This window comes from Bufo bufo, chromosome 4 (assembly GCF_905171765.1).
Source record: "Bufo bufo chromosome 4, aBufBuf1.1, whole genome shotgun sequence".
Lineage (NCBI taxonomy): Eukaryota > Metazoa > Chordata > Amphibia > Anura > Bufonidae > Bufo > Bufo bufo.
In genome coordinates, this window is record NC_053392.1 from 481,333,191 (window position 1) to 481,473,998 (window position 140,808).

The 140,808-nt window shown below is 43.9% G+C and overlaps 2 protein-coding genes across 3 annotated transcripts; one reads left to right on the forward strand and one right to left on the reverse strand.

Moving 5' to 3' along the window:
* Positions 1–16,749: 16,749 nt before the first annotated feature.
* Positions 16,750–33,964, reverse strand: ARV1 (ARV1 homolog, fatty acid homeostasis modulator). Its single transcript, XM_040429535.1, has 6 exons — positions 33,896–33,964; positions 31,004–31,130; positions 29,015–29,134; positions 27,979–28,132; positions 18,213–18,437; positions 16,750–16,974 (listed from the first exon to the last, which is right to left on the reverse strand). The coding sequence occupies exons 2-6, from the start codon at positions 31,127–31,129 to the stop codon at positions 16,880–16,882; spliced, it is 720 nt and encodes a 239-aa protein (XP_040285469.1). The 5' UTR covers position 31,130; positions 33,896–33,964; the 3' UTR covers positions 16,750–16,879.
* A 125-nt stretch (positions 33,965–34,089) lies between these two features.
* Positions 34,090–112,895, forward strand: TTC13 (tetratricopeptide repeat domain 13). 2 transcript variants are annotated; one of them, XM_040429536.1, is made up of 23 exons: positions 34,090–34,340; positions 49,525–49,619; positions 50,324–50,399; positions 50,776–50,846; positions 52,125–52,190; positions 54,178–54,270; positions 57,381–57,497; positions 59,109–59,219; positions 60,065–60,147; positions 61,067–61,208; positions 65,142–65,316; positions 66,180–66,336; positions 70,245–70,375; positions 73,704–73,836; positions 81,031–81,123; positions 82,320–82,403; positions 82,577–82,661; positions 86,489–86,598; positions 97,957–98,092; positions 104,714–104,793; positions 110,121–110,199; positions 110,417–110,496; positions 111,717–112,895. In XM_040429536.1, exons 1-23 carry the CDS (start codon positions 34,136–34,138, stop codon positions 111,829–111,831), a joined length of 2,517 nt encoding a protein of 838 aa, XP_040285470.1. In that variant the 5' UTR covers positions 34,090–34,135; the 3' UTR covers positions 111,832–112,895. The 2 variants fall into 2 exon arrangements, with proteins under 2 accessions (XP_040285470.1, XP_040285471.1); XM_040429537.1 differs by having other exon boundaries at positions 86,492–86,598.
* Positions 112,896–140,808: the final 27,913 nt, after the last annotated feature.

Below are 140,808 nucleotides of genomic sequence, written 5' to 3' on the forward strand. Positions count from 1 at the left end.
CCCGGAGCACTCCCTTGCGGCAATCTCCCTTGCCAAGGGGTAGGTATTCCGCAGTCTGGCGCTTTTTTGATGAAAGTGTGGACGATAAAAGAATTGTCATTTGCAACCTGTGCCGTACCAAAATGAGCAGGGGCATGAACACTAGCAACCTCACCACCACCAGCATGATCCGCCACATGGCATCAAAGCACCCTAATAGGTGGGCCGAACGCCTGGGTCCACAATTAGTGTCTGCAGGTCACACCACTGCCTACTCTTCCCCTGTGTTACGTGCTGGCCAATCCCCTGTCCAAGATGCAGGCCCGGATGCCTCCCGCCCTGCACCTGGACCTTTGCAAGCACCATTAGCTAGCACATCCACTTCTGTCTCCCAGCGCAGCGTACAGATGTCCATACCCCAGGCCTTTGAACGAAAGCGCAAATACCCAGCCACCCACCCACAGGCCATAGCAATAAATGTGCACATTTCCAAATTGTTGGCCCTGGAAATGTTGCCATTTAGGCTTGTGGAAAAAGGACAATGCAACACCACTCTGCAAACCAAATACAGTGCAATAATGCCATAGTCACAAAAAATATTCAAGTGCTAATGCTACACTTATTTTATAAAGTGAGATGCTTGACAAATGCATTTTGTACAAAACCATTTGGGCCCATCTGCCAAACGTCAAGGCAATCTCTGTAAGACAGGAACCTAACACTAAATACAACCTGCAATGCGCCATAATTGCCACCATAAAGTTCAGGAAGTGTTGGTTCCACATGCATGCTGGGTCCACTCTGCCTTTTACCATTTTTGGTGCCAGACGGAGCCCACTCCATACCTCTTCTGGTGCCAGACGGCTTTCAATGAATGCAGTGAGAGCAGGCCACATACTGAAACGAATTAAAATCAGCCTATGGGGCAGACAGGCTAGTCAGGAGTGCATGACTAGCTGGAGTGCCACACCTCCAGCTCTGTAAATCTGAAAAAAAAAAAGGTGGTTAGTAGGCATATCCCAATGTGCAAGTGCACGCTGCCATGGCTAGAAACATAGAGAAAAAAGAAAATGCAACAGCAATCTGCAAACCAAATAAAGTACAAGCATCTCACTTTATAAAATAAGCGTAGCATTTAGCACTTGATTATTTTTTGTGACTATGGCATTATTGTACTTTATCTGGTTTGCAGAGTGCTGTTGCATTGTCTTTTTTCTCTGTTTCTAGCCATGGCAGCGTGCACCTGAGCATTGGGATGTGCTGACTAACCGCCCCCTTTTTTTTTTTTTGCACATTTAGGCTTGTGGACACTGAGGCTTTCCGCAGCCTGATGGCGGTGGCCGTCCCTCGTTACTCAGTCCCCAGCCAGCACTATTTTTGCCGGTGTGCCGTCCCCGCCTTACACCAGCATGTGTCCCGTAACATCACCCGTGCCCTGAACAACGCAGTTATTGGGAAGGTCCACTTAACGACTGACACATGGACAAGTGCTTTTGGCCAGGGACGCTACATTTCCCTGACGGCAAACAGTGAACGTTGTGGAAGCCGGGAGCGAGTCGTACCCTGGGATGGCACAGGTGCTACCAACGCCAACGCCCTACTTTCATCAGGATTTCTGCCACCACCGACATTAGTGGCCACAACCTTCTCCTCCTCCACCTACTCCTCCACTTTCACCTCTGAATTCTCATCTTGCAGCACCAGTCAGCCATCAGTCAGTAGCTGGAAGCAGTGTAGCACTGCAGTGGGGAAGCAGCAACAGGCCGTGCTGAAACTAATTTGCTTAGGTGACAAACAGCACACCGCCGCAGAGCTGTGTCAGGGTATAAGGGACCAGACTGAGCTGTGGCTCTCGCCACTCAACCTACAACCAGGCATGTTTATGTCTGATAATAGCCGTAACTAGCCCACGTGTTCAACTTAGTGGTTCAGCGGTTTCTCAAAACCTACCCCAATATGTCTGAGCTACTGGTGAAGGTGCGGCGCATGTGTGCCCATTTCCGAAAGTCCTCTACAGCTGCCGCCGGTCTGGCAACGCTGCAGCAGCACTTGCCATTGCCAGCTCACCGACTGTTGTGTGATGTGAGCAGGCGCTGGAACTCCACGTTCCACATGTTGGCCAGGCTTTGAGAGCAGCAGAGGGCAGTAGTGTAATACCAGCTGACCAGCTGCAACATGGTCGTTGCCTTTCCAGTCAGCTTCCGCTCTTTACAAGCGACGAGTGGGCATGGATGTCTGACCTCTGTGAGGTTTTATGCAACTTTGAGGAATCAACACAGATGGTGAGTGGCGATGCCGCTATTATCAGCGTAACCATCCCACTTATGTGTCTACTGAAACGCTCGCTGCTCACAGTGAAGGCAGACACTTTGCATGTGGAAGAGATGGAAATGGGGGAAGACAGTACACAGGGTAATAGCCAGACCACCCTCTGTTCATCTTCTCAGCGCGAATTGGATGATGATGAGGAGGAGGAACAGGAAACGGTTGCCTCTGCTACAGAGGGTAGTACCCACAGCAGGTTTATTCCATCTGTTCAGAGTGGATAGGCCGAAGAGGAGAAAGAGGATGAGGAGATTGAGAGACATCCTCTTGATGAGGACAGCGAAGTCTTGTCTGTTGGGACTCTGGCACACATGGCTGACTTTATGTTATGCTGCCTTTCCCCCGACCCTTGCGTTATACGCATTATGTCCAACACTGATTACTGGATGTTCACCCTTCTTGACCGCCGCTTCAAAGAGAACTTCTCATCTCTCATTCCTGTGGTGGAGAGGACTATCAAAATGGTCAGCTCAGCAGCAGGCCCTCGCCCATAATGTTTTAGATAGTCAGATCAGCAGCAGACCCTCCCCCCTAATGTTTTAGATGGTAGGATCAGCAACAGGCCCTCGCCCCTAATGTTTTAGAGGGTCACCAGCAGGCCCTTGCTCCTAATGTTTTTGAGGGTCACCAGCAGGCCATTAATCATAATTTTTCAAGGGTGTGTATGATGCCCTCCTTTATGTGTAATAAAGGATGTATTGGAGTGTCGGTTCCTAGCAATTTCTGGTAGCCCCTTAGTGCATAGGCTTTATGAGTGTAGGAGTCCCACTACCTGAACAATTGTACCACAATGTGAATGAGGCCCTCCTTTATGTGATATACAGGTTGTATCGGAGTGCCTCTTCCTTGTAATTTTTTGCAGCACCTGCACTTTATATACAAGTAAATATACAGGAAAGACTGTTTCCTAACAATTTTTCCTCTAAAATCGATTTGATTTTATCTTCGGTTTGGTGCGTATTATTGTCAGTCTGTAAAAGTGGCGTACTACTCGGACAACATCATTCCCAGCAGCGACCTGGGAGTCCAAGATGCATTCAGTCATCCTCCCCATGCTGTTCCCGAACCATTTCAGTGGTGTTTCTCATCAATTTCTGACCTTTTCATGTGAACCAGACACCATCCCCTCTTCAGAGCAGCGGGTGCCTGGTTTATTGCTCGGGTTCTCCTATTGACTTCCATTGTGAATCCTAGAGGTGTTCTACTCGAGCACTCGAGCACTTTGGTGCTCGATCAACACTAGAACTGACGTAAAGTATGCAAAGTATTTATAAAAAATATCTGCTTGTATGAGTTAATTGCCTATGGTGCTCTTTGAAGGTAAAGGAATGTCAGGCATGAGAGCAGACCAGCACATGTCTGTAGAATGTGAGACATTTAGAGACATGTCTGGGGCAACTCCCTACTCAATAGTTGACCAGCAGCATTACAAAAAAATACAAATTACTTTATAGGTATACTAGCAGAAGGACCCGGCTTCGCATGGGTATATTTAATCTATTTCATTTAATGTTTGTGTGTGTTGTTAAAAGATATCGCCAGTATCCCCCATAACAGTGACCTCAACAGCACCCCGCCCCTTTAACAGTAAACTCCACAGTCTCCCACCCCTTAACACTTACCCCCCAACAGTGCCCCGCCATTTTAAAATGGTACCTCCACAGCAGCCCATCCTCTTAACTTTGACCTTCACAGCAGCCCGCCCCTTTAACAGTAAGTTTCACCCCACTCCCCACTCCCTTGACAGTGAACTCCTCAGGGGCCCGCCCCCTTAACAGTGACCTCCACAGTACCCCACTGCCTTAACAGTGACCTTACAGTACCCTGCTGCCTTAACAGTGACCTCCACAGCAGTTGCCCCTTTAATAGTGGCCCCTGCCCCCTTAACAGTGACCTCGACAGTGTCTGCCCCTTTAACAGTAACCTACACAACAGCCTGCCCACTTAACAGTAACATCCACAGTGAACGCCTCTTTAACAGTAACCTCCACAGCGCCCTGCGCCTTTAATGATAGGGCTACACGACGACATGTGTCGCGCAACATTTTGTAATGATAGTCTATGTTGTCGCACTGCGACATGTGACATGCTGTGACTGCGACACGACAGTTGCAAAAAATCCATCCAAGACAGATTTTTCTGCGACAGTAGCACCGCAGTCCCAGCATGTCACATGACGCAGTGCAACACCAATAGACTATCATTATTGTCGCGCGACACATGTCGTCGTGTAGACCGAGCCCAAAGCTGACCTACAGCAGTGAAGAAAAATGGCTGGGTTGTTATGGAAACCTGGAGTAGAACTGTGTGTATGTGGAGACTAAGGGCCTGCGAGCTTCTATTGGCTGATAAGGGACATGTGACCGTGAGTATGGCAGTTGGGATGTGAGTGAAAGACTTGCAGGCTTGTATTGGCTAATGCAGGTAATTTTTTGGGAATATCTCAGGAACGGTACGTCCTAGAGAGCTGAGAACTGGTCTAAAACATTCCTGAACACCTGATGTACCTGTGTTACAAATTTGTTGAAGATCGGTCTAGTCGTTTCGTCGCGCATAAAGAACAGACAGACGTCAGGACAGACAGAAACTCATTGTGTACCGGCATGTTACCTCCACAGTATTCTTTCCCAGATAGTAAGTGATATGTGTACCAAGTTTAGTAGAAATTGATCGATGAGTTTTTAAGTTACAGAGCAATATGTGTGTAGCAAAAACTGTTGGAATATATAAACTCCATGCAGATGCTGTGTAGGGGCGTATGACCCCCCACAAGATTTATTTTCAGGTAGCAAGGGATGTGTATACCAAGTTTCGTTGAAATCAATGTTTTTTTTGAGTGATAGCGGAACATACATACTGTGGCGATTCGCTCTGGTAGGCAGTTTAGCGAACGAAGTATACAGGCAATAACAAAGTCTTTAACTTAAACAGGACAGTAATGCAGAAGTCCTTGTATAAAGCAGATTCCACATGCTTTCACACAAACACAGTAGCAGGCCTTAATCCCGGCCCAAACTCCCAGGCCCCAACACAGACTGGCAGCGCTTCACTGTCAGAGAGGGGTCATCCACACCACCTGACAGTGCTGCCTGTGTTTTATATCCCAAATCAAAACCCGGCCTGGAACGTGGGGATTAGCCACCCACCCATCACTTTTACTACCCCCAATAAGAGCCGTCCCGGGTTAGCTTTGCAGCTAATACTAACACAGCTGAAGTGTCAGACTGCAATCTGCAAACTGACACTTTAAGAATAACCGGCTCTTATCTCACCGAGGCCAGGAACCTCGGTGACACGTACCGACCATCAATGACGACCCCTTGTTCCTTCCTACATACCTCCCCCCTTTGTTCAACCCTGAGGGGGTGGACACCCATTAAACAGTGTACCCGGGACAGGGCATCCGCGTTTCCTATTAACCGGCCTGCCCTGTGTTCCACCGAAAACTTGAAATTTTGCAAAGACAGAAACCATCGGGTGACCCGAGCATTTCTGTCCTTGGCCTGGCTCATCCATTTGAGAGAGGAGTGGTCGGTCACCAGACAAAACTTTCTCCCCAACAAATAATAGCGGAGAGACTCGAGTGCCCACTTGATAGCCAGGCACTCTCTCTCCACTATACTATACCTGGTCTCGGCTGGGGTAAGCTTCCGGCTGAGGAAGACAACAGGTGCGGCCACTGTAGCAAAGTGGGGGACAAATCTCATATAGTATCCCATCATTCCCAGGAACGACTTTACTTACCGAGTAGTGACTGGTTGGGACCAATTCCGAATTGCCTCAATTCTGTTTACCTGAGGTTTGATAATTCCATGCCCAATTACATACCCCAGGTACTTGGTCTCTTCTAACCCAATCGCGCACTTTTTTGGGTTAGTGGTTAAGCCAGCCTTCCTAAGGGAGTCTACTACAGCCTGTACTTTAGGTAGGTGACGTTCCCAGTCGGTGCTGTGGATAACGATATTGTCCAGGTACGCCGAAGCGCACCGACGATGTGGATGGAGTACAATGTCCATTAGCCTTTGAAACGTGGCAGGAGCGCCATGTAGACCAAAGGGTAATACCTTGTACTGATACAGCCCCTCTGGTGTAATGAAAGCTGTTTTTTATTTGGCAGCCTCCGTCAAGGGTACCTACCAGTACCCTTTGGTGAGGTCCAAAACAGAAAAAAACTGGGCTTGGCCTAACTTCTCAATAAGCTCATCCACTTGGGGCATGGGATATGCGTCAAACTTGGAAACCTCATTAAGTTTGCGGAAGTCGTTACAGAATCCTAACATCCTGTCCGGCTTGGGTATCAAGACTATCGAAATGGTCCATTCACTTTTTGACTCCTCGATGATGCCTAGCTGCACTTCTTCCGAGATGGCTTGTTGCCGCGACTCAGGCACCCCGTATGGTTTTAACCGGATTCTGGCCTGAGGCTCAGTGACAATGTCATGTCGGATAATAGAAGTGCGTCCAAGGAGGTCCGAAAACACATCCGTGTTTCTGCTGATGAACTCCCTGGCCTCCTGAGTCTGTTTAGAGGAAAGGTTGTCAGCAATCTTTACTGTGGCAACTGCTTCCCTCGTATCAGACTGTGGAACTGGAAACTCTACCCCCAGAAAACTCGGCCGGGGGCTGTTGTCCGTACTGGTCTCCCTGTCTTTCCATGATTTAAGTAAGTTTACATGGTACATCTGCTCTGGCTTTCTCCACCCTGGCTGGTGTACCCTGTAGGTTACCTCGCCAACTTTTTCGAGCACTTCATAGGGACCCTGCCACCTAGCCAGTAACTTACTGTCCATCGTCGGCACCAGAACCAAAAACAGATCTTCCGGGTTAAAATTCTGAATTTGAGCCTGGCGATTATAGACCCTACTCTGGGCTCGCTGGGCTGCCTCCATATGTTTCTTAACCAGCGGCAACACCGTCTCCATCCGTTCTTGAATCCGAGTGACATACTCAATCACACTTTTATGCTGTGTGGGTTGTTGTTCCCATATCTCTTTGGCTATGTCCAACAAACTACGCGGATATTGGCCCTACAGAAGTTCGAAGGACGAGAACCCAGTAGAGGCCTGGGGCACCTCTCGCACTGCGAACATGAGATAGGGCAGTAGAAGATCCCAATCCCTCCCATCTTTAGACACCACCCGCTTTAACATGTTTTTTAAGGTTTGATGAAATCTTTCTACCAGGCCGTTCGTTTGCGGGTGATAGACGGACGTGCGCAACTGTTTGATCTGTAGTCATGAGTTCCCTCATGACTTTTGACATACAAGGGGTCCCCTAGTCGGTTAAGATCTCTTTAGGTAGGCCCATTAGGGAAAACATCTCCATTAACTCTTTGGCTATGAGTTTGGTGGAGGTATGTCGCAGCAGCACCGCCTCCGGGTACCGAGTGGCATAGTCCAGGACTACCAAGATGTGTTGGTGCCCTCTAGCGGACTTCGGTACTGGGCCTATGAGATCCATAGCGATCTGCTCAAATGGAACCTCAATAATCGGGAGAAGGACCAGGGGACTACGTAAATGTGGCTGGGGGCTAGTTATCTGGCAGGTTGGGCAAGACTTGCAATACTCTTCCACCTCTCTGAACACACTGGGCCAGTAAAACCGCTGTAGAATCCGGTCCTGTGTTTTCTGCTGGCCCAGGTGTCCCCCAAGAACATGTTGGTGGGCTAAGTCCAACACGAGCTTGCGATACGTCTTGGGTACCAACAACTGTTCAATATGTTCACCCCGTAGTTGATTTACCCGGTACAGTATCTCCTGTTGAACCACAAAACGGGGAAACATATACTCGGCCCCCAGTTGTTGCGGCTCACTCTCAACTACTACCACATGTTCCCAGGCTCGAGATAGAGTCGGGTCCTTGTGCTGTGCTGTACCAAAATTATCTCCGGAGACGTTAAGGTCTGCCAACTCCGGACCCGGCGGCAAGTCCTCCACGTCTCCCACCATCATACTTAGAGGGGTTGTCTCCCCCTCTTCTACCGAAGTGACGGTCACCCCTACCGCTGGCCCTTCGGTCTGAGGTTCCCAGAGTTCTGGTCTTCCCCCTGACCCTGGCCACTCTGCTAGGGTTATCCCAGTCTCATGGGTATTGGTGACTCTCGCCTCAGGCCACAGTGACGGGAAACCGGGGAAGTATCTCCCAATTATTAGTTCATAATGTAACTTTGCGGCAACGGCCACCTCATTAGTCCACCTGCCGGCCACCATGGATAGGGACAGCAGGGCGGTGGGATAGTCCTTTAAGTCTCCATGGATGCACACAACGCCGACTTTTCAGCCAGTATACTCGGCAGGCCGCACCAGGGCAGCTCTTACCAGGGACACCAGGCTCCCTGAGTCCAGGGCGGTAACCATAGTTAGTGTCCATGGGATCCCCCCGATGGGGACAGTCGGCCCTTATGTGACCAGGCACTTGACACCGCCAACAGACCATCGGAGCTGGATCTGTAGGGAGTATATCCGAGCGGTTTTGCTGGCACTAGCCGGCTGGTCGAAGGTGGAGATTTCCAGGGTTTACCTGGCCCCCTCCCAAAAGAAACGCCCTGTAGATTTCTGGTGGCCTCATAGCGCTCCACCAGGTCGACCATCTCTAGAGCATTACCAGGGGACATCTGGCCGATCCAGTGCTGGAGACGGTACAGCAAAGCCCTCCAGAACACATCAGCCAACAGACGGTCCAGCATAGCAGTGGGACTCAGTAGGTCAGGCTGCAGCCATTTTTGCAACCAGTGTAGCAGATCATAATACTGCGGTCTGGCGGGTTCAGCCGGGTTAAATTCCCACTGAATCACACGCTGGGCCCGGACCAATACATTCACCCCCAGTCTTGCCAGAATCTCACCCTTTACGGTCGGGTAGTCGGCCGCTTGATCATCTGGTAAGTCGAAAAACACCTGCTGGGATCCAGATGCCAGGAACGGAGCGACCATTTGTCTCGGGGTAACTTCTCCCCCAAGGCCACCTTTTCGAATACCGCCAGATAGGTCTCGACGTCGTCCGAGGGGGTCATCTTAGGGATCGCCGCACGGACAGCTTTCCGGGCTTCGTGGACGTTCTGGGATGCTCCTGCCGCTTGTAACGCCATCACATGCTGTAATAGCAGATGGTTGGTTTCCTGCTGCTGCTTGTTAGCCTCCCGCTGCTGCAAGTTAGCCTCCATGAGGGCTTTCACGACCACCTCAATTTTGTCAGGGGACACGGGTCGTAACCTTGCCGGCTGCATATAGGACATACACCCGGGCCCGGAAAAAAACTAAAACTTTTGGCCTTCAGGCCAGCCTCACTGCAGAAATGTGGGGATTTGCTCTGGTACACAGGTTAGCGGACATAGTATAGAGGCAAGGAACCAGGTTGCAAATCAAACTTCAGTGTTTTATTCACACTCAGCAAAACATAACAGTCTTGGTGCTTGTTCATACACAGCAAAACAAAACAATGTTCACCTGGAATCCTAGGTGTCAGTTCACACCCAGCTGGATGCTCAGCCACAGAAAAGTTCACTGGCAGGCTTCCAGGTGGCCTGCACGCCTGTTTGCAGTCTTCAGCCTTCAGCACAGAGGACTCCAAAGCTTCACGGTCAGATGGAAATAGATCCACACCACCTGATAGTGCTGACTGTTTTATAAGCCTGCCAAGACCCGGCCTGGAACATGGGGAGTAGTCACCCACCCAGCACTTTTGACTACTCCCAGTAAAAGCCGTCCCGGATCAGCTTTACAGCCATACTAAACAGCTGAAGTGTTAGACTGCAATCTGCAATAATGACACTTGAGAAAAACCGGCTCTTACCTCACCGAGGCCAGGAACCTCTGTGACTAATATCGACCATCAATGACGGCCCCTTGTTCCTTCCTACATCACATAGCCTTATCCTCTGTTTTCCCAGTAAAATCTGAATATACAGTTGCAATTGACTGGTTTCTGTAAAACTGACCTTAAAGAGTAAGTAAACCTTTGAATAAAATTTTAATAAGATGTTCCTAATGCCATAGTAACACTTTTTCTAATATACTTTATTAAGTATTAAGTAAGACTTTTACCACCCTAAAGTGCACCATTCCCCGTGTGTTTAAAATTCACTTCTCTGTACACCACTGACATGACATTTTATGAATGTGGCTGTAGCAGCTGAGTACGGGCAGGAGCGCACATTGCTGCTCCTGCCCGTGCCCCCTGGAGGTTAAATAACTCCTGGCATAGCACATGTACCCTGTACCCATTTTCTATGCCAGGATTAGCTGAGCCAAGCTAAGAGTTCTGCAGGTAAGCTCTTAGCTTAGCAGAGCAGGCAGAAGCAGGATCCCTCCCCGCTCAGCTAATCCTGGCATTGTACATGGGTACAGCACACAGGGTATGGTGAGCTTTAGGGTGGGGAAAGTGTAATAAAAATACAAAATTAATTAAGAAAGTATATTAGAAAAAGTGTTACTATGGCATTAGGAACATCTTATTAAAATTGTATTCAAAAATTTAGTTAGTCTTTAAAGGGGTTGTCTCACTTCAGCAAATATTATTTGATCAAAGTATGTTGGCTGAGAGATTTTATTTGATTAGATAGAGGGCATAGTTCATATATCATGTTTGCATCTATTGTGTTAGTGCATTATTTTCCGTGATTTTTCTTTTATAAATGTAGCCATGTACATCCGCTGACTGCAGCATGTGTGGGGTGTTTGGAGGGAACTCCCTCCTCTTCCTCATCGGGTCCCCACGCTGCTGTGACGGGGACCCGATGGCAGGGAAGGCAGCCCGAAGCCTTCCTTAGGCATCGTGGCTGCCTTCCATGTAAGTCTGTGAGATCCAGCCCCCTGGATCTCACAGGCAGGAAGGCTGTAAGTGTATTACACTGGTAATACACTTACAGCCAATGCATTACAATACAGAAGTATTGTAATGCATTGTAAAGGGGATCAGACCCCCAAAATATGTGGGGGGGGGGGGGGAAGGAAAAAAGTTAAAAAAATTAAGTAAAAGATTATTTTTTTTAAGTATCATGTAAAAAAAAAAAGCATCCTTTTCCCAAAATAAAGTAAATAAAAAAAATAGGGGAAAAAAAAATAAAAGCAGACATTTCGGTATCACCGCGTCTGTATCGACCGGCTCTTTAAAAATATCACATGGTCCACCCAGTCAGGTGAACGCCGTAAAAAAATAAAAATAAAAACTGTTTAAAAAAAGCCATTTTCTGGTCACCTTGCCTCACAAAAAGTGTGATACCAAGTGATAAAAAAAGTCCTATGTACCCCAAAATGGTACCAATCAAACCGTCATCTTATCCCGCAAAAAATAAGCCCCTACCGCTTAAAAAATAAAAAAATAGGGCTCTCAGAAAATGGCAACACAAAAACAAGATTTTATTCTGTTCAAAAATGATTTCACTGTGTAAAACTTTACAAAATAAAAATGATAGACATATTGGGTATCTCCTGCTCTATAAAAATATCACATTATATGCCCACTCAGGTGAATTCTGTAAAGAAAATAAGTAAAAAAAATGCCAAAACCTTGCCTCACAAAAATTGTAATACCAAGCAATAAAGTCTTATGTACCCCGAAATGGTACCAATCAAACTGACATCTCATCCCACAAAAAATGAGTCCCTACCCAAGACAATTGCCCAAAAAAATAATAATTGGGCAGTCAGAAAATGGCAACACAAAAACGAAATTTCATTCTGTTCAAAAATGCATTTACTGTGTAAAACTTAACAAAAATACAAATAATAGACATATTGGGTATCGCCGCGTCCTTAACAACCTGCTCTATAAAAATATCACATTATATGCAACCTCAGGTGAATACTGTAAAAATATTGTTAAAAAAACTATGCCAAAACAGCCTTCTTTTTTTCACCTTGCCTCACAAAAAGTGTAATACCAAGCAATCAAAAAGTCTTATGTACCCCAAAACGCTACTAACCTCATCCCGCAAAAGTCACCTCATCCCGCAAAAATGAGCCCCCACATAAGACAATAACTCAATGGCGCCCATAAACCAATCCATCAAAATCTGTGCTGCAAAAGCCATATGGCGCTCCTTCCGTTCTGAGTCCTGCCATGTGAGCCCATAGCAGTTTACCACCATAATATTGCCGTATTCAGGAGAAAATAGGTAACAAATCATGGGGTGCTTTTTTTCCTTTTACCCCTTGTGAAAATGAAAAATTTGGGGCTAAAGCAATATTTTATTGGAAGAAATGAAACTTTTTATATTTTCACAGCCAAGTGTTTTCAATTTCTGTAAACCGATTAGGCGCTCAAAGTGCTCAGTACCCCCTTAATATTTTCTTTTAAGGGTGTAGTTTCCAAAATAGGGTAACTTTTTGAGGGTTTCCACTGTAGGCGTACGTCAGGGTCTCTTTAAATACAAAATGATGCCCAAAAACCATTCTAGCAAAATCTGCCTCCAAAATCCATTATGGCGCTCCTTTCCAACTGACCACTGCCAGGTGCCCATAGAGAAGTTTACCACCACATATGGGGTTTTTCTGTAACCTGCTGAATCAGAGTAATGCATATTGAGGTTTAGTTTTCTGTTGACCCATGCTGTGTTGCAAGAAAAAATTGATTAACATGAAAAACCTGCATAAAAAATGAAATTTTGAAATTTCGCCTCCATTTTCCTTTAATTCTTGTGGAACACCTAAAGGGTTAACAAAGTTTGTAACATCAATTTTGAATAATTTGAGGGGTCTAGTTTCTAAAATGGGGTCATTTATGGGTGGTTCCATTATGTAAGCCCCTCAAAATCACTTTATAACTGAATTGGTGCTTAAAAAAATGGTTTTGGAAATTTTGTTAAAAATTTGAAAAATTTCTTCTAAACTTCTAAGCCTTCTAACGTCCTAAAAAATAAAATGACATTTACAAAACTATATTACTATCTGTCTTAAAAGTAGAGAAATTCAAATCTCGAAAATTGAGAATTTTTCCAAATTTTTTGTAAATTTGGGATTTTTTATATAAATAAAGGAAAAATATATTGACTCAAATTTAGCACGTGAAGTACAATGTGTCACGAGAAAACAATCTCAGAATGGCCTGGATAAGTAAAAGTGTTCCAAAGTTATTACCACATAAAGTGACACATGTCGGATTTGCAAAAAATGGCCTGGGCAGGAAGGTGAAAACTGGCCCGGAATAGAAAGGGTTAAGGCATTTTTATTACTTTCTGCAAAGTCAAAAGTTTACATAATTTCATTAATATTTGGTACCATTGCACTTAAACTGTATGACTTGGGTCAAACTTTTTGGATATCCCTCCACAAGCTTCTCACAATAGTTGGTCGGAATTTGGGCCCATTCCTCCTGACAAAACTGGTGTAACTGAGCCATGTTTGTTGGTCGCCTTACTCACACCTGACTTTTCAGCTTTGCCCATACATTTTCAATAGGATTGAGATCAGGGCTTTGTGATGGCCACTCCAAAACATTGACTTTGTTATCCTTAAGCCACTTTGTAACCAGTGTGGCAGTATGTTTCGGGTCATTGTCCATTTGAAAGACCCATTTCCGCCCAAGCTTTAACTTCCTGGCTGATGTCTTGAGATGTTGCTTCAGTATTTCCACATAATCTTCTTTCCTCATGATGCCATCTATTTTGTGAGGTGCACCAATCCCTCCTGCAGCAAAACAACCCCACAACATGATGCTACCACCCCCGTGTTTCACAGTTGGGATGGTGTCTTTAGGCTTCCAAGCTTCTTCCTTTTTTTTTAAAGACTGAATCGCATCAATATAAGACAATATACCAATTGGAGGACTATTTGCTTTTATAATACCGCAATATATTAATGAAGGTTCCAAAAATTGCGTGAGCTCCGCAATTGGAACCAAAAGAGGGACCGAGACTACAATCAGCTAAATAATATATTATTAAGAGATATATGATATATATATATATATATATATTTTTTTTTAATTCCATTTTATTCTATCTTATTTTAGATTGATGGTTGAATTTTATGAAAGGTATATTTTTTTCAAAATAAAATGTTACATGTATTATATAGAGCCAGCCATTGATTGAATATTATGGAAATTATACTCGCTGACCAGCTGAGATGCCTCAATCTTACATATCTGTAAAATAATGAAATTAGGCAACTTTGCGGTAATCCAGGGTGGCCAAAATGAGTAAGCCCTTGATTAAATTTCACAAATAAGCAACATCTTGTACTAGTACATAGTACACAGTACACCCTCTGTTAGTATTAACGTTAGGCTGCATTCACATCTCCAGCAAGCTGATCCGGCTACCTGACCCTGCACAAATGTCTGCTGTTGGCCGATCCAAAAACCCTTGCATGCAACGGTTTATGTCGGTCCAAAACCCGGCATTTATGCCGGAAAGTGGCCGGATCACTGCCAGATCTCATTACAGTCAATGGGAATCTGGCGGTGAACTATAGAAACTGTCAATGCCGGATCCGGCTCTCTGCTGCTGGAAATTTAGACGGGGCCTAAAGCCGTCAGGAGATTTCTGCTGCCCTTGTCTGAAAGTCCAGCGCCAGCATCAGGCAAGCACCGGGGCTCTCTGCACTAGGAGGTCCATGTCTTTGCATAATGGAAAAGACAGCCAGTGGGCTCCTGACCCACCATTTACACATCTCGTAGGTTGAAGTCTGATTTAGGCCTGCGTCCTACAAGACAGCAGACATGTGCTGATGACGTCAGCAGCCTGGTGCAGGCAGCTAGATGCAGTCTAAGTGACAGGCTGATGACAATGAGGAAGAAGTCCCAACTTGGTAAAGGGTTAGGTGAGTACATATTTTTTTAATGGGACATAAAAAGGGAACTACTACTGAGTGGGGGCAATTACTGAGCAGTGTTGCCCATCAGAATATTATTTTTTTTTTGGATAACTTATCAAAAAATCACAGACAGCCAACAATCACTTATATGGTCTACAGAGCCCCGTGTAGCACTGGTATCTACCGCTATAAGGTCACTGTATGCTGGTAATATTGGTCTTTGTATCATGTGTTTATTCTGTAACAGTAAGGTGATATTCAGTCACTATGTGGTGGTAGTATGCGGTCATGATCTGGCGGTATTATTGGGCCCATATATAGTGTTAGGTCAATCTTGGTACTGTGGGTTTTGGTCAGTACCACTATAGTGGTTATATATATATATATATATTGTTATATTTGCTTCTTGTGTAGTCTAGCTTTATGTCTATAATTTGTAGGCTTTACAGTGCTGATTTTCATTATAAAAAGAGACTGCATGTGAAATGTCTTGTGTCAGTGGCATATAGGACGAAGTACAACTGCAAAAAAAGGGGGTCAGTCAGCACATCCCAATGTGCAGGTGCACGCTGCTATGGCTAAAAATATACAGGAGAAATAAATATATTATAGGAGAAAGTAAAATATATGGAAAGAAAAGTGTGGGGCAGGTAGGGGAAAGCAGAGATGAATATGTGTATTTACCATATTTTTTGGACTATAAGACGCACTTTTTAGCAAGAAAAATTCTTGCTAAAAAGTGCAAGCGTCCTATAGTCTGCAGTCAGGGTGGTGAAGCAGTACCAGACGCCCTGACTGTTCCCTTAATGATCCGGCACAACGCTCATACAGTTCACTGATCAGTGAGTGAAGTGTGCATCTGCCCACTTCTCTCTCTCCCTGCCCGGCATCTATCTATGTGAGATCAGCGCAGGCAGGAGAGAAGGCTGAACAACTGATTGTTCAGCACATGCAGTAAAAAACAAACAAACTCTGAGATGATAGCTCTGTACTGCAAGGACCTTCGATGATGTCAGCGGTGGGCAGGGGGAGATGTTCCCTATGTATTTTACTAAAGATGTACCCTAGGTCTATGTGTGTGTATGTTGCAGAACTGTGTGTGTAGCTGGGCTGTATTTATGTAGCAGGCCTGTGTTTGATGAGTGCATGTAGCAGGGCTGTGTTTGTTGTGTGCATGTTCAAAGCTGTGTTTTTTGTGTGCATTTAGATGACCTGCGTGTGTGCGCATGTAGCAGGGCTGTGTTTGTTGTGTGCATGCAGGAGGCTACGTTTGTTGTGTGCATGTAGCAGGGCTGTGTTTGTTGTGTGCATGTAGTTGAGCTGTGTTTGTTGTTTGCATGTAGCAGGGCTGTGTTTGTTGTTTGCATGTAGCAGGGCTGTGTTTGTTGTGTGCATGTAGAAGGGCTGTATTTGTGTGCATGTAGCAGAGCCGTGTTTGTTGTGTGCATTTAGCAGACCTGGGTATGTGTGAGCATGTAGCAGAGAAATCATTTTTTTAAATTTTCTGTTGTCTAAACCTGGGCTGCATCTTATAGTCGGGTGCATCTTATAATCTGGAAAATACTGTATTTTTGGTGACCAGAAATAGTTCTCCACAGACTGGTTGGAACCTGCAGCTCTGAAGAGCAAACTGCTGCTGAAAATAGGAACAGTGAATAGCAAAATGTATGAAGATTTATTAACATCTGCAAACACAAATAAAACTCTGAGACATTTGTGTCTGTGACAATAGCAAAATAAATATTTTGTACGGAACATTTTTGCTGAGAAAGGTCCTCCATGTCCCTCTAGATGGTGGTTGTGTGCGGTCTGCACATTTACTATATAGTCCATTGAGCAGAGCATAGTGCATTTTCCAAAACCAGTCCACAGGCAATGGCGACGAGTGATAGAGCTCGACTCACATCCAAGGTCACTAATGGGAACAAAAGCAAGCAAGTACCACAATATAAATGACAGTAATTCGAGCCATAGATAATAACCACTGGTAACAAACAGCCAATAGATCTAGGAGCCCTCCTTATAAAACTGCCCAGTGAAAAAATGCTCCTTAAAGGGGTTGTCCAGGCTTTTACTATCCTCAAGATAGGTCATCAATATCAGATCGGCGGGGGTGGCGGGTGGCAAAGACCATAGACAGCAGCAGCGAACAGGAAGAGAGAAGGGAGACGGCACGTGCAGACTGCGTGCGCGGTCTCCTCATGCAGCTGACCGGCGGTGGTGTCGGGTGTTGGACCCCCGCCGACCTGATATTGACCTATCCTGAGGATAGGTCATCATTAGTAAAAGCCTGGACAACCCCTTTAAGAAGATTTTTCTTATTGCCATATCGCACACTGCACCTTAATCTTCCTTATATATTTGATGGTGGGGAAAAGCAGACTTCTAACACCAGCCACAGAAATTAAATGTATGATGGTAATAATCCACTGACTTTGGTGGGATCGGTTGACCATCTAATGCATATGCATGTTTATAAAGGGATCGGCATTCACCAAGTGTTCAGCCGACAGTCTTCTAATGTGTAAGGCAAGCTTTAGAGGAAGTTTAGGAGCCATAAAGTTGGCTACACCGCTCCTTCAGCTAAACGAGGGCATCGAACACGCGGCTATTTTGGATTTCATTAGGATCCTTTTTCATTGGGGTAGCTTCACACGTGGCAGATTTTATGCAGAAAGTTGTGCGACTGAAAATGAGTTCCATTCATCTGATTGGGACTTGCAGAAACCACAACAATCCCATTCAGATGAATGGAGCTGATATTCAGTCGCAGAAATTTCTGCAACAAAATCTGTCTCGTGGGAAGGTGCCACTAATTCAGCTTCATTTGCATAAAACGGGTTCACACTACAGGGTGCACTTGTACGCACTGGGAAGGCTCCCGGCGCACACGTCAAATGTATCCATAGGCTCAACAGAAGCCAACAGAGTGTCCTGCGGGCCTTCGTTGGAACGCAGACTGCGCTATTCTGTACCGAGGCCTACGTTCTTAGTACAATGGGTGACAGATACCACTGTATCCCTATACACTAGCAATCCTCAGAGGTCTATGTCGGGAAATCCGACGGACGCTGAAAAATGCAGCATGAAAAGGCCTTAAGATGGACAAGGAAAGGGGTCGTCTAGTGTGCGCTGTTGAGAAATATTCATTACCTCGGATTGCTTGAGTATTTGACGTAAGAACGAAAAGTGTGATGAGCCTGAGGCACAATGGGGTGTAATCGTGTTCCCAAATCACGGCAGGAATCAGCAGGAGTTTCCCGTAACTTGACAGCAGAAGAGCCTTCAGAAGAAAAGCCAACTGAGAATGGGACTTCAAAGTCTTCGGTCTCGCCAGGAACAAAACAATGAAGATTCCTGTTAGGAATGCAGCTTGTTCTGTGGGGGAAGCACAAATATGTCACACATTTAGGTGGGCACTTCTTTTTACTCTACATTCGCTACCTGACACTGAACATTAAAGAAGATTTTCTATCATACCACTATAGTATACGGTCATTGGCTAACTGTAGGGGTCGACCTGTCACCCCCACCTGCACAGCGCCGAGCGGCAGCTCTCTGCACAGTCCCCGGATGGGAGAGACCTTGGTCCCTTAATTCTCTTGATCGGCAGCAGACTTAGCAGATGGACTTCCACAAGCTGGCCAGTGATGGGCATCCCTCTTAAATATGCCACTAACCAATCACTAACCGCAGTGGAGGTATATACTAAGCTGAATATGCCAGTATTATGGATACAAGTCTTGCACTACATTTATCATGTGTTTTAGACAATTTTAACGCCTCGCTTGAGAAGGGGTGTAACTTAGATGGAAGCGAGGTGGTTTAAAACGTGACACCATGAGGGACATTTACAAAGCTCTGTACACCACTATTGTGGCGTAAAAAAGTCTGAAAATACGGCGCCCCATAATTTACGACTTTTTAACCCCCTAAGGACCCTGAGATTTTCAATTTTTGCGTGTTCGTTTTTTACTCCCCGCCTTCCCATAGTCCTAACTTTTTTTATTTTTCCATTCACATAGCCTTATGAGGGCTTATTTTTTGCGGGACAAGTTGTACTTTCTAATGGCACCATTTACGGTTGCATACCATGTAGTAGGAAGTGGGAAAAAAATTCCAAATGGTGTAGAATTGGGAAAAAAAGCAATTCTGATAAAGGTTTTTATTTTAGTTTTTTACACTGTACACTATGCCGTAAAATTGACCTGTTATCTTCATTCTCCAGGTCAGTACGGTTACAATGATACCACACTTGTATAATTTTTCTTGCGTTTTAATACTGAAAAAAAAAAATTTAACCTTTGAGGAAAAAAAAACTTTTTTGTAGTTATATGTATGGAGCTGTGTGAGGGCTGATTTTTTTGTGGGACGATCTGTTCCTTTTAGTGATACCAATTTGAAGTGTGCGACTTTTTGATCACTTTTTATAAAAAAATTATTGGGTAGTTGAAGTGATAAAAAATTTCCCATTTTTTAAAAAAATTTATATTTGTAAAAACGTTTTTTTACTTTTTATATGGTAAGTGACCTTGGGTGACAATAACTGGCAATCATTAGATTGCCCATTGTGTTCATTGATGGCTATATAGCCATCATTGAAGACTTAATTTGCACTATACCAATACAATGCTGCCACCTAGTGGCCTGTATTGGTATAGTCCTGAAATAAATATTTCATAGATATAACAGGTTCCCCGATCTCAGTCGGGGAACGCTGTTACCGGTGTGGAAGCGCGCGGCTTCCGCTTCTGGACTGCGAAAATGCCGTGGTCACATTTGACGTCTGAAGGGGTAAATGTATGCGATCGGCCTTATGAATGAATTGTCAGCAGCTTGCAGTAAAGGTACAGATGGCTGGTACTAGTTGGGGGTGTGTCATACACCAGCAGCACTCATTCAGACACACCCGCAGGGGTGCACCTAGCCTTTCTGCTGTGAAAAAACTGAAACAGCGCCCAACCCCTTCAGCCCTAGTGTTTAAGTCATACTGTCATACAGTTGAATATAGAGAGATATTGCCACAGCCCTGCCACTGTCCCCACTTGTCTCTATGTCTTGCCGCCTGAGGCAATCGCCTCACCTGGCATCATTGGTGGTGCACCCCGCTACTGGTAACACCTTAACTGGCAATTTATTTGTAAAATTCTAGCAGGAATAATACAGGAATGGCACAAGATATAGTTGTAAAAATAGATGTTCCAGCATTATTATATGGAAAATGCAAGTAGTTACTAAAACAGACATGTCAGGAGAGGTGACAGACAAGTCTTCTTTAAAGGGGTTGTGTCACTTCAGCAAATAGCATTTATTATGTAAAAGAAGTTCAAACAAGACACTAACTAATGTATTGTGATTATCCATATTGCTTCCTTTGCTGGCTGGATTCATTTTTCCATCACATTATACACTGATCGTTTACATGGTTATGCCCAACCTGCAATTCATCAGTGGTGGTCGTGCTTGCACATTATAGGAAAAAGTACTGGTCTATTTGGTGGCCAGGACCGTGGGAGCACTCATAAGCTAGTGCTATTTCTTCTAGTATGCAAGCACGACCACCACTGATGAATTGCCGGGTGGTCGTAACCATGGAAACAAGCAACGTATAATGTGATGGAAAAATGAATCCAGCCAGCAAAGAAAGCAATATGGACAATAACAATACATTAGTAAGTGGCTTGTAGTAACTTCCTCTACATAATAAATGCTATTTGCTGAAGTAAGACGACTACTCTGTGAGGGTTAGGACTATGTGACACTAAGATAAAAAAATACACTGATACTAGGCAGAGCTATGACAAGGTGGATATCATTATATTATCCAGCATAGACTGTGTTTATACGTCTTGGCTGCAGGCAGCAGGAATGCTGACCATGAATCCCATCAGAAGAAAGCTGGCGGCACTCCAAGATAGTAAAGAAATACTGCATCCTTATTCTGCAAGGGTGGATTTAGAGCCACTTTTCTTCACTATTTGGAGTGCTGCCAGCTTTCTTCATTTTCTAGTTATTATGTTTTCGTATGGTGCATAGAGCTCTTATACAATGTGACAGATCTGTAAACATTTACACCAGCTTCATAGACTATGAATAGAGAAGCAGGGCACATGCTTGTCCGCCGTTCTATTCAAACTCCTGCTCACTGTGGTGAGGAGGAACAGGGGACATGAGATCCCCATTCTAGTAACCAGTAGCAATAGGTGATAGATGTTCATTGCAGATAGGACCTGATGGTGCCAGCTGATCAGGATGTTCTGGATTACTGGTAGTAGGAAAGTATATTAAAGGGAATGTGTCATCAGAAAATGACCTTTTGTTTAAATGATGTTTTCATGTTAAATACATTTTTAAAGAATTTTTGATGATTTTTTAAAAATGTTGCCATTTCACTATCTAGATTTTATAAAAAACTACAATCCTGCAGTTTTCACACTGGCCACTAGGCCTAAAATACCTTAACCACCTCAGCCCCCCTAGCTTAAACACCCTGAAAGACCAGGCCACTTTTTACACTTCTGACCTACACTACTTTCACGGTTTATTGCTCGGTCATGCAACTTACCACCCAAATGAATTTTACCTCCTTTTCTTCTCACTAATAGAGCTTTCATTTGGTGGTATTTCATTGCTGCTGACATTTTTACTTTTTGTGTTATTAATCGAAATCTACCGATTTTTTTGCAAAAAAATGTCATTTTTCACAAATGTCAAAAAAAAAATAGAAAATCATCATTTTCCGCTAACTTGTGACAAAAAATAAAAAATTCTAGGAACTCGCCATGCCCCTCACGGAATACCTTGGGGTGTCTTCTTTCCAAAATGGGGTCACTTGTGGGGTATTTATACTGCCCTGGCATTTTAGGGGACCTAATGCGTGAGAAGTATTTTGAAATCAAAATGTGTAAAAAATGCCCTGTGAAATCCTAAAGGTGCTCTTTGGAATGTGGGCCCCTTTGCCCACCTAGGCTGCAAAAAAGTGTCACACATGTGGTATCACCGTGTCTTTTTACATATACCTATGCTGGGTGAGAGAAATATCTCTCTAAAAGACAACTTTTCCCATTTTTTTTATACAAAGTTGGCATTTGACCGAGATATTTATCTCACCCAGCATGGGTATATGTAGAATGACACCCCAAAACACATTGGCCAACTTCTTCTGAGTATGGCGATACCACATGTGTGACAATTTTTTGCAGCCTAGATGCGCAAAGGGGCCCAAATTCCTTTTAGGAGGGCATTTTTAGAAATTTGGATTCCAGACTTCTTCTCACGCTTTAGGGCCCCTAAAATGCGGCACCTGAAGGGGTTAATTGTGCTGATCACGGCCCCCTATAAGAGATCAGGGCTGCCAGGCAGCAGGGGGAAGACCCTCCCCCCCCTCCCCAGTTTAAATATCATTGGTGGCCAGTGCGGACCCCCCCCCCCTCCCTCTATTGTAATTATTCGTTGGTGGCACAGTGTGCGCCCCCCCCCCCCCTTCCTCCCTCTATTGTAATAATTCGTTGGTGGCACAGTGTGCGCCCCCCATCGGCCCCCCCTCCCTCTATAGCATTAACAACATTGGTGGCCAGTGTGCGGCCTCCCATCTCCCCCCCCCCCCCATCATTGGTGGCAGCGGAGTTCCGATCGGAGTCCCAGTTTAATCGCTGGGGCTCCGATCGGTAACCATGGCAACCAGGACCCTGGTTGCCATGGTTACTTAGCAATAGTACAATAGTAGAAGATTCATACTTACCAGCTGCTGCGATGTTCGTGTCCGGCCGGGAGCTCCACCTACTGGTAAGTGTCATTGCTAAATGAACTGTCACTTACCAGTAGGGGGAGCTCCCGGCCGGAAGCAGACATCGCAGCTCCCAGGTAAGTATGAATCTTTTACTATTGTACTATTGCTAATAACCCGCTGCCACCAATGATCGGGGGGGGGTAGATGGGAGGCCGCACACTGGCCACCAATGTTGTTAATGCTATAGAGGGAGGGGGGCCAATGGGGGGCGCACACTGTGCCACCAACGATTACAATAGAGGGAGGAATGGGGGGGGGCGCACACTGTGCCACCAACGATTTATTACAATAGAGGGAGGAAGGGGGGGGGGGGGCGGGGGGGCGCACACTGTGCCACCAAGGAATTATTACAATAGAGGGAGGAAGGGGGGGCCGCACTGGCCACCAATGATATTCAAACTGGGGAGGGGGGAGGGGGGGGGGGGGTCTGCCCCCTGCTGCCTGGCAGCCCTGATCTCTTACAGGGGGATATGATAGCACAATTAACCCCTTCAGGTGCAGCACCTGAAGGGTTAATTGTGCTGATCACAGCCCCCTGTAAGAGATCGGATGCTGCTAGGCAGCAGGGGGCAGTCATGTACACAGTTTGTAGTATATTCTAACTAGAAGCGTCCCCATCACCATGGGAACGCCTCTGTGTTAGAATATACTGTCGGAAATGAGGTTTCACGATCTAACTCATATCCGACAGTATATTCTAACATAGAGGCGTTCCCATGGTGATGGGGACGCTTCAAGTTAAAATATACCATCGGATTGGAGAAAACTCCGATCCAATGGTATAAAAGGGACTCCAGACTTTACATTGAAAGTCAATGGGGACGGATCCGTTTGAAATGGCACCATATTGTGTCAACGTCAAACGGATCCGTCCCCATTGACTTGCATTGTAATTCAGGACGGATCCGTTTGGCTCCGCACGGCCAGGCGGACACCAAAACGACTTTTTTTTCATGTCCGTGGATCCTCCAAAAATCAAGGAAGACCCACGGACGAAAAAACGGTCACGGATCACGGAAAAACGGGACCCGTTTTTGCGGACCGCAAAAAAATACGTTCGTGTGCAGGAGGCCTTATAGGAAATGAAATTGTGTGAAAGTGCAGTGGCTCGTTAAGACTTCCTATCTTTTATGAGTAGCTATATGGGCCATAGGCACAATGGACAGGAGCTGATCCCCGCTGACTTCTATGGGGGACTTTTCTAGGCATGCCATGTGCAGGAGGGAGCTGATAAGCTGTGTTATCACCTACTGCGAGTGGTGGGTCCTGTGTTATCTATATAAAGGTGTTACTTGTCATTGTAATTCTGCCTGTGGTGATAATGATAACAGGTTTTGAAAAGTTACCTGCACAGATCAGGAAATAAACCTATTGGCCAGTGTGAGAATTGCAGGTTTATATACATTTTTATTAAATATATATATAGTGACAAGGAAAAAAAAAAAAAAAAGTATAATTACAGAAGAATATCGTCACTACCTGATATGGTCCATGATCCAGCATAAATGGAAGATCTCTTGAGATTGAGGTCACTTGGCAAAACAGTGGTTATCAGCAACAAGACCGATAGCATCCAATAACAGTAGAAGTTAAGATGCAGCACTCACTTATTGGGCTAGCACGTCTCCAAGCCTTTGTCTTTAAGGCTACTTTCACATCTGTGTTTTTGCTGTCCGGTTTTGAGATCCGGCATGGGATCTCAAAACCACAGCAAAACCCTTCCGTTATTATAATACAAGTTTCTGGTTTTATTATATTGAAAATTAATAAACCGCATCCAAAAAAATAACTGATCCTGCACCATTGACTTACATGGTTTTTGGTGCCGGGTGTTCAGTTTCCCATGCCACACACAAAAAGGTTTGGTGTCCGGCATGGGAACGCAACAAACCAGAACGGAATACATTCTGGTGCGCTCTGCTCCAGTTTGTTCAGTTTCCTCCCTATTGACAATGAATGGGGACAAAACTGAAGCGTTGTGCTGCGTTTTTAAGACCCTGTGCCGGATCTCAAAATTGGACAGCACAACGCAAGTGTGAAAGTAGCCTTAATGTGCCAAATAAAAGATACATTTTAGCAATTGGTGAGTGCGGCATCGTACTTTCTACAGTTAGTAAATAAAAAGAAGCTCACCAAAAATTCTAAAAAATATGTTTAAAGAGGACCTTTCACCGATTTTGACCCTATGAACTAACTATACAGACATGTGGAGCGGCACCCGGGGATCTCACTGCACTTACTATCATCCCCGGGCGCCGCTCCGTTCTCCTGCTATGTCCTCCGGTATCTCCGTTCCCTAAGTTATGGTAGGCGGAGTCTGCCCTAACGCTGGCCAATCGCATTGCAGAGCTCACAGCCTGGGAGAAAATAACCTCCCAGGCTGTGAGCTCTGCGCTGCGATTGGCCAGCGCTAGGGCAGACTCCGCCTACCATAACTTAGGGACTGGTATCTCCGCCTACTATAACTTAGTGAACGGAGATACCGGAGGGCATAGCGGCAGAACGGAGCGGCGCTCGGGGATAATAGTAAGTGCAGTGAGATCCCCGGGCGCCGCTCCACATGTCTGTATAGTTAGTTCATAGGGTCAAAATCGGTGAAAGGTCCTCTTTAACACAAAAACGTGATTTAAACAATAGGTCATTTTCTGATGACACATTCCCTTTAAACTAATCAGGAAGGAAGTCCTATGTTCAAAACCAGTGTCAGACTATTGGGCTTTTTAAATAAAAGGAATTCCATTGTGCTCTATCAATACAGATACAGCGGTGCTTGAAAGTTTAAGAACCCTTCAGAATTTTCTATATTTCTCCAAAAATTTGACCTAAAACTACATTAGATTTTCACACAAACCCTAAAAATAGATAACAATAACCAAATCAAACAAGTCAGAAGTATTAAAGGGGTTATCCGGGTTCAGAGCTAAGCCCGAACATACCAAGAATTTCACCCAGGCAGCCCCCCCAACATTTCATGCTCTGATGCTCTCCCTTGTCCTGCGCTGGATCACACAGGGTAAGGGATTTTTTTGTGTATAACAACAGACTGCTAGGCGGAGGCGGAGGCCTACTGGCTTTCGACGTACTGGTCTTCCGCCCAGCAGTGAGCCCGGTGACGTCACCGGCTCTGATTGGTGGGCTTTAGTGCTGCCCAAGCCATTTTACAAGCTAGGACAGCGCTAAAGCCGGCCCATTAGTGCCGGTGACGTCACCGGGCTCACTGATGGGCGGAAGACCAGTACGTCACTGGAACTCCAAAAAAATGCCTTGGCTCTGTGCTATTCAAGTCTGAACTCGGATAACCACTTTAAAGACGCATTAACATGCAGCTGACTGAGTAGTCATTTATCGGGAAGGAACCGTTCCTTCCAGACAACTGCCTGCTTGTCAGTGGAGGTAAGAGCTGCATTTACATGCAGCAATCACCTCCATTGTATGGGGACAAGCAATGGTTACTGCAATCGCTCTTTCTCATAAAGATTCATTGTTTTTGGCCAGCAGATAGCTGTATATACTGCATCAACAATGAGTTCACCCAATGAACGAGCATTTGTTCGTTCATCAGCGGCACCTTTACACAGGCCGATTATCTGGAACAAGTATTCGTATGAAATGGGAACAGTTCCATGAAAAAGCACCTTGGACGTCTCTGAGTGGCAAAAATATGTGAACCTAAAGGATTAGCAGATAATTTGAATGTTTTTTCAATCAATGGCATGACAATTAGGTGTGAGTGGACGACCTGTTTTATTTAAGGAACTTATCTGCTCTTCACAACACGTATGTGGAGGTGTCTCTTTGGCACAAACAAAGGAGATTTCTGAGGACCTCAGAAGAAGAGATGTTGATGCTCATCAGGCTGAAAAATGTTAAAAACCACCTCTAAAGTGTTTGGGCTTCACAAAATCACAGACAGATAGATTACATACAAATAAAGGAAATTCAAGACCCTTATTAGCCTTCCTAGGACTGGTCGACCAACAAAGATCACGCCAAAATCAAGTTGTGTAATAGTCTTCGAGGTCACAAAGAACTCAAGGTAACCTCTAAGCAAATAACGGCATTTCTCACATTACCTAATGTTAAGGTTCATGAGTCCACCATCAGGAGGACAGTGAACAACAATAGTGCGCATGGCAGGATTGCAAGGAGGAGGCCTCTGCTCTCAAAAAAGAACATTGCTGCCCATTTAAAAGTTTGCTCAAGATCACCTGGACAAGCCAGAATGCTATTGGAACAATGTTTTATAGACAAATGAGACCAAAATAGATGTTTTTGGTTAAAAGAAAAATCGTTATCTTTGGAGAAAGGAAAACACTACATTCCAGCATAAAAACCTCATCCTACCTGTGAAACACAGTGGTGGTAGTATCATGGTTTGGGCCTGTTCTGCTGCATCCAGGCCAGGACAGATTTTCATCATCGATGAAACAATAAATGCTGATGTATACCAGCTAAATCTAAAGGAAAATGTCAGAATACCAAGTCAAAGTCCTGACCTTAACCTGATATAAATGTTGTGGAAGGACCTGAAATGGTATCTTAATTCAGAATTGGATGACCATCGAATAAACATACCATTTGTATGGTTAGTGCCCTGAATTTGTTCTTCTCTACTATGCACTTTACTTACTTTTAGGACTTGTGTAAAAATCTGATGTGGTTTTACATCAGATTTATGCAGAAATACAGAAAATGCTGAAAGGTTCACACATTTTAAGCACCTCTATAGAAGTACTACTCTCAGGGGTCCCAGGTTGCAGAAACCTTGCACTGCTTGGCTGACAGAGGGAGTGCCCTCTCATGATAAAACTCCTTAGATGCTGCAGTCGCTATTGGCCATGTCATCTAAAGGGTTAAACAGCTACGATTGGAGCTAACTTTGATTCCAGCAGTTGCATCAGGAAGCATACATTACAGGTACCACCTGCAGCTGATAGCATAGGCACAGCTCCTGCCATCCACTAACTCTACCACCACGTCCATTTGTGGTAAAAACATCGCAATTTGCAGGAAGGGGTTAATAGCCCACTTTCACTTGGTTGACATGGAAATACACTTAGACTTAGATCACACGGTATGAAAAAAAGGCTCGAGTGGGGGTATATGTGATCTAGTAGAGATTTACCATACCCAGCGCAGCTATCCCAAACTGCTTGTAGAAATCCCATTCCTTTGCATATCTGATGATGTCTTCTGGGTTTGTTTGGTTGCTGGATCCTGGCATCTGTCGCCACCTGGTGTACGCTTCGCAGAGCAGACAAAATATGCAGAGCTTGCCATGAATCTAGTAAACAGAGCAAGGACATTTCTTAGGTTAGTGATTTAGTTATCTGATAGGACAGCAGATGCCATAAGGAAGGAGTTTCTCCATACTACAAGACCACTAAAGGTGCCAGCAGAAGAGTACCATGTTCCATCTACAATGCCCATTGTCTTCTGCACATACATACATACACAGGTGCGAAATTAGAAATTCCTATTCCTATGGGTTCATGCACATGACATGTTTTGCGGATCTTCAAAACACAGATACCGGCCGTGTGCATTACGCATTTTGCGGAACAGAATGTCTGGGCTATAACAGAACGGTCCTATCCGTTATCTGTTATCTGATTTGAGTCGTTCCCATTTCCCATCTTTTCCATCCAGCCCTGACCACCTTGACTACAACTTCACAACACAAACTTCTGCTGATACCCCCAATTCTGTACCTGTTGGTGCCCCCATCTGTTCCTATTACTGTACCTACTGTGTGGTACGATGCACCCCCAAAGACTGTAATTCATAAATAGTGTCATAACTATAACTATACCCCATATGCGTGCCACAATTGCTCCCAACATAATAGGCCAGCCACAGATAATCCCAAAATGATAGGCCAGCCACAGCACCAGCAGTGCGATGCGGTGATGGTATTGCGTTGACTGCGCTGGGACGTTACATCTTCTGCTTGATTCCGGCATACTGATGGTGAGTGGTAACATATGGCTCTCAGCTCTACCACAGGGTACGACTGTTATAGTTGGGAGTGCTTGTCCTCTGGGGGGGCCCAGGAATGCAGCCGCCCCCTGCACTCCCACCGAGAATTGTTACCTACTAGCGGATTCCTACTTCTATTAACTAATGAAATGAAATATCTACAGTATTAGTCTGATATATGACTTACATTAATTGCCGTATTGAACAGGATGTGCCTATATGCTTGTACTTTGCAGAGCATGGCGTTGATCAGAATAATGACTGGATCATATTCAATGTACTTGTCCACTGGTTTCTGGCAGGATTTCTACATTGAAAACAGAATATGAACATTTTAGCCAACTTAAAATATGTTAAATGTCATTAAAAAGGATTGTCTCATAGTCAGTGGCTCCCCCAAACCTTACAGCCCCATACTGTTGAGAAGTTGAAGCTGAAGAAGCCTGGGTCTATGCTCGCTGATCTGGCCCTTGTGGACACACTGAATGGGGTGATGAACAGACTTACAAGGGGTTGAAATGGAGAAAAGCCAAGGATAGAGTTTATAGTGTGGTTATGACCTGGGCACAGACTGCATAGAACCCATGTCTTGTCCAACCAGTACATGAACTGAACATGGAGGACTACCTCTTCTTGGGAAGTACAGTAGGTTTCTACTTCGGTGCTCTCTCTCAGGGGTTCCTCTTCAAACTGCTGGACTCCAGTCTTCACACTGACCCTTAATAGCATGTATGGTCATTCTAAAATGCGGATCACATCTATTTGTCATAGTCAGAACCATAGGTGTCATGTCACCCCCTCCACTAATCCATAGATGTGATTTACTTACACCTTCAGACTTTCATTTGGGTGGCATGCAGGAAAGGTGATAGAAGAACCTATTAGGTACTCCAACATCTGCCTATGGAAGCAGACCCCTTATATCATGTAGGCAGATTAAGATACTCATTTTGGAGGCAGGTACGTCTTTACACCATTGTACCTGAATCAGAGTTGATATCTCATTCATCAAGATCTTATTTCTTATCTTCAAGATCTCCAGGTGGCCATACACATTAGACTTAGTTTGGTCGTACCCACCAATTTTAGTGGGACTGGCCAACTATCTAATGTATATCAAATGCTCAGCTAACGTTCATTGGCATATGTTAGGGGAAAAAATAATTGGACATTTTCATTATCAACATGTCCGATCATTTGTTCTCAAAGGAGATAAGCTCCAGAGAAGGAATCTGTCGGCAGCTTATTCCTCTCCCCCCAGTGGACATCACATGCATGCTTGCCTCACCCAGTATGTGTGGCGGAGGAATACCTGCCCGGCCGGCAGCTATTGAAAGTGAACGGCCAGCTTTCCTTCCAGTGAACTGATATCTTCTAAGGATTCTCCTGGTCTACAGCCCCTTACAGCGTTTCTATGAAAGTGACAACAAAGACTGTGACATGGTTCACCTAACCACTATCTCTGCCACACATTACAAGGGTCAGCACAAAGAATATGGTCACCTTTGGGGTAAGTTTCATTGTATTGCCAGTATTATGGGATAAAATAAAAAAAAACATATCTAAAATTGTTTTTAATTACATTTTTTGCTCTATTTGTCTTCTGCAGCCTGCATGTATTCTCACACGCTGCAGGCTGCTCAGTCCCATTCAGTGTAAAACCTGTACGATGAGCTGTCCTCTGTCCCTGTCTGAAGCCCCCTCTCTGCTCTCCCTTTTCTTTATATACTTTGGAGGTAAAGATGTTAACTTAGAGAGAGGGGCTAACGGGCATTCAGACAGCTTGTGTGATGGATTTCACACTGAATGTCATTCAGCAGCCTGCAAGGTATAAGAATATATGCAGGCTGCAGAAGACAAATCAAGCAATATTTTTAACAAAACACAATTGAAAATTTGTTTGTTTTTTTATCCCATAATGCCAATGCCATAAAAAAACTGCATCAAAGATGTCCTTGGCCTTTAATTATGTGACCACCTGGTAGATGATGATGGACTCCATCTTGGTCCCCAGGTTGCTTCCATCTTCCAGGGGAAGCAGGCCAGAAATATGTCCTCCCTAGGATCTTTGCATCATTGCTCTACAGACATATATGATTTCTGAGGGATATAACATTTTCATGTTCTGCAGTTATCTTCTCCAGATCTGGAGAACATGACAAGTAATTCTACTCACACAGATGGTGATCTTCAACACTCCATGTCTGTAATCTCTATAAAGCTCAGTGGACTCCTCATTGCATTCAATGCACCGGTACAGCGGCTTCATATTTCCTTGCATCTCATCTGGACGGCCCTTCATTCTTTAATACAATAAATGACAACTGTCAGTGACCCCAGAAGATTTTATTGTGTGACACAACTTGTAACATTAAAGTGTCCCCCCTATGCATCAATGGTGCCACCTCTGGACGGAGAGGTGGCCGGGATTACGATGTCTTCACAGCAAACTCTCTATTCAATGCATGCGGCAGCCCGAAGCAGCCTTCACAGGGTTGGAGGACCCCCATTCTAGAAATCACTGCAGGTCCCAGAGGTGCGGATACCCTTTTAAGGTGACTGTACAAATTTGAAGTTGAATCTAAATCTCACACCACAGCTCAAAAAGTTAGGGATATTTATGACTGTTTTTGGCCTCTTTCCCACTTGCGTTGTCCGGATCCGTCGTGTACTCCATTTGCCGGAGGTGCCCGCCGGATCCGTAACACCGCAAGTGAACTGAAAGCATTTGAAGACGGATCCGTCTTCAAAATGCGTTCAGTGTTACTATGGCACCCAGGACGCTATTAAAGTCCTGGTTGCCATAGTAGTAGTGGGGAGCGGTATACTTACAGTCCGTGCGGCTCCCGGAGCGCTCCAGAATGACGTCAGGGCGCCCCATGTGATCACGTCATCCATGCGCGTGGGGCGCCCTGACGTCGCTCTGGAACGCCCCGGGAGCCGCACGGACGGTAAGTATACTGCTCCCCCGCTCCCCACTACACTTTACCATGGCAAACAGGACTTTAGCGTCCTGGCAGCCATGGTAACCATTCAGAAAAAGCTAAACGTTGGATCCGGTAATGAGCCGAAACGACGTTTAGCTTAAGTCCGGATCCGGATCAATGCCTTTCAATGGGCATTAATTCCGGATCCGGCCTTGCGGCAAGTGTTCAGGATTTTTGACCGGAGCAAAAAGCGCAGCATGCTGCGGTATTTTCTCCGGCCAAAAAACGTTCCGTTCCGGAACTGAAGACATCCTGATGCATCCTGAACGGATTTCTCTCCATTCAGAATGCATTGGGATAATCCTGATCAGGATTCTTCCGGCATAGAGCCCCGACGACGGAACTCTATGCCGGAACCCAACAACGCAAGTGTGAAAGAGCCCTTTCTCTATATTTGCAACTATGTGAAAAGAATATATAATTCTGTGCTATTCTGTAACACTGCAAATAATACCTATATTTTCATTGTGGAAAACAAATAAAACAGATATTTGTTTCAAAAAAAAGTTAGGGATATTTGGCTTTCGGGTGAAATTTATGGAAAACGTAAAAAGTTCACGCTCCAGTGATATTATATCATGAAAGTAGCTCATTTAAGTAGAAGCAGCAATGGTGATTTCCTCATCTCAAACAATTTATTGCCAACACCAGTGGTGGGTATACCCCCACAAAAATGCCAATGTCTCAATAACTTGTCATGTGGCCTTGCGCTTCAATTACAGCTTGACAATGTCTCATGCTGTTCACAAGTCGACTTGTCTGCTGAGGCATGGCAACCCACTCTTGAGGAGCGGCCCTCAGGTTATTGAGGTCCCGGGGTACAGAGTTACAAGCCTTTACACGGCAACTCAGCTGATCCCATTGGTTTTTCAGTGGGATTCAGGTCTGGAGAAAGTTCAGGCCACCCCATTTGAGGTGCCACAGTCTCCAGCAGCCATTCCCTAATGATGCAAGCTCGATGAGCTAGGCCATTGTCGTCCATGAAGATGAAATTAGGCCTGTGTTGTTCATCAGAGGCACAATGACTGGATTAATGTTGTTGTCCGGGCAGGACAGGTCATCGATATCAGATCGGCGGAGGTCCGACACCTGCCGATCAGCTGTTCGATGAGACGGCGCGTAGATGTCCCATAGACATACAGCAGTGGACAGGAAGAGAGAAGGGAGTCGGCATGTGCACACCAGCAGCACCAACAGGCTGCACCCTTGGGGTATGCGACCATACGACGCTGCCGCGCAGTCGTACAGGCCCTAATTCAACTAATAAGGTCTGCGCTGCTTAATCGGCCTGCATTATTAACTTCCGTGCAGAACCTACATTACTGCGCGGCCATTAACAATGCAGACTAAGGCCTCTTGCACACAAACGTTGTGCGCCCGTATTGCGGCCCGCGTGCACTCCGTATCACAGAGGCGGACCCGTTCACTTGAATGGGTCCGCAATCATGGAGATGCGGAACGGAAGCACGGATCGGAACCCCACGGATCGCTTCCTTGGTGTTTCTGTCCGTGCCTCCGCACCACAAAAAAAAATAGAACTTGTTCTATTTTTTTGAGGTGCGGACGGATCACAGACCCATTCAAGTTGAATATGTCTTGATCCGTCCCGGTTGCCCGTGCATTGGGGACCGCAATGTACGGAACGGATGCACAACGTTCGTGTGCAAGCGGCCTAACTAAGCGGTGCGGTCTGCATTGCTAATTAGGGCTTGCTGCGGCCTGCACGGTTGCACCCCTACACTCTTTCACTGCCAGCACTGACTGGACAATATCAGACCATGCAGGGCCACACCTAAATTTCCAGGAGGAATAACACAGGAACCACACAACAAAGAGTTCTAAGAAAAGATGACTGAGAATAGTTATAGGAAGGAAAATACAAGGACTGGCATGTCAGGAGAGCTGAAGGGTCCTGGGTTGGGGCTGCCCCTTTAAAACAGCCGCAGTGATGTGTACACAGTAAGAATGATGGGGGTAATCCTCCACCTCCAGCCCAGTAACCGGAATGGTGGCCGGATCGGGGCAGTATGGATGGAGATGTGAAGAAGTATTATTCGGGCCACGACACAGTTCACACCCACCTCTCCCGACAACCTGTCCCAGGAGCCTCAGCCTGTCCCGCACTGACAGCAAAGCCTTCGTCCACTACTTCCTGCTCAGTGAATGAAGCGCGGAGGCTCACGGGAGGTGTAGTCTTTCCGCCATACCACTGAACGCACCCAGGCTGCGGAAGACTACAAGTCCCAGGCGCCCGGCGAGCAGTGGGTGGGACCTGCGGGCGGTGTGTACACAACACACACGGGCACACGGTTATAGGGACGATGGTGGCACCTGGCCTGGGTGCAGTGTGTGCTCTGCTGCTGTGGGTCAGAGCCCCGGGGAGAGGGGTGACTGCCAGCGGGGGAGGCGGCGAGGGCCCTCTGCACCGGACACTGCTCAGCCCAGACATAGGCAGGCATGCCGGGCCCGGGGGCTGCAGTCACAGGGACCCGGAGTCTGACTCCGCCTGGGACCTGGAGGAGTGCGGTGAGTGACCCTGTGACCCGGGTGACACTGCTGCTTTCCTGTCCTGCGGGGGGTGATGCTGGGGGACACGTTTTTGGGCACACCTGTTGCACTCCCTAAAAACTACACCTGTCTTTAAAGGGGCTTTCCATTCAGTGGGAATAAAGCTGATCGTGATGAAAAGTTCTGATATGACATAGAAATGACTGGAAATCTGTGGTTGCTTCAGCAGCATAACTTTGTGCTATCTTGTTCCAGTCTGTAATCTAGCCTCAGAGCAGCATTCATAATTCTGCTGTTTGTAATTGGAAACCCTGATCCCTAATAGCTTTAGCTCAGCCCCAGTATTGTGCTGGAACATTATGTTTCCCTACTTCAAATGATTGTGCAGCGCCTGGCCTAAAGACTGTGCTTCTCCTATGTTAAAGGGTTTGTTCTGGTGATAAAAAATATTTAGAAAATGCTAAATGCTGTAAAAAATTATATAAAAAAAAAAAAGTTGTACTAACCTCGCCATTCCCCTCGCGCTCCTGTTCTGATTCTTCCTGGGTTCCTGCTGGTGTCTACTTCCTGGGCCCTCACAACATGCAGCTTACCAAGCACAGCGCCATACATTGTGTAGTGGCTTTGCCTGGTATTGCAGTCCAGACCCATTCATTGGAATGGGACTGATCCTCATGTGACATCACTCACCTAGGAAGAGGCTGTGGCCTCTGGCGGAGGCCCCAGTAGTTGGACCCCCCTCCCCCAATCTGATATTGACCATAGGTCATCGCTATTGAACACCTGGTCAACCCCTATAAAGCAGCAGGAAATTCTGAGAGATTTCTGCTCTGAAGCCTGCAGAATTGTGATACAGACGGTAACTCAGGATAGGTATGTGATAAGTGATGTGTTTCCAAAGGTCCTGCTTTATGAAAGATGATTCTTTGTGCAAAACAGGTTTTTTGGTTTCCCACAGCATCAGAGTCCATTCACACATCTGTGTTTTTGCGTTGCGCAAAACACAGATACCGCCCGTGCGCATTCCGCATTTTGCAGACCATGCATGACCGGCCCTATGATAGAAATGCCTATTAGTGTTGATCGAACTTCTGTTTTAAGTTCGGCGTCTTAAAGTTCAGGTTCGGGTTATCGAAGAATCGGGTTATGGATTCCGCTACCACGGACCATAACGGAATTTAGAATCCATAACGCGATTATTGGATAACCCGAACTTAAAACACAAGTTCGCTCAACACTAATGCCTATCCTTGTCTGTGACTGCGGACAAGAATAGGACATGCTTTATCTTTTTTGCGGGGCCGCAGAACGGAACTACGGATGCGGACAGCGCATGGTGTGCTGTCCGCATTTTCGGTCCCATTGAAATGAATGGGTCCGCCCCGGTTGCGCAATATCGCGGAACGGATGTGGACCCTTAGTGGGGGATGACTGAGACCCCCCACAAGTATAGATGTCCATTGTGGCCCGATTAAATGGGGGTTGCAGTCTGGCACCATTTCAGTGGAGGTATTTAGCAGGAGGCAAGTCCTGTTAGGTCAATTTTAGGAAATCCTAGGGGAATGGATTGATCCATTGTATTCAATTTTTTTTTTTTTTGTCCAGGGACATAATAATGTATTTGCCAGTTTACTTCTGAAATCTGAACTAATGGTCGATTTCACTTGTACTCGCTCATCACGTCGCCATGAGGCTAAAATACCCCTCAGCTGCAAAACAGGAAGTGTTGTCATGGGGGTCAGCAGCATGCAGCTCCTCTCGGCCAGTCTAAAGCTTCACACAGGAATCGGATCTGTGAATATTCCTGTTTTTAGCACTCTGTAAGGGCTGATGCACACGCACATATGTTTTCCCCCGTATCGGATACGCATTTTATGCGCGTGCAGCACACCGTGTGCCCGTTTCATGGCACCCGCCCCAAAAAATTGAACACGTCCTATCTTTGTCTGTTTTACGGACAAGGATAGGACTGTTCTATAGAGGGCAGGATATTCCGTTCCGCATTCACTGCCGGTATATGTGTTTTGGGGATCCGCGATTTGCGGGCCGCAAAACAGGCTACGGTTGTGTGCATGAGCCCTAAGGGTCACTGATATGCACAAGGGGCATCTAGTAAATGTTTTTCAATACTTTTGCGGTGGGCAAATGTCACAATTTAAGCTGCACCACTTACTGGAGACTTTTCAAAAATGTTAAGATGGGCGAGGCTTAGCCAGAGGGGCGTGGCCTAAATGATATTTAAATCTATGCCAGCTCATGGACCTCCTGGAGATGTGCCAAATATATTAGGAGACCTGTGCCACTGGTTTTTGCCCAGCGATTGCTGCGGACGTCAGCCTCTCCATTGCAAAGAGTGAAATCTGCACTGGAGATCCGCAGCATAAGGGCTCATGCACGCAAACGTGTTTTCTTTCCATGTCTGTTCCGTTTTGGTTTTGTTTTTTTGCCAAAAGTATGCGGAACCATTAATTTCAATGGGTCAGCAAAAAAAAAAAGGAAGTTACTCCGTGTGCATTCCGTTTCCGTATATCCGTTCTGCAAAAAGCTAGAACATCACCCATTATTGTCCACATTACGGACAAGGATCGGACTGTTCTATTAGAGGCCAGCTGTTCTGTTCCGCCAAAGACGGAATGCACATGGACGTCATCCGTATTTTTTGCGGTTCCTTGTTTTGAGGACCGTAAAAAATACATACGGTCGGGTGCATGAGCCCGAAGGCTAAGAGACAAAAAAGGGAACAACTACACATGTGTCGCACCAAAGTTGTTAAGGCTCCATTCAGACGTCCGTGAATTTGTCCGCATCCGTTCCGCAATTGTGCGGAATGGGTGCGGACCCATTAATTCTCTATGGGGACGGAATGGATGCGGAGAGCACATAAAAAAAAATAGAACATGTCCTATTTTTGTCTGCAATTGCGGACAAGAATAGGCATTTCCACAGAGGTGTGAATGGAGCCTAAGGGTGTAACCAATGTTGCGACGACAGTCAATGGTGGTGTACTGCGACACGACAGTTGCACAAAAATCCAACTTGGATGAATTATTTTGCGACTGTCTTGTCACAGTCCCAGCATGTCACATGTTGCAGTGCGACACCATTGACTATCATAAAAAAAAACGTGGCGCGACTTTTCAGCGACACATGTCGCCGTGTAGCCCTAGCCTAAAGTGACATGCAGCAGATTCCAAATTTGCGCTGCAGGTCACGGCATAAAGGTTGATACAATAACGGGGTATGGCAGAAGATCTTTCAAGCAGTTATGCCATTGCAAACTATCAGCGCTGTGCCTGGCAAACACTGAAGGGGGCACAGCACTGGTCAGACATCTGCGGCCCCTTCCATCAGCTGGGAGTCGGGCCTCCACTGATCTGATATTGATGACCTGATGATGGAGGCGATGTCCACACATGACTGAAAATAAATTCCAAAAAAAGTCCACTGTGGTTTAGGCAGTGGAAGTGGCTGTGGATTTCATCCTCTCCATTGGAAGCAGCTTAAAGAGGTTGTCTGAGATGTGCGGCGATCACGTGCCGGACTTTGGCCACGTGATCGCAGCCTGGGGTTAGAGCTTGCAGCTCGTGTGTAAATCTGAATATCTCGCAAGCGCTTTGGCTTGCTCTGCAGGTTGGAATCCCTCACATGCCCAATGTACGTGATCTCGGAAGTGGCCGCCGCTTGGGATTAAGGCGCATCTCTTAAGGAGACCCAGTACCCTACTTAAAGAGACCAGCCCTGTGTGGAGACTTACTGGAAGTGCGCCAAGGTATGGAGACTTATTGGTCATACTCCATGGGAAAACAATATGCAAAGAGGTGGCTCCCGGGAAAAGAGAACCATCTCACTAGCGCCACCTCTTGGAAGTTGGCTCCCTTTTTGCATATTCATTTCCCATGGAGCATTGCCCATAAGTCTCCATACAATGCAACACTTCCAGTAAGTCTCCACACAGGCAGTACCCTACTTAATCTGCGTCCACCGCATCGTACCCACCCAGACAGAATCCTACTCTGTACCGATGAGGGGCAAGCTCCCAAAGCAGCTGTCTGTGGATGGATATCTGGACTTTCTTGCACACAGTGTGTGATGAGAATTCTTAAAGAGGACCTTTCATCCGTTTTGACATAGGCTAATTATGGTATTACCTTGTAGGGCGGCCCCCACTGATGCCATGGGTGTATAGATTTATTTTCAAACATCTGCGCCCCCCCCCCCCCCCCCACCGTTCGTCCGCTGTGGCCCCCCGCTGATTTGGCGCGCTGTATTATAATGAGCATTAAACTTGCAGTAGGGATGAGCGAACTTTGTGTTTTCAAGTTCGGTGTACAAGGTTCGGGTTATCTAAGAACTCCGTTATGGATTCCGCTACCACGGAGCATAATGGAATTCTTAGATTATCCGAACCTTGTACACCGAACCTGAAAACACGAGTTCGCTCACCCCTACTCCAGATCTAAACTTGACCTTGTCCTGAAAGGGTTAATCTTTTTCTACTCTTGCAATGCTTCCTAACTAACCGGTATGGTTGATGTATAGACACAGTCAATGAGAGCAAACGTTTGTGGGTATCTGGGCGCACGTCTTGTTTACTAATCCTGGCTTCATGTGAAATAACTTGGCCATAATTTAAGGATCACATTTATGCATTTTCGTAATTTATCTTGTGATTTTAAGAATGTTTTTCCCGTTCTCTGCTTCCAGATTACCTTAAATAGAAGTAAAGTGCTGTAGGGCAGACGCGAGGGCTTCTAGTGTATATCTCCGCTGTACTCAGTCATAACCAGGCCGCTGGTGATATGTAGTGTCTCTCAGTTTTATTACAAATATTACTGAGGAGCGAGATGGGATTGTTATGGTCGCAGTACTTTTCTCTGGACTGTTTATGTAGAAATAAGGGATCTTTTCATAATGTGGATTTGATCCTGCTGTAGGGGGGGGGGGGGGGTTTGCATCAGATGCCTATACTGTTGCCAGTCCATGAAGGGGCTGTATAGATTAGCGGAAATGGGGCACCATCATTACCAAATAATTAGGGGTGAGCGAATCGACATCAGATGAAACATCCGAGGTCAATTCGCATAAAACTTTGTTCTAATTCTGTATAGAGCAGGAGCTTCGTACAGTATTAGAATGTATTGGCTCCGATGAGCCAAAGTTATTGCTTCGTGAAGTCTCGCAAGACTTTGTGCAATAACTTCATAAATTAATTTGTATTGTAAAAAAACATTTCCCGAACTCGGGTTCTGTTCCAAGGTACCACTTGAAACCGAGCCTGAGTTCGGGAAATGATTTTTTTTTTACAGTACAAATTAATTTATGAAGTTATTGCACAAAGTCTCGCGAGACTTCACGAAGCAATAACTTTGGCTCATCGGAGCCAATACATTCTAAGACTGTACGAAGCTCCTGCTCCATACAGTATTAGAACAAGGTTTTATGCGAATTGACCTCGGATGTTTCTTCTGATGTCAATTCGCTCACCCCTAATTATTTGGTAATGATGGTGCCCCATTTCCGCTAATCTATACAGCCCCTTGATTCGCTCATCCCTACAAATAATAATTCCCATTTGGTCCTGTCAAAGCCATACCCATTAGGCTACTTTCACACTCGCGTTTGGTGTGGACCCGTCATGGATCTGCACAGACGGATCCGTTCAGATAATACAACCATCTGCATCCGTTCAGAACGGATCAGTTTGTATTATCTTTAACCTAGCCAAGACGGATCCGTCTTGAACACCATTGAAAGTCAATGGAGGGCGGATCCGTTTTCTATTGTGCCAGATTGTGTCATAGAAAATAGATCCGTCGCCATTGACTTACATTGTGTGCCAGGACTGATCCGTTTGGCTCTGTTTCGTCAGACGGACACCAAACCGCTGCAAGCAGTGTTTTGGTGTCCGCCTCCAAAGCGGAACAGAGGCAAACTGAGTCCTTTTCCATTCAGAATGCGTAAGGGCAAAACTGATCCGTTTTGGACCGCTTGTGAGAGCCCTGAACGGATCTCACAAACTTAAAGCCAAAAACGCTTACTTGCACGTCAGATTGAGATGGCGGTTACAGCTGTAGAAAGAGGTTGTACATGTCTTGAAGGGGTTCTCCAGGAATTATTTAAAATGGCTGCCAGCAAGAGGTGCCTAGGGCGGTGAGGGTCCTCACTGCGCTCTGGCAGTTGCATTTACTACATATTGGTGGGTTTTCCTGTCAGGCTGCTCAGCCATGATGACATATAGTAGGCAGGATCATATCATAACCACCTGTTGTAGAACAGTGTAGTCAGGCCTCACTCCCTTAGGCGGCTCTGAAAGCGGAGGCAACCAGTCCTGCTCACATTCTAGGACAGGTTGCTAGCGGGCTTTTTCAATAGTTCCAGTAGAACAACTTTTCAGACAATTACTGGCATATGTAGGAGAAAAATTACATACACCACAGCAAATGGCTGGGCAGGTGGACTGACGTCTTACCAGCTGGAATGCCCTAGCATGTGCAACCACTTTTTCAGCAGATATCTGTAGGGGGTTGACAGTCCAACAGTGTTTCTTTATAGAGTTTGTCACCTTCAAACCCAACGTGTGAAATTTTAGCTCAGCAGCTTCCAATCTGAGGCAAAGTGCATAATTCTTCAGTTTCTCCTCATACTATAATGTCAGCAAAGCAATGAGACGGACACATTCAAGTGTAGAAGAGGTGACGGCAGATGTTGAAACAGCGAGCATCCTGTCCTTTGTGGTGGGTTTGTGATTTCCTTGAAGCGCTCGCTTGTTATGCTAAGTACATGATGAAAATGACATACTGTAGTCTTGCCACCACAATACGACTTGGCTGTCTGGTTTCAAGAAGAAACTGGACAACTCAGGGGATTGACCTATTCTAAAGAAAAGATGATCAATTGCCTGACAGATCCCATGCTGCCACGCCGGTTCTGTGGCCACAGCGGTGACTTCAGTTCGACAACACATGACCTCTGCAGCGAATCATTGGCCTCACAGGTGCACTGAAGGGGCCAGGCATTGGCTGCAGCGGTCATGTGTTTTCGATGTGACGTCACCGCTCATGCACGCGACCGTATGTATTTTGCAGTTTGCAAAAAACGGATCCGCAAAAAATGCGGATTACCTCCGTGTGCATTCCGTATTTTGCGGAACGGAACAGCTGGCCCCTAATAGTCCATAATGCGGACAATAATAGGACATGTTCTATTTTTTCGCGGAACGGAAATACGGACATACGGAATGCACACGGAGTAACTTCATTTTTTTTTGCGAACCTATTGAAGTGAATGGTTCCGTATACGGTCCGCAAAAAAAAAAACGGAACAGACACTGAAATAAAATATGTTCGTGTGCATGAGCCCGGAGACTGGAAAACTTAGCCCTGCCTGACCATCTGTCATCTTTTTTTCTTTATTACAGCTTGTTAGGTTTCCTTTGAAACTAGGAAACCCCTATTAAACAGGCCATGCCAGCAGAATCATCCCTGTGATATAGGGTTGACCCTGATAATTTAAACAATGCTTGGATGGTGAAAATCCAGTTTGCCACTCCAGAGAAGAGTTTCCTCTATATTTTAATGTAGGCTCCAGTGCACCTATGTGCCTTTGGTGCACCTCAATGTCACAGTTTTTCACTCCCCCCTTCTGTTGACTGACAGGTCCAGGTATCCCCATCCACTCGCCTTGCTCTGTGGTAGCGTGCCGGCGCTCTGCTCCCAAATTTCTCCGCATGTGCAATATATCCGCATCAGCTGAGCAGATGTGGCGCACAGGGCCGAATGAGAAGATGCTGATATCTGGGCCTGTCAATCAAGAGGAGGGATGCTTGGGAAAATGGGGGACCTGAGGTGCACTGAGGGACTATGGCTCGCCCCTACTCTAATTTACAGAAGAAAACTGTTTTCTGTGGAAAGGCAAAACAGGTATTTGTAATCCAGATATCGTTTTATGCAGCAGGATCAATGTTACCAGTCAGTATGCCTGGTTTAATAGGCTTGATCCTGCTGACAGCCTCTTTAAAGGAATTGTCTACACTCTAACTTGCACCAGAGGTCTATTGCTGTGCAGAAAATTTCCACAGCATGTGGTAGAGGTTTGTTCAGATCCCATGTACATGGCTTGTAATGAAATCTGTGGTGGCAAATCCACATCTGTCCTGTGTGGCCGTACCCTAACTATTGCGGATTTCATAAGGGAATTTCAAATGGCATTAAAGTCTAGGATGAAATTTCACATTCCAAAATCCACAAAAAATAAAGATTACGGAAAAAACAGCAGAAGCAACCTGTTCAAACGGGTCTCGTTCCTCGCTACAAAAAGAACAGAAATTAATGACCGTAATCTGAGAAATGACCTGGAGTGCATGAACCTCAAAAATCCAAGCCCCCCACTGCTACTTTAAATTACCGTAAAAAGGGTCTCTACATTGGTAGTAATAATAAGAAGTAAAGTAAGTGTCACCTGCTTTACTCCAAAGGAGCGATCTTCTCACCAACCTCTGTCCCCTCACTAGTCACGCTGCACCCCCTAACACTTGGTGATCACCGTTTGCCAGCTGGAGCTGGGTATCTTGAATCACAGGAATATGGAGACAAAGAAACAGGACCTTGTGTACAATCCTTTAACCCCTTTAGCCACCGTGAAGTACCCGCTCCGTACGCTGCAGGTGCAGGCTGTGCAATACAGCCGGGACCTGGCCAAAATGTGCAGTGCACACCGTAACGGAAAAAAAACATGCAATTTGCCATTTTTTTGGTCACCTTATCCCCCTCCTTAAAACAACAGTGATCAAAAAGTTGTATTCACCCCAAAAATGGTACCAATAAAAACTAGAGTTCGTCCCAGAAAAAACAAGCCCTCATACAGCCCTGTGGACGGAAATATAAAAAGTGATGGTTGTGAGAAAACGTTGGTGCAAAGAAAATTTTGATTATTCAGAGAATAAGGATGTCATGTCAATTTTAGCACACAGTCAATACCGTGATATCAAAACCCAAAAAACCTTGCTGGAATTGTTGTTATATATATATATATATATATATATATATATATATTATATGAAAAAACGGACAGCACTCCAGGTAAAAGCTAGTGGTGTTTATTCACCCATGTGGATAAACACCACTAGCTTTTACCTGAAGTGCTGTCCGTTTTTTCATCTTCCATTGACGGGGTAAGCTGCTACATCCCTGGACATAGCACCCTCCTTGTGTTATTCTTCCGGTGCCGCCATTATATATATATAAATATATATATATATATATATATATATATTATTATTTTATTTTTTTCCCCATTTTCCAATACAAGACATGGTAAATGAAATGGTGGCTTTAAAAAATACAACTTAGGGACTCATTTACATGACCGTATGAATGTGTCCACAATTTTGCGGAATGGGTGCGGACCCAATAATGTCCGCATCCGTTGCTCCGTTCTGTGGTCCCGCAAAAAAGATAGAACTTGTCCTATTCTTGTCCATTTTGCGGACAAGAATAGGCATTTCTATAATGGGCCATCCGTTCTGTTCCGCAAATTGCGGAACGCACATGGGCGGCATCCGTGTTTTGCGGATAAGCAATTTGCGGACTGCAAAACACGGCGTGATCGTGTGAATGAGCCCTTATCCTGCAAAAAATAAGCCCTCAAATGACTATATGAACAGTAAATTAAAAAAGTCATGGCTATTGGAATGTGGGGAGGAAAAAATAAAAATGCAAAAAAAACAAAATGGGTCGATCACATGGCCTAGGTGCAGCTCAGACCCATTTAAGTGAATGGGGCTGAACTGCGATACCAAGCACAGCCGATATACAATGTACGTCACTGTGCTTGGTGGGCTGTGAGGAGGCCACAGTGCTCACCAGAGTGCAATGACTCCCTCAAACAGCTAACCAGATACTGATGACCTGTACTGAGGACTGATATTCTGCATAAAACAGTTGGAAAACCTCTTTAAGGAAACTAGTTGTGTATGGAGACTTAGTGGCAATCAGGGCCGTCTTTAATATTGATTTGGACCCTGGGCAAGAATTTACTTGGGCCCCCTGGATCCCGCCTTCCCACACCCTAGCATGCAATCACGCCCTCCACCACAACACACACACACGCAAAAAAAATCCACACACCTCATAGAGTAGTAACCTTTAATAATGATGAGTGCCCTCTAGAGGTGTTCCTTGGCAGTAATGTAAATACTGCCATTTTTTCTGAAAAGGCAGTGTTTACATTAAAAAGCTTGCAGAGACATGCTATAGACACCAGAACTACTACGTTTAGCTGTTGTGGTTCTGGTGACTATAGTGTCCCTTAATATAGAGGGGAAAAAATTATCAGCACAAAAGTATCAAATAAACTGGCTGTATCATTATTCTAAAAATTAAAAAAGCACAACTTCTGATTCAAATATATAGTATTTTATTTTTTTTATTTTTTTTTACAATGTGCAGATAGTACTGTACTACTAACCCCTCCATCCACCCCTACATGCAGGGTAATACAGCGCCCCATACCTCTCCAGTGACGTCTGTTTGATGTAGATGTTCTTTTTCCTCATCTTCTCCCTTCAGACCAGACCACCATTTTTCAGCCATTTCTCATCTCTGCAGTTTGACAAACAAAATCTTAGTTTACTACTTTTCCATCATCCTCCCATCTTCTAGACAAATCATCCTACCACCCCCAATACTGTGCCGCTGTGCTCCCCAATACTATACTGCAGAAACCGATAAACCCTCTGATAATACTAGTTCCATGCAGATAGTGCCCTTCAATAATTATTGGCACACAGTGCCCTAAAATAACTGCACCCAGAAAATAGTGCCCCTGACACTAATAGTGTAAACATAACGTCCCCCCAAAAATAATTGTGCTAAGCTGGTACTGTGCCAAGGTGCCCCCACAGTAATAGTGCTCCAAAAAGTCCCACCAATAGGAATAATTCTCTGCTAGAGCACACATGGTAGTAATAGTGCTCCTACAGTGCCCCCAACATGTCCCCACTGTGCCCCAGAAGTAATAATGCTCCCATAGTGCCCATACTAGTAATCATGTTCGCTGTGAGTGGCCCACAATGAAAGAGTGTGGGGAAATATCCTTGTAAAATATAACCTTTATATGATATACATTAAAATATACACCTGAAGATGCATCACAATACAAAACATATATAGTCAAGGGGTTCTAGGATAGATACCCCACTGCTGGTAGAGAAAAAAGACAACACTTAGCACTGGTGCGCATGTGTAATGCTAACAGTGTTACCCAGCCAACACAAATGCAACATGTATTGGGGTTCTAGGACGGATACCCCACTTCTGGTGGAACAAGGATAAAAATGTAACTGCTGCGCCTGTGTGGACACAAGCAGTCTTACCTGACCGACCAGGTGACTAGGATCAGCGTGGCAGGGGAATCAGGCCTGATGGAAGGGAGTGTAGACAAGGAATACAGTCATGAGAGTGTGGATGCTGTGCCCTATATCACCCTATATACTTGGTAGGATTGGGGCCTACTCCCATGCTGCCTGTCTACACAGAGCACTCGCCCTGAAAAGAGCGACCCCGTCCGGATACCTGTCCCTAGTTATGGACCTGAACCCTAGTATAGTAAACAAAAATAAATGAAGTGACTACAGGCCTCCCGACGTGGCACGTTTCTGTCGTGTCGACTCCTCAGGGGGATACAGTACATGTAGAGACAAAACACAAAAAATACCGTCTATGACCGCAGGTAGCAGTAAAACATATGCTGCAGTTGGACGGTTGCATTAGAGACTAGACCCAAAGTTCAAAGTCAAAGTCTAGGGGCAGGCATCCATGGTGCAGGATTGCCATGCTACAGAGGAATAGATGCTTCTCTGCTCCTTGGTGTGTGAGGATCTGGTGGTCCTCGCTAAAGGTAATATCCCTATTGTTAAGGGGGATCCTCTGCTCCTTGGTGTGTGAGGATCTGGTGGTCCTCGCTAAAGGTAATATCCCTATTGTTAAGGGGGATCCTCAACCTATACCAGCCACCTGGTGGCTGGTATAGGTTGAGGAACCCCCTTAACAATAGGGATATTACCTTTAGCGAGGACCACCAGATCCTCACACACCAAGGAGCAGAGAAGCGTCTATTCCTCTGTAGCATGGCAATCCTGCACCATGGATGCCTGCCCCTAGACTTTGACTTTGAACTTTGGGTCTAGTCTCTAATGCAACCGTCCAACTGCAGCATATGTTTTACTGCTACCTGCGGTCATAGACGGTATTTTTTGTGTTTTGTCTCTACATGTACTGTATCCCCCTGAGGAGTCGACACGACAGAAACGTGCCACGTCGGGAGGCCTGTAGTCACTTCATTTATTTTTGTTTACTATACTAGGGTTCAGGTCCATAACTAGGGACAGGTATCCGGACGGGGTCGCTCTTTTCAGGGCGAGTGCTCTGTGTAGACAGGCAGCATGGGAGTAGGCCCCAATCCTACCAAGTATATAGGGTGATATAGGGCACAGCATCCACACTCTCATGACTGTATTCCTTGTCTACACTCCCTTCCATCAGGCCTGATTCCCCTGCCACGCTGATCCTAGTCACCTGGTCGGTCAGGTAAGATTGCTTGTGTCCACACAGGCGCAGCAGTTACATTTTTATCCTTGTTCCACCAGAAGTGGGGTATCCGTCCTAGAACCCCAATACATGTTGCATTTGTGTTGGCTGGGTAACACTGTTAGCATTACACATGCGCACCAGTGCTAAGTGTTGTCTTTTTTCTCTACCAGCAGTGGGGTATCTATCCTAGAACCCCTTGACTATATATGTTTTGTATTGTGATGCATCTTCAGGTGTATATTTTAATGTATATCATATAAAGGTTATATTTTACAAGGATATTTCCCCACACTCTTTCATTGTGGGCCACTCACAGCTTTGAAATCTTGAAATATCAGTGGGACTGTTGTCACCAATAGTCTCAATCAGATATCTAGTAATCATGTTCCCCATAGATCCCCAGTAGTAATAAAGCCATCATAATGCCCCCAGTAGTAATAATACTCCTTATAATGTGCCAGTGCAAAAAATACCTCCTTTTAATGCCACCGTTGAGCTAATGTCCCCATAGTACCCCCATAATGTGCCAGTACAAAATACCCCTATATAGTGCTCCCAGTAAATGCCCTCATAGTGCTCCTCTCCCCCCTTCTTCCTAGTGCCCCCCATAATGTACCAGTATAAAATGCCCCATATATAGTGCCCCAGTAGATGCCCTGTGTCCCCCATAATTTGCAAGTATAAAATACCCCTTCTTAGTGCCCCCCATATAAAATCTTGCTTCTTTGTGGCCTCAGTAAAAGCCCCCATAGTGTTTCTCTCCCCCCTTCCACCATATAAAATACCCCTTCTTTGTGGCCTCAGTAGATGCCCCCATAGTGCCAGCCAATAATGTGCCAGTACGAAATGCCCCCACAGTGCCCCCCAATCATGTGCCAGTATCAAGTGCCCCCATAGATGCCCCCCAATCATGTGCCAGTAACAGGTGCCCCCATAGTGTGCCAGTAGTAGTACCAAACACTTATACTTACCTCCATCAGGCTGGCAGCGATGCGATGCAGGCCTCTTCCAGCCTGTGTCCCGCGCTGTACCGCTCAGGCCTGTCAGAGGAACGGGGAAGGGAGACGCCTCTCCTTCCCCTGCCCCGCCGCAGCACTTCCATCTGTATCGCTGAGGACGGCGATACAGCGATACAGGTGACTATGAAGATGAGCGCTTCCACAATGGAAGCGCTCATCTCCCTGTACCCTGCCGCCACCACCCACATCACCAGTGGCCAGCGGGGCTCAAGAGGCAGCTGGGCCTGGGGTAGCTGCCCCTTTTGCCCCGCATTGAAGACGGCCCTGGTGGCAATTCTCAATCGGAAAATAATATGCAAAGAGGTACCTCCCAGGGAAAGAGAACTGTCTCACTAGCGCCACCTTTTGGAAGTCGCTCCCAATCCCGAGTCATCCTCGGTAAGAGAAAATACGAATATGAGGAATAATATACAACCTCTTCCAGTGGTTTTCTAGGCTGAAAACTGCATATTACCCTTGAGTTGTAACAGGAGCATTACATACAGTAATAGCCAAACGTAACTCAGTGCTGGTAAGGTGGACCGGTATCTTGACGGTTAAGCACACAGTTTAAGTAGAAGTTTGTCAAACTGTTCTTAAAATTGCTTTACTAACCTGATATATATGAGTCAAAGAACATTGAATTTACAAGTGTTCCATGGCCTTATGAAGCAGTAGGAAAATAATTGGGTTATGTGTCTTCTGGTTCCTGTAATTGTGTCTGGTTCTGTGTAAGAAAAGCCTAAGATGTAGGTCGTGTGGACATATGTAGGTCCTGACCCTCCCTAATGAGATCTGTTTGGTATGGAATTATTACCCTGTAAATGTGTAATTTGATTAAACTGATCATTTCCTCATGACCTTTTAAAGGGGTGAAATCAACCCTGTGAGCGGCCAGTACACGTCCGGGATTTCTACATCTCTACTAGAAGGCCAGACTGGCATGCGTGAGTTTAGTGAGTGAGTGATTTCTCGTCCTGATCTCCACTCCTCTGGCAGCATATGATTTATAATGCTGTGTGTCCCTGCCAGCCCTCGGATCTACTCAATTGTTCTGACATAATGCAGTGGAACGGTGGTCTCACATGTAGACTACTGCTCATTGGGGAGACGAGATTGTTGGAAACCCAGCAGTGACCCTCACCAATCAGATACTTGTCTATCCTGTGGGTAGGTGATATGTGTCAGTCCTGGTACAACCACTAGGGGTTTATTCCACCAGTTTTTTTTTTCCAGCCCCGAGTTATAGGTTCCACTCATTACTCGTCATGCATCTCACTGTCAGCAAACCAAGCTGTATCTGCAGCATAGAAGATCCCTGCTTCTGCTCATGCTTCTGGTCATAGTTCCTGTGCTTCCCGTATATTCATTTGGTTCCAGTACATGTATGTCTAGAGCTGGCCTTGCTCACCAGGACCCTCGCTGATCAGCTACTGGCCTTGATTATCACTTGCTCTACTACTAGAACTGGCCTTGGTCATAGGTCTATGACACTGGTAGCCTAATTCTCTGGAAGCGGCCTCCATGTCTTATTACATTTTTGTGCTATTTGAACCTGTTTAGAAACCACTGACAAGGTACAGTGGCTTATAATAAAGCACACGTTTCTTTTCACAGATTCAGCATTTTTTACCTTCCGCGAAATGGACTGTGAGCCAAGAGGATCCCCAGCTTGTGAATCCATTATTTCACGGAACACAGAAAAAATCCTGGTATTGTATTATGCTTGTAAAGGACGTTGTGTGAGGTTTAAAATTCTTTGGAGACCCTTTTGGATCAAATATTTTCAAGTTGATCAACCTTGATTTGATCAGAATTCAGCTTAGATGATCGTTCAGGAGACTGAGCTTTCAGAAAGCCTGTCTGATGGATTTGGCACAGAATGGTCTTCTGCAGCTGCCATGTATTGTAGCACATGCAGGCTGCTGTAGCCAGCTGTTCAAAAGTTTTCACAAAACAAAAATGATTCTGTTTTTTTTAAGCCCATAATCTGTGCAAATTAATAAAACAGTATTCATGGCCTTTAAGCTTTCTAGAGAGTTGAATAACTGCAGATATTTTACTTCTGATGTTTTTAGACTGATTTTGTTATTTCATGTATATAGCGTCTCAGAATTCTTAGTTAAACGTGAAAAGGGGGAAATTGCCTCCATTCTGTTGTCAAAGGGGTTGGGTTGTCTTGTGAAGACCACCCCTGTCCACAGGCCATTTTACTTCATATGGACGTCATAAATGTAGGTCACCAGTTTAGAATGCCTTTTATGTTCTAGAACGAGGAGCCTCCCTCTCTGGCCAGCAGTCTACATTAGGCTGTGGATGTGACCTTACATTTCACTACTTTTCTATTGATGGTATCATTTTAGGGATTTGTTATGTTGGTCATGCTAACAGTTTTTTTTTTTTTTGTTATTTCCAGAGCCAAGCTAAGAGTCTAGCCGAGCAGAAGAGATTGCCATTTGTCACAGACGATCAAGATACAAATGAGGAACTTGGTAAGTCTTTATTTAGAGAATATTGAAACTTTGAACTCGCCCCCATCAAAACTTTGCTTGACGGAACAATTTTGCTTGTTAAGAAGTATCAACTGTAATGTCCATCACTCTTAATCCTCCCACCACCATTTTGTCGTATACAGGATCTGCAGGAGTTGTCTCCCTGTGTCGCTATCATTTCATAAGCCTTTTGTTGCCTCAGAAGTTTTGATCAGTGTGTTTGCATTGACTTGTACCATTAATGCCATTTTGTGATATCTTTCTACCCTTTGTATGGAATTGATTCCTGGTTTGGTATAATCTCTGTGCGGACATATCTTCGTGGGTTGTTTCATTGTCAGGCATTGATTCCATATTTTCTTTCTTCATGTTCAAGCTATAGGATATGTATTAGTAGGCAGTGGTCTGCACGATGAAGCTGTAAAGCATTTCTCCTCGATGCTTCAGGTACGTTTGAGTCCTTTTAATCTCTTGGCAGACGGTATCTTATTTTTACGTATAATGTATCACTGACTGATGTATAGTAGGGCAGCATATTCTGGATTTACACAGCCAGACCTGGCAGGCAATTATTGGGAAGGAAATTGCAGCAATCTCCTCCACTGTATGGGGACGAGCAATGGCTCATCCTTCCATAGATTAATTGTTTTTGGGCAGCAGATTGTGACTTACACATCATGAACCGCTGCCCAAAAATGATGATTTAATGTTCTGCATGAGAGATCATTTCACCTAGCAAACAAGTGTTTTGCTCATTCATTGGGTAATCGGCAGCACATTTACACTTGCAGGTTTTCTGGAACCAGTGTTGGTAAACGCCAAATCAATACAACCAAGCACACTGCTTATATATAGAAAAATAGATATTTTATTGAATACAAGATAAAAAACTAATATATGATATCGACAAATCAGCCACATGGGTGTCCCAAATCTGGTCATTTGTACACTAGCGTTACAATATAATAGCAGTAGATAGAAGTACAAACTAAAATATGGTACTGCAAATGGTATATAACAATTATACAGATCAAGAAGTAAGCGCCTCCCAAACACCCCAACACGTGTTTCACGTCAGCTTCCTCAGGGGAAAAGAAATGTAAAAAATTCCCCTGAGGAAGCTGACGTGAAACACGTGTTGGGGTGTTTGGGAGGCGCTTACTTCTTGATCTGTATACCGTAATTGTTGTTATATACCATTTGCAGTACCATATTTTGGTTTGTACTTACATTTACTGCTATTATATTGTAACGCTAGTGTACAAATGACCAGATTTGTAGCACCTCCATCTGGCTGATTTGTCGATATCATATATTTGTTTTTTATCCTGTATTCAATAAAATATCTATTTTTCTATATATAACTTTGTTTGCAGTGTGCTTGGTTGTATTTATTGGTGCTTAGTGATAGATTTTGCAGCTGCTTATTAGGAATGTTATTGGCCCTTATATTTAGGTGTTGTAACATCTGTTCCAGTATTAGGATATGGCTGTTGCCATCTGCCAACGTATTAGTGAGTGAACTTTGGCAGATGTCACAGAAAAGAAGTGAGGAAGGGTAGGGCATGTTCAATTTCAACATGTTCAAGTGTATGAGCAGCTTAAAGGGATTCTCCAGGGCTTTATGTACAGTAAGTTTTCTGGGGCAGGAAGAGAGTTTCAGCAGTACTTACCCTTCTTTCCTAGAAACTAATATACCGTATTGGCTTTCGTGTCTCTTAATAGGAGAACGCAGATCTTGTAAGTGCAATATATGGCAGAGGAATAGCTTATGGTAAAAAAGGCCTTCAGGTAAGTGTAGAAACTCCTGTGATGTTAACGTCTTATATATTCCTCATTTTAACTTTTTAGGGATTACTTACTCTGATATTGATATCAGGACTGATCTATATAATCTGTGTTTTTCCCTGAATTGTCTTCTGCAGTATGTCCACTATCCACACCGTATGGTCGCCATGTCTTAGTTGTGGACTGCAAATAGCAGTCCGCAATGCACTGGCACCAGCCCTGTGAATCCTGTATTCCGGTGCGGACCCATTGACTTGAATGGGTCTGTGATCTGCAAAATATGGCCAAAGATTGGACATGTCCTATCTTCTGCAGTGTGGAAGCACGGACCCGAAAGCCCACGGAAGCGCCGAGTGTTTGTGTCCTTCCGATCCGTGCCTCCGCTATCTTTTGCTGTATTTTGCCGATCACGGACCCATTGAAGTCACTGGGTCCAAATCCATGTATTGCCGACCGAAATTTGTGACCCACAATACGGTCATGTGAATGATCCCTTAAATTGACCCTCCAGGCTCCCATTTACTAAGATGTCTTTGCCTTAGTATACTGTATGTACCAAAATGAACTTGTGTCCATATTTTTTACCAGTGGTTTAGTAGCTTTTACTTTATTAAAAGAAAATCACAGTAACTGGAGAAAGAATAAAACACTTACATGGTGCCGTTATTTTCATCTTTTCAGCTGCAGATCCACTAATTCCCAGGCTCTTCTTCTGCCATCCAAGATGGCCACACCACTTGTCTGACTACCTGGTGTAGCCCAAGAGACTTCCTGCTGGCCTCGGATTGGCTAGCACCAATCATGTAAACAGTGCTGGTCAATCCAAGAGCAAGGTTAGACAAGCTGGAAGTGTCTTGGGCTACTGTACACCAGGTACTCTGACAAGTGGTGTGGCCATCTTGGAAGGCAGAAGTGCAGCCCAAGAATTAGCAGATCTGCAGCTAAAAAGATGACTAGGAGGTCACCATGTAAGTGTTCTGTTCTGTCCCCCAGTTAATGTGCATGGCACTGCCAGCATAGCCTCTACACAGTGGCATCCCCTGTTATGTTGCTGATTGGTAGGGGCGCTGGAGGATAGTAGGTCATCAGTATCTAAAAGGTGGACAATTCTTTTAATTCACAGTTAGCATTCTGTAACAGGTCTATGGATAACTGGCTGCATTGTTGCCTTTATGCTGGGTTCACACCTGAGCGTATTCAATAAGCGCTTTTTACAGGCGTTTTTATCGGGCGTTTTTGAGGCGTGTTTTGGGGCGTGTTTTGGGGCGTTTTTGTATTTTGGAAACGCGTGTAGTACGCGCGTTTGTGTGATTAACCACAGAGGCATCCAATGAAAAACTGCCACAATACGCGCGACAATACGCCCCAAAGAAGCTCCTGTACTTCTTGGGGCGTAGGGCGTTTTACAGCGAGTTCGTAGGCGCTGTAAAACGCTCAGGTGAGAACCATGCCCATAGGGAAACATTGGTTTTTGCCTGTTGAGCGTTTTACAGCGCGTAGGAACACGCTGTAAAACACTCAGGTGTGAACCTAGCCTTAAGTCCACCTAATGAAAGTTCCATAGTCAATGTAAGTGAACCAGAGTTCAGAGGACTGTATGCAGCTCCCACCATTTTGATAAATTGGGCCACGAGTGGTTCAGCGTGGGGGTAGCTCTATCTGTCAAAGGCTTCCCACCGGATGCCATCGCTGTGTATGCTCTTGCTGATTTTGATCTTTATTTTCTCTACATTTAGTTGAGCGCCGATAAGTAGCCACTTTCACAGTCTTGGATTTCGAAGCCAAGACGAGATAGGACATACAGTATATCCATTCTTGGCACAGTTTAGTCAAGCAGACTAGTCCATGGTCAGCTCCTCCGCATTCAGACTGCAGATCTGGGGGTAGTTATCTAAGGGATTTTTCCGACATGTATTGCTTTATCTTTTGTGCTGCTGGATTGGGTTCATTTACCATAGCTCACCATGTATTTTCCTTTGCTGTCTTTAAGGATATAAAAAATGCCGAATTGGCATTATTTGAACTGAGCCGTGTCATCAGCTTGGAACCTGATCACCCAGAAGTATTTGAGCAGAGAGCAGAAGTAAGAAAACCTTCTCATATGTTACACCCTGGACTTGCACACATCCCATGGCAGCTACAGCATTGTCCACTCTCAGACCTATTAGCCAACTGCATATATGTCTTATAAATCGGACACCCCTATACCTCAAATGTCAACAGGTCCAGAAGTGGTTAATATAAAGAAGAATGCTTGTTTTCTTTCACTGATTGCAAAGTAATATTCAAAATGGAGAACAATTGAAGCAGAATGTAACAAACTTGCTCTGCTTTTGTTCTTCATCCAGTGAGATTTCTTCACCTTCAGGTATATGTGGGTTTACTGTTTACCAGGCAGCTTTTTGTGCCAGGTTCCTTGAGCACAGCCATTTCCACAGGGCATTTAGCTGCGTTTGGAGAAATGCTCTAAATAGAGTATCGTAAAATATGTTAAATATGCATATATATGTTAATAGCTGCATTAGTTGTCGTTTTAAAGGGAACCTGTCACCATGAAAATGTGACCTAATCTGCGGGCAGCATGATATAGATATAGAGCAGGAGGAGCTGAGAAAATAGATTTTATATAGTTTTATGGGACAATATTCTGTTCTAGCTGAAGTACCCGGCTTCGCTCGGGTATATTTAATCTATTTAATTTAATGTTTGTGTGTGTCGTTAAAAGATATCATCACTATCCACTATAACAGTGACCTCCACAGCCCCCCGCCCCCTTAACACTGACTTCCCCCCCACAGTGCCCCGTCCCTTTAAAATTGGACCTCCACAGCAGTCCACCCCCTTAACTTTGACCTTTACAGCAGCCTTCCCCTTTAACAGTGAGTTTCACAACACACCACCCCCTTGACAGTGGCCTCCACAGGGGCCCACCCCCTTAACAGTGGCCTTTACAGCAATCTGCCCCTTAACACTGACCTCCATAGCGGACCATCCCCTTAACTGTGACCTCCACAGCAGCCTGCCCCTAGGGTGGCCAGAGGTCCAGTTTTAGGCCGGACAGTCCGGCTTTCAGACTCCCTGTCCTCTGTCTAGCGCAGGGCCTGAACAGACACAAGGATGTCCTTTTGAACCGCTCACTCTGACAGCAGCACTGTGCTGTCTAAGTGTGAGCTGCAGGAAGAAAGTCACCGTCCCTCCCACCTCTGCAGCTGACAGAAGTTGATCTTCTGAGGGGAGGGGCCGTGGCCTAACCGGTTCATGGACGTGTCAAACGGTGTATGTGAAGGCCAACGGCCTGCGAGCGTCTATTGGCTGATAAGGGTCATGTGACCAAGCTTCTATTGGCAAATGCATTTTTTTGGAATATCTCAGGAACTGTACGTTGAGAGACCCGGTCTAAAGCCTTCCTGGACACCTGATGTACCTTTCGTGATTGTAAATGCAACGGTGCAGATTCCTTTAGCGGATATACATACGCATACACTCAGCTTTATATATTAGATAATTTGTATTTTAGTCATTTAATCTCCTGCTCATTCTGAGCTTTGAAGTCCAGGAGGAGGTCCTATCAGTGATTGACAGCGATCTCTGTATACACAGCCTTACCTGTGAGAGGTAGGCTGTCAATCACTGATAGGACTGCCTCCTTGATGTCAAAGCCCAGAATTAGCAGGGATATAAATGACTAAAATACAAGTGTTACTGAGTCTTTTCCCAGAAATCAGTATATCAATCTGCTCAGCTCCTCCTGCTCTATAACATGCTGCCTGTAGCTCAGATATCCTGTTCATCATGACAGGTTCCCTTTAAAACACAGCAAAAATGCATATTGCTAGAGTGGTTTCTTCTAGTAGGAGAACCTCTACCCAGGGAATCTCTCTGCATGGACGTACATTCACCTAATCCGGAAACTACAATGTAACTACAAAGTATTTCCTGTTTAATTGTGTGACTTAAGGGTACTTTCACACTAGCGTTATAATTCTTTTCCAGCATTTAGTTCCGTCCTAGGGGCTCTATACCGGAAAATAACTGATCAGTTTTATCCTAATGCATTCTGAATGGAGAGCATTCCGTTCAGGATGCATCAGGATGTCTTCAGTTCAGTCTTTTTTAATTTTCAGGATGGAGATAATACCGCAGCATGCTGCGGTTTTATCTCCGTCCAAAATTCCGGAACACATGCCGGATCCGGCATTTTTTCCCATTGACATGCATTAATGCCGGATCCGGCCCTGAGTGTTCCGGCAAAACGGATCCGGCATTGCAGTCTGCGCATGCTCAGACTGCAAAAAATGTGCAAAAAAATTAATGCCGGATCCGTTTTTTTCCGGATGACACCAGAGAGACGGAATTTCAATGCATTTGTCATACGGATCAGGATCCTGATCTGTATGACAAATGCCATCAGTTTGCATGCGTTTTGACGGATGCGGCAGGCAGTTCCAGCATTTTAGACACCAGTCTTAATAAAGCCCCTGCGCTGGTGGTGGATCGCTGAATTTATGGAGCGGCGCCGGCCTCTACATAACGTCGGCGCATCCAGTGCCGATTCTAAATGTAAGACCACTTCCTTGCAGGCTTAGGCTGGGTTCACACTTGAGCGCATTTTATATGCGCGTTTTTATGCGTGTTTTTCGCAATAGTGAACGCGCGTTCGACGCGCGTTTGTGTGATTGACTGCAGTGTCCTATGGCCACAAACGCGCGTCAAAACGCCCCAAAGAAGCTCAAGAACTTGTTTGAGCGTAGGGCGTTTTTCAGCGCGTTCAAACGCGCTGTAAAACGCTCAAGTGAGAACCAGGGCCATAGGGAAGCATTGGTTTTCATGTGTTAAGCGTTTTACAGCACGTTTGAACGCGCTATAAAACGCTCAAGTGTGAACCCAGCCTTACATTTAGAGCATTTTCTACGTCTAAAAAAGAACTAGAAAATGATGACTCAAACGAGCCTGCCGGCCCGTCCCCTTCCATGCCCATACCACGCCCCCCTTTTTTTTAGACCTGGCATGAGCGGGGAGAAGTTGCAGATTGCGGCACAAAGAACCTTTGAAGCAAAAAATCTTCGCCAGAAATGTGCCTAGGTTAGGTATATTTCTGTTTAATAAATGACCCCCATAGTTTTAGCTTTTTAATATATTATATCATTTTTTTTCTTAATTTTTTTTTGACACTTTTTATGTTTCCGTCTACAGATTTTGTCTCCACTGGGTCGGATTAGTGAAGCACTTAGTGACCTCACTAGAGCTATTCAGTTACAGCCATCAGCACGGCTCTATAGGCACCGTGGCACCCTATACTTTATATCTGAGGTAAGATCGGCAATATAATGCTGTCCATACACTTTACATAGCTGTTGACCATACACCTTCACACTCAGTCACGGGAGAGGGGAGTAAGTTGCTGCCAGACACCTGTGGTGACTGCTTATCTCCTGTGAGAACAAGGAATCGGGCATGTTGTAATCCAACATACCCGACCCTTCTTTCCCCTACCATCTGCAATTGGGGGAGAAAGGACACCTCCATACACATTCCATGGCCAATGGGAGTCCGACTGCCAGGAACCTCACGAATCAGCAGAATGAAGGGACTCCTGTTTCATTGAAGTGCTGCAGCCTGTGTTAAAGAGGACCCTTCACCTCTCCTGACCTGCCTATTTTTATAGCTTCATGCATCCCCACGTACTAACAATAATTCTGGAGCATCTATTCTTATGGCTCTATGTTGTGCCGTTCCTTTATTATTTGCACTAGAAGTTATGAATGAATTGCTATTAGCCTTCAGTAAGGGTACAGAGGGAGGTAACCAGTTGGGGGGGGGTGTACCTGCAGAGACTGACAATGGCAGCACTGATTGGATAGAGTCAGACTGTGCAGGGACACACCCACACCTGGTTACCCCCCTCTGTACCCTTACTAAAGGCTCATCGCAATTCATTCATAACTTCTAGTGCAAATAATAAAGGAACGGCACAACATGGAGCCATAAGAATAGATGCTCCAGAATTATTGTTACATGGGGAATGCATGAAGCTATTCAAACAGGCATGTCAGGAGAGGTGAGAGGTCCTCTTTAATCTATTACCTGAAGCATGGCTGTCCATGTGTTTGGTGTCTGGTACCATTCAAGTGAATTGAACTACAGCTCCAGACAGAACCACATGGAAGAGAGTAACGCTGTATCAGGTTGTGGCTGTGGAGCCCCAGCAGCTTCGTACTGCTTTCATTTATTGCTTTAAACACAGTGTAAAATGTATTTTGCAGACCAACATTTTAAAGGGATTGTCCAGAATTCCCTTTTTTTTTTTTTTTTTTTTTTTTTTTAAATCCCCTTCCCCCTCCCCACCAGACCTGTGAAGAGAAGCATACTCGCCACTCTATCCTGCTATGTGGGGGTCCCAGCCACCTTCAGTGCACTTTGTCCCCACGTATAAACTTCCAACATGGACAGGGTCACGTACGCCGCCGCAGCCAATCTCAGGTCCCAGCGTGCTGGGTCACATGTCGCTTAGGGACACTTCACCGCTGTCTCCATGCCAGAAGTTTTTCATGTGGGGACCGAAGTTGAAAGAAGACAGATGGAACTCACTGAGCCAAAACTGGCTGGGGGCTGGGCAAGGGGGCAGCGTTGTACAGTGCCATCAAAGAGGATGAGAATGTCAGAATTTTCATACACAGGCGTAAAAAAAAATGCAGTGGAAAAGGTACGGTATTTGCAATTTCAAAATCTGCAGCATGTCCATTTTTACAGTGGATTTCATCCTTTTCCATGGAGAGGGTGAAATATGTGGCTTGTCCTTGGCCAAACAGGATGTAAGACGTGATTTTCCACTAGATTTTGAGTCACTTGTGAACGCAGCCTTAAGGTGTTCACGGATTAGATTGCTACAGATCGCGAGTAACTTGCTTCCCTTTATGGCAGGACTACGTAGCAGCACATGAGGATTTTCAACAGTCCCTGGAACTAAACCAGAACCAGCCGATAGCGGTTTTATACAAAGGTCTGACATTCTTCCACAGAGGCCTGCTGAAGGTAATTTGTGTTATTCCAGAACTATAAAGTTGACGCTCTGGCCACCCAGACACCGCCATGCATGTGACATAAACCGTTTTATGTCTTAAAGCTATCACCGCTTTGCACAGTACTAATCCTATAGAGAGGGAGGTGTAGCCCATAGGCAAAGTGCCTTGTGGCAGAGAGTGACCACTACACAAATAAATGCACAGTGCCAAAGTTTTTTCTCACTTTTATGGTTGTAGATTTTTTTTTCATTTTGCTTCTTGAGCATGATTATTGGGGCTGCCATTTTTCCTAAGCTGTTTTTAAAAGGGTTGTGTCACGAAACATATTCTACATTTTTCAAACCAGCAGCTGGGTCTGAATACTTCTGTAATCGTATATAATAAAAAATGGAGTCTAGCCAGTGAGCTATTCAATAAAATATATCTGTATAGCGCCACCTGCTGCTCACTGAGCTGGTCGATCGCGCTCAGTTTAACTCTTCAACTGCCATCAGCCATATGTTTTGTTAGGAGCTGTGGCAGTTACAGGGAGAGAACTGCAGCAGAAAGGACACGCCCCCTGAATTTTTTTCTTTCTTTTCTTTTAATGATAGTGAGATGGAAAATTGAAAATAACATCACCAAAAATCCTTAAAATTTTTTTTTAACATAAGAACTTGATTTAAAGATTTAAATCATTGGTAATTTTCTGATTCCAGTCTGGTTAAACAGTCCGTGCAGTTTTGTGCATGCAGCTATGTCGGTCTCTTATTTTTAGAGTTTTATTTTCAGCTTTTGCATTTTTACATCACTTATGATCACTGAATATACAGTTTTTCATACAGCTGTCACCACAAATCCCATTCTTTTCTGCAGGAAGCTATTGAAACCTTTAAGGAAGCCTTGAAGCAGAAATCAAATTTTATTGAAGCTTATAAAAGCCTTGGTCAGGCCTACAGGTAATTCTCTGCTCCTCCAAATGCACATGTTATAGCCATTCGTCCACAGACTCCAGTTCCGTGTGGTAAACCAACGACCTATCCTGTCTGTGTTATCTTTCATGAAGAATGATGACCATTATGTTCTAATTATTCTCTCCGTGTATAGGGGAGTCAGGAGAGAGAGCTAGTAAATGTGTTTGGCGACCTATCTCTGCGCCACATTTATCCTCCAGTCTGAGCCACTGTGATAAATACGGTCCATGTCTAGACAGCCTGTCTAAAGGTGGATTTGCACGTGTAGATAATCGGGCAGATTATCGGGAACGAACGCTCATTGCCGACAATCTGTGGTAGATGACCGGATGAATTAGCAAAACGCTCGTTCATCAGGTGAAACTGTGGTTTGTGCAGGCACTTAAATAATAGTTTCTGGGCAGCAGATGTGCCCGAAAACAATGCAGCTATATGAGGACGAGGGATCGCAACTGTGGAAGTGATCGTTGTATGTAAATGCAGCGCTTCACCTCCACTTAACAAGCAGCCGACTGTTCCTGTTCATTACCTTGCGCTGCATCTCGGAAGTGCAGTGTAAGCCAAGTACTCCCTCCATTCAAGTGAATGGAGCAAGAGCTTGCAATTACTCTACATCACCGCTCCACAGGAGATGAGGGGTAGTGTAATGACCAGGAAGTGGTGCTCGCATGGAGCGCTGCCTCCTTAACAAACAGCTGAACAGCGGGGGTCATGTGTGTCCGACCCCCGACGATCAGTTAGCGATGATCCAATAGGTCATCGATATTAACAGCTGGACAACCCATTTAAGGTTTGACCTACACCTAGACGTTTTGTAGCTTTGGACTACATCTGTCACTCGGTTGCTAATAAGACTGGTCGTGATCCAATAGGGTCTTCTAATTTGGTGATTTTCTTATTTTAGAGAGCTTGGTAATTTTGAAGCCGCCATGGAGAACTTCCAGAAAGCACTGATGCTGAATCAGAATCATGTGCAGACACTTCAGTTGAGGGGGATAATGCTTTACCACCATGGCAGCCTGCAGGAGGCACTGACCAACTTCAAGGTAAAGTCTTGGACAGTTTGGTCATTCAGTTTCTGTATGACCAATATATTGTGTGATGTGCATCTGAACCCACCATTAGGCTAAGCCTACGCCTAGACTTTTTTTTTTTTTTTGTCACCCTACAAAATAATCATGTGAAATAACTCTGGAGTCTCTGTCCATAGGATATGCATTGAGTAGCTTAAAGAGTAACTAAACTTTTCTAAAACCTTCTTTTAAAATGTTGTAAGTAACCTAAAAATGATTTTTGTAATGTACTTAATAATACTGTTTCCCTAATCAAATAGGCACCCAAAGGGCCTGGGTGCTATCGCGTCTTAAAAAATAATTATTCTCGTACAGCGCTGACAAGATCATAGGCATCACTGTGTCCCAAAATGGCTGAACTATTAAAATATAAATATATTTATCCTGTACAATGAACCCCGCCCCCGAAAGAAATCAAAATGGCCGACTTGCAATTTATTTCATTCTTCACCTCCAAAAAACATTTAATATAAAGTCATCAAAAAATCATACACACCCCAAAATGGTATCACTGACAATTACAGATCGTCCTGTAAAAAAAAAATTAACCTGCACACCGCTCTATAGACATAACTATAAAAAATAAAAAAATATGGGGTCAGAATGTGGCAATGAAAAGAAAAAAAAGAATTTTTTCCAAATTATGATTTTTTTTAATATTAAATCACAAGACAAACTATATAAATGTGATGACCCAGAGAATAAAGGCAACAGGTCAGTTTTATCACATAGAGAACGCCGTAAAAACAAAACTCATAAGACAGAATTGTGTCTTTTTCCAATTCCACCCCATTTAGAATTTTATTTTTTATTTTTTCCAGCTTTCCACTACATCATATGCAATATTAAATAGGGCCATTAAAAAGTACAACGACTATGTGAACGGAAAATAAGTTAAAACTCCGGGAAGGCAGGGAGTGAATAATGAAAACGCAAAAAAAAATGAAAATCGCTACGTCAGGAAAGGGTTAAACAGCTTATCCGGTGCTGAGAGTTGGCCCCCACCAATCAGATAATGATGACTTCATTCTGGATTCAGACTTAAATCTGCTGCCCTGGCTTCATGTTCACACACACGATTGTAACATCGTTCCCATAAAGCGCCGACTGTGAGCACGTTCACACGCTATAGGGACTTAACATAACTACGTGTATGACAATAGAACGCACAGTAAGTATATGCACACTATTGTCACATCATTCCAATATTGCCTATAGACACACACACTGTGACATCATCACAAAGAATAGAAATGCGCACAGTATGTTATTAACATCGTCCCAAAAGAGAGCAGCCTTTAAATTTGTTTCCGCTACTGGGGCATAATGGTGTCAGAACACAGACTGGTAATGCAGAGACGCACACTAATATCACATGATGTTGCAGGTTGTGGATTGTGATATATTCATACAAGACTATGAATACACGTACGACGTTGTCACGTTATCGCAGTAGAATGCAGTCTATCAATATATAGCGCAGAATATCAGGGTCTGTTCACATGGCGGATTTCGGCGCTGTCAAAATCTGCCACGGATTCTGTTGCAGTTCTTCACTGTAGAGGCTGCAGACCCTTTCGCAGACTGAATGTAGCTAGTCCATGAGTTCTAGTGCGGCTGTCCGCACACTGCGCCAAGGAGGGTCATGTCCCTTCTTGGCGCATCGCAGCTTTAAACGACCGGCCCGCAAACTGCAGCACTGCCTCCATTTGAAAAAAAATGGGAAGCAGACATTATGGGCCATCCACATGGCGGAAATTGCCGGCAGAATCTTTTTCCGCCATGTGAATAGGCCCTCACGGTTGGTGGACATTTACTGTGACATTGTATTCATACAGCGCACTGTTGCCACGTCCAGAGACCCATACAATTGTGTACATCATAACAAAGTGTAGCGGTTTTTTAACTACATCTGTAAGGGTACTTTCACACTAGCGTTATTCTTTTCCGGCATGGAGTTCCGTCCTAGGGGCTCAATACCGGAAAATAACTGATCCGTTTTATCCTGATGCATTGTGAATGGAGAGCAAACCGTTCAGGATGCATCAGGAGGTCTTCAGTTCAGTCTTTTTTACTTTTCAGGACTGAGATAATACCGCACCATGCTGCTGTTTTATCTCCATCCAAAATTCCGGAACACTTGCCGGAATGCCAGATCCGGCATTTTTTCCCATTGAAATGCACTAATGCCGGATCCGAGTGTTTCGGCAAAACGGATCAGTTTTTGCAGTCTGCATATGCTCAGACCGCAAAAAATTTGAAAAAAACGCCGGATCTGTTTTTCCGGATGACACCGGAGAGACGGATCCGGCATTCCAATGCATTTGTCATACGAGTCAGGATCCTGATCCGACTGACAAATGCCATCAGTTTGCATACGTTTTGACGGATCCGGCAGGCAGTTCCGGCGACGGAACTGCCTGCCAGAATCCTCTGCCCCAAGTGTGAAAGTAGCCCAACATTATAGGCTCAGTAGAATACACACCCTATGTGCACAGTGGTGATGATGCAGTAAATCTATTAGTACAGTCACTGATGTGACATCATGACCATAAAGCACAATCTTGGGGGGGGGGGGGGGGACCAGTCGGTCAAGCTGGGCAGGGAGAAGCCTTGATTTCTCTAAAACGCTGCAGCACTTCAGAGTACAACATAGCTTCGTGTAAGCAGGACACCTGCTGGTGCGGGCAGCATGGAAGTTTGACAGGTTCTGGTGATGGCCATGTTGTAGTTCTGTAGCTCTTAAAGTATACCAGTTAGGCAGCTGCAATGGCAATTACCTCTCAACAGTGATGAAAAAAGTGGTTGCCATGAGACATTTTGGTTTCTTTGATACAGTTACATACTTGTTCTGGAGCCCCCTGGTGGTGGTTTAATTCCCTCTCAGAACGTCCACCTAAGGCTACTTTCACACTAGCGTTCGGGGCTCCGCTTGTAAGTTCCGTTTGAAGGGTCTCACAAGCGGCCCCGAACGGATCCGTCCAGCCCTAATGCATTCTGAGTGGATGCGGATCCGCTCAGAATGCATCAGTCTGGCAGCGTTCAGCCTCCGCTCCGCTCAGCAGGCGGACATCCGAACTCAGCTTGCAGCGTTCGGGTGTCCGCCTGGCCGTGCGGAGGCAAACGGATCCGTCCAGACTTACAATGTAAGTCAATGGGGACGGATCCGTTTGAAGTTGACACAGTATGGCTCAATTTTCAAACGGATCCGTCCCCATTGACTTTCAATGTAAAGTCAAAACGGATCCGTTTGCATTATCATGAACAATGCAAACGGATCCGTTCTGAACGGATCTAAGCGTTTGCATTATAGGTGCGGATCCGTCTGTGCAGATACCAGACGGATCCGCACCTAACGCAGGTGTGAAAGTAGCCTAATGTGTCCAGTGCTATTGGTCACAAAAGCCCACTAGCTTAATCAGATAATCAGAATGCTGAGACACTCTTATACCCCTTTTAATTTTTATTATCCACCTTTTTTAATTATTATTATTTTTTTTTTATCAGGCGGAGGCAAGCCGTGGTGGGTTTACCACCTGTAGATTGGCCCCACTGAGTGGTGTTAATTTGCGTGGGGACCCGTCACTGTTCAAACCTGCTGTAGAAATCTGAGGGTCAGCCTCCCCGTCTGATTTTTTATTTTTATTTTTTTCCATACCACATGACTGGTTTTCTGTAGGATGGATGGTAGATTATGCAAATGTATGATGTATTCTAAAATGGATTTGTGTACTATAGTAGCTATGATGCAATTTAGTATAATATTTAAGCATCTTACATGTATTTATATCATGCCTGATGGCTGTACATGCAGAGCTGGATACGCATCTCTAAGAAGATCAAAGTCCCTGAGAGGTCCACCGAGGTCCATCAGAACTACATTTACAATTGTGCGTTTCTTTGTAGAGATGTCTTCAGCTGGAGCCATATAATGAAGTGTGCCAGTACATGAAAGGACTCAGCCACGTCTCTATGGGCCACTTTTATGAAGGGATTAAAGCTCAGACTAAAGTTATGTTAAATGATCCAATGCCTGGTCAGAAAGCAAGCCAGGAATATCTGAAGGTGAAATACCTAAGAGGTAAGCCTCACGGGAACTATGGGTCATTCTAGTAAAACCGCGCATAAACAGATGCTTTGCAGGCATAATTGAAAGAAAATGTATAAGTGCTTAATGTGTGACAGGTTATCAAATCTTCTGCACTATTGGGAAGTAATAGAAAATATATCCTACTATGCTTCAACAGGCTGTAAAATGGAATACTATCTATTTTTGAATCGGAGCAGTCTCATAACTGGTCATTCATCTGGTTTGAGACTTCCTATTGCCTCCTTTTGCTGGCTTGATTCACGACAACCCTGCAGTCCAGCAGCGATGGCCGTGCTTGCACACTATAGGAAGAAGTGCTGGCCTATGCGCACTTTCACCAGAGAGGCTGGTGCCTTTTCCTATAGTGTGCAAGCACGACCACCGCTGCTGGATTGCCAGGTGGTCCTAGCCATGGAAACGAGCAGTGTATAATGTGATGGAAAAATGAGTCAAGACAACAAAGGAGGCAATTTGGACAATCCCAGTAATGTACATTCGCAAATGTCTTGTATTCACTTTATCTACATAATAAATGCCATTTGCTGAAGTGAGGCTGCCCCTTTAAAGGGTGACTGAGATTTCAAAAAACTTTTGATATGTCATAGTGAAAGTTTTCATTGGTAGGGGTCTGAGTGCTGTGACCCTCGGTGATCCCTGGAATGAGAAGGAAGAAGCGATCACATATCGTGCTGTCTCTCCTCTCCTCATTCCTTGTTCTCTGGATCGGTGGGGGTCCCAGCACTCAGACCCCCCACTGATCAAAACTTTGAAATATCCCTGCGACAGAAGTTTTCTGAAAAACTTTAAGTAACCACAGAATATAGTTTTTCATACTCTGTTCCTCTGCTTTACAGAGTACTCCCGCTACTTGCACTCCCATCTTGATACTCCAGTCACAGAATATAATATTGATGCTGATCTGCCGGGAAATTTTAAGGATCATTGGGCAAAAAATCTTCCCTTTCTGATAGAAGATTATGAAGAGCAGCCGGGACTACAACCTCACATAAAGTAAATGCATGCCGTTACTTTACATTAAACTTTAGCAGCACATGTTTTACACATTTGACATATTGCTAATTTGACTTTGATTGCAGTCCTTAAAGGGGTTGTGCAAGGGTATAATATTGATGGGCTATCCTTAGGATAGGTTCTCAATATTAGATCGCTGGGGGTCTGACTTTCAGCACCCCAATGTTCAGCTGTTTTAAAGGGTTTGCAGCGCTTGCGCAAGGGCTGTGTTCTTTTTAATAGTTACCTGCACGCCACCTCCCGTTTTTAAGCAGTGCTGTGCATCTACAGCAGATCATCCCATTGGGTGGTGCAGTCTATCCTCAAGGGAGACGGCGTGCCGTTAAACATTGAAGGGGAAGCAGTGCAGCTGATTGGCAGGGATGCTGGGAGTCAGACTCCCAGCAATCTGATATTGAGAACCTATCCTGAGGATATTATACCATTGCACAACCCCTTTAGGTTAGGCACTCCTTCATAACTGGTCTTCCTGTTAAAAAAATAAAATTAAAAAAGGTTCTCTATATGACTTAAAGGGAATCTATCACTTGATTCTCCTACACTAAACCATGATACTAGCGTCGTGCTGCTTTGCAATATCTTTCTCAGCATGTCCCTGTATAAACTGTAGGGTTCAATATTTTTTGGAAAATTTAAGTTCCCCTTTAAGAGTTATCTGGGCAGTCCTGCTCACATTGAAGAGTCACGCAGTCCCACATCGCTAAATACATCTTTATTAAAATATGCAAACAAGTGAAAATATATATTTAAAAATGGTAAGACAAGACATGGACCCTTAGTTACATGGTATATTTAACGCCACAAAGTACAATAACATTTCTTATGGCCACACATAGTCACGTATTCTACTGGTGAAAGTGAAACTAAGTGCCAAGTGCAATACAATGAAGTTAGTTAGATATTAGTATGCATGTGCCAAGCAATAAAGATGGTTACCAACTGGAGATGAGAAAACCAGGCAAGATTCGCTTTGAAAGTAGGTAAATAGTAAGGAGAACACCGCAGCAATGAGTGCTGCGTTATTTTCACACAGCAGATTGGCAGAGGTACTTTCCTGCCTTTTAAACAGTCTTATGTAGCAAAGCTAGAAAAATAGCTAAGCCAGCCTCACATCTGCATAGGTCTTTCAAAACAAAAGCCCTTAATCAGAGAAAAGCAGATGAGAACAACATTTCTAGTTGCAAGGCTTTAGGGAGAACCTCTGGTTGTGTCCTACTTCTATTATGGAGACCAGTTGATATACATGACAACTATTGTAGGCTAGATAACGCTCCACATGTCTAACATCTGCTGCTGTCAGATAGGTTTAGGAAAGCTAATTTGAATATCTTTCTCAGCAACCCAGAGGGGCATCACCTATAATACTGCGCACACATACTCTGCGTACCAGGTTCTTTCCTCCCCCCTCCTCCCGAGGTCACAGGATTTTTTTCAATATACACAGAGACTTGGAAAATTAAAAAAAAAATTTAACATAAAAGCCTAAACAATGCATCATTTTCTGATGACGCATTCCCTTTAAACCTTTTTAATGTGTTTGTTACATTTCTGTATGTTTAGTAAGTGGTATCAGGCTAGCTCTATATTGTCATGTCCTCAACACATGCTAGTGATCTGTTTTTTTGTTTTATTTTTTTTAAAACATTTTTATTAAGGGAAAAGCAGAGGTATACAAGTTGACAAATAAAGAGCAATGAATTGACCTGGTCATTGAGATTACAATGCTATCAGCATCTTTCTTATCACAGTATTTGGAGATTGCAATAATTCAATATAAGTGACAATTACCCTCTGCTCCCCATTTTTACCCCATAAAATTCCCCAACCTATCCAACCAAACCCAAAACATAGTCTGCTTCATGGGCGAACCCAGATCTTCCAGTCCTCCATACCTTCTAATTAGCTCCTTTCCCCGCTCTGGATTAGTCTTTCCAAGGTGCCCCAGCCTGTTCCTCAAGATACCACGTGGTGTCTCGAAACGGTACCATCAATTCCTTTAGTTCTTCCCCTGTCAGAGAATACATCATAAATCTCCTCCACTTATGAAAAAAATATATGTGGTCACCTTTTCCTTATGTTTTTCTGTGTCTAATCTGTCCATGTATAAGAGATATTTCATGGTACCAATCACCTCCTTGAAGGTTGGAGAGGTGAGACACAACCAATGCCTCAGTTTATTCTTCTTAACCGTTAACTATAAAACATGTATGCCCTTTATACCTGTCACATTTGAGGATTCTCCCTTTGGGTCTGTTGGAATATAATGAAAAATACATTGCTGTGGGGTAAGTCGCACCTCTATGTCCCACAGCTTCTTGATATACTCAATAGCTTCCCTCCACAATTGAGTAAAGTTAGGGCATTTCCATAATCTGTGTAGCAGGTTTGCTTCAGTACTCAACACTTTAGGCACCACCGAAGGTAATGTGCCGGGGCGCCCCTGTATGAAAGTTCGAAGGCATATGTGTATTATCCTGAACTGCATTTCTCTCCATACCTCACTGTTAATAGCTTGTCTCACCCTTCTATACCTGCCCTAATCTTGGGTGTCAAAGAAGTGTCTCCTGCTCCCACCTTCTTAATACTCTGTCTCCTAGTGGGTTTGGATATGTATTTTGGATTTTCCGGTAATGGTCCGATAAGGAACCAGACTCCCCTTCCCGACTCATCAAGGCCCTGAACCACGCCAATTTTTCAGGGTCTCCCGGTGTGTTTGCCTGTGCTTTACAATATGATATTATCTGTCTGAAGGGCAGAAAGTGAGACGGTACTTGCTGGTACTTATTCTGAAACTCCTGCCATGAGAGCAGTTCAACTCCTGTCCAATCGCAGCAGAGAGCGTCACAGGGAGAACAAAAGAACTCCCCTTCTCCCTGACGCTCTCCGCTGCGATTGGACAGCGCTACAGCCAGGGAGAAGGAGACGCCCACGGAGAAAGACTCTGTCTCCTCCTCATTGTTCCGATGCTAAAATTAGCATACCAGGCAGGAGAATACAACAGGGGCCACAGCGGGCAAATGGAGAGCAGTTAGATCGCTGCACCTGCTCTCCCATCGTCCCCCCCCACCCTAATACACGGCAGCCAAAGACATTTAGGTGCACTTATTATAACTCTTATGCATCTTAGTTCCCAAACTAAATGTGGTTTCACTAACCTATATCATTTGATGCATCAAAAGACTTCCGTCCACTCCAATAGAGTCCAGTCGAGGCCATGTCCCTCCAATCAAGTCCAGAAACTTAAAGGGAACCTGTCACCGGGATTTTGGGTATAGAGCTGAGGACATGGGTTGCTAGATCACTGCTAGCACATCCGCAATACCCAGTCCCCATAGCTCTGTGTGCTTTTATTGTGTATGAAAACCAATTTGATACATACGCAAAATAACCTGAGATGAGTCAGAGCTTGAAAATATGACTTCTCTGGTCACACAAGTAAGATATGACTCTTATGTTAATTTGCATATGTATCAAATCGTTTTTTTGACACAATAAAAGCACACAGAGCTATGGGAGCTGGGTATTGTGGATGTGCTAGTGGCCATCTAGCAATCCAGGCCCTCAGAAAGATGGGTGAATTGAATGTTTTTATTCTCCTGAAAGATGGATAATCTGCCACCAGACGTGTGTGGCAACGGCTTTCACCTCTCCACATTGGAAAACACATACATGCCTGGCTGAACTAAGAATGTGAGAGCCAGGGGAGACCGCTGTCGGCCAAAAAGCGTTTAGCCAACAGCTATTGAAGGTGTATGAGCACCTTTCGTGAAAGTTGTAATTAGGATTCCATGTCTTAGCCCTTCCTCAGTTCAGCTACAGTAGTTACAGAAATTTTTGGGGGACAAAAAGCAATAGAAAAGCTCTAACTTCAGTACTCCTCTTTTCAGGGATGTTTTGCCACAGAATTTTGAAAGCTACAAACCGGAAATTCACGAACTTATTTGTGTAGCAGATCGTTTAGGAACTTTAATGCAGTATGAAACGTCTGGATTTCTACCGAACAAAAGAATCCACAGAGGTACTGTGTAAGAGCGGGTCTGTGTGATGAGAGATTGAGTTTCAGAATTGTGAACTGCTTAAGATCACCAGTGGTTGTGAAAATTATTTAGTGCCATGGGCCTTAGCTATTGACTGGTAGCTCTACTTGGAAACAACAGGAGAATTAAAGTGGTTCGCCACTTTATTGGCACTGTATAACAAAAAAGTAGTTGGCCACTTTTTTTTTTTTTTTTTGGGAGGATACTTGCCTGCTCCCCGCCGCTGGGTCCTAGCTGCCTCGCTCCCTGTCTTCGGCTGCCTCACTCAGGTCCTCCGCTGTTAACATCCTCTTTGATACCGCTGCAGCCATTTACGAACTAGAGTGGTGACTCCCCCTTATTGCGTCAGGTCAATTGGTCATGTGACGCAAGAGGTGCTGGTCACTGCTGCGACCAGTGATTGGCTGCAGCAGCTTCAAAATGGATGTTGACAGCGGGGGACCCAAGCAAGGCTGCTGAGGGCATGAAGCAAAGGAGCCAGGACCCAGCAACAGGGGCCGGTAAGTATGCTTCTCTTTTGCAGGTCTGGACAGGAGAGAGGGGGTTGCCCCAAAAGGTGACCAACCCCTTTAACGAGGATTGTATGCTACTCCTTTCCCCAAAATTTGCCCGAGCTCTTCTCAGGCTTTGAGAAAAGGGTTTAGTAGTTCAGGCCGACCAGTGTAAGGAAGAGGGGTGGGGGGGGGGGGGTACTTTGCCTTAACCCCTCATATCTCGGGCTGGGTAACAGCTAGAGATATGGCCCTGGCCTTATTTGAAAGCTGAAAATCTGCAATCTAAGACCTAAATCGCAATATTTCATCTACTGTTACAAATCGAGTTGGAAGTGGTAGCAGCTAAAAGTGAATGCAGGTTTTGGCTGCTTTCACTCCCAACAACAATTTTAAAGGCTATATCTCCTGAAGTAGTGGAGATATTGCTGTAATTCAGGTCTTAGATTGTCGGCTTTCAAACAAGATCAGGTGCACATATCTTGGGCTGGGTAGTAACTAAAGATAAAGAGTTAAAGCAGCCCTCCCCCTTCAGCTGCCTGTCATCTCAACCAGCTTAAACGAGGGGGTGGAGTTGACAGGCTAACAATTTGGTAACATCATAGTCCTATTGTCCCACACAATGAAGTGTTATTTATATGTGTTATTTATACACAATAAAATGTTATTTATACCACACAGTGAATGACGTAAAAATCAATCCCACAAAATGTTAAAAATTGCTGTTTTTTTTATTTTATACAGTACAGACCAAAAGTTTGGACACACCTTCTCATTCAAAGAGTTTTCTTTATTTTCATGACTATGAAAATTGTAGATTCACACTGAAGGCATCAAAACTATGAATTAACACATGTGGAATTGTATACATAACAAACAAGTGTGAAACAACTGAAAATATGTCATATTCTAGGTTCTTCAAAGTAGCCAACTTTTTGCTTTGATTACTGCTTTGCACACTCTTGGCATTCTCTTGATGAGCTTCAAGAGGTAGTCCCCTGAAATGGTTTTCACTTCACAGGTGTGCCCTGTCAGGTTTAATAAGTGGGATTTCTTGCCTTATAAATGGGTTTGGGACCATCAGTGGCGTTGAGGAGAAGTCAGGTGGATACACAGCTGATAGTCCTACTGAATAGACTGTTAGAATTTGTATTATGGCAAGAAAAAAGCAGCTAAGTAAAGAAAAAACGAGTTGCCATCATTACTTTAAGAAATGAAGGTCAGTCAGTCAGCCGGAAAATTGGGAAAACTTTGAAAGTAAGGGCTATTTGACCATGAAGGAGAGTGATGGGGTGCTGCGCCAGATGACCTGGCCTCCACAGTCACCGGATCTGAACCCAATCGAGATGGTTTGGGGTGAGCTGGACCGCAGAGTGAAGGCAAAAGGGCCAACAAGTGCTAAGCATCTCTGGGAACTCCTTCAAGACTGTTGGAAGACCATTTGAGGGGACTACCTCTTGAAGCTCATCAAGAGAATGCCAAGAGTGTGCAAAGCAGTATTCAAAGCAAAAGGTGGCTACTTTGAAGAACCTAGAATATGACATATTTTCAGTTTCACACTTGTTTGTTATGTATATAATTCCACATGTGTTAATTCATAGTTTTGATGCCTTCATAGTTATGAAAATAAAGAAAACTCTTTAAATGAGAAGGTGTGTCCAAACTTTTGGTCTGTACTGTATATAATAAGTTATTTAACCCCTTTACACATTATCATGTACATGATAATTTGCAAACTGTTGTATCGAGCAGGCTGCTGCTCTGAGCCTGCTCCATTCATAGCAGGTGCTGGCTGTATAATACAGCAGGCAACTGGCCGCAATAACCCTTTAATAATGCATATATGAAAAGTTCTACAATTTTAAGACTCTCATTTTAAAGAGGTTTTTGAGGGAAATCATCATAGTTAAATACTGGTTCGGAATGACTTAAAATAACCAACAATCATTACACACCATACTGATCCCCCCACTGCTGTTGTGCCTGGTCCCCATTTCCCTCCACTTCTTGGTCTCTGGTTTGACACGCAGGGAATGGCATGGACTGTTTGCTCTGCCAATCACTGTCCACAGTGGTGACCCGCCACAGCCACTGATTGGTGGAGCGCGCAGTCCAAGCCATTTCCTGCATGTTGAGCCGAAGAACTAGATGTGGAGAGGACCGGGGGCCGGATCAGTGGGGAAAACAGCAGCGACAGTAAGGTTGATTGTAATTTTAAGTCTTTCTGACCCTAAAATCTTTCCCTCAGAAAACCCTTCTAAGTTTCATAATATAACTGGAAATTGGTTTTCCCATTAACAACATTTATCACCTATCCACAGCATTAGGTGATTAATATATGATCATTGGGAATTGAATTGGTCAAATCCCTCAGTGATCATGAGAATGGGCTCTCGATAAAACACATTTTTTTTTTTACCATATTATGTTCTGCCCCATCCCTCCCTGGTATTTAAAGGGAACCTGTCACCGGGAGTTTGTGTATAGAGCTGAGGACATGGGTTGCTAGATGACCGCTAGCACATCCGCAATACATATGCAAATTAAACTAAGATGAGTCCTGTCCCTGAGATGAGTCCGGGACAGGACTCATCTCAGGTTAATTTGCATATGTATCAAATCGTTGTTTTTTTTTACACAATAAAAGCACACAGAGCTATGGGGACTGGGTATTGCTGATGTGCTAGCGGCCATCTAGCAACCCATGTCCTCAGCTCTATACACAAAATCCCGGTGACTGGTTCCCTTTAAGCAGGAAGAAAAGGGATTCCCATATTGTCTTGGGAAGTTTATAAAGCTATGTGTCTTTTTCTTACAGCTATGGGGCTGGCAGCTCTTGAAGTCATGCAAGCTGTCCAGAAGACATGGATGAACTCTAAAGTGCGAATTAATGGGAAAACCAGGCTGATGCAGTGGAGAGATATGTTCGACATTGCGGTTAAATGGAGGAGGTACACTGTCCAGAAGCTTGGCCTGGTCTATCCTAGTGAAATGCTATTCTTAAACAAGCTTTCCCACAAAATGTTTTATTCTCCCTTCTGACTCTCGGAACTCTCCAACTGACACAGCATCTTATGTCTGGAGAGGAGGTCAGTTTCTCTTTTCTTATTTATAAAGACCCCCCATACACATTAGGCGGCCAACAGTCGGACTGGGGGGTTCGTGTCAATCCGTAACAGATGATGTCAGGAGAGAACATTCGGGCAAATTGAATATTTTCCCCCTATCCTTTTGTTCTCCCGGGAGAGCTGCCAGAAGTGTCTGGCAGCTGCCTTCAAGTCTCTCCCCATTAAAAATACACATACGCGTTGGCCCAAGCCCAATGTGTATGTATATAGAGTAGTAAGGAGGGAGTCGGGAGTAATAGCTGTCGGCCAGACAATGTGTGTGGCTGCCATAAGACTGACATTAAGGCTCACAAAGGAATAAATAGGAAAGCTGACTTTCTAAGATGATTAGTCAGTTGGAGATCCAGAGTGTGAGTGACCGGTCACAGCGGAGGACCTGAAGAGTCTATAACTCATAAATACAGTCACTGGTAATAAAATTACCTTCACTACAATTTACATCATGTACCCTTCTAACCGACCAGAAACGTAAAATTTTTACAGTAGTGCTTCTTTAATGTCCTAAGTTTGTTACTGAAAATTGGTGAATGGCGCATGCGCACTGCATGGAACGATGCTGCTGCCCACAATGGTCATCATAGTGCGCATGCGCCGACCGGAACTTGGCCAGTACGCTGGATGACGCAAGAAGCTTACAGGGCGGGCCAAGCAACAGGCTGGGGAGGGGTTATGTGAGAAGAAGGCAAAGCGGCCTGGGCACTACAGCCTGAATGCCGCGCCTGGGCACTTGCGAGCCCTCATTTACATATGAATAAAACTACATTTTCGCCTCTGGTGAACATCAAAACAAAAGGACAACATACCCATTTGACTCATCTGTAGTTATGCTACAGCACTATGTAAGCAGCGTATAAGGGCAAATTGTGGTGACAGACTTCCTTTTAATAAAATATGATCAAAAAGTCACACACACTCCTCCAAAGTTTTTTTTCAAAGTTTACATTTGTTTTTACACTATTTAGATATTAAAAGAACCTATACATCGTTGTAATCGTACTGACCCAGAGAATGAAGTGCATGGGTCAGTTTTGCCGCAAACGGAACGCCGTGGGAACTAAACCCCTTTAAGAAGGTGGTGGAATTGCGTTTTTTCTAATTCCACCCCATTTTAAATTTTTTTTATTTATTTTTTTACCACTTTCCACTACATTGTATGCCATAATTAATGGTGGAATTAGAAAGTACAACTTGTCCTGCAAAAAATAAGCCCTTATACTATGTGAACGGAAATATAAAAAGTTATATGGCTTAAGGAACATGGTAAATAAAAATGAAAAAGCAAAAACGAAAAAAAGTCAAGTATCCAAGGGGTTAATTGTTGTAGGGGTTTTCCAGTACTTTTATACTTATGACTTATCAGTATAAGCAGATACCCGGAGGCAATGTCTGTGATCGGTGATCACGGACATTTAACTATTCAGATGCTGTGATTTGTTGCAACCACGGCATCTGAGTGGTAAAGCCCCAGCTTCTGGGAGCTCCAGGGAGCTGTTTAGTTGCTATTACAGCCTCAGGCCTTCTGAAGACTCCGAGACCTGCCACAACAAAGTTCCTCTGGAGCCCTGAACATGGTTAATCTCCCCTGGGCTGCAATGTTAAATCATCTTAAACCAAATCTATGGGAGAAGTGATCAGACGATTGCATGTTAAAGTTCCCTAAGGGGACTTTAACCCCTTAGGGACTTGGGGTGTACCGGTACGCCCTGTTTCCCGAGTCCTTAAGGTCATGTGACCCCCCCCCCCCTTTCCCCCGTATCGGCGATCGCCGCAAAACGCAGGTCAATTCAGACCTGCGGTTTGCGGCTTTTACCTGCGGTTGTGGCAGCTGTGCGGCGGTGCCATCGGGTCCCCATGCGGCTGTGGGGGGGACCCGATGGCATGGAAGGCAGCGCAATGTCTAAGGAAGGCAGCGCGCTCCCTTCCGGTGAAGAGCCTGTCAGTTCCAGCCCCCTGGATCTCACAGGCCGGAAGCTGTATGAGTAATACACACGGTATTACTCATACAGCCAATGCATTCCAATACAGAAGTATTGGAATGCATTGTAAAGGGGATTAGACCCCCAAAAGTTCAAGTCCCAAAGTGGGACAAAAAATAAAGTGAAAAGAAAAGTTGAAAAAACAGTTTTCCTCCCCCAAAAATTAAGTTTCAAGTAAAAATAAACAAAAACGTCATTTTCCCCAAATAAAGTTAAAATAAAATATACATATTAGGTATCGCCGCGTCCGTATCGACCGGCTCTATAAACATATCACATGACCTAACCCCTCAGATGAACACGGTAAAAAATAAAAACTGTGCTAAATAAACCATTTTTTGTCACCTTACATCACAAAAAGTGTAATAGCAAGCGATCAAAAAGTCACACGCACCCCAAAATAGTGCCAATAAGACCGTCATCTCCTCCCGCAAAAATCATACCCTACCCAAGGTAATCACCCAAAAACTGAAAAAATTATGGCTCTCAGACTATGGAAACACTAAAACAATGATTTTTTTTTTGCTTCAAAAATGAAATCATTGTGTAAAACTTAAATAAAAAAAAAAAGTATACATATTAGGTATCGCCGCATCCGTGACAACCTGGTCTATAAAAATATCACATGATCTAACCTGTCAGATGAATGTTGTAAATAACCAAAAATAAAAACGGTGCCAAAACAGCTATTTCTTGTTATCTCGCCTCACAAATAGTGTAATATAGAGCAACCAAAAACCATATGTACCCTAAACTAGTACCAATAATACTGCCACCCTATCCCATAGTTTCTAAAATGGGGCTACTTTTTTGGAGTTTCTACATTAGGGGTGCATCAGGGGGGCTTCAAATGGGACATTGTGTCAAAAAAAACAGCAAAATCTGCCTTCCTAAAACCGTATAGCATTCCTTTCCTTCTGCGCCATGCCGTGTGCCCGTACAGCTGTTTACGACCACATATGGGGTGTTTCTGTAAACTACAGAATCAGGGCCATAAATATTGAGTTTGGTTTGGCTGTTAACCCTTACTTTGTTACCAAGAAAAATGGATTAAAATGGAAAATTTGCCAAAAAATTGACATTTTGAAACTTCATCTCCATTTGCCAAGAACTCTCTTGTGGAACACCTAAAGGGTTAACGACGTTTGTAAAATCTGTTTTGAATACCTTGAGGGGTGTAGTTTCTTAGATGGGGTCACTTTTATGGAGTTTCTACTCTAGGGTTGCATCAGGGAGGCTTCAAATGGGACATGGTGTCCAAAAAAAACAGTCCAGCAAAATCTGCCTTCCAAAAACCGTATGGCATTCCTTTCCTTCTGCGCCCTGCCGTGTGCCCAAACAGCGGTTTACGACCACATATGGGGTGTTTCTGTAAACTACAGAATCAGGGCCATAAATATTGAGTTTGGTTTGGCTGTTAACCCTTGCTTTGTAACTGGAAAAAATTTATAAAAATTGAAAATCTGCGCAAAAAGTTAAATTTTGAAATTGTATCTCTATATTCCATTAATTCTTGTGGAACACCTAAAGGGTTAACAAAGTTTGTAAAATCAGTTTTGAATACCTTGAAGGGTGTAGTTTATAGAATGGGGTCATTTTTGGCTGGTTTCTATTATGTAAGCCTCGCAAAGTGACTTCAGACCTGAACTGGTCCCTAAAAATTGGGTTTTCAAGATTCGCTTCTAAACTTCTAAGCCTTGTAACATCCCCAGAAAATAAAATATCATTCCCAAAATGATGCAAACATGAAGTAGACATATGGGGAATGTAAAGTAATAACTATTTTTGGAGGTATTACTATGTATTATAGAAGTAGAGAAATTGAAACTTGGAAATTTGCAATTTTTTACAAACTTTTGGTAAATTTGGTATTTTTTTTATAAATAAAATTTTATTTTTTTTACTTCATTTTACCAGTGTCATGAAGTACAATATGTGACGAAAAAACAATCTCAGAATGGCCTGGATAAGTCAGTGTTTTAAAGTTATCAGCACTTAAAGTGACACTGGTCAGATTTGCAAAAAATGGCCAAGTCCTTAAGGGGAAATAGGGCTGAGTCCTTAATGGGTTAAAAAAAATATAGAAAGTGAAAAAAAAAAAAAAAAGTTTAATAAATTGTAAATTCAAATCATCCCCCTTTCCCCATATTAAATATAAACAATAAAAAATCATCACCACGGCCCAAAACACTGAAACTATTACAATATAAACATACTTGTCACACAGCAGAAAAAAATTGCCATTTTTTTTTTGTCTTTTCACCTCTCAACAAAAATAAGTTATACACGCTCCAAATGGTATCAATAAAAAGTACATATCACCCTACAAAAAATTAGCGCTCATGTAGCTCCGTAGACGTAACCTCCATAAAAAAAATTATTTACAAGTTTTTTAAAGTATTAAAGCAAATGGTGGTAGTATATAGTATATGCTGTAAAAACAAAACCCATAAAACTATGGAAGAATTGCGTTTTTCTTCTAATTCCACCCCATTTGGAATATTGTTCCAGCTTCACACTACATTTTACTGCAATATTAAATGTTGCCATTAGAAAGTACAAATTGTCCTGTAAAAAGCAAGTCCTCAAACGGCTATATGTGAACTAAAAATTTTTAAGTTATAGCTCTGGGAAGGCAACGAGTTAAAAATGAAAAAGTAAAAATGGGAAATTGCTGGTTCCTTAAGGGGTTAAAGCTCATGCTGAAAGATAATCCTTGAAAGCAGGAATATTACTGGTTAGGGTTGATCATGCTGAGTAAAATAATACCCCTTTTTTCTGTGGGGCAGACTGCTGCCCAGATATATAACTTTTTATAAATTACCCATTCCGTACACTAAGGGGCTGGCCGTAGGGCTTGTAGCACTGCTAATGCTACACCCTTGTGCTCTGTGCACTCTCCCTCAAGTGTTTACATGGCTGTGCCGAGTTGGCTCAGTGACTCGGCGCTTGTGCAGTAGATCAGATGCCTCCCGAGCTTGTGAAGTAGCAGCAGATTCCTTGCGCAAGAGCAGAGTTGGCTTAATGATTTGGTGCTTGTGCAGTGGATCTGTTGAGCTTGGAAAGCAGCATCAGATCCACTGGGCAAGCGTCAAATCACTGAGCTGAACTGGTGCAGGTGCAAGATCACAAAGCTAGACAAGAAGTTTAGCCCTGTCAATAAAAAGGGAGGGGGGAGTGCAAATAGCACAGGGGTATAGCGTTAGCAATGCTCCAAGAACTCCAGCCAGCCCCTTGGTGCTCAAAATGGGTAATTTGCATAAATAAAAAAAGTAATATATATTGGCTGCACTTTGCCCTACAGAAAACAGAAGTGTATCATTTTACGCTTTTGGTGCGCTTTTGTCCATCTCCTAATATATGGAATATGGACTGATTTTTGTAAGTTAACATTTGCATGATTTGTTGAAACTGCATCATATTTATATAAAACTAGAAGATTTGCAGCAGTACTGCATGTGACATAAAACCTTCATATCCAATGAAACAGATCATAAGGGGTTGTTATGTGAATGCTATTAGTGACTAATTAATAGATCTTCTCTTGCATATAATTCGGACCTTTAAATTAGTATGCCAGTCTACCCCGAAAACACTCCCTGGGCAATCTTCAATGGATAATGCATAAGATGCCAAATGGCATTGGTTGGCAGCATCAGAATTCATCTTTAATCCTCTTGCTTGTTGCCCATTTGCTAAATGTCCCAAACATTGCTATGGGTGATTGGTATTGAGGAGAGATCGCTCCACTTGTACCTTTTTAAGTGACGTCAAATGGTTTGGTAATATGTGCAAAATAGACACAAGCACTTTTATTCTATTTCATTATATTGTAACTATGAAAGAAAGACAAAAACTAACATAAAATATATGCAGACACATTTCTAGTGATGGAACGCTTTTTTTTTCTTGTTCAGTTGCATTCCTGCTGGTGGAGCTGTTGTGCTTTCTACATTATTTCTGTCAGTCTCTCAGGGTTGATTGCCAGAATAAATAGATAAATGGATGGATAGATACTGTACATGGATAGATATGGTGAGTAGATACTATAGATAGATGCAGTGGATTGAGACGCTAGATAGAGAATCAACTGGTTTTTACAGTAATAGACTGTGATGAGATGAGAGCAGGAACAGGATTTCAAGAGTCCATTTACAATTAAAGATAATGAAAATAAAAAATACATATTGGGTATAGCCGCATCCGTAATGACCGGCTCAATAAAAAATATCACATGACCTACCTTGTCAGGTGAATGCCATAAAAAGATAAATAAAAATGATGCCAGAACAGCCTTTTTTTTTGTTTTTTTGTTCACCTCACGAAAAGCGTAATATTGAGCAATCAAAAAGTACTATGTACCCCAGAATGTTACTGATAAAAATCTCAACTCATTCCGCAAAAAACGAGCCCTCACACAAGACCGTCAGAAAAACACTCAGAAAATTGTGATTGAAAAACCATTTTTTTTTTTTTTCTTTTCACAAATGTGTAAAACTGGACAAAATTTTTTAAAATTTATATATATGGTATTGCTGCTTCCGTAACGAACTGCTGTATTAAAATATACAGCAGGTCATTATGGATGAACACTGTAAAAAAAAAAATTGTAAAGCTATGCCATAATGTTGTTTTTTTTTTTTTTTTGTCACTTCACCTCCCCAAAATTATGATATGAAACAATCAAAAAGTCTTATACCCCAAAATGTTACCAATGAAAAATGTCTGGAAGTGGTTAAAGTGGGGGTTTGAATGGAGTGGGCTGGTTCCATCAGTCCCATAGATATCGATGCATGTTTGAGCGCTGGTCCATTCAAACTCCTCCTTATTGTGGTTGTGGAGCTTGGAGCCCCCGTTCTAGTGATTAGAATGTTTACCACCTATCCGGTGGATAGGAAATTAATATCTGTAGGCAAAGAAAACCTTTTAAATGACTGTTGTCTCACAATTACTTCTGTGCCATAGAGATATCAAGATTAATCTCTTCATTCCTTTTGGCAAATAAGCACTCCGGTTTTTTTTCCCCCCCTTTATTTTTCAGGATTGCTGACCCTGACCAGCCAGTTCTTTGGTTAGATCGAATGCCAGCTCAGAGTCTTATTAGAGGATTCAACAACCACATCAATCTCATCCGGTAACTACCTAGCCTCATAATATAAACCAAATATATCGCAGTGCCCATATTTACTGATATGACTGGGTCTAGAACTTTTTGGAGCATCTAGTTTTTGAAAAATCTGTACCTTTTTAGTTAGCCTTTTATAGGCCAGTGAAATTCCTGAAGCTCTTTTGATCAGATTACCTCTGGTCGGCCTCTTTCACACTTGCACATGTTGACACTGTATTCTTTCTGTATGAAGCAGATGCAGAATGTGTTTAAGTCTCCATAATTCTACAAGGACATTTTTCCGCACACATTCCACATTTTAATGTATAGGTAAATCTATATAGGCACACCTCCTATTGGAATGATATGTCAGAATGTATTAAAATATCAACCTCATTTATTGTATATAAATCACAATAAAATAATGTATAAAGATATCCTGATCTTTATTTGTATACATTATTTAATTGTGATTTATATACAATAAATTAGGTTGATATTTTAATACTTCATAAGGCATTCTGACACATCATTCCAGTAGGAGATGTTCCTATATACATTTACCTATACATTATTCCTCTGGTAGTTTGGGTTTGTGTTCCCAAACAGATAGTGCACCCTCCATATCTCCTTGTGTATAGTGTGAGCCACGCCATTCGATTACAAATTCCACATTTTAACACATCATATTTTACCTTAGAACCACTGTTTCGTTGCTTTTAGGAGGTATGCTATCTATATAGTGCCACCTGCTGTTTGTTCTTTTCCTCATTTCTCTGTCCACCTCAGTAACATTGCTGCAGTGGTCACACATGTTCAGTTCCATCCTTCAACTGCCACCCGCTGCGTCTACTGTTAGAAGCTGTAACAGTTAGGGTGAAGCCACACAGTCAGGTCTCCTGGAAGCCAAAACCAGGAGTGGATCATAAAAAATGAAAGGGTATGCAAGACAGATACGACTTCTTTATTTATTTATTCATTTATTTTTATAAAAAAAAATATATTTTTTTTAATTCACCCCTGGTTTGGGCTTCTAAAAATGCCAGTGTACAGGGAGTGAGCTTCAGCAGAAAGGGCATTCCCCCTGAGCTGTGATGGGACGAGAGCTACAGCAATCTTGTTAGATTGTCATGTACTGTATAATGTCTGATTTTCATTAATCATGGGATAACCCCTCTAAGTCACATCTATATCGATAACATTTTCGCATACGTGTTTTCCAGAGGTCAGATCATCAACATGCGATATCTTGAATATTTTGAGAAGATTCTCAGTTTTATAAAGGATCGGATAATAATATATCACAGGTAAATATTTATTTTGAGAAACGCCATTGTAAATATCTGGAGCCTTCTAGTAGCCCATTTTTATAAAACGCCTTCATAACATAGTACTGGTTCCTTCTTCAGTCTTTGGTTCTTGCTTAAAAAAAAAGAACCTAAAATGTAATTCTTTCCTTATATTGTAAATTGTATTTCAGTGCCAATAACCCCAGAGGTCTCTCAGAAGTTAAAGAAGCTTTAGAAAAAGTCCATAAAGTAGAAGACCTCTTACCTATAATGAAGGTAAGGTTTCACCTGTATATTCATTGATGCGCCAAAGGCTGTTACTTCATGTAAAGATGCAAAAGGAAGAAGTTCCAGCACTAATCGTAAGAACGGTTAAGAACTATTTGTTCGCGAAACGCGTCAAATGTCACGAGGTGATTGGATTAGCCCTATTGTGTTTATGCTGTTCTCCTAAATAAAGACAAGGAAACAACACAACTTTATTTGGAGTCCTGGAACTTCTTCCTTTTGCTTGTTATTACGAGGGCTTACCTGTTGTGTTCCGTGCACGCGGAGAATCGAACTGAGGTAAGCTGGAAATAACTATTTTTGGAAGGATGTAAAGATATTGAGGAGCAGGGATCCGCAACCTCCGGCACTCCACCTGTTCTGAAACTACAATTCCCAGAATGTTCCATTTACTTCTGTCCGAGTTACAAGAAGAGCGTAGCAAGTGTGCATGCTAGGAGTTGTAGTTACCGAAAGTTGCTGACCCTGCAGTAGTGGATCCAACGTGCCCATACTCCTTACTAGGCCATAGTGTGTGGTCGGCACATATTCAGCAGTGTCTGTATAGGGCAAAACCCATGCAGTGGATGGGTTTGTGAGTTTTTGAAAAATGTAAATCTGTAAGTGCATTTATAAATCACTTCTGTTCTGTAAAAATTACCATATGTAAAATACAGCAGAAAATTAAAATAATGAAACTGGTCTATTTAAAGGGGTTCTCCACCTAAATTTATTCTTCCACAGATCCGAAGCCTATTGATGAAATGACAATGCCTAGTGTAATTGCCAGGGCTGTGGAGTCAGGGTAAGCTTTGGGTGCAGTCAGAGGGGCATCAGTGGAGGCGGGAAAGGCGATGCCTGGCTGTGGACACAGGAGAGGGGGGTGCACAGAGGCAGCCACTCCCTGACCCTCACTGCTGACATCACATCAGTGGGCAGTGCGGCTCTGGGTGGAGCATGTGACTGGTCGATGTGACGTCAGCATGACAACAAACAGGTCACATGACTGGTTTGTAAAGTGAGAAAATGGGGCAGAATAGGTAATATAACCATATTAGATATATGTTAGTATAGCCAGGGCATGTTTAATAGAACATTAATCCTGGAAAACTCCTTACATTTTTTTTGTGGGAAGTGAAGTAACCTTAAAATGGCGACTCGGTCATTTTGACATATGGGATAATTATTTTTATATTTTAATAGTACAGGTATTTTCGCATGCAATGATGCCCATGATGTGTAATTTTTTTTATTTATGTATTTTTATTTTGAGGAAACGGGGAGTGATTAGAATTTTTTATATATATATATTTTTTAAATAATTTTCAAAAACATTTTTTATTTATTTATATTTTTTACACTTTCTTTATTGCTCCCACAAGGAACTATAACAAGCAATCATCAGACAGTAAAATGGGAAAAAAATAGCAGTGTTCCTGTGGAGCCCTGCGACAGGCAGGGGCTCCATAGGAACTAATGTGTGGGAGCCTCATATCATTTAGGAATACAGAGGCTGCTGCACACACACTCCAGCTCCCCCGATTCTCGCCAGGGGAGCCAGAACACACCCGGAAGCACACGCTTTTTGTGAATCCTGGCACCGTGGTCGACCACGGCATCTGAGGGATTAGAAGTTCGTGATGGGCATTACCACGGGTCGCAGACATTAGGCCAATAGAGAGAGAGATAAGATAGATATGTTTTAGAAATGTTAATCCTATAAACATGTTATGTTTTGTCAAATACATGTTCGACCGACTCTATCCTGACACTTTCATACGTATATCTGCTCAGCCACGCATGCATATGTAGTGAATGGGGAGAGGGTAAATAAAAGCCACTGAATACACCAGGTACAAAACAATTAGGCATTTAAAATCCAATGTGCCCTGTCCCGATTTTCCCGAACATCAGCCACCGTGGGAGATTCACCTAGCCTTTTTGCTGCATGAGGCTTGGGAAAAACACCATGGCAAAGAGTGTGTGCAGGGCTGGAAGCTAAATTATCATCCTCCTGCAGTCCTAGCACAGCGCCACTTGAGTCCACAGTCACATTGCCTCATTTAGGATGCGCCCCTATCCTCAGGAAGCCACAGTAGGAAGTTCACTACTGGACATGTTTGCAGTCATCTCAGAACTTCTAGAGAGAACAGGGAGGCAAGTACTTAAAAGGAACCTCTCACCAGTTTTATGGTGTCCTAACTAAAAGCAACATAAATAAGTGACTGATTCTCTTAGCAAAATGCTGGGTCACTTTCTTTAATTGACCCAGTCAATCTGCCAACATCTTGTATTAAAAAGCTCCAGCTCATAATGATGAGTCATGAATGTTCATGAGCTCCTGACTCTCCCTGCCTACCTGCTGCTGATTGACAGTTATTTTCCATATGAATCAGCAGCAGGTGGGCAGGGGAGTGGCTATAGCTGTTAATTAAATAAACGCTGGACTCGATGACATCACGCTGGACTCAAATCAGCTCATTAGCATGCGGCATGTGGCATCTTTGTGTGTATATTATGAGGTAACCATCTGTCACACCAGTAAGTGAATACATCTAAGGCACTTTTTAGTAGTTAATGATTGTATATAATTAGTTAGATTATAATCAAATATCCACATGACAGGTTCCCTTTAATATAGCTAATAAAATGCCTGATGTCATTATTTTACTGCAGAAAATGTCGTATTACAAATTATTATACATGAGCCATTTATGTCAGAGTTGAGGTCAGAAGTTTGACTTACTAACTCCATAACCCTGGTAATTGCTAGCAAACTATTCTTCCCTATCCGCTCTCTGGTAATCCAAATGTAAGCCTAGTCTGGCAGTCTGTTTGCTTGGGATCCACTGCCTTAACCACTTCTGTGTTGTCAGGCCCTGATTCTCTAGTATTCAGACTGACATTACACAGAACTGTAGCCCAAGTCAGAACGGTCATTGAACAGGGGGCTGAGAAGGAGGCTTGCTAGGAATTAAAGGGGTTGTCCGGGTTCAGAGCTGCAAGCCCTCTGACATGAAATGCTCCTATGCTCTCCCTTGCCCTGTGCTGAATCGCACAGGGCAAGGGCTGTTTGATTATATTTTTTACACTGCTAGGCAGAGGCTTCTGCCTAGCAGTGTTCCCGGTGATGTGCTGCCTTTAGCACTGCCCTAGCCTTTTACAGCCCGCCTATTAGTGCTGGTGACATCACAGGGCTCACTGCTAGGCGGAAGCCTCTGCCTAGTTTTACCCATGGAGAGCCTGGTGCATCACCGGATCTCCAGGTAAAAAACCTTTGTCCTGCGCGATTCAGCGCAGGGCAAAGGAGAACAACGGATCCGATGCTCATGTCAGAGTGGCTGCCTGGGAGAAAATAGCTCTGAACCCGGACAACCCCTTTAAATCAGGCCTTTCTTAGTGTTTTACTTCCACAAGAACCAGATTATTTTTTTTATTATTTTTATTAACCGATCAGAAGAAATGTGTATTCTTAAATGCCATACAGAGCCACATTACAGTGTCATCCATCACAATAATTAATATTCAATTATTTAATATTCCATGTTTTATATATTAATTATTAGGCTTTAGCTATTTTTTACTTTCCTAATAATATTTATTATAAAATAATTTTCCCCTTCAATATAGTGGTATAAACTGGTTGGTCGGAAGCCTATGTTGCTGCAGATTATGTTAGAAGCTACATTATTGGAAGTTTTTCTCGCAGCGTGGATACTGTGTAAAGTTATATTGTAGATCCGAATTCTTTTCTATTTTTATTTTTTATAGGATAAAGTAAATTACTAACCTGTTCACCTATAAATTGATAATACTTATATCTTACTTTTTGAAAGCAGTTAAACAGCAAAACAAGAGATGGGTTCACAGTGAACACAAAAGTCCCCAGCCTCAAAGATCAAGGGAAAGAATATGATGGATTCACAATAACTATAACAGGAGATAAGTAAGAAACACATTTCTGTACCTGAACCTCCTTTTATTTTATCTTCAGAGAGGCATTCCTTTATTCTGCAAGCCACTTACTCTATTCCTTTTTTTCCAAGGTTTAGACAACCATATATTCATACTCCTGTGCAATATTCGTGCATTGACTTGCTTGATTACACATTACATTGGTTTTACGTGATCAATTTTTTAAAATTCTTTTTTATTATATATATATTTTTTGCTGTTTGTAACTTACAATATTTTATGACCTACATTTATAAAGGGAGAGCAGCTGAAAAGAAAGAAACTCCAGACTTTCCAGCACTGCACATACACACAAATAATAGTTCATCTCTAATTTTTGGAACATTAGTTCTTGTGTTGTTTTTCATTTAGTTTGAGATTATTTTTCCCTACTTCCGGTACTAAACTAGCAGACTACTAGGGGTTCTGATGTTTCTTGAGAACAGTAGTGACAACAATCTTGCTGAGAATAATTTGTATTGAATATATTATGGGAGACAGTTACTAAGACCGGCGCATTGAAAGGGGTACCCACATGGCACGTGTCCAGCAAGGGAGAGGTTGTTGATTTTCGATGGAATCTATGCCAGTTTCCTGGTGCATATTATAGCAAATGTGATTGCCCTGTATCTCCTGCTTCACCCACTTTTGGAAAAGTGGTAAGCGGGGCTCCAAACTATCTGTGCCAAACTTTGCAACATTTTTGGTGCCACTTTTCTGCCGTACCAGGAATAATAAATGTCCCCCTATGTGTTTAGTGCTCAGAGCAGATAAACAATAAAGGTGGTGCTTATACCATACCTGAGCGTTCAGCCAACAGCTATTCCTCCTCCATATACATGCACACTTGGGTCAGCTGAGTATGTATGTGTTGCAGTGGGGACAGGAAAGTTAGCCACTGTCAGACTGCTCTGGCGGTGGCTTAGGATTTCTGTCTTAAGAACAAAGGATTAGGCCTGGTTCACACCTGAGCGGTTTTACAGCGCGTTCCTACGCGCTGTAAAACGCTCAACAGGCGAAAACCCATGTTTCCCTATGGGCAAGGTTCTCACCTGTGCGTTTTACAGCGCGTACGAACGCGCTGTAAAACACCCTACGCCCAAAGAAGTACAGGAGCTTCTTTAGGGCCTATTGTCGTGCGTAACACCTGTGTTTTTTTTATTGGACGCCTCTGTGTTCAATCGCAAGGACGCGTGAACGACGCGCATTTCCTATTTCATAAAACGCGCTGTGAAAAGTCCGACAAAAACGTGCGTATCAAATACGCTCAAGTGTGAACCAGGCCTTAGGCATGTTGAAATTCAACATGTGTGATCCTTTTTGTTTTGCTTGATGTAGGCCAACCAAATAGACCTGGTCAGAAGTCCCTGCCAAAATCGGCAGAATCCCCAGAGTCTAATGTGTATTGAGCTTTAGGCTGGTTTCAGGTGGCCTGGTTTTAGCTGCACGATGCAGGCTGCAGCCATGTTATACCCATCTGACACTTGCCTTAACCACCTCCGGACCGCCTAACGCAGGATTGCGTTCCGGAGGTGGCAGCGCTGCGCAGAGTCACGCATATACGCGTCATCTCGCGAGACGCGAGATTTCGCTCAAAGCCGGCCCGCGCATGCGCATCGCGGGCCGGCAAAATTAAAAGAAGTATTTCGTCACCAGCCTGCCAGCAACGATCATTGGCTGGCAGGCTGGCGATTTTCAAAAAATCCAATCCAAAGTCATATAACAGATCATATTAGTAAATATGATCTGTTATATGGCTTGTCTGCTCCTGTGCTGGTCCTTTTCGTCGGTTGGATCCAGCACAGGAGCAGACTGAACTGTGAGTAGCACCAACACTACACCTTAGCCCCAGATCACCCACCTGCACCCCAATTAACCCTTTGATCACCCCTTTGATCGCCCCTGTCAATCACTAGTGAAAGGAAAAAAAGTGATCAGTGTAAACTGTCACTTTTTTTTTTTCACTGGTATTGGCTGTTAGGTTTTAGGGATAGTTTAGGCCCCTTGGTTAGGTAGTTAGCGTCAGTTAGCGCCCACCCCACCGCACCGCAGTCACTTTTATTCGCTGTTTAGCGTATCGCTAATCAGCATTTGTACTTTTATAGTATCTGTAAGTGATCAAAACTGATCACGGTCAGATCTATAATAGTATTAGTGTCACTTTAGTTCACCCTCCACCCAAAACGCAGTGTTTGCCCGATCAGGCCTGATCGGTCGCCCACACGTGCGTTCACCCACGCCCGCCCCACCGCAGTGACAAAAAATATATATTTTTTGATCACTGCACATTCATTTTACACGCACTGCGGCGATAAAAAAATCAGTTTTGATATTTTTTATCAACCGCAGCAGCCTCCGGTACTTCGCTAGCCTCCCCTTTGTAAGACAGGTTTGCTTTTTTTCTTGGGTAGTCTCAGGGAATACCCCTAAATTTAGTAGTCCAAAATGTCAAACAGGGGGTATTCTTCTGAAGAGGCCTACAGGATTCTGACCCAGTCGGATGAGGAGTGGGAACCCTCATCTGACGAATCTAGCGGGTCAGAATATGAACCTGTGGAAAGCAGTGGCTCTCTGACCCAAAGTTCGGACGAGGAGGTGGAGGTCCCTGGCAGCACCAGGCGTACCCGGCCCCATGTCGCTAGACCACAGGTTACGCAGGATCCGCTTCAAGAGCAGCAGAGTGGGGCTGTCGCTGCCGGATCACGTGGTGAGGCATACACAAGCAGCGCAGCCCTTCCTGGACTACCAGCACTGCCGTACAACATGGTGAAGTAGCGAGCACCAGAAGGGCAGTTGAAGCTGGTACGGTGGCACGTGCAATAGTTACCCCGTCGCAGCCACCGCAAAGACAGGCCCGTAGAGCCCCTAGAGTCCCTGAGGTGCTGGCAAATCCTGATTGGCAGTCACCAACTTCAGCCGCACCAGTAGTTCCCCCTTTCACCGCCCAGTCTGGAGTTCGGGTTGAGACGGCTCAAATCGGTTCGGCCCTGGGATTTTTTGAGCTGTTCTTGACTGCGGAGCTCTTGGACTTAGTCGTGGCAGAGACCAACCAGTATGCCACACAATTTATAACCGCTAACCCGGGAAGCTATTATGCCCAGCCTTTCCGGTGGAAACCAGTCCAAGTTTCCGAACTTAAAATTTTTTTGGGCCTTCTCCTCAACATGGGCCTGACAAAAAAGCATGAATTGCGGTCATATTGGTCAACGCACCCAATTCATCACATGCCCATGTTCTCTGCTGCTATGTCCAGGACACGATTTGAGACCATCCTACGTTTTCTGCATTTTAGCGACAATACCACCTCCCGTCCCAGAGGCCACCCTGCTTTTGACCGGCTCCACAAAATTCGGCCCCTCATAGACCATTTCAACCTGAAATTTGCAGATTTGTATACCCCTGAGCAAAACATCTGCGTAGACGAGTCCCTAATACATTTTACCGGGCGCCTTGGCTTCAAACAATACATCCCAAGCAAGCGTGCCCGGTATGGGGTCAAATTGTATAAGCTCTGTGAAAGGGCCACAGGCTATACCCACAAATTTCGGATCTATGAGGGAAAAGATCAGACCCTGGAGCCGGTCGGTTGCCCTGACTACCTGGGGAGCAGTGGGAAGACAGTCTGGGACTTGGTGTCACCCTTATTCGGCAAGGGGTACCATCTTTATGTGGACAATTTCTACACAAGTGTGGCCCTCTTTAGGCATTTGTTTCTAGAACGGATTTGCGCCTGTGGCACCGCGCGAACTAGTCGCGTGGGCTTCCCCCAACGGCTTGTAACCACCCGTCTTGCAAGGGGGCAGAGGGCTGCCTTGTGTAACGAAGAACTGCTCGCGGTGAAATGGAGAGACAAGCGTGACGTTTACATGCTCTCCTCCATTCACGCAGACACGACAATCCAAATTGAGCGAGCAACCCGTGTCATTGAAAAGCCCCTCTGTGTCCACGACTATAATGCGCTCATGGGAGGGGTGGACTTCAATGACCAGATGTTGTCTCCGTATTTAGTTTCCCGCAGAACCAGACGCTGGTATAAGAAGGTGTCTGTATATTTAATTCAATTGGCGCTCTACAATAGTTTTGTTCTCTACAGTAAGGCTGGGAGAACAGGATCCTTCCTCAAATTCCAGGAAGAGATCATCGAGAACCTCCTTTACCCAGGAGGTTCCGTGGCCCCATCCACCAGTGTAGTTAGCCGTCTACACGAGCGACATTTCCCCAGTGTCGTTCCTGGTACCTCAACCCAACCGTCACCCCGAAAAAGATGTCGTGTCTGTAGCAGGAGTGGAATAAGGCGTGACACCCGCTATTTCTGTCCTGACTGTGCTGACCACCCTGCCCTATGCTATGGAGAGTGTTTCCGGAAGTACCACACACAGGTACACCTAGCATAGGGATCACATCTCACCAGGACAGGCACACAGGGCTATTAGGGCCCATTCACTCACAGCTGCTGCAAACCTCTCCTTTCACCTGGGATAAAGTGCATAACGTACTTCGCCACATCTTTGGGCGATTTGCGCTTTGCACATTGTCCCATGGGGAAGGAGAGGTTTGTTCTATAAAAGGTAAAAAAAACTAAACAAAAAAAAAAATACCGGTAAGTAAAAAAGTTAAATGTTCAGTTAAAAAAGTTTAAAAAAAGTTTCTATGTTCTGTTCAACAGTTAATAAAGTTATTGCTTTGCGGCCTGGTTTTTTCTTTTTTGTTTTGTTTTTTTTACCTTTCAGGTGGACCAACCGATCGACTAGCTGCAGCACTGATGTGCATTCGGACAGAAGCATTGCGCTGCTGTCAGATTACACGCAAGTCGGTGTATGCGGCGCTGCAAGACGAGATTTCTCCTCTGCAGTAAAAGATACGTTTGCCGAGGCATATGAGCTGAGGAGGTGGCGGTGTTCATATACTTTGGCAAACACTTTGTATATATAAAAAAAAAAATCCCGGCAATGATTTATTCATCCACATCGATTGATGTGAATGGAGAAATCTGGTTTGCCAGGGCATACGAGCTGAAGTGGGTATGGATGTTGGGCGGAGCTCCTATGTCCTGGCAGACGCCTTTCCCCTCCTTTTTCTTTTTTTGGCAGAGATTTTTTCATCCACATTGATCGATGCGAATGAAGAAATCTGTGCCGTTCATTTTTTTCTTTCAGCCCAGAGGCTGAACGGAAAAAAAAAATCTCATTACCCGTATGCTCAATATAAGGAGAATAGCAGAAACTCCTAATGCTGGGCATACATGTAATGATTGCGGAGACCCTCAAATGCCAGGGCAGTACAAACACCCCACAAATAACACCATTTTGGAAAGAAGACACCCCAAGGTATTCGCTGAGGGGCATATTGAGTCCATGAAAGATTGAAATTTTTGTCCCAAGTTAGCGGAAAGGGAGACTTTGTGAGAACAAAATCAAAAAAATCTATTTCCGCTAACTTGTGCCAAAATTTTTTTTTTCAATGAACTCGCCATGCCCCTCATTGAATACCTTGGGGTGTCTTCTTTCCAAAATGGGGTCACATGTGGGGTATTTATACTGCCCTGGCATTTTAGGGGCCCCAAAGCGTGAGAAGAAGTCTGGTATCCAAATGTCTAAAAATGCCCTCCTAAAAGGAATTTGGGCACCTTTGCCCACCTAGGCTGCAAAAAAGTGTCACACATGTGGTATCTCCGTATTCAGCAGAAGTTGGGGAATATGTTTTGGGGTGTCATTTTACATATACCCATGCTGGGTGAGATAAATATCTTGGTCAAATGCCAACTTTGTATAAAAAAAATGGGAAAAGTTGTCTTTTGCCAAGATATTTCTCTCACCCAGCATGGGTATATGTAAAATGACACCCCAAAACACATTCCCCACCTTCTCCTGAGTACGGAGATACCAGATGTGTGACACTTTTTTGCAGCCTAGGTGGGCAAAGGGGCCCACATTCCAAAGAGCACCTTTCGGATTTCACAGGTCATTTACCTACTTACCAGACATTAGGGCCCCTGGAAAATGCCAGGGCAGTATAACTACCCCACAAGTGACCCCATTTTGGAAAGAAGACACCCCAAGGTATTCCGTGAGGGGCATGGCAAGTTCCTAGAATTTTTTATTTTTTGTCACAAGTTAGTGGAAAATGATGATTTTTTTTTTTTTTTTTTTTTTCATACAAAGTCTCATATTCCACTAACTTGTGACAAAAAATAAAAATTTCCATGAACTCACTATGCCCATCAGCGAATACCTTGGGGTCTCTTCTTTCCAAAATGGGGTCACTTGTGGGGTAGTTATACTGCCCTGGCATTCTAGGGGCCCAAATGTGTGGTAAGGAGTTTGAAATCAAATTCTGAAAAAAATGACCTGTCAAATCCGAAAGGTGCTCTTTGGAATATGGGCCCCTTTGCCCACCTAGGCTGCAAAAAAGTGTCACACATCTGGTATCTCCGTACTCAGGAGAATGTGGGGAATGTGTTTTGGGTTGTCATTTTACATATACCCATGCTGGGTGAGAGAAATATCTTGGCAAAAGACAACTTTTCCCATTTTTTTATACAAAGTTGGCATTTGACCAAGATATTTATCTCACCCAGCATGGGTATATGTAAAAAGACACCCCAAAACACATTCCTCAACTTCTCCTGAGTACGGGGATACCAGATGTGTGACACTTTTTTGCAGCCTAGGTGGGCAAAGGGGCCCACATTCCAAAGAGCACCTTTTGGATTTCATAGGTCATTTTTTACTGAATTTGATTTCAAACTCCTTACCACACATTTGGGCCCCTAGAATGCCAGGGCAGTATAACTACCCCACAAGTAACCCCATTTTGGAAAGAAGAGACCCCAAGGTATTCGCTGATGGGCATAGTGAGTTCATGGAAGTTTTTATTTTTTGTCACAAGTTAGTGGAATATGAGACTTTGTATGAAAAAAAAAAAAAAAAAAAAAATCATCATTTTCCACTAACTTGTGACAAAAAATAAAAAATTCTAGGAACTCGCCATGCCCCTCACGGAATACCTTGGGGTGTCTTCTTTCCAAAATGGGGTCACTTGTGGGGTAGTTATACTGCCCTGGCATTCTAGGGGCCCAAATGTGTGGTAAGGAGTTTGAAATCAAATTCTGAAAAAAATGACCTGTCAAATCCGAAAGGTGCTTTTTGGAATATGGGCCCCTTTGCCCACCTAGGCTGCAAAAAAGTGTCACACATCTGGTATCTCCGTACTCAGGAGAAGGTGGGGAATGTGTTTTGGGGTGTCATTTTATATATACCCATGCTGGGTGAGATAAATATCTTGGTCAAATGCCAACTTTGTATAAAAAAATGGGAAAAGTTGTCTTTTGCCAAGATATTTCTCTCACCCAGCATGGGTATATATAAAATGACACCCCAAAACACATTCCCCACCTTCTCCTGAGTACGGAGATACCAGATGTGTGACACTTTTTTGCAGCCTAGGTGGGCAAAGGGGCCCATATTCCAAAGAGCACCTTTCGGATTTGACAGGTCATTTTTTTCAGAATTTGATTTCAAACTCCTTACCACACATTTGGGCCCCTAGAATGCCAGGGCAGTATAACTACCCCACAAGTGACCCCATTTTGGAAAGAAGAGACCCCAAGGTATTTCGTGATGGGCATAGTGAGTTCATAGAAGTTTTTATTTTTTGTCACAAGTTAGTGGAATATGAGACTTTGTAAGAAAAAAAAAAAAAAAAAATCATCATTTTCCGCTAACTTGTGACAAAAAATAAAAAGTTCTATGAACTCACTATGCCCATCAGCGAATACCTTAGGGTGTGTACTTTCCGAAATGGGGTCATTTGTGGGGTGTTTGTACTGTCTGGCCATTGTAGAACCTCAGGAAACATGACAGGTGCTCAGAAAGTCAGAGCTGCTTCAAAAAGCGGAAATTCACATTTTTGTACCATAGTTTGTAAACGCTATAACTTTTACCCAAACCATTTTTTTTTTACCCAAACATTTTTTTTTTTTCAAAGACATGTAGAACTATAAATTTAGAGCAAAATTTCTATATGGATCTCGTTTTTTTTGCAAAATTTTACAACTGAAAGTGAAAAATGTCATTTTTTTGCAAAAAAATCATTAAATTTCGATTAATAACAAAAAATGTCAGCAGCAATGAAATACCACCAAATGAAAGCTCTATTAGTGAGAAGAAAAGGAGGTAAAATTCATTTGGGTGGTAAGTTGCATGACCGAGCAATAAACGGTGAAAGTAGTGTAGGTCAGAAGTGTAAAAAGTGGCCTGGTCTTTCAGGGTGTTTAAGCACTGGGGGCTGAAGTGGTTAAAGGGGTTCTGCACTTTCATTTGTTGTGGAAATTTTATCTGTTGTAGAAAATATTAATAGTTGTAATCCGCTCGCATCAAAGTTTGTGTAAGGAAAAAGGTGAAACTCTCTTACCTCAGCCCCAGTCAGAGACAAACCCAGGTGTTACCATCTTGATTGAAAATTCTGAGCAACTCCTCCTTCTCCATGCCCAGCCTGTACTTTTATTTACTAACAAAAGGTGTAAAAGGGGCTGGCCCAAGACAAGGATACAGGAAGTGATAACATGCAGGAAGTGATGTCAAAGGACAGGGCGGGGCAACCAATGTGGCTGGGCAGACAATGCACACGCCCCATCCCTGTATAAGGAAGGATGAGTCATGTCCATTGTCTGATCAGCCAGGTGGCCGCCCACCCCCCATCACTGTCAGCATGGACCTCATTCAATACTGCTCAAAGGTGATCAGTATCTAATAAAGATAATTTTACTGGTTCCTATAGGTTTGAAATTATCTGCGAGACATTGCTACAGCTATTGTCAGTATACGGTACTAGTATACCGACAAGGCAGATATGCATGTCTTAAAAGCAGATATGTCTCCAAGCCCATGAGAAGGTTTTCATACTGACGGTTTTACCACTGGTCCCGATTCAGCCAAAGTACCCTCTGCTAGAGAGCTCTTTGGCTAAATCAGACACAGGGAGACAGATGACAATCTATAAAAACACACCCACATCCTAAAGTAAAATGTCCGCATAATAAAATTTCCACAACACATTTAACTGATGATCTATCCTCTTGATAGATCATCAGCTTCTGATCGGCGGGGGTCTGACACCCGGGACCCCCGCCGATCAGCTGTTTGAGAAGGCTCCGTGCAAGTGCAGCCTTCCCTTCACTGTTTACCTGCTCACCATCGACAACGCCGCAGTGAGCAGGTGTAATTACACCTATGCCGTCCCATTCATTTCTATGGGTGGGCTCGTTCTTGTACAGTTGAATAGGAAGAAGCTGTCCTATAGAGGTGAATGGGACGGCTTGTAATTACACCTGCTGACCACTGCGATGACTAAGGCGAACAGGTAAACAATGAAGGGAAGGCTGCACTTTGGTACAAAGCTCCAAATTCCCTATACGCAGCCACTGTTAGAGGGAAGCCTATTGTATACTGTGAGTGCAGTGTAGAACAGTATGTGGTAAGTTTCAATGCGCCTTTATAGTGGCAGCTGTAGGTAGCCAACATCTGTGTTTATACAGGGCATTTGGCGCTCCAATCGCTATAGGTGTCAACTTATTTCAAGTAGATTAATTCATAATAGGCCACTATTGTATCAGTAAATCTTCTCAAAGCAAGGTCCAGAAAGGCATGGTCGGGGGAGTTTGGAGTAGAAGAACTTAACTGGCTGCACAGAGCCCTGACCTCACCCCCTTTGGGATGAACTAGACCGGAAATTGCGAGCCAGGCCCTCTCGTCTAACATCGGTGTCTGACCTCACAAATGCTATTCTGGATGAATGAACAAAGAGACAACCCCAAAATCTTGTAGAAAGCCTTCCCAGATGAGTGGAAGCTGTTTTAGCTGCAACGGGGGGGACCAGCTCCCTATTAGTGCCTATGGATTTAGAATGGGGTGTCATACAATCTCCTGTAGATACATACAATATGTAGGTGTCCGAATATTTTTGTCCATATAGTGTCTGTGTTTAACTCTTTCCCTTTAGACTGTTTTAGAATGCAATAGTGACCTGTTATGTATGTTTATCGAAATATTGCCCTGACTTTTTCACTGTGTGCGTTCTGCGGCCGTATTTTTACACTACATTTGTCCTAATAAAGTCTTTGGAGAACGTTTACTATGCTATATACATTTTTTTTTTTGTGGTATTAAGAAGTCACAGATTTTGTGGCACATTTTTTGCAACAAAATTAGTAACTTTTCCACCTTCATGCCGCTTTTCAAAAGTGTCGATTAAAAGGGTGTGTGGTAAGGGTGGCGAGGGGTCAGTGTAGCAGGTCTGGCACATTCTTCCTTAGGCCTCTTACACACGGCTGTTGTGCGGCTGTTCCGTGCATTGGGGACCACAATTTGCGGTTCCAATGCACCTGCCACATCCGTGCAGCAGCCGCGACGGATCCAGACCCGTTCAACTTGAATGGGTCTGTGATCCGTCCGCACCGTAAAAAAAAATAGAACAAGCTTTTTTGCGGTGCGACGGCACGGACAGAAACACTCCGTAGTGCTTCCGCGGGATTCTGTGCCTCCTTTCCGCACAGCAGCTCCGGATTGTGGACCCATTCAAGTGAATGAGTCCGCATTCGTGATGCGGGGAGCACGCGGCCGGTGCCCGCATATTGCGGACCCGCTCTTTGCATGAGGCCTTATTCAGACAGAAATCTTTGGCCGTTGGGAGGCTGCCTTTGATTTTAGACTGTCGCACAGCCAGCGGGCGGATGCGCTAAATCTACTAGAGGCATGCATCTCTGCATACATTTGGCACATCCTCCAGCAGTGCAGGGGGAATCAAGGCCGGTGAAGAAAACGCTGGGCTTGATACATTTCCCACTTTTATATTTTATTTGGAGCACTGTCAGTTGTGTGTAGGTGATCCGACTATACATGAATACTAGCATCACCTCCCCGCCACCTACCACCAGCCTCCACCCGCAAACAGTAACGTGGACCGTGGCACTTGGTTTTGGTACAGTTGATGGAGTGGATGGAAACAGAACGCTATTGACCCTTCTAGCCTCATAGGACTATATCAATTTGTAGTTTATAGAACAGAATAGAAATACATTTTGGTAAGTATTTTTTTTCTTACAGGATAGAGGGACCTTTCCCTATTGTGATCTTAATTGCAGAAAAAGGAAATGTTACATCACAAAATGGATTTTAAAATCTGATATTGATGCACAACATTCCCCAGTCAAACAAATAAATGACCAGCACCATAAAACCATTTCACAAAGCCTGATAAACGTCCTGAGGTTTCATGTTAATCGTAAGCATTTTTTGATGGAGTTTTATCTTCCTTGATGTCCATTTGTGATGTTCTGAATGCTTTCTTTCAGAATTGGAAATATATTGTTTTCAGTGGAGACGCAGACAACAGAAGAAAGAACACAACTGTACCATGCCGAGATTGAGTCTCTTTATAAGGATCTTACCGCCAAAGGAAAGGTGTTGGTGCTTTCTACAGAACTAGGAGTGAGTGGAGTTTTGTTATATGTAATATAACCTATGCCGACACAAATATTAAAGAGTCGCTGTCCACTCTCCTGACAGGTCTATTTCAGTAGATACTTTAGTAATAGCAATTCTGGAGCAAAACTGTGCGTATGCGTGCAATGAGTGTTCATGGCCAAAGGTTTAAGAAATAGTCGCAGCTTAAGGGAATCTGTCATCAGAAAATACCCTAGTGTTTAAATCTAGATTTTATGTTAAACTTTTTCATATTTGTTGTGTTTTTATTTTCTGTGTCCGTATCTATCTTTTGAAGGGGTTTTCCAGGCTGCTGATATTGGTGATCTATCCTCAGGATAGGTCACTTATATTCGATTGCTGAGGGTCCTTCACCCTGCACCCCCACCATTGTATATACTGAGGGCACTGTGAGGGGACACAATATATACTGAGGGCACTGTGGAGGTGGGGATTAAAAACAAAAAAAGTCTTTGAAATTCATCAGTTTTTAATGGATTAAAAACGGATATACTGCTAGAAAATGGATGTACACACTGATGCAAAATGGTCGTGAAAAATGACAGTGTATCCATTTTAAAGGCCGTTATTTTTCACTGTTGTTGTGAATGTAGTCTTAAAGGGGTTATTCAACCCCTATAATGCCTCCCAAAATGCCCGGGCACCTCATACAGGTTATACTTACCCCGCTCCCCCTCACCCGCGTTGCTCCTGAGTACCATTGAAGTCTATGGTAAAAACACTATTGGGGTCATTTTTCAAACCAGCAACTAATCAGATTCCACCATTTTTGACAGCTCCTTTGGAAAATGAAAGGTGGAATCTGATTAGTTAATATGGGCAACTAAGACAGTTCTACTTTACACCAGTTTGATAAATGACCCCATATGTTTGTTTTGAGTCCTTTTGAGTTTTTTGCTATGGGAAGCCTAGGAAACTCTACAAGGCTTCTGGCTGCCATAGCAACCAATCAACTCCCTCAATCTCGTCACTGGGAGTCGTTTGGTCACCAGGAGCAGCCTGCTCCCAGTAAATGACCTCTCAGATGCCATTTTCACAATTGACCACAGTATCTAATTGGGGTTAAATGTCAATGATCATGGACACTGCCGTCAGGTGTCTGCTATGTTCATACAGCAACATCAACTTCATAAAGTATCCTCAACCAACAGGTCAAAGCATAAAGTTAGAGAAATAAAGGTTAACCCCTATGTGCAACGTTTCGGCTCTAGTCACGAGCCTTCCTCAAGCAAAGATACAACTCAAATAACAGTGATTATATAGGGAATACAGATCATGTGGTCACAAACCAATGGGTGTGTTCAACAAATCATAACAATACATAAAAATAGTTTGCAGTGAATACACATAATACCTTATAGTGTAGATAATTATGCTGGTCATCATTAATAAACAGTGATGTGTACTAAGCAAAAAGCATGTATGCAGATCGGGTACATAGACACGATCAAATAATGTGACAACATATGATATATTCATTATACATAAGTGTATGCAGGGGGAGGAGCAACGAGGTAATACCGCAGGACATACCCATCCAGCAAGGAGGCTCATTCAGCGCCGTGAAGTCGGCGTTGTGGATATCATTCTGCGCAGGCGTGGCAGCGCACCAATAGCGAGTACTCAGCAGACCAGGAGTGTCACACGTCATCACAGTGGGCCGACCTCCCTGCGTCACTGCAGACATCCTCCCGGAAGGGCACAGTGTATAATCCTATGCGCATGCTCGGTGGTGAATCGAGCTGGACGCGCCATCTTTGTTACTGGAGAGCTGCCCTTAAGGGGCCACTATGCAAATCGCACCCAACCAAAACGGGCATAGGGGGTTAGAAAAGGGCAAAAGGAAACCCATTTAACAGGGTGCCTATATGCCCCACCATGGCAGAAAATCCACCGCAGTCACGGGGACCGCAGTACCTGCAGGGATAACGCCAGGGATATCAACCTCCCATCCTGCCCGAGAGGGATCTCCTCTAGCTGGCCAACAGATGCTGCAAAAGCGTATAAAGTTCAGCTCCCAATAACAAACGAAAAAAAATGTATAAGACAAAAAAAAGGATTTAATAGAATGTCAATGAAAATACATGTGTGTCATTTCACGGTGCCTGCCATGCCTGTCAACAACAGAACTAAACCAAATGTAATTGTAAATACAATAGAATGAACCCCTTCCGTGGTATGCTGCGAATACTCCAGCCGTATGTTCCATACCCCAAAGTGCAGGATATAAGTGATCTAAAGAAAGAAAAAGAGAAAAACATTAGGATAGGAATAATGTGAGTTGTATAACTCTGAGTATGTACACAATAAGACGAGACAGTATCCAGAAATGCAAAGGGGGCAAACCAACCCTCACAAAACATCCCCAAAATTGTAATCAGCGTTCAAGCCGTTAGGCTTCAAGCTGTCCAGCTTGTGGATCCAGCTCAACTCTCTGCGTTTAAGTATCCTGGATCTATCCCCACCTCGACGAGGCTGGGGTATATGATCCAGGATCCAGCACCTCAAATCACTTTCTTTGTGTGTGGCCTCAGTAAAATGTTTTGCTACTGGCAAATCCAGCCGTTTTTTACGTATACTGAGGCGGTGATTATTGAGGCGGGTCTTCAATTCAGTTGTTGTCTCACCCACATAAAGCAAATTACATGGGCAAGACAACACATAGATGACATGGTTAGAATCACAAGTCAGATGGAATAAAATGCTGTAGGACACACCAGTATTGGGGTGTACAAAATACCTTCCCTTACGGATATATCTGCAGTTAACGCAGTTTAGGCAGGGAAAACAACCTAAGCCAGACTGAGTCAATTTGGTTTGCTTCAAGGATCCCCTGGAGCCAATATCTGCCTTGACCAACTGGTCACGCAGGTTCCGGGATCGGCGATATGATGACAATGGTGGGCATGAGAACTCAGGGATATCCTTGAAGCATGTACCCAACAGACCCCAATGCTTGTTAAGTATCCTATTTATTGAGGGACTGAGTTCAGTGTATACTGAAACAAACGGAATCCTGGCCTTTTTCTGGACAGTGCCCCGTTTCGTCAGTAACTCAGTCCTATCAAGCGTGCGCACTCTGTCCATGTGTTCGTTCAGTAGTGGTTTAGGATAACCCCTATCTTGGAACTTGACAGCCATGGAATTCAGAGTCGCATCAAGTTTGTTCTCATCCGACACAACACGTTTGACGCAGAGAAATTGGGAGAAGGGCAGCGACCGGATCATTCTCCGAGGGTGTGAGCTGTTGTAACACAAAAACGTGTTGGTATCAGTAGGTTTTGTGTACAACTCAGTTTGCAACACACCCTCGTTGAACACTACTCGTGTATCCAAGAACTGGATCTCAGTTCGAGAATGGATGAGGGTGAACTGTAGATCAGGATCATGGCTATTGAGAAAGCCATGAAAGTCGGCCAAGTCAATTGTACATGACAGGGGCCTCAGGGCGGTGGAGAAAATGCTGAGGACATCAGCCTACACTCCTCATGCCTCTGAATTCATCATGATTTACTGAAAATTGTGTTACAGTACAATTACTTTCTTTTCAGGGACGTATTCTATTTGCAAGAACGTGGTGTGGCCATGGGGTCCCACGTGGCCCCCACGTACGCTAATATTTTTATGCGGTGCTATGAGGAAGATGTCGTCTATCTGTCCCACCACTTCAGCCATGTGCTGAGGTGGTGGCGATATATCGACGACATCTTCCTCATATGGACAGGCTCTGAGACTGACTTGGCCGACTTTCATGGCTTTCTCAATAGCCATGATCCTGATCTACAGTTCACCCTCATCCATTCTCGAACTGAGATCCAGTTCTTGGATACACGAGTAGTGTTCAACGAGGGTGTGTTGCAAACTGAGTTGTACACAAAACCTACTGATACCAACACGTTTTTGTGTTACAACAGCTCACACCCTCGGAGAATGATCCGGTCGCTGCCCTTCTCCCAATTTCTCTGCGTCAAACGTGTTGTGTCGGATGAGAACAAACTTGATGCGACTCTGAATTCCATGGCTGTCAAGTTCCAAGATAGGGGTTATCCTAAACCACTACTGAACGAACACATGGACAGAGTGCGCACGCTTGATAGGACTGAGTTACTGACGAAACGGGGCACTGTCCAGAAAAAGGCCAGGATTCCGTTTGTTTCAGTATACACTGAACTCAGTCCCTCAATAAATAGGATACTTAACAAGCATTGGGGTCTGTTGGGTACATGCTTCAAGGATATCCCTGAGTTCTCATGCCCACCATTGTCATCATATCGCCGATCCCGGAACCTGCGTGACCAGTTGGTCAAGGCAGATATTGGCTACAGGGGATCCTTGAAGCAAACCAAATTGACTCAGTCTGGCTTAGGTTGTTTTCCCTGCCTAAACTGCGTTAACTGCAGATATATCCGTAAGGGAAGGTATTTTGTACACCCCAATACTGGTGTGTCCTACAGCATTTTTTTCCATCTGACTTGTGATTCTAACCATGTCATCTATGTGTTGTCTTGCCCATGTAATTTGCTTTATGTGGGTGAGACAACAACTGAATTGAAGACCCGCCTCAATAATCACCGCCTCAGTATACGTAAAAAACGGCTGGATTTGCCAGTAGCAAAACATTTTACTGAGGCCACACACAAAGAAAGTGATTTGAGGTGCTGGATCCTGGATCATATACCCCAGCCTCGTCGAGGTGGGGATAGATCCAGGATACTTAAACGCAGAGAGTTGAGCTGGATCCACAAGCTGGACAGCTTGAAGCCTAAGGGCTTGAACGCTGATTACAATTTTGGGGATGTTTTGTGAGGGTTGGTTTGCCCCCTTTGCATTTCTGGATACTGTCTCGTCTTATTGTGTACATACTCAGAGTTATACAACTCACATTATTCCTATCCTAATGTTTTTCTCTTTTTCTTTCTTTAGATCACTTATATCCTGCACTTTGGGGTATGGAACATACGGCTGGAGTATTCGCAGCATACCACGGAAGGGGTTCATTCTATTGTATTTACAATTACATTTGGTTTAGTTCTGTTGTTGACAGGCATGGCAGGCACCGTGAAATGACACACATGTATTTTCATTGACATTCTATTAAATCCTTTTTTTTGTCTTATACATTTTTTTTCGTTTGTTATTGGGAGCTGAACTTTATACGCTTTTGCAGCATCTGTTGGCCAGCTAGAGGAGATCCCTCTCGGGCAGGATGGGAGGTTGATATCCCTGGCGTTATCCCTGCAGGTACTGCGGTCCCCGTGACTGCGGTGGATTTTCTGCCATGGTGGGGCATATAGGCACCCTGTTAAATGGGTTTCCTTTTGCCCTTTTCTAACCCCCTATGCCCGTTTTGGTTTTGGTTGGGTGCGATTTGCATAGTGGCCCCTTAAGGGCAGCTCTCCAGTAACAAAGATGGCGCGTCCAGCTCGATTCACCACCGAGCATGCGCATAGGATTATACACTGTGCCCTTCCGGGAGGATGTCTGCAGTGACGCAGGGAGGTCGGCCCACTGTGATGACGTGTGACACTCCTGGTCTGCTGAGTACTCGCTATTGGTGCGCTGCCACGCCTGCGCAGAATGATATCCACAACGCCGACTTCACGGCGCTGAATGAGCCTCCTTGCTGGATGGGTATGTCCTGCGGTATTACCTCGTTGCTCCTCCCCCTGCATACACTTATGTATAATGAATATATCATATGTTGTCACATTATTTGATCGTGTCTATGTACCCGATCTGCATACATGCTTTTTGCTTAGTACACATCACTGTTTATTAATGATGACCAGCATAATTATCTACACTATAAGGTATTATGTGTATTCACTGCAAACTATTTTTATGTATTGTTATGATTTGTTGAACACACCCATTGGTTTGTGACCACATGATCTGTATTCCCTATATAATCACTGTTATTTGAGTTGTATCTTTGCTTGAGGAAGGCTCGTGACTAGAGCCGAAACGTTGCACCACCGGTGTGAATAAAGGGTTCACTGCTTTTATCCTTTGGAGTGCCGCTCATTTTTCTGAATATATATATATATATATATACGCAGCACATCGCACAAAGGTGTTAACCTCTATTTCTCCAACTTTGTTTTGACCTGTTGGTTGAGGATACTTTGCCCATTTGATGTTGCTGTATGAATGAGTTTATTACAGAACTTTAGAACATATCAGCTGTCATTTCATTGTGTATTCAACGCATGAAATCCCTATCCATTCAGAAATGAAGCAAGGCCATCTTTATATTATGTGAAAAATGCCTGGTTTGTCATAATGCACCGCAAATGTCACAGCGACTATTCAGCCCATCTGATGAGTTGGCTTAAAGGGGTTGTCTGGGTTCAGAGCGGAGCCCGGACATACCTCCATTTTCACCCAGGCAGCCCCCCTGACTTGAGCATCGGAGCAGTTCATGCTCCGCTGCTCTCCTTTGCCCTGCGCTAAATCGCGCAGCGCAAAGGCGTTTTTTGGAGATCCGGTGATGTACCGGGCTCTCCATGGGGCTGTCAGTACACAACAGTAATATATTGTCCATGAAGCTGTTAACCTTGGAAAGACATCACTGATGCTTGGAATGCTTCTCATTTTTGTTCCTAGGAGGCAGATGCTGTATGTGAACTGATTCTGTCATTGGTGTATTATTTCTACAATTTAATGCCGCTCTCCAGGGGATCCAGGTCAGTTTTATCAGTATCTGTCAAAATAAAATATTTGGAAATTGCAATAAACTGCTTATATTACTCTAATGTTCTCAGAAGCTGAAAAGCGACAGATGGAGAGGGCTTATAGTAAATTATGGAGAACTATGGAAGATTTGCCATTTGGGGGCACCTTTCTAATTATTTCATTGTACTAAAAATAATTTAAGATGAATTCATATTAATTTGATAAGAATTCAGCTGAACAGGTGAATGCAGTTCATTGTTCTTTGTTACAAATACAAACTATTTAAAGGGAATGGGTCATCAGAAAATGATCTAATGCATTTTTATAAAAAAAAGAATATACCAGTAATTGTGCAATTTTTACTCTGGCCAATAGGTCTAATAAGTCATGATTTCTTGTTCTGTTCAGGTAACTTTTCAGTAGCGGTTTTCATTGTCACCACAGGTAGAATTATAATAACATCTCTGTGTATATATAGTACAGAGTCCATCATTCACAATAGATAGTAATATACAAACAGCTGGACATGTGTGTATTAATGTCCACGGATTAATCCTTGCTGTATACTCAGCAGTCCAGAATATTGACACCAGAAAAGTCTGTGTATAAAAGGGCACTGGACAAGGTCTTTCAGTTTTCGTATTTTATAATAGCAAAAGTACATACTATATTTAACCCCTTCACAACTGCCATATGGCTATATACGTGCTATCTGCACATACCCTGTGCAGATAGTATGTATATAAACGTTATGGCAGCTCTTTAATCCAAGCATTGCAAAGCACTTGTATTAAAGCTTCTGCCGCTGTCAGGGACAGTGTACAGTCCAGTAATGCCGGCAAGGGACCAATCAGAGTGGTCCCTTGCTGGTGATTGCTCTGATTTCTTTAGTCTATGTAGACCAACCAATCTGATCTCGACAGTGTAAAAATGCCTGATTTTAGGCTCTGATCTGCAGATCAGAGCCTGAAATCAGGCATTAGCTGATATCTGCCCCTCATCTGTGCCCCCAAATATCTCCTGCCTCCCCCATCTGTGCCATCTGCACGATCTGTGCGCAGTGCCTTTAACTTTGCGAGCCGTGCCAGTTCCCGTTCCTCTCTCAACCATCAGGCTGCCGCGCTGTGAGGGCTTTCAGTAAGGGTACAGAGGGGAGGTAACCAGTTGAGGGGGTGTATCTGCACAGTCTGAAAATGGCAGCACTGATTGGATAGATTCAGACTGCCGGTACACCCCCCCAACTGGTTACCTCCCCTCCGTACCCTTACTGAAGGCTAATAGCAATTCATTCATAACTTCTAGTGCAAATAATAAAGGAACGGCACAACATGGAGCCATAAGAATAGATGCTCCAGAATTGTTAGTACGTGGGGGATCATGTAGCTATTAAAATAGGCAGGTCAGGAGAGGTGACAGGTCCTCTTTAAGTAAAAACTATCTAATGAGGTATCATTATCTGCCTTTAATGTGTAGAAATTCAAATTTAGAATATTTTTAATTTTCCCAAATTTTCTGTAAATTTTGGATTTTTTATAATATAAAGGTAAAAGTTATCAACTCAAATTTACCCCTAACGTCAAGTACGAGATGTCACGAGAAAACAGTCTCAGAATGGCTTGGATAAATAAAAGCATTCCAAAGTTATCACCATTTTGCAAAATTAAGCCTGGTCACGAAGGTGAAAAATGGCTTGGTCTTGAAAGGATTAAAAAGTTTGCTCCGATTTTTCAAAATCTAAAGCTTTTTATTTATACTTTTTTTATTTTTTTTGCTGCCATCATTATGTGCTTTTCTAATACCTATGGGGTTCAGCAGCTGGCGTTATGCGAGTGTGCAGGTTACAGTATTGACTGGGTCCCAATTCTCAATCAAGAAATAACTTAAAGGGGTTATCCGAGCCTGCAAATGCCCCCCATATGCCCGAGCCCCTCACACTGATGCTACTTACCTGGCTCCCCGCTCCCCACGTCGCTTCTTCCCGTGCGCGGATGAAAACATCTGGTGGTGGAGGGCGGGCGGAAGGGGAACGGGTCAGCCAATGGCAGGTGGCGACAGGGACGAGCTTCCTGAGCATCACGGTTGACTTTAGGGAGGCTCGTCCCAGTCACCACCTGCCATTGGCTGGCCCCCTACCCCCATCGGATGATTTCATACGCGCACGGAGAGAAGCAGCGGCACCCGTGCTGGAACCAGGAGCGACGCGGGGAGCCAGGTAAGTCGAATTAGTTTGAGGAATCTGTGAGTGTTAGGCTAAATTAATACCAGGTTTTTTTCATACTGTCGAAATGTCATGTTGTATGTTTTGTTTTTTCTTTCTTTTTTTCATTTTTTATATATATTTTTTTTTACATAAAGAAAAAGTCTAGCAGGATCATGCAACAGGATGTGAATCCTTTAGCATCCTGTTGCAATAGACATACATAGTGCAGAATAACATATCCATTTGGGATTCTGTTCAACAGGACAGAAAAATGAGGAGACCTCCATTGTTTGTCCTTTAAAAAATCTGATCCAGAGGGAAACTTGTCAAACAAAAACAGACACTTTTAAGAGCGTTTTCCTACCTGCGTTGGAGGCTCTGTTCATGGTCTCCATCGCAATTTTAGCTAAAAAAGAGCGGACATGAAAGTCCTGCACAGAATGGAAACTAAAAGAACCCCATTATAGTCAATGGGGTCTGTTTGGCTCTGTTCATGTCAGTTATGCATGGAATCCTATTTTCGTTGTTCTGCTCCTCCAACGAAGCAGAACGGAAATAACCAGCGCTAATATGAAAGTCCCCTTATTATGATGGAAGCCCCTTTAAAAACCTATGGATTTGTTTAAACAAAATAAATCAGACCGATGTCTGAAAAGAATAGCCAAACTTCATGTCAACTGGTCCTTATGCAAAGATCTGCAAGAGACCAAGACAGGAGGACCTGTTACACTAGCATTTCAGTCCTTGGGTCATTCAATCCTGCTTTTCTGATGTCTGAAATGTCAGATGTTCTTTTTTTTTTTTCCAGATAAGTAGTACATGTACATACAAGGAATATTGTAATATTTTCTATTACAGGAAACTGGTTTTTAACAGTCTGTGGTGGCATTTTCCCAGATTGCAGGTTCTCTGTAAATGTTAACAAACCACTATGTCCTCAAAATTGTGTATAGAGTAATAGACCAAGAGGAGAGGATGTACCTGATGTGTCTTTGGGACCCATGCTGGGAGGGGGAGGGGCAAGGGGTGTCTGATTAGCTCCGAGCATACAGTCCAGCTCTTAACTGACATAATGAAGAGTCCAGTAAATGTGGATTTATAGAATGTAGGGGAAGTAGAAATAAAAGCTTGGGAATCTTCAGGTCATTAAGCATTTCTGGTTGTACAATCTTTTATACATCCACATCGGCTGCCTTTTGATGGTTGGTGCACTTTAAGGACCAGTAAACTTATATGTACACTGGAATTGCTAGCAACGTTAAATACACATGTTAATTACACATCTCAAGACTTTTTTTCATTGGCTAATTGAACTGGTCCAAGCTTCTCTGATCCATTATCCATATTTACTTCTAAATGGTTAAAGGGACACTTTTTAATGGAAAAGATTACTACATATTAGCCTATATGTGAATATGCTATGTAATTTTTATATATATATATATATATATATATATATATATATATATATATATATATATATATATATATATATATATATATATATATATATAAATATAATATAATAATCGATCAGTGGTTTTCTGGGATAAATTTTTTGAAGTCACTTTATTCCACTTCCAGTCCGGGATCTTTAACTTCCTGTTTGTTAGCACAGCAAACAGTCTTGCTTGATTTCCAGAGTCATACTATCATTGCGACCAGAGTGCGCCCCCTGGAGTCACTTGGGGCTCATTAGCGATGATCTGGCAATGTAATACTGCCGCCGATTACCTGATGAACGAGCAAACACTCGTTCATGGGGTAATCCAGATGCTTTAAAATCCAGCATGCTTAAAAATCATTGTTTGCCGGCGGTAGATAGTGCTGTCTAATCCTGATCGACTGCCGGCAAACAATTAGTCAGTATGGGGACAAGCAATGGCATTAGCGATCGCTCCTCCCCATACTCTGGAGAAGATCGCTACATGTAATAGCAGCAGTCCCCACCGCTGACAAGCAGGCGATTGCCCAGAAGGAACGCTTCCCTCCTTACAATAGTCCGCCTGATCTTTTAATGTAATGCAGCCTTTAGAGTATCACATATTACACTGATAAGTGCAGTCCTCTTCTGTGGACATCTTTATCTAGGCCTATCAAGATAACAAAAGAGCTGAGATACTGTTATCCCAATTCTACACCTAGTTTTATTATGAGGATTACCCTTCAGATAACATCGTCCCTCATAGCAGCCATAAACTGACAATGGATTACCTATCTATATAAGGTTTTTCTCTGTGTGTTTTCTATGAATATTGAGTTAAAAAATACCCCTCTGTTATGGAAGTGTTCCTTTTAAAGAGTTAGCATGCAAATAAAAATTTACTTTTAAACCAATGTTCTACAAAATTAAACAAAATAACAAGACCTACCCTTAACTGTTCTCCTCCTGCTCCCATTCTGACATTGCCCTCAGCCAATTGTGGGATGAGGTGGCTCACCACTGTGGCTAGTGATTAGCTGATTGATCATTCCCTGTGTGTCAAGAGGGAGCAGGTAGCAGTGGGGAACATGGGTGGTGTTGGGAAAGGAGTAACTGGGGATTTGGTGAGTGACCTGGGATAAGAACAGTGTAACTGCCCTCAGTTAAAGAGGACCTGTCACCACTCCTGATCTGCCTCTTTTAATAGCTTCATGCATTCCCCACGTACTAACAATTCTGGAGCATCTATTCTTATGACTCTATGTTGTGCTGTTCCTTTATTATTTGCACTAGAAGTTATGAATGAATTGCTAGCAGTCTGTAGTAAGGGTACAGAGGGGTGGTAACCAGTTGGGGGGGGGGGGGGGTACCTGCACAGTCTGAAAATAGCAGCACTGATTGGATAGAGTCAGACTGTGCAGGGACACGCCCCCAACTTGTTACCACCCCTCTGTACCCTTACTGAAGGCTAATAGCAACTCATTCATAACTTCTAGTAGAAACAATACAGGAATGGGACAACATACAGACATAAGAATAGATGCTCCGGAATTGTTATTACATGGGGGTTGCATGAAGCTATTAAAACAGACCTGTCAGAAGAGGTGAAAGGTCCTCTTTAACTTCTGGATCTGAGACTAAAATCTCTCTCATTTAAATAGCAATGTCATCTAAAGCAACTTCCCAGTTTTTTTCTTTTTTTCTCTCCGTCTTAGTGTGGTTGCCTATTCTGTGATCATGGGGGCTTTGATGGCCAGTGGAAAAGAGGTTTCAGGGAAGATTCCTAAAGCAAAGGTATGTCTGCTTTCTCAGTTAGGCCAGACTGTCCGATTCCTGTGCACAAATGAAGTCCTGAATTTTAATACTTTGTGTGAGCACATACTTCTCCCTCCTTTTAGTAGGACAATGCTGTTTTTATGTTTTTAGAAGTTATTCTGTAGTCATGTGATTTAGCGTTTACCGTACATAGAAGCTGGCGCTTCTGAGCTAATCGCCATCATTTTGTTTTTAGCTGGTGGATTTTGAAGCTATGACTGCACTAGGATCAGAAGCATTCAGCAAAACTTCCAAAAGCTGGATGAATCTAAGAAGGTACATGAAAAACTTTTTAATTTTGTATAAACGGTATAAAAAAATAAGGCAAAAATACCACAGGAACAAAACAATTCTGTGCCACATAAAATGGATCTCGGGTCTCGGACCTTTTACATGTGATGTTATTAATGACGATAAACAGCGTATGCATCATTAGGAACAGAAGTTTGGTTTCAGTTTTCCTATTATAGGCACATGAATGTATCTGTCGTGCAGGCCGCAAATTGCGGATCTGTTCCATGTGCTGTGTTTTTTGTGGATGCGTTTACTTCCATGGGTCTGTGGTCCGCATTTTGCGGACATATTCTGTCTTTTTGCGGAACGGATATAGAATGCAGAAAGCACATGGATGATCCATGTGCTTTCAGCATCCATTCCACAAAGTGATAGAACATAAGACTTGGCCGACAACAGACCCATTGAAGTCAATGGATTTGCAAAAATATTGTGTGCATGAATCCTAAAAAGGTATTCCAATCTTAGCTAAGCTGGCTGTGCTACGCCGTTCCCACAGCTCCCTTTCACATCTACGGGGGTTACACGTTTGTGACTTTTTAAATGCCACTGTGACAGTTTTTTTTCCCCCAAGTGGCATTTCTATGCAGCCCTCACCACTTTCCGAGAAGGGGGCCAGCACATTTATCTTCATTTACGCCATATTAAAGACAGAAATCTCAGCTCAGAGCTACCGAAGATTTCTTTTTAAGGACAAGGACTGCCGGAGAATGCACCTAAAATATGACGAAGCCTGTGTGTCGGTCTATGATAAATCACCCCACTGATTCTGTAATGGTCAGTTAGAACTATATAAATACATACCGTATACAGCAAGCTCCCTCTGGTGGTGGGAGATATAAAAGTACCTATCTACCGTAGCTATGTATTCATTGTGTGTATGTAGGTGTACTTAAAGAAGTTATCCAAATATTATTTTTTTTATTATTGCATGTAACCCCTTGTATAGAGTAATACCTTTTACATTGGTACAGCATTGTGTGTTGTAACCAGGCTAAGATCACATGCCCATTGTACGACACATGATCCTGGAAGTGGCCACCGCATATAATTGGACTGGGAGCACCCCGCTCCCCCAGTAAGCAATTTTTAATATGTACCAGTGTAAAATGTATTACTCTACACAAAGGGTGGATGCATGCAATAAAGAAATGTTAGATAACCCCTGCCATATTAATCTAGTATGTTGTTTTGTACCGTAGCTTGCCCGCTTCATACAAGAGCCTTCCATCTGTATCGGAATCATTTCCTACACTGAGAGCAATGATCGAAGTCCTGAACACTGACTCTTCCTTTCGCTGCATCAAGAAATCATGACGGGTTCTAGATTTATACTGAATGGGACCTTTTGCCTATTTAAATTATATTTTTTGTTTTTATTATTTCCTGAAAAAAAGTGCAATTGTGAACAAACTAGGTTCTTTACCACTTTGGGTATTTGTTTTTTTTACATTTTCATTAAAACTTGAACTGATATTATGACATGGAGCAATTAAGAGACCAAACCAAAATGTTCATAATGTGAAATCAAAAAAGCTACTGGCCCTCATATTACTGGTCAGAATTCTGTTTTGCATTGATGATTGCCTGTGATTTTTATTTCTGTGTCTGGCTTTCACTTTTTTTTTAATGGGGTTGTCCAGTATTCCAAGTGATGGCCTATTCTTAGGATTGGGAGTCCAGAACTGCACCTCCGCCAATCAGCTGTTCTGCAGCAGCTTCAGCTCGGAACTAGACGGCTCCGTTCACTGTGCAGTGGATGCAGCTTGTAACTGCGGCACTGCGGTCATTGATATGAATGGGAGAAGCGCTGCCGTTACCAGCCCCATGCAGTACACAGTGGAGAGCTGTGCGATTCCAGCGCCGGAGCTCCTGCAGAACAACTGATCGGCTGGGGTTTGGGATGTTGGACCCCCACTGATCAGATAGTGAAGGCCTATCCGGAGACTAGGCCATCACTTGTAGAATCCTGATACAACCCCTATAATTATAAATGTGTTTGTAGGTTACACCAAGCAAATCATTTGTGTTTAGAGAGCTGGTAGGAATATTAAAAGGGTTGTCCGGTTTCGGATATTGATGAGCTATCCTCAGGATCGGGAGGGGGCAGGAGTCGGAACCCTTTCAATATGATATTAATGACCTATCCTGCGAAAAAAGGTCATCAGTGTTAGAAACCGGACAACCCCTTTAATTTGTAAAGGGGTTTTAAAGGGGTTTTAGAAATAAAAATGATTGGTGATCAATAGAATCGCCCTAGACACGTTCTCTGAAATGCACCGAGCAGGCACTGGCCAGGGAACTGCTACAAAACCCCATTGAACTTAAAGGGGTTGTCTCATCATAGACAATGGGGGAATATCACTAGGATATGCCCCCATTGTCTTATAGGTGCGGGTCCCACCGCTGGGACCAGCACCTATATCAGGAACAGAGCCCCACAAGGTGGTGGCTGGAGGACTCCGGTCCGGCCACCACCAAGCCGGCACCCCATAGAAGTGAATAGGAGCGCAACGCGCATGACCGGCCACCGCTCCCATTCACTTCTATGGGCTTGACTGAAATAGCCGAGCTATTTTCGCCGGCCCCATAGAAAATGAATGGAGCGCGCTTGCACATGTTCAGTGCACCCTTCTTCACTTTTGGGGCTCCATTCTCTATATAGGTGCGGGTCCCAGTGGTGGGACCCTCACCTATAGGACAATGGGGGCATATCCTAGCTAAGAGGCAGTACCTGCATAGTGCTGTGCTATGCCACAAGTTGTATTGATGGCAAAACCCCCTGTTTAATACTTAAATCATTCAGTCTTTCAGGTGCCAAATATTTTGCGAATTTGGTACATGTTTAAGATAAGTTTGGAATGAACCATCCTCCTGGGTAGTCGTCTTTTAAAACCCATATTTCCTGTGTCCCTCCTCCTTTCTACAGTGGATGTGGCTTTCAGTACATGCCTATGGTGCTTACAGGGAGCATACATGGGCTAACACTATATATATATATATATATATATATTATACCCCAGTGGAAAGTGAAGGACTTGCCCATAGCAACCACCCACCTTCAAACTGTTATTTACGGTCTTTTGGCGACTTAGTAGCAAGTAAGATTGGTTGCTGTTATGAGCAGTTGCTCAATTTTTTGCTTTCACTAGCTTTGACAAATTTCCAAGTTTAATATTTTTTTTCTGGAAGGAGAAAAAAATTCAAGAGAGGGGGGGAACGACCCAAGAAGGGTTAAAAAATAAGAGGCATTTCTCTGCAATTGCTCACTGCTGCCATTCTGGTCCAGGCTGACTTCACGTTGTGGTCCCGGGTTGACACACAGGGAATGGCAGGGAATGCTGCTCTACTAATTACTGGCTGACGCAGGTCGCCATTGTGGCCAGTGATTGGCTAAGCAGGCATTTTTAGCCATTTCCTGTGTGTCCAACTGGGAACAGGAAGTAGAAAACAGCAGGGCCCAAAGCAGTGGGAGATCAGTGAGGAAGAGTAATGCTTTATTTTTTCTTTTAACCCCTTCTGGCCCTAAACCCTTTTAAAGTGAATCTGTCAGCAGTTTTATGCTGCTAGATTAGAACGGCTCCTGTGAATGCCAAAAAGTCCTGATATTCATGACCACCATAGATCGACAGTTTTTTTTTTTCCAAACTGAATTGGTGGGGGTGGTGGGGGGTCATAAAAAAATCAGGAGCTCATGAATATTCAGGACTCATCCACATGCGCTGGAGCTGATCAATACAAGATTTTAGCAAAATGGCCGAGTCAATTAAAGAAAGTGACGTAGCATTTTGCTAATGGGATCTGTCAGTAGTTTATGTTGCCCTTCGTTCAGACACCATAAATACCTGGTTTTGAAATTGAAGCATGTCCTCCTTTCACATAGTTGTAACACTGCTGCATTTCAGGGTCTGTATTGTGGCCACAAGACACATCCCTTTTTGATTTAAATTAAGTGAACTTAGATCATCATACAATTCTATGGTGATATGACTAAAGCTGGATTTACAGGGGCCAACTGGGCAGCCGATTAACTGGAAGAAAGCAGTCGGCTGCTCGTTCAGTGAGGGAGACCGCTGCGTTTACATGCAACAATCTCCTTCACTGTATGAGGAAGGGGGATCGCAATAGCCATCCCTCCTCCTCATACAGAATTATGGTCTCTGAGCAGATCGCTGTTTAGACCGCACAATCTGCTGCCCAGAAGCCATGATTGGTGATGCCTGCACAAATAACGGGATCACCCGATGAACGAGTGTTTCGCTTTTTCATCAGGTGATTGGCGGCACATTTACATGGCCAGATTGTCGAGAACGACCGCTAGGAGGAACATTAGTTCCCAATAATCTGCCCGATTCTGGGGCCGTGTAAATGCACCTTAACAGTAGACGACATGGACAATCTTTTATAGGGCATCAGAGAAATAATTGGTTTAAAGAGGTTGTCTACTGCGGGCAACACATCTTCATTTAGAAGGTCTACCAGCTGACTGCACAGGTGACCCAGCACTGTCAGAAATACAGTTTTAACCTGCGGCCCTCCGGCTGTTGCAAAACTACAACTCCCAGTATGCCTGGACAGCCTACAGCTACTAGGGCATGCTGGGAGCTGTAGTTTTGCAAAAGCTAGACAGCTGCAGGTTGAGCATCCCTACTCTCTTCTCTGGGTGTGTGAACACCCCTTCCCCCAGCACTGCCCCAGCACAGAGGGTGGCTGCCCAGTGAACAACCCCTTTTAATAAAATGTATCCTGTACACTTGATTATCTTTGTGTAACCTAAATGATCTTCTGTTTATGGGTGTTTGGTTTTATAGTTTTAGTCGCCGTCTTAGAGCATTTTTGGAGGATTAATTAAAATTAAACTATTTTAACTTATTTGGCTTATTATTAATCCAATCTCTGGTTTATCCCAAAGAACAGGATTCATGGATGTGGCAGTCATTGTTTTACCTATGTATTCTCCATATTGTTAATTGCTTCTTTAATCAGGAAAAGAATGGAAATAATTGGATAACAGAGAGCACCGGAAGCAGCAATTCAATTACAGATTTTATTTTATTTCTTTGTTTAAAGGCAGCTATCACTATTGTAAAACGAACAAAAATTTGATGTCTATGGATAGAGAGGAAATGGCGCAACCATGAAATATACCTCGTACATGCTAAATATACTTGAATTTTAGTATGGAGAATATTGCAGCTGAATATTTTGAAAGCACAATCTTTTGATGGAAGTTTCAACTGATGTCAAGACAATAATGAAATAAAGGGTGATATTTTACCTCAATAAATGAAATGTGTGTCCCATTGTGTGTATTCTAGACACAAATCTGTGTTTGTACCTAGACCTAGAGGCGACAATGTTTGTATTCCCAGTTCCACCACAAACCCACCGGCGGATTTCAGCAAAACTCTACATAGGATTAGATACATGGAACAACAGGCCGGATCACATATAAGATTAGATACATCAGTTCAGCAGGTGGTATCACACGTGATAGGATTAGATACACAGCTCAGCAGACAGTATCGCACATGGTAGGATTAGATAAATGGTACAACAAACAGTATGTATGATGGGTTTAGATGCATAGCTCAGCACACTGCATTATACATGATAAGATTGCCTAGATGGTACAGCAGGTGGTATAATATATGAAGGAATTGTATACACAGCTCAGTCGACAGTATCACACATAATAGTATTAGATACAGCAGCTTATCAGGCAAATATCACACATGATGAGATTAGATACAAGGCTAAGCGACCTAGTGTACATGTCTTGGCTATTAACACAATCTGCTGTCTGAGCAGTTGTATTGTAGGTACATTTGGTATCTGTAAACATTAACAAGCTTGATCTTGAATTATAGCATTGGAATTTTGTGATACACATATCTGGTAAAGTTGAGATAAATGAACAGTTAAAGGGATTGTCCGGGATCAAATTTTTTTTTTTTTAAAGTTTATTCGCTATTAACAGCTGATTAAAGTTCCACCCATATGTTTTGAGGTATTTTTGCCACTTCTAAAGGGCTCCGACGGTCCCCCACGCATTGTTTACATCTATGTTTATCTTTGCCTAACTTCCTGCCGCACTGCCCTGTGGGTCCCAGCGCGGCATCACGTGGTTACAGCTAACTATCATCTCCGACGTAACTCTGCCCCCTCATTAATATTCTGCCTCCTTTAGTTACCGCTCCTCCCTGCGATCTGCATAATTACTGAGGCTGATGGTGACATCACTGGGCTGGAGGGGTGTGGCTTAGAGCGATTTCTTTCAGCCTAGTTACCGCCCCTCCCTGCGATCAGAATAATCACTGAGGCTGTTGGTGACGTCACCGGGCTCCCTGCGAAGCGGAAGAAGAGGCTTCGCTCTGCAGCAAGAGACCCGGTACGTCACTGACTATGAAAAAATAGGCACTTCCAGCTGAGAATTTGCTATATGAAAACGGGGCATCAGACATGTGTGGCAAAGGTAGGACAGGCATGTGTGTAATATTTGTGTCACTGTTGTACACTTAGAACAACGTCCCCAATCCCGGACAACCCCTTTAACCCCTTAGGGACCGGGCTCATTTTCACCTTAAGGACCAGGCCATTTTTTGCAAATCTGATCAGTCACTTTATGTGGGGATAACTTTAAAACGCTTGGACTTATCCAGGCCATTCTGAGATTGTTTTTTCATCACATATTGTACTTCATGACACTGGTAAAATGAAGTAAAAAAAAATCATTTTTATTTATAAAAAAATACCAAATTTACCAAAATTTTGGAAAAATGTGCACATTTCCAAGTTTCAATTTCTTTACTTCTATAATATATTTGAAAAAATAGTTATTACTTTACATTCCCCATATGTCTACTTCATGTTTGGATCAGTTTTTGGGGACGTTACAAAGCTTAGAAGTTTAGAAGCAAATCTTGAAATTTTTCAGAAATTTTTAAAAATCCAATTTTTAGGGACCAGTTCAGGTCTGAAGTCACTTTCTGAGGCTTACATAATAGAAACCACCCCATTGTAGAAACTACACCCCTCAATTTTTGGCAAATTTTCCATTTTAATCAATTTTTTCCAGTTACAAAGCAAGGGTTAACAGCCAAACAAAATGCAAGATTTATTGCCCCGATTCTGTAGTTTGCAGAAACACCCCATATGTGGCCGTTAACTACTGTACGGGCACACAGTAGGGCGTAGAGGGAAAGGTGCGCTGTGTGGTTTTTGGAAGGCAGATTTTGCTGGACTTGTTTATTCACACCATGTCCCATTTGAAGCCCCCCTGATGCACCCTTAGAGTAGAAACTCCATAAAAGTGACCCCATTTTGGAAACTACGGGATAAGGTGGCAGTTTTGTTGGGACTATATTTAGGGTACATATGATTTTTGGTTTATCTAGATTACATTTTTGTGAGGCAAGGTTACCAAAAATATAAATTCTGAAATTTCATCTCCATTTGCCATAAACTGTTGAACACCTAAAGGGTTAATAAAGTTAGTAAAATCAGTTTTGAATACCTTGAGGGGTGTAGTTTCTTAGATGGGGTTGCTTTTATGGAGTTTCTACTCTAGGGGTGCTTCAAATGGGACATGGTGCCAAAAAAAAAAAAAGGCCATCAAAATCTGCCTTCCAGAAACCATACGGCGTTCCTCTCCTTCTGCGCCCTGCCGTTTGGTCATACAGCAGTTTATGACCACATATGGGGTGTTTCTGTAAACTGCAGAATCAGGGTAATAAATATTAAGTTTTGTTTGGTTGTTAACCCTTGCTTTGTTAGGCTACTTTCACACTAGCGTTCGGAGCGGATCCGTCTGATGTTTCATCAGACGGATCCGCTCCTATAATGCAGACGTTTGCATCCGTTCAGAACGGATCCGTCTGCATTATAACTTAGAAAAATTTCTAAGTCTGAAAGTAGCCTGAGCGGATCCGTTCAGACTTTACATTGAAAGTCAATGGGGGACGGATCCGCTTGAAGATTGAGCCATATAGTGTCATCTTCAAGCGGATCCGTCCCCATTGATTTCCATTATAAGTCTGGAAGGATCCGCTCGCCTCCGCACGGCCAGGCGGACACCCGAACGCTGCAAGCAGCGTTCAGGTGTGCGCTCACTGAGCGGAGCGGAGGCTGAACGCTGGCAGGCGGATGCATTCTCAGTGGATCCGCCTCCACTGAGAATGCATTAGAGCCAGACGGATGCGTTCGCGGCCGCTCGTGAGCCCCTTCAAACGGAGCTCAGGAGCGGACACCCGAACGCTAGTGTGAAAGTAGCCTTACAGAAAAAAAAACGGATTAAAATGGAAAATTTGCCAAAAAATAGCTTTTTTGGTACCGTTTTTATTTCATTTTTTTGACCGTGTTAATCTGAGGGGTTATGTCATGGGGTATTTTTATAGAGCAGATTCTTATGGATGTGGCGATATCTAATATGTCAACTTTTTTATTTATTTTAGTTTTACTAAATAATACACTGCTCAAAAAAATAAAGGGAACACTTAAACAACACAATGTAACTCCAAGTCAATCACACTTCTGTGAAATCAAACTGTCCACTTAGGAAGCAACACTGAGTGACAATCAATTTCACATGCTGTTGTGCAAATGGGATAGACAACAGGTGGAAATTATAGGCAATTAGCAAGACACTCCCAATAAAGGAGTGGTTCTGCAGGTGGTGACCACAGACCATTTCTCAGTTCCTATGCTTCCTAGCTGATGTTTTGGTCACTTTTGAATGCTGGCGGTGCTTTCACTCTAGTGGTAGCATGAGACGGAGTCTACAACCCACACAAGTGGCTTAGGTAGTGCAGCTTATCCAGGATGGCACATCAATGCGAGCTGTGGCAAGAAGGTTTGCTGTGTCTGTCAGCGTAGTGTCCAGAGCATGGAGGCGCTACCAGGAGACAGGCCAGTACATCAGGAGACGTGGAGGGGGCCGTAGGAGGGCAACAACCCAGCAGCAGGACCGCTACCGCCGCCTTTGTGCAAGGAGGAACAGGAGGAGCACTGCCAGAGCCCTGCAAAATGACCTCCAGCAGGCCACAAATGTGCATGTGTCTGCTCAAACGGTCAGAAACAGACTCCATGAGGGTGATATGAGGGCCCGACGTCCACAGGTGGGGGTTGTGCTTACAGCCCAACACCGTGCAGGACGTTTGGCATTTGTCAGAGAACACACAGATTGGCAAATTCGCCACTGGCGCCCTGTGCTCTTCACAGATGAAAGCAGGTTCACACTGAGCACATGTGACAGAGTCTGGAGACGCCGTGGAGAACGTTCTGCTGCCTGCAACATCCTCCAGCATGACCGGTTTGGCATTGGGTCAGTAATGGTGTGGGGTGGCATTTCTTTGGAGGGCCGCACAGCCCTCCATGTGCCCGCCAGAGGTAGCCTGACTGCCATTAGGTACCGAGATGAGATCCTCAGACCCCTTGTGAGACCATATGCTGGTGCGGTTGGCCCTGGGATCCTCCTAATGCAAGACAATGCTAGACCTCATGTGGCTGGAGTGTGTCAGCAGTTCCTGCAAGACGAAGGCATTGATTCTATGGACTGGCCCGCCCGTTCCCCAGACCTGAATCCAATTGAGCACATCTGGGACATCATGTCTCGCTCTATCCACCAACGTCACGTTGCACCACAAACTGTCCAGGAGTTGGCAGATGCTTTAGTCCAGGTCTGGGAGGAGATCCCTCAGGAGACCGTCTGCCACCTCATCAGGAGCATGCACAGGTGTTGTAGGGAGGTCATACAGGCACGTGGAGGCCACACACACTACTGAGCCTCATTTTGACTTGTTTTAAGGACATTACATCAAAGTTGGATCAGCCTGTAGTGTGTTTTTCCACTTTAATTTTGAGTGTGACTCCAAATCCAGACCTCCATGGGTTAAAAAATTAAAAAATTTGATTTCCATTTTTTTATTTTTGTGTGATTTTGTTGTCCGCACATTCAACTATGTAAAGAACAAAGTATTTCAGAAGAATATTTAATTAATTCAGATCTAGGATGTGTTATATTTGTGTTCCCTTTATTTTTTTGAGCAGTGTATTTTAGAAAAAAATATTTTTTGTTTTAGTGTCTCAAGTCTGAGAACCATAGTTTTTTATACGATTGTCAGTGGCTAAATTGTGGAAGGGGAATATAAATTTAGTACTCCATGGAAGTGTGGTACTCCCTGAAGCAACCGTCAATGCAGAGGCCCGGATGATCGGGGAACGTGTAACATTGAGTGGTGGTGTCCTTCTGTATCCAACTCCTGTGACACACTCTGCACTTTTTTTGGGTCCGTCCCTTCTTTCCAGTATGGGAGACCACACCTGGAAAGTGTTGGCCAGGGACGATCCGGGCGCCTCCAGTTCCCGAGGTACTCTGGCCTGCTCTTTCCCGGTCAGAAAAGATCAGGGCCTTGAGGACTGCCTCATAGAACTGAAGGAATTTCCCTGTGTTGCCAGCACTCCGGGACAGCACAAAAGAGTTGTACAAGGCAACCTGTACCAAGTAGACCGCAACTTTTTTTTTTTTTTTTTTACCATGCCCGGGTTTTGCGCATGGTATTATATGGCTGGAGGACTTGATCAGAGAGATCAACTCCTCCCATATACCAATTGTAGTCGACGATACAATCGGGCTTCATGACCGTTGCCACGGTACCTCGCACAGGGACAGGGGTAATGCCATTACCGTGAATTGGGGACAGTACAAGGACATCCCTCTTGTCCTTATATCTGACCAGCAACAGGTTTCCACTGGTAAGGGCATGGGTCTCACCCCTGGGGATAGGTACCTGGAGGGGGTAGGTAGGGAGGCCGCGTTGATTTTTCAGCACGGTCCCACAACCGGACGTGGATCTGGTGGCGAGGGACTGGAACAAGGGGATACTAGTATAAAAGTTATCCACGTACAGGTGGTAACCCTTTTCTACCAGTGGGTGCATAAGGTCCCACACAAGTTTCCCGCTAACACCCAGAGTGGGGGGACATTCTGTGGGTTGAATACGAGAATCTCGCCCCTCGTACACACAAAACTTGTAAGTGTACCCTGAGGTACTCTCACAAAATTTGTACAGCTTCACGCCATACTTCGCCCGCTTTGAGGGAACATACTGACGGAAAATAAGTCTCCCCTTGAACACAATGAGGTACATAGGCCTGCACAAATTTGGCCCCAAAGTGATCGATGACCGGCCTGATTTTGTACAGGTGGTCATAGGCAGGATCACCTTGGGGGAGGGACATGCTGCATTATCTGCATAATGCAGGCATTTCCGGATGGCCTCAAACTGGGTACGTGTCATGGACGTACTGCAAAGTGGGATCTGGTAGAGGATGTCCCCACTCCAGTAATGCCTGACACTAGGTTTTTTGACGAGGCCCCAAAACGTCCTCATCTCGGCTGCACTGACCGGAGTCCAGCCACCGGCCCTAGCCAAAAAGGAGCCCGAGTGTTGAGCAACGAACTGTTGGGCGTACAGGTTCGTCTGCTCCACCATCAGATATACAAAGTGGTCACTGAAAAAAAGACAAAAATAGTCATATTCAGTGAAGCCCACTGTGGAAATCTGGATTCCTGGTTGGCCTACAAAATCAGGAATCGTGGGCTCAAAATGCTCTGGGGTACACCAGACAAGTCCACCGGCAGGGGGGCTCAGGTGGACTGATCTGGTGGTCCGGAAAACTAGTACGTGCCACAGGGTCCCTAGCATGGCGGTACCCTTGGTCTGCCTGGTGGAGTCTCCGCCGCCTTGGGGGCTTATCATCATCGCTAGATGATGAGGAGGACGCAGGTGACAAAAGGAAAGGGGGGTCATCCTCACTGGGGCTCTCAGACTCGGAGGCAAGCTGGGCGTATTCCTCCTTGGCCGAGAACATCCGGCGGGCCATAGGGGAGTGTGTGTGCGTGAGGGTTAAACTTTATTTGGTGTGCGTGTGTGTGGGGGCACGGGTGTTCACGAACTTACCCTAAACCTAACAGACAAAAAAAATTAAAATAACTAAAAAAAGGGCAAAAAATGTGAAAATAAAAAAAATTCTAACTCGCTGATCAGCCGTCCAAAGCTGATCAGCGGTGGGGTGTGCAATGCGCTAACAGTGGCCGGACGCTAAGAGTGCCGGCCACAGTCAGCATACGCAGAAAAAAAACTAAAAACTGCTTGCGCCCCCAAAAAAAGTTGGGGGGGCAGGGGGGCAAGCTGCAGCACCCCTGGGGGGGGTCTAGGGTCACACAGCTGTGCTGTGGACCCCAGACACCCGATTTAGGGTGATGCAATCAAAAAGCTTTTTTTTTTTTCTTCCACTAACTTTCCCTGAATATCCCTGCCTAATCAAACCTGTCCCTAACCTTTCCCTAAATACCTTGCAGGTGGTGCACAGATGGGGGTGTTGGCTGATGATCCCTGCAGCTCTGAAGGTTCGGACGTGCTCCTCGCTCCCGGACACAAAAGGAGGAGAAGAGGAGCGCTGCAGTAATTTGAACTGCCCGCCCGCCCAGCCAACCAATGAGAGCCAATCCTGAGAGGTGTTGTCACCATCACCTCTCAGGATCGCAGGATGGTGATTGGTGGTGTATTATCACACCACCGATCACCATCCTGTTCCAGGTTATCGGGTCCTCAGAGACCCGAATAACCCGGAAAGGCAGCAAACCGCAGGTCTGAATTGACCTGCGGTTTGCTGTGATCGCCGACACGGGGGGGGTCACAGGACCCCCGGCGCATTGTCCCAGGGTGCCTGCTCAATGATTTGAGCAGGCACCCAGTTCTGATCACCGCCCGCCGCCGGCGGCGATCGGAACTACTCAGGACGTACAGTTACGCCCTGTGTCCTTAAGTACCAGGACATCAGGGCGTACCTGTACGCCCTATGTCCGGAATAGGTTAAGTGTGGACACATCTGTACACACACACCATATATACGCTACACACACATAAATGCACCATATAGACACTACATATACAGGGAGTGCAGAATTATTAGGCAAGTTGTATTTTTGAGGATTAATTTTATTATTGAACAACAACCATGTTCTCAATGAACCCAAAAAACTCATTAATATCAAAGCTGAATATTTTTGGAAGTAGTTTTTAGTTTGTTTTTAGTTTTAGCTATTTTAGGGGGATATCTGTGTGTGCAGGTGACTATTACTGTGCATAATTATTAGGCAACTTAACAAAAAACAAATATATACCCATTTCAATTATTTATTTTTACCAGTGAAACCAATATAACATCTCAACATTCACAAATATACATCTCAACATTCAAAAACAAAACAAAAACAAATCAGTGACCAATATAGCCACCTTTCTTTGCAAGGACACTCAAAAGCCTGCCATCCATGGATTCTGTCAGTGTTTTGATCTGTTCACCATCAACATTGCGTGCAGCGGCAACCACAGCCTCCCAGACACTGTTCAGAGAGGTGTACTGTTTTCCCTCCTTGTAAATCTCACATTTGATGATGGACCACAGGTTCTCAATGGGGTTCAGATCAGGTGAACAAGGAGGCCATGTCATTAGATTTTCTTCTTTTATACCCTTTCTTGCCAGCCACGCTGTGGAGTACTTGGACGCGTGTGATGGAGCATTGTCCTGCATGAAAATCATGTTTTTCTTGAAGGATGCAGACTTCTTCCTGTACCACTGCTTGAAGAAGGTGTCTTCCAGAAACTGGCAGTAGGACTGGGACTTGAGCTTGACTCCATCCTCAACCCGAAAAGGCCCCACAAGCTCATCTTTGATGATACCAGCCCAAACCAGTACTCCACCTCCACCTTGCTGGCGTCTGAGTCGGACTGGAGCTCTCTGCCCTTTACCAATCCAGCCACGGGCCCATCCATCTGGCCCATCAAGACTCACTCTCATTTCATCAGTCCATAAAACCTTAGAAAAATCAGTCTTGAGATATTTCTTGGCCCAGTCTTGACGTTTCAGCTTGTGTGTCTTGTTCAGTGGTGGTCGTCTTTCAGCCTTTCTTACCTTGGCCATGTCTCTGAGTATTGCACACCTTGTGCTTTTGGGCACTCCAGTGATGTTGCAGCTCTGAAATATGGCCAAACTGGTGGCAAGTGGCATCTTGGCAGCTGCACGCTTGACTTTTCTCAGTTCATGGGCAGTTATTTTGCGCCTTGGTTTTTCCACACGCTTCTTGCGACCCTGTTGACTATTTTGAATGAAACGCTTGATTGTTCGATGATCACGCTTCAGAAGCTTTGCAATTTTAAGAGTGCTGCATCCCTCTGCAAGATATCTCACTATTTTTGACTTTAATGAGCCTGTCAAGTCCTACTTTTGACCCATTTTGCCAAAGGAAAGGAAGTTGCCTAATAATTATGCACACCTAATATAGGGTGTTGATGTCATTAGACCACACCCCTTCTCATTACAGAGATGCACATCACCTAATATGCTTAATTGGTAGTAGGCTTTCGAGCCTATACAGCTTGGAGTAAGACAACATGCATAAAGAGGATGATGTGGTCAAAATACTCATTTGCCTAATAATTCTGCACGCAGTGTACATAGCTACATCATATACACTACACACATAATGTAATTACTCTATTTTTAAACCCCACATACACATTAATAAACCATATACATATGTTATATATAACAGAATACTTGCTGCCTTATGCTGCCTAATGCTGCCTCATGCTGCCTCATGCTGCCTTATGCTGAAGAGGAAATGCCCTTGAAATGGGTGTTCCAATAAGAAAACAACCCCAAACACACCAGTAAACGTGCAACATCTTGGTTCCAGACCAACAAGATTGACGTTATGGAGTGGCCAGCCCAATCCCCGGGTCATAATCCAATAGAGAACTTGTGGGATGACATAAAAAAATGCAGTTTCTGAGGCAAAACCAAGAAATAGAGAAGAACTGTGGAATGTAGTGCAGTCATCCTGGGCTGGAATACCTGTTCACAGGTGCCAGAAGTTGGTTGACTCCATGCAACACAGATGTATAGCAGTTCTCAGAAACATCGGTTATACAACTAAATATTAGTTAAGGAATTCAAAGGAAAGCAAAATCTTCAAACATTTTTCAGTTTAGGCTACTTTCACACCTGCGTTAGGTGCGGATCCGTCTGGTATCTGCACAGACGGATCCGCACCTATAATGCAAATGCTTAGATCCGTTCAGAACGGATCCGTTTGCATTACCATGAACAAAAAAAATATATATATATATTTTTTTTTGTTCATGATAATGCAAACGGATCCGTTTTGACTTTACATTGAAAGTCAATGGGGGACGGATCCGTTTGAAGATTGAGCCATATTGTGTCAACTTCAAACGGATCCGTCCCCATTGACTTACATTGTAAGTCTGGACGGATCCGTTTGCCTCCGCACGGCCAGGCGGACACCCAAACGCAAGTGTGAAAGTAGCCTTATATAGTGAATGTTTGAGATTGCAAAGAAGAATACAAACACTGCTATTTTTGTGAACAGTCTAATATTCACTTTTCTTCAAAAATTTTTAGAGGAAAAACACAAATTTGATATATTTTCTTATTGTTTTGATTTGGAATAGAATGTGTAATGTTCCCAATGCATTTGTGTGTATGGAAATAAAAGCTATTAGAAGGATTTTGACCACCATCGATCCTGGTCAGGTATCCAACACCTTTGGCTGTGGTACAACCCCATATAATCAGACTTCCTCCACCGAACTTGACAGTTCCTTCAATAACGGATCCGTTAGCACCCTTTTCCCTTGTTTCTTTCAGACTCATTTGCACCCATCAAAGCCCAGTCTAATGACTTTCGTCTCATCTCTCCAAATCACCTGTTGCCAATCTTCTACAGTCGTGGCCAAAAGTTTTGAGAATTACATAAATATTGGAAATTGGAAAAGTTGCTGCTTAAATTTTTATAATAGCAATTTGCATATACTCCAGAATGTTATGAAGAGTGATCAGATGAATTGCATAGTCCTTCTTTGCCATGAAAATTAACTTAATCCCCAAAAAACCATTCCACTGCATTTCATTGCTGTAATTAAAGGACCTGCTGAGATCATTTCAGTAATCGTCTTGTTAACTCAGGTGAAAATGTTGACGAGCACAAGGCTGGAGATCATTATGTCAGGCTGATTGGGTTAAAATGGCAGACTTGACATGTTAAAAGGAGGGTGATGCTTGAAATCATTGTTCTTCCATTGTTAACCATGGTGACCTGCAAAGAAACGCGTGCAGCCATCATTGCGTTGCATAAAAATGGCTTCACAGGCAAGGATATTGTGGCTACTAAGATTGCACCTCAATCAACAATTTATAGGATCATCAAGAACTTCAAGGAAAGAGGTTCAATTCTTGTTAAGAAGGCTTCAGGGCGTCCAAGAAAGTCCAGCAAGCGCCAGGATCGTCTCCTAAAGAGGATTCAGCTGCGGGATCGGAGTGCCACCAGTGCAGAGTTTGCTCAGGAATGGCAGCAGGCAGGTGTGAGCGCATCTGCACGCACAGTGAGGTGAAGACTTTTGGAAGATGGCCTGGTGTCAAGAAGGGCAGCAAAGAAGCCACTTCTCTCCAAAAAAAACATCAGGGACAGATTGATCTACTGCAGAAAGTATGGTGAATGGACTGCTGAGGATTGGGGCAAAGTCATATTCTCCGATGAAGCCTCTTTCCGATTGTTTGGGGCATCTGGAAAAAGGCTTGTCCGGAGAAGAAAAGGTGAGCGCTACCACCAGTCCTGTGTCATGCCAACAGTAAAGCATCCTGAGACCATTCATGTGTGGGGTTGCTTCTCATCCAAGGGAGTGGGCTCACTCACAATTTTGCCCAAAAACACAGTCATGAATAAAGAATGGTACCAAAACACCCTCCAATAGCAACTTCTTCCAACAATCCAACAACAGTTTGGTGAAGAACAATGCATTTTCCAGCACGATGGAGCACCGTGCCATAAGGCAAAAGTGATAACTAAGTGGCTCGGGGACCAAAACGTTGACATTTTGGGTCCATGGCCTGGAAACTCCCCAGATCTTAATCCCATTGAGAACTTGTGGTCAATCCTCAAGAGGCGGGTGGACAAACAAAAACCCACTAATTCTGACAAACTCCAAGAAGTGATTATGAAGGAATGGGTTGCTATCAGTCAGGAATTGGCCCAGAAGTTGATTGAGAGCATGCCCAGTCGAATTGCAGAGGTCCTGAAAAAGAAGGGCCAACACTGCAAATACTGACATAATACTTTGCATAAATCTCATGTAATTGTCGATAAAAGCCTTTGAAACGTATGAAGTGCGTGTAATTATATTTCACTACATCACAGAAACAACTGAAACAAAGATCTAAAAGCAGTTTAGCAGCAAACTTTGTGAAAACTAATATTTGTGTCATTCTCAAAACTTTTGGCCACGACTGTACTGTCCACTGTTTGCGCTTTTTTGCAAACTTGAGCCGACGCTTTTAATGATATTGAAGTTGAGACTTTTTCACGTTTTTTTTGGGCCACCATTCCAGACTTGTGTAATGTGCGTCACACGGTGCTTGCATGGACATCTGTGATCTCACTATTATAAAGCATACAAGCCACATCCACTGCCATCTCTTGGTTGAGACACAGCTATCGATAAGCTGAATGATGCTGTTTCTCTTTTCTTGGGAAAAGATTTTTTTCATGGCTTCTGCTGGATTCAAACCAATGGGATGCTTGGGAATCAATCTAATAACACACTGAGCTATTAGTGAATGTGTAAACAGGTAGTAATTTGTAGTATACAAGAAAAGGATTGTTCCACCACCAGGAGCAAAACAGTAATGCCTCTTTCACATGGGTGTCACGTGTGAGGGCCAGACAAGATGCGGGTGCGTTGCGGGAAAATGCGCGATTTTTCAGCGCGAGTGCAAAGCGTTTCAATGCGTTTTGCACGCGCGTGAGAAAAATGTGCTCATCACATGGTCCATCACATGATCCATCACCATGGTGATGGACCATGTGATGAGCGCAGTGACGTCATCAAAGGTCCTTTAGCCAGGTCCTGAAGAAAGTAGAAAGAAGAGGAGATCCGCTTTTAAAATCTGTCGATTTATATATGTACTGCACATTGTTCTGGTGCTGAGTTTAAATTATGGGCCTGGTTCTGGTGCTGTATGTATGTAGTGATCTTGGTTCTTGCTCTGTATTTGTCTTAAACGTGCATCATTTGATGCTACATTTTAATCTAATACCATCCATTCACATCTGAGTTCGGGCCACTGTCACATATTCTGTCATAAGACCAGACAAAAAAGTCCTACATGCAAGAATTTTTTGTCCACTAAAGGAGAAGTATCCTGAGTAGACCCTATTATAGTCAATGGAGTTTCTTCAGCTCAGGAGTTGGTAAATCTGGTCCCTCTAATGATCAAACTATTGCTACGGACTCAGTTATGTCCTGTATCTGGGATTGCACATGTGTGTACCATCCCAACATCATAACACAACCAGTTGCCGCCTTTTCATGATTTAAAGTCCATTTACCTATACCGCCTTTATATGGTAGGCGGAGCTAAACAGGTTAAGGGTGGGCCGCTATATATGGGCCAGTGCTGTGTGCTTGTACCCCAGGCTAAAATTGGCCAGCCACTGAGACAGGGCAAATAGAAAGGTGGTGAAGTGTGCTGTATGGTAGGAGGGATATGAAAGCAAGTGTGAAAGAGGCAATTGTGGATGACAAGGAAGTTAAATGGAATTACAAGGAAGATAAACACAGAAAAAATAATATTTGGTGTAATTTGTGTATTCAGAAAAAAACTGCAGCACTCCTGACTTGAAGTAAAGGAAGTGGTCTTTTTAGCATTCTCGTTCGGCAGCATCTACTGTATAATGCAGGCGTCGTACATCCTCCACGTATGCGCCATACATTGTAGCGTCTTATTGGCTTTGAAACCGTCTCAACATACAAGTCATATATTCAAGTCTATTACCAAAATGGAAATCAATTCAACGTTTCTGGGACCTCACAGCTGAATATGACTATAGTCAGGCACTAGAACGTGACATAAGCTGCAACCCATAATTTATATAGAGGGGCGCACCTAGGGAACCAGCACCACAAATATGCAAAGCCTCAATCAAATCATCTGGTCCGTATATCATGGGAATAATACCTGGATACAAGTAATCTGAAGGTGTCTATTAGAGAGTAATTCATAGGGCCGCCAATGTCCCATAAGGGTGACTTTGTGCATCAGCCACTCCTGACCATTTTATCACAAAGGTAGGTACAGAATTACAACGTGGTCAGCATTAGCTTGCCTGTGGTCCGTCAACTCTGCATGTCATACCAAATCCACGTACAAAGATGACATGCCAACATGCTCAGTCCCTATACCGGTGCTGAGTGGTTCACCACAAGTATTGAATAGTGTCATAAGTCCATAGAAAAATGTAGAGGAGGAGATAATATCCATAACATGAAGATCCAAGGGAGAGCTGCAATCCTGATCCAAAATCACATTAATCCGTCAGTCTGGAAATCTTCATTCATGTTGGAGAGTTACCTCGCGTCTGTGCATATAAAATATTGTAATTAAAATCAAAGAAACACTTTCTATAAAACAAAACTATAAATACATACCTATATAATCCTAATATTCCAAGCCCATTCTGATGATATACATTATCAATCAAAAGTTTAAACATCACTATTCAGTCCTTGGTTTTCTTGTCTGTTTTTATTTTCTACATTGTAGATTCATGTTGAAAACATGAAAATGATGAAGGAACACATATGGAATTAAGTAGAAAATAAAAAAGGTGTTAAATCAGAATGGGGGTCAATTATGTATAGAACTGCGCCTGGTTTTGGCTTAAAAAAATTCACAAGGGCCTTTTTTATAAAATACTGTCGCATAGGTGTTTTGTGCCACGTTCGGCACTGAGGAGTGGCAGGGGCCAGGACATCAGCAATGATACATTTTCTAGGGTCAGGGGCTGGAGTACTTTTTACCCCAGGTGCATGGACTGCTGGAGATGCATCTAATTTATGACCTTCACAATCTAGGGAATTTAGACTGTGAACCCCGTTGGGGACAGTGTGATGCTAATGTCTGTAAAGCGCTGGGGAATATAAATATATTATAATATATATATAAATTCTCAAAGGGTTTCTTTTAGAATTGTAAAAAGACTTCAATAATGATTCAATGAAAAAATTTTTTGCATCTGGGTACTAATAATCTAGATGCAACATATGTCCTAGGGCTGTGATGGCTAACCTCCGGCACTCCAGCCGTGGTAAAACTACAACTCCTAAGATGTACACTTGCTTGGCTGTTCTCAGAACTCCATAGGAATGAATGGAGCATGCTGGGAGTCGTAGTTTCACGACAGCTGGAGTACTGGAGGTTTCGCCACCACTGTCCTAGGGGGAGTAACACTGAAAGAGTCGTTTGTTGAGAAGCGTCTGGGTGCAATTGTTGCTCCCTTCAGCCCCTACCTGTTGCTGTCAGCAGTTTAGCATGGTCACAAGTGCTGACGGATTCCCTCCAGTTAAAACCAACTAGTGGCACATATCCAGTTCTGTTTTTAGGTTCTGATTTCAGATTTTTTTATTGGTTGGGAGGACAGTCATCTTGCCTGAGCATTTAGAGCATGTATTCTTTACAGCAGCCACCATGGGCCACAGACACAATGGCCCGGAGGGGACTCAGTGGGGGACATTTATCAATGTCTTTACACCACAACAGTGGCATAAAAAAGTTGCAAATTATGGCTCTTGCCATGTGTGCACCATAATTCCCAAATTTTAGAGGTTTTTGGTTATTTTCAAAAGTGGCAAGAAAAGATGGAGCTTAGTGGGAGGGGGAGGCTTACCGCAGTCTGCCGGATGTACTATAACCCCTTAAGGACGCAGGGTGTATCGGTACACCCTATTTCCCGAGTCCTTAAGGACTCAGGGCGTACCGGTACGTCCTAACTTGAAATCAGTATTCCGGCGCCCGAGGGGTTAAACGGAACGGGATTTCGGCTGAAATCCTTCAGCCGGCATCCTGTGACAACGCCAGGGGGGGTCATGTGACCCCCCCGTGTCGGCGATCGCAGCAAACCGCAGGTCAATTCAGACCTGCGGTTTGCTGCGCTTTTTGCAGTTTCTGATGCCCGCGGTCCCTGACCACGGGGATCAGAAACTTTTGAGTGCCTATAATCAATATTTTTCACCCCCCCCTGCACCCCTGCACGATTTTATGCCGGCGGGTGGTGCGGGGGGGGGGTGTCGCATGCGGTGGGGGCGGTGCGGCAGGCGGGATCGCGATCCCCCGCCCGCCTCCCCATGAATGATCGTTGGCTTCTAGTGGTTATACCAGGGTGCCAGCACATTGCTGGCACCCTGGTATAAACGGCTGACATCTGTGCAGATGTCATCCGTTTAACCCTTTCCATACCGCGGTCCGTACGGACCGCTGTATGGAAAAAGTTAACTGTCGTCGGTCAGGGAGCTCCCTCCCTCTCCATCGGGGGGCTGCTGTGCCTTTGCAGCCCCCCGATGGAGAGGGAGAGAGCCCCCAGAGAGCCCCTCTCAGCCCTGTGCTTACCCTTCCCCGTCTGCGAAGTTCTGAGCAGACGGGGAGGGTTCCCATGGCAACAGGACGCCTGCTCAGGCGTCCTGCTGTCCATGGTGCTGAACAGATCTATGCTGAAAGCATAGATCTGTTCAGTGTAAGTAAAATACAGTACAGAACAATATATATTGTACTGTACTGTATTATACAGACATCAGACCCACTGGATCTTCCAGAACCAAGTGGGTCTGGGTCAAAAAAAAAGTTAAAAAAAGTGAAAAAAGTTAAGATAAAAAAAAAAAACATTCATCACTGAATAAAAATTAAAAAAATAAAATACACTACACATATTAGGTATCGCCGCGTCCGTAACGACCTGATCTATAAAACGGTCATGTTACTTTCCCCGCACGGTGAACACCATAAAAATAAAAAAATAAAAACTATGAGAAAATTTAAATTTTGCCCACCTTACTTCCTAAAAAAGGTAATAAAAGTGATCAAAAAAGTCACATGTACGCCAAAATAGTACCAATCAAACCGTCATCTCATCCCGCAAAAATCATACCTTACCCAAGATAATCGCCCAAAAACTGAAAAAACTATGGCTCTCAGACTAAAGAAACACTAAAACATGATTTTTTTTGTTTCAAAAATGAAATCATTGTGTAAAACTTACATAAATAAAAATAAAGTATACATATTAGGTATCGCCGCGTCCGTATCGACCGGCTCTATAAGAATATCACATGATCTAACCCCTCAGGTGACCACCGTAAAAAATAAAAAATAAAAACGGTGTAAAAAAATCCATTTTTTGTCATATTACGTCACAAAAAGTGTAATAACAAGCGATCAAAAAGTCTTATGCACCCCAAAATAGTGCCAATTAAACCGTCATCTCATCCCGCAAAAAATGAGACCCTACTCAAGATAATCGCCCAAAAACTGAAAAAACTATGGCTCTTAGACTATGGAGACACTAAAACTTTTTGGGGTTTTAAAAATGAAGTTATTGTATAAAACTTACATAAATAAAAAAAAAGGTATACATATTAGGTATCGCCGCGTCCGTGACAACCTGCTCTATAAAATTACCACATGATCTAACCTGTCAGATGAATGTTGTAAATAACAAAAAAAAAAAAAACGTGCCAAAAAAGCTATTTCTTGCTACCTTGCCGCACAAAAAGTGTAATATAGAGCAACCAAAAATCATATGTACCCTAAACTAGTACCAACAAAGCTGCCACCTTATTCCGTACTTTCTAAAATGGGGTCACTTTTTTGGAGTTTCTACTCTAGGGGTGCATCAGGGGGGCTTCAAATGGGACATGGTGTCAAAAAAACCAGTCCAGCAAAACCTGCCTTCCAAAAACCGTATGGCATTCCTTTCCTTCTGCGCCCTGCTGTGTGCCCGTACAGCGGTTTACGAACACATATTAGGTGTTTCTGTAAACTACAGAATCAGGGCCATAAATAATGAGTTTTGTTTGGCTGTTAACTCTTGCTTTGTTACTGTAAAAAAAATATTAAAATGGAAAATCTGGCAAAAAAGTGAAATTTTGAAATTGTATCTCTATTTTCAATTAAATCTTGTGCAACACCTAAAGGGTTAACAAAGTTTCTAAAATCAGTTTTGAATACCTTGAGGGGTGTAGTTTCTTAGATGGGGTCACTTTTATGGAGTTTCTACTCTAGGGGTGCATCAGGGGGGCTTCAAATGGGACATGGTGTCAAAAAAACAGTCCAGCAAAATCTGGCTTCCAAAAACCATACGGCGCACCTTTCACTCTACGCCCCGCTGTGTGGCCGTACAGTAGTTTACGGCCACATATGGGGTGTTTCTGTAAACGCTCACCCAAATCATTGTTATTTGTGGTGAGACACAGACTGACATGGGACACTTCCCATGATACAGAGAGGATAAGAATTACCCACTATCCCGTGTGATGATACGAGGCTAAAACCACCTTGATCTCTATTTGTCCTTGAATACATATGTGAAGCCCCTGATGATGTCAAGAAAGACAGAAACATGGCATGTAGGGCATTGTAATTAGGGCTTTATAGAACACTAGACCCATACCCCAGGGAAAGGTTCGGTGTGGGGTCGCCCCTGTCGGGGCGGGTGCTCCATGTGTGGTAGGCAGGTCCATTTTACAGCCCCCTACCCCTAGACAGGCAGGAAAGTCATTATAGGGTGGTGTAGGAGTGGATGTAATGCCAATACAACACAAGCACCCTGGTCACACCGGTCATAGGCACCACTAACTGCCAGGGCCTACCTCCACGGATGTGGATCCAGCTTGGACGAGGTGAGATCTACCCTTTTTGCATTTTTTCTATGACCATATATAATGTGATATAGTGGAGGTAATTTACTGTTACTGTCGTCTCCCACTAAGTGTGAAACAATATTTTAAATGACCTAGTAAAGGTTACGTTTTAACTAGTCCCAGTTTACAAAATTTATCAGCTATATTTGGGTGTAATCACATACCACTGCATATACACCAATAGCGGTGGTATAATTAATTTTATTATTTCAAGTGTTTCTGTAAACGGCAGAGTCAGGGCAATAAAGATACAGTCTTGTTTGGCTGTTAACCCTTGCTTTGTTAGTGGAAAAAATGGGTTAAAATGGAAAATTAGGCAAAAAAATGAAATTCTCAAATTTCATCCCCATTTGCCAATAACTCTTGTGCAACACCTAAAGGGTTAACAAAGTTTGTAAAATCAGTTTTGAATACCTTGAGGGGTGTAGTTTCTTAGATGGGGTCACTTTTATGGAGTTTCTACTCTAGGGGTGCATCAGGGGGGCTTCAAATGGGACATGGTGTCAAAAAAACAGTCCAGCAAAATCAGCCCTCCAAAAACCAAACGGCGCACCTTTCACTCTACGCCCTACTGTGTGCCCGTACAGTAGTTTACGGCCACATATGGGGTGTTTCTGTAAACGGCAGAGTCAGGGCAATAAAGATACAGTCTTGTTTAGCTGTTAACCCTTGCTTTGTTAGTGGAAAAAATGGGTTAAAATGGAAAATTAGGCAAAAAAATGAAATTCTCAAATTTCATCCCCATTTGCCAATAACTCTTGTGCAACACCTAAAGGGTTAACGAAGATTGTAAAATCAGTTTTGAATACCTTGAGGGGTGTAGTTTATAGAATGGGGTCATTTTTGGGCGGTTTCTATTATGTAAGCCTCGCAAAGTGACTTCAGACCTGTAGTGGTCCCTAAAAATTTGTTTTTTGTAAACTTCTGAAAAATTTCAAGATTTGCTTCTAAACTTCTAAGCCTTATAACATCCCCAAAAAATAAAATATCAATCCCAAAATGCTACAAACATGAAGTAGACATATGGGGAATGTAAAGTCATCAAAATTTTTGGGGGTATTACTATGTATTACAGAAGTAGAGAAACTGAAACTTTGAAATTTGCAAATTTTTCAAACTTTTTGGTAAATATGGTATTTTTTTATGTAAAAAAATTAACTTTTTTGACCCAATTTTAGCAGTGTCATGAAGTACAATATGTGATGAAAAAACAATCTCAGAACGGCCTGGATAAGTCAAAGCGTTTTAAAGTTATCAGCACTTAAAGTGACACTGGTCAGATTTCCAAAAAATGGCCAAGTCCTTAGGGTGAAATAGGGCTGAGTCCTTAAGGGGTTAAAAGAAAAGATGGAGCTTAGTGGGAGGGGGAGGCTTACCGCAGTCTGCCGGATGTACTATAAGGTGCACCAGAAACTGCCACATGTTATATCTCAAGTCTGTGCCTGCTCCTAGATGATGTAGACTTGCGTTTCTCACACACGGAGTGCCAGAGATGCGCCTAATTTATTTATAGGTATCTGCTTTTTAATAAATTTGGTGCACCCTACTCCAGTGCAACACATTGTGGGGGGGTTTATCAGAAGGGTGACATTTGAAGTCAATTTTGCTTGTGTCTGTATTGCTGTACTTTGCACACAATTTATGAAACGTTGCATACTGTTTGTTAAAGGGTTTGTACGCTGTAGTGATATTGATGACCTTTCCTCAGGATATGTCATCAATATCAGATTAGTGGGGGTCTGACTCCCAGTACCCCTGCCGAACAGCTGATTGAGGAGGCCGCAGCGCTACTGCAAGAGTTGCGTCATCTTCAATCTTTACCTGAGCGCCGTCTAGATCATAAAGGCAGTGCAGTGTAATTACAGTTTCTTCTCCCGTTCAAGTGAATGGGACGAGCAGTTTCTAGTTACACTGCTCCTTCGCTACAAGCTAGATGGTGTGCAGGTAAATATTGAAGAGGATAGATCACTTGCACAAACACTGAGTGGTCGGGAGGGGGACCCCCGCCGATCTGATATCATTACAGCGCACAACACCTTTAAATTTGGACCCTATTCGTAACACTTTGTATTGAAATGTTACTCATTATTTTACGTCACCCCATTAGTGCAGTAAGTTCGCAACTTCCTTTGCTACTTTTATAAAGAATTTGCACTGATAAATCAGGAGTGAAACACTTACCATAGCTAACCACTTCCACTTTCCACCCAGTTTTCCAAACTAAAGTGTGTGGTGTGAAAAATGCAAAAAGTTGCAAGATGTTTGTGACTTTTTGTGCAAAAAAAAAGCCAAAATAGTCACAAAGCCTTATTTAAAGATAAAATAGTGGAGTGCAGGGAGTGATCAATCCCCCCATGATGCACAAAGCATCCAAGCACCTCGAGCTCCAGTTTCTGACGGACAACTGTCATGGTGGACATATGATCAATTGTGCTCTTTTTTTATTAATTCCCAATTTCTGCCTCCCAATATGCTACACAACATACACAACATGCTGATTTTCAATCAGTACTTATCCCATCTACCCCTCCACCTTCCTGTGTATCTACTGTATATGGTAATTCTTTCAAACTTTACCAACCTGAGATATCCGCCTCTCATGGATCGCTGGGAGTTGGACCTGGATACACATATGAAGAGGCTCAGCAGAAGATCTGCTCATATCCCATGTCTTGAGAATCACCTGCAGAGCCCAGGAAAAAAAATATAAATTGTTTCCTGCTGGTATAGGTACGTACCTGGTCACTGTTCACACCTACACCCTTCCGTCCCTGATACATACATCACTGTGAGAGGACAACCCTTTTACTACATAAATGGTGGGGATATGCATTGATTAAAGGGTTTCTATCACTTCATATGACATAATTAGCTGGCAGACACTAGCGATCTGCTAGTGTCTGCTCTGGCCAACCATCCTACTATAATCACTTGTGGGGCAACGGTTTTGCTAAAAAACTAACTTTTATAAATATGCTAATGAGCCTCTAGGTGCTATGTGGGCGTCATTAGCACCTAGAGGCTCCGTCTACCTTCATACACAGCGGCCGCCCAGCACGTCCCTCCAGCCCGCCCATGTCCTCCTCCGTGTGACGCAGCGGCCGAATTCTCGCGCATGCGCCGTGCGCGGCTGTATTCGGCGCATTATAGATGTCTGAGCTCGGAGCGGTCAGACATTCAATGCGCATGCGCCGAATACAGCCGCGCATGCGCATTGAATGTCTGACCGCTCCGAGCTCAGACATCTCTAATGCGCCGAATACAGCCGCGCACGGCGCATGCGCGAGAACTTGTCCGCTGCGTCACACGGAGGAGGACATGGGCGGGCTGGAGGGACGCGCTGGGCGGCGGCTGTGTATGAAGGTAGACGGAGCCTCTAGGTGCTAATGACGCCCACATAGCACCTAGAGGCTCATTAGCATATTTATAAAAGTTAGTTTTTTAGCAAAACCGCTGCCCCACAAGTGATTATAGTAGGATGGTTGGCCAGAGCAGACACTAGCAGATCGCTAGTGTCTGACAGCTAATTATGTCATATGAAGTGATAGAAACCCTTTAAGTAATTCTGGCACTGCATCTTTGAGACCTACTATACAGTTAGTAGCATTATTGTAACAAACACAGGCCCTTTGGCTTTATTGTTCTTGTCTCATCCTATTTCAAAACTGAAGAAATCGATACTCATATTTTCCTTGGTTGTGGCTTGAGGAGATTCACTGTAACCCCGTCTAAAAGTGAATGGGTACAGAAAACATCATAAGGAGGCAAGCTGTTCCTCGCCTCTTGGTAGGAGTGGGCTGGTCCTGCTTCCTGCCAGGAGGGGGAGTTCCCATAGACACACAGAGAGGAGAGGAAGCACACTCCTGAGCTCCTGCTCCTAAGAAGGATTCTCCAGGAGATTAACTAAAGACTTTCTCAAGCAGATACTTCAGAGGAATCAGACAGCAGCGGGAACAGCTAGGACCAGCATAAAAGGCACTGCTGTGAGGTGAGGGACTTCTACTAGGCCAGTACAGTACAAGTGCTAAATTTCAGCCTGCCCCATAGTCCTTACTGGTACCAGAGAATTGCTGAACTTGGAATTGAGAACTTGGAAATTGCTCCTATTGAATGTACCTGAAGTTACACTTTGCACTTATTAAAAAAGACTGTTCTACATTTACTTCAAGCTTCATTCTTCAACACTACTGATCCCCAGGAAGCAACGGCCTGAGGGAGTACACTGTGACAAAACATTGATCAGGGCCACTATCACTCCAATCATCTGCATCGGCCCCTCAGGGGCTTGCTGCATATGCTCCAGGCTGCATTTTAGTCTCATTCTTGCCCTGACATTGTCTTTATACTGTAACGTTAGTCAGATCCTTGAATGGTCAGATATGATGCTTGGATCCCATCCATATTTGTTCAGCCAGGTATATCACAGGTAGATTTCCCTCCTGTCCTTAGGTGCTATCATATTATTACATATGAATAACCAGAATCTAGAAGACATATGCAGCATACGGGTAGGTTACCCGACACTGCTAGGTTTTATGTGTATTTCCCTTTAAGCCAGTTAGGCCTGTTGCAGGTGATCCCTGTTCCAGTCAGCAGAGGGAGCTCCCAGTGCAGTATAAATAGGCAGGGCCTAGCCTAGGAAGGGAGTTCAGAAGTTTCTAGAGCCTGAGGGAACTGAGAGAGACAGAGGCAAGTCCAGAAAAGCAAGAGGTACTAAAGACAACAGAGGAGGTACTTGATAATTATAAAACCAAGGATATACGCCAGAGCTAGGGCATTGGGCCTTGGAGAAGAGTTTCTATGTTCCAGGATCAGTCAGGAATAGAGTGCAAGCTGCCTGTACTGCAAGTCCTGTGTTTAACACTCTAAAGTCACCTTGCTATATATATATATATTGCCTGCATCAACTGTATTGAAAATCAACTGTCTTCAAAGGAACTGCGCTTCCGTCAATGTCCCTATATGATGACTACTAAAGTTTGAATTCTGTTTTAACATCACGTGGTTCCTCAGTTATTCCTGCTATCAGCAAACGGCGTGCCACCGTTTAATTGGCACTGGCGTCACGAACATTTCTCATCATCACCTGCCCTTGCAGAGAGTCAGCCGTCTCAGGTTAGTGTCTATTGCACTACAACACCCAGGACATTTCTAAACCTAACTTGAGTACGCTGCACCTCTCTTTTGGCGTCACGAACAGGATACGCACGCTTTCTAGTGCAAGAAGCGGTGAACTTTTTGCCTTATACAGTTGCCCTGTGACCAAAGTGACAAATTGCCTGTTTTATTAAAGTGGACTTTGTGGACTGAAAAACATACCAAAGTGTCCCTAAAACCTCTAAAAAGCGCTGTACAGTGTTGCGCTATCAAGAGGAAGAAAATCGCCACACCGGAGTGTGGTTTTATGGACTTTTCAACAACCCTGCTTGCTGTCAGGGAATGGTGACCAAGATGGCCACCGGCCGCCTGGAGTAAAGTTTCCCGCGCTGCTGAGGACCTTCGTGGGCGGATCCCTGCAAAGACACAGAGAATCCCGCCCCTCGTCATCATCGCACCGCCGCGGCCCTGTTTCTTCTACGTCACCGCGTACTTAGGGCGTCCGGAGTCTCTCGAGATTTGGCCTGCGCAAACCCGGCGATACCGGTAAGGACTTGTAACCGGAGGGAAGGGGATTGTTCCGGCCCTTTAGTCGCCAGCGGCCACATGTAATAAGCTAACATGTCAAACCGGGAGTGCCTGAGCTAGCCGGCCCAGGGAGAGCTTGCGGCTCTAATCATCCTACAGCCCCCAGCATGATGCCCTTTACCATACCTTACTATTTCGGGCCCCATGGTTCCCCCGCTACAGAGAGAGACCCATACCCTAAGAGACTTTAAGAAAAGTTGCTGGCATTATTCAAACTGTACCCCATAAATGCCGACCAGCAAATGGAAATCCTGCTAGCGCAACTGGAGGGAGCGGCCCGCAGGGAGGTATTATCCTGGCCTGCTACTGAGCGGAGTACTCTAGAACAGATATTCACCCGCCTCAGGGCCACTTTTGAAACTAGGACTGCCTCAGAGATAAAGATGCACTTCTTTGGCAAGAAACAGAAGTCCGGTGAGTCCCTCCGTGACTATGCTCTATCACTTCAGGAGGCTTTAGGGGCTGCAATTCAGATAGATCCCAAAGAGGCTGATAACCAGGACCAGACCCTGAGGGAACAATTTATCAACGGGGTGTCTAGTGAACAAATAAGGACCCAATTAAAGATGCTGTCCGCCCAGCACCCTAACAGTACCTTTCTGGACTTTAAAGAACTGGCGATAAAAATTCTGGGGTCAGCAGTATCTCCGGAGTTGAGCACCCCACCTGAATCATCAGCCTGCAGGCCAAAACCGCTTATCACTAACCGAGCTGAGGCCGGCCAAGCTGTTCAAGTGTCAGCTACCGATACTATTGCCATGCTGACAGAGCAAGT

What these genes read in the sequence shown, in the direction of transcription:
- ARV1 (XM_040429535.1), bottom strand. Translation starts at nt 31,129, where the DNA reads ATGAAGGGCCGTCCAGATGAGATGCAAGGAAATATGAAGCCGCTGTAC. An exon ending in TGTTGAAGATCACCATCTGT is followed by an intron (nt 29,135 to 31,003) that starts GTGAGTAGAATT and finishes TTTTCAATGTAG; the next exon opens with AAATCCTGCCAGAAACCAGT. An exon ending in AAATACTCAAGCAATCCGAG is followed by an intron (nt 16,975 to 18,212) that starts GTAATGAATATT and finishes TGTTCCCATTAG; the next exon opens with TGACCTTGGATGTGAGTCGA.
- TTC13 (XM_040429536.1), top strand. Translation starts at nt 34,136, where the DNA reads ATGGTGGCACCTGGCCTGGGTGCAGTGTGTGCTCTGCTGCTGTGGGTC. An exon ending in AACCACATCAATCTCATCCG is followed by an intron (nt 81,124 to 82,319) that starts GTAACTACCTAG and finishes CGTGTTTTCCAG; the next exon opens with AGGTCAGATCATCAACATGC. An exon ending in CGGATAATAATATATCACAG is followed by an intron (nt 82,404 to 82,576) that starts GTAAATATTTAT and finishes ATTGTATTTCAG; the next exon opens with TGCCAATAACCCCAGAGGTC.